This window comes from Mya arenaria, chromosome 16 (genome assembly GCF_026914265.1).
Source record: "Mya arenaria isolate MELC-2E11 chromosome 16, ASM2691426v1".
NCBI lineage: Eukaryota > Metazoa > Mollusca > Bivalvia > Myida > Myidae > Mya > Mya arenaria.
In genome coordinates this window covers 8,623,888-8,768,066 of record NC_069137.1, presented here as the reverse complement: position 1 = coordinate 8,768,066, position 144,179 = coordinate 8,623,888, and the positions used below count along the sequence as shown (strand labels likewise).

Here is a 144,179-nt window from a genome sequence, read left to right as displayed (position 1 = left end):
TTTAAATATGCAATTCTTTGAAACTATACATTATGAAAAAAGTGCAATTTACAATATGACAGGCAAGGGAACAACACTTAGTGTAACAGTTGAGCATTTCGATTTCTCAATTCAAAAGCCTTGTACACAAAGATGGATACGTTACGTAGTATGTGTTTATTTTCTGACTGTAAAAGTTCGATAGCTTTTAACATAGAGCGTCGTTGACGATAACATTTAGGTATGTAATTATTTCTTATCTCAACATACATCTGGCATTCAAAAATAAAATGAAACTCGTCTTCAAGTGTATTGCATATAGGGCACAGCCTTTCATTCAAAGGAGATCTATTCCATCTACCCACTTCTACATTTAATCTATGTGCGCTCATTCTTAATTTACTAAGTGCAATTCTATATTTTGGAATATTAACGCAGTTCAAATAGGGTTGGAAATTAAAACTAAAGAAAGTACTGTAAAATCTTGCTCTTGAGGAGTCATGGATCCTACTTTCAAGGTTTTGAATAAAAATATCTCTGACACGTTGTTTTAAAAGAGACATAAATAGTATGTAGGTATAATTATGGATTCCTTTTACAAAGCCATTTCTTTATAAAGTCATGCATAAAGTAACAAAAAGTAAGATGGATTAGAGCACTGTATACAGCGATAACATCAACTTTTTTCCAGGCTGTAATCCATACGCGCAAGGTTTCTCATGTTGACATATTACTGTAAAATGGTTAGTTTGTTCAAGAGTACCAGGTATGGAATATCGAATACATTTAATTCAGATTGTGAGTGAAAATAAATCAGAAAAAAATGAGGTTCTTGATTTATCATGTAAATTATATTCTGATTTTTTTTAGCTGATATTCAATCAAACAAGACGATTTTACTTTACTCGGGATTTGGTTGGGATAAGAGTAAGATTGTGCACACAAACTGGTTTTAACCCCCAGTAAATTTACAATTTACTGACCATTCCAAGGGGGTACCTAACAATCCTTGATAAACATACATAGTTTTTATATAGTTTACTGCGTTTTTTTTGTAGTGTTTTGTGTTGCTGATCCATGTTTCTTGTTTGTTAATGTTTGTTTTTGTGCTTTATGTCTTTGGCGTTTATACTGTGCCATTAAATGGGGTTCATGTTTAAACTTTCCGTTACAGAGCTTGTTTCTGTTGTTTTTCATATAAATATTAATTTAAACAAATGTAGTGCGCCCTGTAAGAACCTCTTTAATGTCAGTTTCACCCGTATGTACGAGCTATAAAGTCATAGACCATCTGGGCTATTCTTTTCGTTTCCTTAACAAAAGAAAGCCTCCAGTAAAATGTTTGTATTTTTTGTTTTTGTGTTTTATGTCTTTGGCGTTAATACCGTGCCATTAAACGGGGTTCATGTTTAAACTTTCCGCTACTGAGCTTGTTTCTGTATGTTTTCATATGAATATTAATCAAAACAAATGACGTGGGCCTCTTTAATGTCAGTTATTCCCGTATGTAGGAGTTATACAGTATCAGCCCATGCTGAGTTAACTCTATGCTAAAAGTCAGGGGGTTTTCGTTTACAAAAAGAAAAACAAGCGTCAGAGATGGTACTAATCGCTAGCTTTTTTGTGGAACTGTACGAGGTTTGTTATTTGATAACTCAAATGTAAATTTGTAGAGTAGAACGTGCGTCAGAACATCGTAACAATTTAGTATGACCAATGGAAGAGATTACATAAAGCCACGTTCATCATCCTGGTCTGTAGTTTATTTCAAAATATGTAAATACACTTATCTAATAACAACATCTACATAATTGTTATATTAATTTGATTTTTACCTCTCATTTCAGGAAGCGAATATTGCATTAATTTGCGTAAAATATTAAGGCGGTGACGCAATATAATTTTAACCATAATAACTCAGTACATAGAAGTTCGCAAACAGAATAGAACATAACAGTTATTTTCTGGAATTTAATTATTAAAATAGCAATGGCATGGGTCCAGTAATGTTTAATTAACATGATCATGGTCCATTTCTTAGTTGTATTGACCGTTATATGTACATGGTTTGTTTTGATGATTTACCATGATTGTGATTTCTAGAACAATTGTTGAACGGAAAGAATGCAAAAAAAATATTTTCCACTTTGCATGTATTTGTTTTTCTTCCGTGTTGGTTGGTTTGATATATGAATCTGATAATAAGCACTAAATTAGTATGACCTTACTTTTTACTTGAAATGCAATATAAGATTAAGAAAGAAGTGTAAACGTATATGGTTTATTTTAATGATTCACCGTGTGATATCAATATATAAATATTGCATGGCTTCCTGTGTGACAGTACATATTATCATGTAAATAATATTTACCCGAATGTTGGCTATATGTACTGTCACACTGGAAGCCATGCAATATTTATTTTATTATACCGAACACAGTTACATTTATATACATAATAAAGATGTTTCAACATTACACACATTTCAAGTTTAATCAATTTATTCTGTTATTATTGTTTGTTTTCATTAGTTGTCATTTTGCTGCAAATGTCGTTAGGAAATAATGCAAACAACGGAAGGTACCAGATTTACAAGTTGTCAACACATTTTAATAAGCGCTTATTACCTCAGACTTGGGAAACCAAAACAAATCCTATTTTTAGACGCGCGTGCTATTTGACAGTATCATGTCAACCGGTCAAAACGGTACTGTCAGTGTGTGACAGTACGAAATTGCCCATGATGGGTATATAAGAAATCAACATGGGCAGGTCACGTGATGTATAATAATATAATGTTATAAATTAGGTGATTTCATATTGGCCTAGTTATTTGTCTGAAGTTAGCTGTATTTGCCTGAGCCCGAAAGGGCAAAGGCAAATACAGCTGACCGAGGACATATAACTGGGCCAATATGAAATCACCTAATTAATACGTATTTTATTAATTAACTTTTACCATTTTGGTTAAAAACATTCTTATAACTAACCTTTAGTTCACAGTGAAGCCGTATTTTTCCCTTATTCATTCATGGTGTCTGCTTTTCTAGACTTGAGTTTGCTGATTTTGACATGCATCCTTAGAATGACATTGCACATACTTATGAAAAAAGCACTGTACATTGAAAAGAAGCATGTCTTTTCGTCTTAAATTCGAAAATCATTTGCCAAAACGTCAAATGTTTCACATTCGTCGTCCATTTTGACGGTGTAAAAAATCGTAATAGTCGTAAAATCCACAAACGGGTTAAATACAACTGTAATATCAAACCGTACAAGGTGGTTCCATCATTCAATAGGTTCAAGTATTCCAAATAGGTTTATACGAAGCACAATTTTTTTAAAACAGTCGGAAAACGAAAAACAAAATGGCTACCTTTAAAACTAATTTCAGGCATATTTCTCATATTAGGAGAGTTTCGACAGCCAATATTTCTCAAATCCTATATAAGGCGAGTTTTTTAGCCAATCAAGACGGAGGAAACTTATATTAGACGAGTTTTGTTGATATTGGCCGAGTTTGGTCGATATTGAGCGAGTTCTGGCATATATTGTCTTCAATTGTCTGGTATTGGTACCGCAATTGTCTCTGTATCTCGCCAAATAGGTAATAGTTGATTAATAATGACATTTATTAAACGAAATTTATGTAAAACAAATATAATGCACTTTGTTTGTTGTTGGTTTTTGTTCCTGCCGGGTTGGGTGATTTCGATGTGGTACAAGAAGTACATGTATTGATAATGATAGTAATAATAGTAGGAGTATGAGTAGAAGTATTTGTATTAGCAGGAGCAGTAGCAGTAGCAGCAGTAGCCGCTGCGGAAGTAGAAGCAGCAGAAGTAGAAGTAGCAGTAGCAGTAACAGTAGCAATGGTAGCATTAGCAGAAGTAGTAGTAGTAGTAGTAGTAGTAGTAGTAGTAGTAGTAGTAGTAGTAGTAGCAGTAGTAGTAGTAGTAGTAGTAGTAGTAGCAGTAGCAGTAGCAGTAGTAGTAGTAGTAGTAGTAGTAGTAGTAGTAGTAGTAGTAGTAGTAGTAGTAGTAGTAGCAGTAGTAGTAGTAGTAGTAGTAGTAGTAGTAGCAGCAGCAGCAGCAGCAGCAGCAGCAGCAGCAGCAGCAGCAGTAGCAGTAACAGTAGTAGATCAACACCAAACGCAGAAAATGCTATTTTCTAGGACACCAATGCCTTGGAAGAGTTAAAACAGATCACGGAGAGAAAGATAAGTGAGCTGAAAGACCTGAGGTTGAAGCTTCTGGAGCATGCCAAAAACAGTAATGATAATATGAGACAAGTGCAAGGACGTGCAGGTAAACATCTTAATATTAAAGGGACTAGACACCAGATGATACAATTGCAAGAAAATAAGAAAACTCGTACATGAAATTGATATCGTTGTGTACAACACATTGAATATTACTGACTGATGCACCGTCTCGCTTACGACACAATGCATCTCACTCTGGTTTTTTGTGTTTTTTCCAGTTCGAAATTTACTGGGGTTGTCTACAGCGCAAAAAAATCCATTAAGTCCAAAAATAGCTTCGATATATTTATTTTTACTCATAAGCAGATGAGAAGCCATCATAAGTGTTGCGTTTATTCTTTTAGTCATGTTACATAATGGTGTCTAGTCCCTTTAAACTCATGTAAACAAAGATGGTAAGGGCGCTATATCTGTATGTATTTTTTATACCAGAAATGACGTCGCTATCCTTAAGTTACTACACTATATCTTTCATGATTCCGGTGAATTAAATAGTTGTATCATTGAAATAAGAACAGCGAATATTTAAACTTTATATTTTTATCTGATCAATAAATCAAAATACTCCACCACGACTGTTAAGCCTGTCAGATGTCAACTTCGAAGAATTGTCTTCATCTGGGAATTGACCCGTCTTCAAGCGAATAAAAATGATCTGAGTGGTATTCAATATCGTACGATCATACATAATTACTTCATTCATTCTATTGGTACGTTATTAATACCAAATAATCCGGTTAGCTACATCTTTCATAGACCAATTTAAACCTTATATTAAATTCCAACCCTGATTGATCACCAATGTAAAATACCCATATATCATGAATATGAAAAACGAACCCTAAACTATAACTTCAAAGTACTGTTGGATTGTATCGTTTTACTGCATTTACTCTTTTTGCATGATTATATTACCTTGTCTATTTCAGGCACGCGGGACAGCGGTTACGCCTCAACAAGTAGATTGAATTTCAATATTAAGGGATGCCTTATAAGATTTTGATAATGTAGTTCTCTATTTTCTTTATTTTTTTTGGAATCAGTTCATATGAAAAAGCGTGTCGTGTAAAAAAGAATAGCAAGGTTGACGTTGATAATCACACATAGGTTTATATTTAGTATATATGCACTGTGTTGTGTGTTGAGTGTTGTGCTTTTTCTATGTTTCTTGTTCGTTATTTTGTGTCTGTGATCTATGTCTTTGGCTACTGGGCTTGTTTCTGTAGTTTTTAAATAAATATTGCTCGTCAATTTGAACACATTTATTTACAGACTGATACAGGATATGTCGTATGAACAATTTTGATCGCAAAAATACAGTCATTTGTAAAACTACAGCATAACACTGAATTTTCATGTTTTTCTATTTCAGATTCTCAGCTTGTGAATAGGGTAAGTTTATCAATATTCTTGCAAAAAAAAACAACATTCGTTTCCCTATTATATTATTGCTTTTCTTCTCGATCTTGGCTAACCTTACAATTTCCCATGGCAGAAAAAATGTTTCAAAGAAGGATGCGATTTAATGTACACATATTTAAAGTGCACTGTCAAACTTAAAATTTGTGGTTAGAAAACGGGAAGGTTATTCAGGAGTTTTTTTTTTAACTCTGACATTAAATTACTGGAAGTCATGATGTTAAGAATATTCATTTATTCAGGTGAAATTCACCCCAGCAATCCGTTTTGTTTTTGTTAAGTCATTTGTCCATGCAGTTGTCATTCGAGTAGTTCATGTTGTCTTCATGTATGTAAAATGTCTTTTAAAACTATGCACTACTTTCTTGGAGAAATGAGTAAATAAGGATATACATCGCTTAAGATATGAACAAAATACAGTTTTATTCAGTCGAGATCGAACACTTACAGTCGAAGCATCGTTACCGGCTTTCGCATGTCCTCTAGGGTCGTATTCCTCATACACGTAAAATATGATCAAAATGTTCGATTTCTGGTACCTCATTATGGCTACAATATTTAACTTTTTGTTATTGTCATCTACCTCTTTATCAGACCATCAAACGATGGCATATACATCTTTTATATATCATAACAGGCCCTGGTATTAGAAAACAGATGACAATACCAATTTTTAGACCTTATCCGACAGTGTACAAGGAAACAGTGACCACTTACACTCGTGTAAACCATATAAGGCTCTTTCAGTTAAATGTGGTCATAACCTCTCAGTATGACCACATCAAGCACTGGTATTAGTTAAAATGGCCATTACCTCTCTTTCAGAGCACACAAGGCCATGCTCCTAGTTAACAGTGGCCAATACATTTTTACACATCAAAGCAGGCCCTGTTTAAAGTAAACTGCGATATATACCTCTCCTCAGACCATTAGGCCATGTTCTTAGATAACAGTGAACAGAACCCCACTATAAGTCTATATCAGGCCCTGTTCCTAATAAACAGTGAACGTTACCTCTCCTTTAGATCGATTTAGGCTCGGTTACTGATAAGCAATGACCAATACCTCTCTTTTATATCATTTTAGGCTCGGATACTACTAAATAGTGACCAATACCTCTCTTAAATCATTTTAGTCTCAATTACTACTAAATAGTGACCAATACCTCTCTTTTACATCATTTAAGTCTCGGTTACTACTAAACAGTGTCCAATACCTCTTTTTTAGATCATTTTAGTCTCGGTTACACCTAGATAGTGAACAATACCTCTCTTTAAGATCATTTTAATCTCGGTTACTACTAAACAGTGACTAATACCTATCTTTCACACCACATCAGATTCTGGAAAAAAAAACAGTGACCAATATCTCTTTTTCAGATCATATCAAGCATTGTTACTAGTATACTGTGACCAATACCTCATTTTTAGACTACATCTGGCTCTAACACTAGTAAACATACATCAATACCTCTCTTTAAGACCACACCAGGCTCTGTTACTAGAACAAAGTGACCCATACCTCTCTTTCAGACCACAGCAGGCTCTAGAACTATTACATTGTGACCAATACCTCTCTTTCAGAAAACATCGGACACAGTTACTAGGATACAGTGACCAATACCTCTCTTTCAGACAACATCAGGCCCTGTAACTAGTGTAAGGTGACCAATATCTCTCTTTCAGACCACATCCGGCTCTAGAAATATTAAACAGTGACCAATACCTCTCTTTCAGACGACATCAGGCCTTGTTTCTAGTATACTGTGACCAATACCTCTCTTTCTGACAACATCATACCCTGTTATTAGAACACAGTAACCAATATCTCTCTTTCAGACAACATCAGGCCCTGTTACTAAGTACACAATGACCAATACATCTGTTGCAGACCACATCATACCCGGTTACTAGGACACAATGACAAATTCCTCTCTTTCTGACCACATCAGTCTCTGTTACTAGTACAGAGTGACCAATGCTTCTCTTTTTGACCACATCAGACCAAGTTACTAGGAAATATTGACCAACACCACTCTTTCAGACCTCATCAGGCCCGTAGAACTAGTAAAAAGTGACCGATACCTTTCTTTTAGACCATATCAGGTACTGTAACTAGTACACAGTGACCAATATTACTCTTTCAGACAGCATAAAGCCCTATTTTTAAGTACACAGTGACCAATACATCTGTTTCAGACGAAAAATCAGTCTCTGTTACTAGTACACAGTGACAAATACCTTTATTTCACATAACACCATGCCCTGTTACTAGTACACAGTGACCAATACCTCTCTTAAAGACCACATAAGGCCATGTTACTAGTACACATTGACAAATAACACTCTTTCAGACCAAATCATTACCAGTTACTTTGAAACAGTGACCAAAATCTATTTTTCAGACCACATCAGGCGCTGTTAGGAAAAAGTGACCAATACGTCTCTTTAGACCTATTCAATCCCTGTTACTTGTAAACGGCGACCAATAGCTCTCTTTTACCCAACATAAATCTCTGATATTAGTATACAGTGACCAGTACCTCTCGTTCAAACAACATCAGTCTCTGTTACGAGTACACAGTGACCAACACCTCTCTTTCACACAACATCAGTCTCTGTTACTAGCACACAGTGATCAGTACCTCTCGTTCAAACAACATCAGTCTCTGTTACTAGTGCACAGTGACGACCAGTACCTCTCGTTCAAACAACATCAGTATCTGATACTAGTACACAGTGACCAATACCACTCTTTCAGACCACATTAGGCGCTGTTACTAGGAAACAGTGAGCAATACGTCTCTTTTAGACCTATTCAATCCCTGTTACTTGTAAACGGTGACAAACAACACTCTTTTACCCAACAGAAGTCTCTGATATTAGTACACAATGACCAGTACCTCTCGTTCAAACAACATCAGTCTCTGTTACTAGCACACAGTGACCAGTACCTCTCGTTCAAATAGCATCAGTCTCTGTTACTAGTACACAGTGACCAGTACCTCTCGTTCAAATAACATCAGTCTCTGTTACTAGTACACAGTGACAAGTACCTCTCGTTCAAACAATATCAGTATATGTTACTAGTACACAGTGATCAGTACCTCTCGTTCAAATAACATCGGTCTCTGTTACTAGTACACAGTGACCAATACCACTCTTTCATTCCGCATCAGTCTCTGTAACTAGTGCACAGTGACCAGTACCTTTCGTTCAAACAACATCAGTCTCTGTTCCTAGTACACAGTGACCAATACCACTCTTTCATTCCGCATCAGGCCTTGTTTCTAGTAGGCAGTAAACAAAAAATCTCTTTAGACCACATCAGGCCCTGTTACTTGTAAACAGTGGCCAATACCTCTCTTTCAGAACACATCAGTCTATGTTATTAGTATACAGTGACCAATACCTATTATTCAGACAACATTAGTCTCTGTTACTAGTACACAGTGACCTTTAACTTTATTTCAGACCACATCAGGCTCTGTTATTATTGCACAGTGAAAAAGACCTTTCTTTTACTCCAAAACAGACTTATTTCATGTAACCAGTGACACCTCTTTATATCATATCAAGCCCTGTTACCAGTAAACAGTGACCAATACCTCTCTTTCAGACCACATAAGGCTCTGTTACCAGTAAACAGTTACCAATACCTCTCTTTCAGAACATATCTGGCTCTGTTACTAGTAAACAGTGAACAATACCTCTCTTTCAGTCCAAATCAGAGTTTGTTACTAGTACACAGTGACCGATATTACCGTGTCAGACCACATCAGGCTCTGTTACTAGTAAACAGTGACCAAAACCACTCTACAAGACAACATCAGGCCCTGTTACTAGTACACAGTGACCAATACTACACTTTCAGACCACATCATGCCCTGTTACTGGTAAAAAGTGACCAATACTACCCTTTTAGACCTCATCATGCCCTGTTACTAGTACACAGTGACCAATACTACCCGTTCAGAACACATCATGCCCTAGTACACGGTGACAAATACTACCCTTTTAGACATCCCCATGCCCTGTTACTAGTACACAGTGATAAATACTACCCTTTCAGACCTCATCAAGCCCTGTTACTAGTACACAGTGACCAATACTTCCATTTTAGACCTCATCATGCCCTGTTACTAGTACACAGTGACCAATGCTACCATTTTAGACCACATCATGTCCTGTTACTAGTAAAAAGTGACCAATACTACCCTTTCAGACCACATCATGCCCTGTTACTAGTACACAGTGACCAATACTTGCCTTTAGACCTCATCATGCCCTGTTACTAGTACACAATGACCAATACTACCCTCAGACCACATCATGCCCTGTTACGAGTACACAGTGACGATTACTTCCCTTTAGACCTCATCATGCCCTGTTACTAGTACACAGTGACCAATAACACCCTTTCAGACCACATCATGACCTATTACTAGTACACAGTGAACAATTCTACCCTTTTACACCTTATCATGCTCTGTTACCAGTACACAGTGACCATACAACCCTTTGGGACCACATCATGCCATGTTACTAGTACACAGTGACAAATGTGACCCTTTCAGACCACATCATGCCCTGTTACTAGTACACAATGACCAATACTACAATTTTAGACCTAATCATGCCCTGTTACTAGTACACAGTGACCAATACTTCCATTTTAGACCTCATTATGCCCTATTACTAGTACACAGTGACCAATACTACTTTTTTAGACCTCATCATGCCCTATTACTAGTAAACAGTGACCAATACTACCCTTTCAGACCACATCATGCCCTGTTACTAGTACAAAGTAACCAATTCTACACTTTCAGACCACATCATGCCCTGTTACTAGTACACAGTGTCCAATACTACACTTTTAGACCTCTTCCTGTCCTGTTACTAGTACATAGTCACCAATACTACCCTATAAGACCACATCATGCCCTGTTACTAGTACACAGTGACCAATACTACCCTTTCAGACCACATCATGCCCTGTTACTGGTACACAGTGACCAATACTACCCTTTAGACCTCATCATGCCCTGTTACTAGAACACAGTGACCAAACTACCCTTTCGGACCACATCATGCCATGTTACTAGTACACAGTGACAAATAATACCCTTTCAGTCCACATCATGCCCTGTTACTAGTACACAGTGACCAATACTACCATTTTAGACCTCATCATGCCCTGTTACTAGTACACAGTGACCAAAACTACCCTTTTAGACCACATCATGCCCTGTTACTAGTACACAGTGACCAATACTACCCTTTAGACCTCATCATGCCTTGTTACCAGTACACAGTGACCATACTACCTTTTCGGACCACATCATGCCCTGTTAATAGTACACAGTGACAAATACTACCCTTTCAGACCACATCATGCCCTGTTAATAGTACACAGTGACAAATACTACCCTTTTAGACCTCATCATGCCCTGTTACTAGTACACAGTGACAAATACTACCCTTTAGACCTCATCATGCCCTGTTACTAGTACACAGTGACCAATACTACTTTTTTAGACCTCATCATGCCCTATTACTAGTACAGAGAGACCAATAGTACCCTATCAGACCACATCATGACCTTTTACTAGTACACAGTGACCAATTCTACACTTTCAGACCACATCATGCCCTGTTACTAGTACAAAATGTCCAATACTACACTTTTAGAACACATCATGCCCTGTTACTAGTACACAGTGAGCAATACTACCCCTTTAGACCACATCATGTCCTGTTACAAGTAAACAGTGACCAATACTACCCTTTCAGACCACATTCTGTCCTGTTACTGGTACACATTGACCAATACTACCCTTTTAAACCTCATGATGCCCTGTTACTAGTACACAGTGACCAATACTACCCTTTCAGACCACATCAGGCCCTGTTACTAGTACACAGTAACAAATACTACCATTTTAGACCTAATCATGCCCTGTTACTAGTACACAGTGACCACTGCGTCCCTTTAGACCTCATCATGCCCTGTTACTAGTAAACAGTGACCAATACTACCATTTTAGACCTCATCATGCCCTGTTACTAGTACACAGTGACCAATACTTCCCTTTAGACCTCATCATGTCCTGTTACTAGTACACAGTGACCAATGCTACCATTTTAGACCTCATCATGCCCTGTTACTAGTACACAGTGACCAATACTTCCATTTTAGACCTCATCATGTCCTGTTTCTAGTACACAGTGACCAATACTACTTTTTTAGACCTCATCATGCCCTATTACTAGTACACAGTGACCAATACTACCCTTTCGGACCACATCATGTACTGTTACTAGTACACAGTGACAAATACTACCCTTTCAGACCACATCATGCCCTTTTACTAGTACACGGTGACAAATACTACCCTTTCAGACCACATCATGCCCTGTTTCTAGTACACAGTGACCAATACTTCCCTTTAGACCTCATCATGCCCTATTACTAGTACACGGTGACCCTACTACCCTTTCGGACCACACCATGTCCTGTTATTAGTACACAGTGACCAATACTACCCTATCAGACCACATCATGCCCTGTTACTAGTACACAGTGACCAATACTTCCCTTTAGACCTCATCATGCCCTGTTACTAGTAAGCAGTGACAAAAACTACACTTTTAGACCACATCATGCCCTGTTACTAGTACACAGTGACCAATACTTCGCTTTAGACCTCATCATTCCCTGTTACTAGTACACAGTGGCCAATACTACACTTTCAGACCACATCATGCCCTATTACTAGTACACAGTGACTATACTACCCTTTTAGACCTCTTCATGCCCTGTTACAAGTACACAGTGACCAATACTACCCTTTTAGACCTCATCATGCCCTGTTACTAGTACACAGTGACCAATACTACCCTTTCAGACCACATCATGTCCTGTTACTAGTACACAGTGACCAATACTACACTTTAGACCTCATAGTGTCCTGTTACTTGTACACAGTGACCAATACTTCCCTTTAGACCACATCATGTCCTGTTACTAGTACACAGTGACCTTACTACCGTTTAGACCTCATCATGCCCGGTTACTAGTACACAGTGACCAATACTACCCTTTAAGACAACATCATGACCTGTTACTAGTACACAGTGACCAATACTTCCCTTTTAGACCACACCATGTCCCGTTCCTAGTATACAGTGACCAATATTTCCCCTTTAGACCACATCATGGCCTGTTACCAGTACATATATTGCTGACCATAACAGGCCTTGTTTCTAGTATACAGTGACCAAAACTTCCCTTTCAGACCACATCATGCCCTGTTGATAGTATAATGTGACAAATACTACCATTTCAGACCACATCATGCCCTGTTACTAGTACACAGTGACCAATACTACCCTTTCAGACCACAGCATGCCCTGTTACTAGTACACAGTGACATATACTTCACATTTAGACATCCTCATGCCCTGTTATTAGTACACAGTGACCAATGCTACCATTTTAGAACTCATCATGCCCTGTTACTAGTACACAGTGACCAATACTACCCTTTATACCTCATCATGCCCTGCTACTAGTACACAGTGACCAATATTACGTTTTTAGACCTCATCATGCCCTATTACTAGTACACAGTGACCCTACTACCCCTTCGGACCACACCATGCCCTGTTACTAGTATACAGTGACCAATACTACCCTTTAAGACCACATCATGTCCTGTTACTAGTACACAGTGACAAATACTACCCTATCAGACCACATCATGCCCTGTTACTAGTACAAAGTGACCAATACTACCCTTTAGACCTCATCATGCCCTGTTACTAGTACCCAGTGACCAATACTACACTTTTAGACCACATCATGCCCTGTTACTAGTACACAGTGACCAATACTTCGCTTTAGACCTCAGCATGCCCTGTTACTAGTACACAGTGGCCAATACTACACTTTCAGACCACATCATGCCCTGTTACTAGTACACAGTGACCAATACTACCCTTTTAGACCTCATCATGCCCTGTTACTAGCACACAGTGACCAATACTACCCTTTCAGACCACATCATGTCCTGTTACTAGTACACAGTGACCAATACAACCCTTTAGACCTCATCATGTCCTGTTACTTGTACACAGTGACCAATACTTCCCTTTAGACCACATCATGTCCTGTTACTAGTACACAGTGACCAATACTTCCCTTTTAGACCACACAATGTCCCGTTCCTAGTATACAGTGACCAATATTTCCCCTTTAGACCACATCATGCCCTGTTAATAGTATACTGTGACAAATACTACCTTTTCAGACCACATCATGCCCTGTTACTAGTACACAGTGACCAATACTACCCTTTCAGACCACAGCATGCCCTGTTACTAGTACACAGTGACAGATACTTCCCTTTTAGACATCCTCATGCCCTGTTACTATTACACAGTGACCAATGCTACCATTTTAGACCTCATCATGCCCTGTTACTAGTACACAGTGACCAATACTACCCTTTAGACCTCATCATGCCCTGTTAATAGTACACAGTGACCAATATTACGTTTTTAGACCTCATAATGCCCTATTACTAGTACAGTGTGACCAATACTACCATTTCAGACCACATCATGCCCTGTTACTAGTACACAGTGACCAATTCTACACTTTCAGACCACATCATGCCCTGTTACTAGTACACAGTGTCCAATACTACACTTTTAGACCTCATCCTTCCCTGTTACTAGTACATAGTCACCAATACTACCCTTTAAGACCACATCATGCCCTGTTACTAGTACACAGTGAGCAATACTACCCCTTTAGACCACATCATGTCCTGTTACAAGTAAACAGTGACCAATACTACGCTTTCAGACCACATCCTGTCCTGTTACTAGTACACAGTGAGCAATACTACCCCTTTAGACCACATCCTGTCCTGTTACCAGTAAACAGTGACGAATACTACCCTTTCAGACCACATCATGTCCTGTTACTAGTACACAGTGACAAACACTACCCTTTCAGAGCACATCAGGCCCTGTTACTAGTACAGAGTGACCAATACTTACCTTTTAGACCTCATCATGCCCTGTTATTAGTACACAGTGACAAATACTTCTCTTTAGACCTCATCATGCCCTGTTACTAGTACACAGTGACCAATACTACCCTTTCAGACCACATCATGCCCTGTTACTAGTACACAGTGACCAATACTTCCCTTTAGACCTCATCATGCCCTGTTACTAGTACACAGTGACCAATACTACCCTTTTAGACCTCATCATGCCCTGTTACTAGTACACAGTGACCAATACTTCCCTTTAGACCACATCATGTCCTGTTACTAGTACACAGTGACCAATGCTACCATTTTCGACCTCATCATGCCCTGTTACTAGTACACAGTGACCAATACTTCCCTTTTAGACCTCATCATGTCCTGTTACTAGTACACAGTGACCAATACTACTTTTTTAGACCTCATCATGCCCTATTACTAGTACACAGTGACGAATACTACCCTTTCAGACCACATCATGTACTGTTACTAGTACACAGTGACAAATACTACCCTTTCAGACCACATCATGCCCTGTTACTAGTACACGGTGACAAATACTACCCTTTCAGACCACATCATGCCCTGTTTCTAGTACACAGTGACCAATACTTTCCTTTAGACCTCATCATGCCCTATTAATAGTACAGAGTGACCCTACTACCCTTTCGGACCATACCATGCCCTGTTACTAGCACACAGTGACCAATACTACCCTTTAAGACCACATCATGTCCTGGTATTAGTACACAGTGACAAATACTACCATATCAGACCACATCATGCCCTGTTACTAGTACACAGTGACCAATACTTCCCTTTAGACCTCATCATGCCCTGTTACTAGTACACAGTGACCAGTACTTCCCTTTAGACCTCATCACGCCCTGTAACTAGTACACAGTGACCAATACTACCCTTTCAGACCAGATCATGCCCTGTTACTATTACACAGTGACCAATACTACCCTTTTAGACCTCATCATGCCTTGTTACTAGTACACAGTGGCTATACTACCATTTTAGACCTCTTCAAGCCCTGTTACTAGTACACAGTGACCAATACTACCCTTTTAGACCTCATCATGCCCTGTTACTAGTACACAGTGACCAATACTACCATTTCAGACCACATCATGTCCTGTTACTAGTACACAGTGACCAATACTACCCTTTAGTCCTGATAGGGTCCTTTTACTAGTACACAGTGACCAATACTTCCCTTTAGACCACATCATGTCCTGTTACTAGTACACAGTGACCTTACTACCGTTTAGACCTCATCATACCCTGTTACTAGTACACAGTGACCAATACTACCCTTTAAGCCCACATCATGCCCTGTTACTAGTACACAGTGACCAATTCTACACTTTCAGACCACATCATGCCCTGTTACTAGTACACAGTGTCCCATACTACACTTTTAGACCTCATCCTTCCCTGTTACTAGTACATAGTCACCAATACTTCCCTTTTAGACCACACCATGTCCCGTTCCTAGTATACAGTGACCAATACTTCCCCTTTAGACCACATCATGCCCTGTTACTAGAACATATATTTCAGACCATACCAGGCCTAGTATACAGTGACCAAAACTTCCCTTTCAGACCACATCATGCTCTTTAACTACTATTATAAGAAGCTTAATATGGGTTGCCATTGTTTATTAGAAACAGGGACTGGTAGAATGGGAACGAGAGGTAGATGGATTAATATTTGGGCTAACTATAATTAAACCACACAAAAAAAAAAAAAACATTTTCGTCTGAATGCTTTAATGAAATGAGTTTGTGTTTTTTGCATTGCGTTTTTTTGTAATGGGACCATATTTCAGTATACATTTTAGGAATGTGGGTATATTTAAAATCTTATTAGGTTATAACATGACGTCTTGAGACCTTTCACGACGAATGAATTATTTTTTGTAAATTATGACCGAAATGGTAGATCACAAAACATTAGATTCAAATATGATATTGCATATCCCTAAATATACGAGTACTTTCAACAACGTTTATGACTTATAACACCTGTCAAGGTATCCAATTCTAACTTATTTGAAGTATATAAGTCTCATATTTATATAGACAATATGTCTTGCGTTATTCATGTAAGGCCAAAAAATGGTTTGATTAGAGTTACATCCTTTTTAAAACAAGAAGGTTATGGGAGGCTATTTATTTATTATCTATTTTTCATTATGCTTTATACAAGAACGCTATTTTCATCTTTTTAGAATGGTGTTAAAGTAAAATTCTTAATAAAGCTTTAAACGTTTTAAACTACATATTAAAACACATACTTATTTACAATCTGACTATAAAAACGGTAGATCAACTAACTGAAATTACTTTAAAACGTAAAATAAAACACTGTTGGAAACAATTCATTTAACATATCATAAATTAACACATTCTTAAATGTTGATTTCTATTTTACGGGACCTGCTGACAAAATACAAACATTAAAATATCAACCATTTTCATGTACATTGTCATGCGATAAATTGCGATCCGAACATATCCAACGTTATTACGTTCATCGTATGATAAACGCAATTGCCGAAAGGCATTTCAATTAAGGTATGAAAGTTAAGGTGTAAAATACACCGATGCACCGCCATTCTAAAATATTAAATAAACAAAACGTGTATGGGATTATCGCTGTCACACACATATTACCGCATAAACGTTTGACCAATCTCAAAAGTGGATGGAAGAAAAACTAATTATAAAAGTTATGAACATTTTATATTATCAATTCTGATTACTTCTACAAATATTAATGACAGAGAAAAAATGAAATCAATCTTGAAACAACGTATATCTCTACTTTCCAGTCCGCGGGCGAGACGTCAAGTTTGGTAACCCACCCGTCCGACGCTCACCCGGAGTTGACTAGCGTCTCCAGTATGTCAGGGCCCCATGCGCTTGCAACGAACATGTCAAGGGTATCTTTACGTGAAAGTGTAAGTTACACCATCCGAGTTCTAAACTAATTATATTGCTAATACAATATGTCAGGGCCCCATGCGCTTGCAAAGAACATGTCAAGGATATCTTTACGAGAAATTATAAGTTACACCATCCGAGTTCTAAACTAATTATATTGCCAATACAATGGAACCTAATGAAAATCATTACTAAGATTTGGAAGGTCAACATGCACTAGTGATGAACGCTTCCCTGAGTTTGTAATGATACATCAGGCATAATTCAAATTGTATTCCCATCACTAATTATGTTATTGACATCCAGCTCAAGCAAATGCGAAATTCGTGCCAACCGAGTTCGAATACTTTGCCGCATTATTTTGTATTGTATTATTGATTTCATTTCCTTTATCATAATTCACATACATTTCAATTTGTTACAGGAGCATGAAGAAAGGTCAGAGGCAGAATGTTGAAATAAAAGTTTGTATATAGGGCAGTGACGATTAAAAAATAATGTGATTCATCATTGAACTGCAGAGAAATAACACTCGTGCCATATGACAAACCGATTTTACAGGCATGAACTATTAAGATGTTGTATAGTCAGTGAACTTCGGTGAAATAACAATTGTGTCATTTGACATATTGATTATACAAACATGAACATTTCAGCTGTGTAGTATGAACATATTCCTGAAGGACATTTGACATACTGATTATACAAACATGAAATATTCAGCTGTGTAATATGAATATATTCTTAAAAGACTTTTGACATAATGATTATACAAACATGAAATATTCAGCTGTGTAATATGAACATATTCATAAAGGACATTTGACATATTGATTATACAAACATGAAATATTCAGCTGTGTAATATGAATATATTCATAAAGGACATTTGACATACTGATTATACAAACATGAACATTTCAGCTGTGTAATATGAACATATTCCTAAAGGATATTTGACATATTGATTATACAAACATGAAATATTCAGCTGTGTAATATGAACATATTCATAAAGGACATTTGACATACTGATTATACAAACATGAAATATTCAGCTGTGTAATATGAACATATTCATAAAGGACATTTGACATACTGATTATACAAACATGAAATATTCAGCTGTGTAATATGAATATATTCCTAAAGGACATTTGACATATTGATTATACAAACATGAAATATTCAGCTGTGTAATATGAATATATTCCTGAAGGACATTTGACATACTGATTATACAAACATGAACTAATCAGCTGTGTAAAATGAACATATTCCTAAAGGACATTTGACATATTGATTATACAAACATGAAATATTTAGCTGTGTAATATGAATATATTCTTAAAAGACATTTGACATATTAATTATACAAACATGAAATATTCAGCTGTGTAATATGAACATATCCATAAAGGACACTTGACATATTGATTATACAAACATGAAATATTCAGCTGTGTAATATGAACATATTCATAAAGGACATTTGACATACTGATTATACAAAAATGATATATTCAGCTGTGTAATATGAACATATTCCTAAAGGACATTTGACATATTGATTATACAAACATGAAATATTCAGCTGTGTAATATGAACATATTCCTAAAGGACATTTGACATATTGATTATACAAACATGAAATATTCAGCTGTGTACTATGAACATATTCATAAAGGACATTTGACATATTGATTAAACAAACATGAAATATTCAGCTGTGTAATATGAACATATTCCTAAAGGACATTTGACATATTGATTATACAAACATGAAATATTCAGCTGTGTAATATGAACATATTCCTAAAGGACATTTGACATATTGATTATACAAACATGAAATATTCAGCTGTGTAGTATGAACATATTCATAAAGGACATTTGACATATTGATTATACAAACATGAAATATTCAGCTGTGTACTATGAACATATTCATAAAGGACATTTGACATATTGATTATACAAACATGAAATATTCAGCTGTGTAATATGAACATATTCCTAAAGGACATTTGACATACTGCTTATACAAACATGAAATATTCAGCTGTGTAATATGAACATATTCATAAAGGACATTTAACATACTGATTATACAAACATGAAATATTCAGCTGTGTAATATGAACATATTCCTAAAGGACATTTGACATATTGATTATACAAACATGAAATATTCAGCTGTGTAATATGAACATATTCCTAAAGGACATTTGACATATTGATTATACAAACATGAAATATTCAGCTGTGTAATATGAACATATTCATAAAGGACATTTGACATACTGATTATACAAACATGAAATATTCAGCTGTGTAATATGAACATATTCCTAAAGGACATTTGACATATTGATTATACAAACATGAAATATTCAGCTGTGTACTATGAACATATTCATAAAGGACATTTGACATACTGATTATACAAACATGAAATATTCAGCTGTGTAATATGAACATATTCATAAAGGACATTTGACATATTGATTATACAAACATGAAATATTCAGCTGTGTAATATGAATATATTCTTAAAAGAATTTTGACATATTGATTATACAAACATGAAATATTCAGCTGTGTAATATGAACATATTCCTAAAGGACATTTGACATATTGATTATACAAACATGAAATATTCAGCTGTGTAATATGAACATATTCCTAAAGGACATTTGACATTTTGATTATACAAACATGAAATATTCAGCTGTGTAATATGAACATATTCCTAAAGGACATTTGACATATTGATTATACAAACATGAAATATTCAGCTGTGTAGTATGAACATATTCATAAAGGACATTTGACATATTGATTATACAAACATGAAATATTCAGCTGTGTACTATGAACATATTCATAAAGGACATTTGACATATTGATTATACAAACATGAAATATTCAGCTGTGTAATATGAACATATTCATAAAGGACATTTGACATACTGATTATACAAACATGAAATATTCAGCTGTGTAATATGAACATATTCCTAAAGGACATTTGACATATTGATTATACAAACATGAAATATTCAGCTGTGTAATATGAACATATTCCTAAAGGACATTTGACATATTGATTATACAAACATGAAATATTCAGCTGTGTAATATGAACATATTCATAAAGGACATTTGACATACTGATTATACAAACATGAAATATTCAGCTGTGTAATATGAACATATTCCTAAAGGACATTTGACATATTGATTATACAAACATGAAATATTCAGCTGTGTAATATGAACATATTCATAAAGGACATTTGACATACTGATTATACAAACATGAAATATTCAGCTGTGTAATATGAATATATTCTTAAAAGACTTTTGACATATTGATTATACAAACATGAAATATTCAGCTGTGTAATATGAACATATTCATAAAGGACATTTGACATATTGATTATACAAACATGAAATATTCAGCTGTGTAATATGAACATATTCATAAAGGACATTTGACATACTGATTATACAAACATGAAATATTCAGCTGTGTAATATGAATATATTCATAAAGGACATTTGACATATTGATTATACAAACATGAAATATTCAGCTGTGTAATATGAATATATTCATAAAGGACATTTGACATATTGATTATACAAACATGAAATATTCAGCTGTGTAATATGAACATATTCATAAAGGACATTTGACATATTGATTATACAAACATGAAATATTCAGCTGTGTAATATGAACATATTCATAAAGAACATTTGACATATTGATTGTACAAACATGAAATATTCAGCTGTGTACTATGAACATATTCCTAAAGGACATTTTACATATTGATTATACAAACATGAAATATTCAGCTGTGTAATATGAACATATTCCTAAAGGACATTTGACATATTGATTATACAAACATGAAATATTCAGCTGTGTAATATGAACATATTCCTAAAGGACATTTGACATATTGATTATACAAACATGAAATATTCAGCTGTGTAATATGAACATATTCCTAAAGGACATTTGACATATTGATTATACAAACATGAAATATTCAGCTGTAAAATATGAACATATTCATAAAGGACATTTGACATACTGATTATACAAACATGAAATATTCAGCTGTGTAATATGAACATATTCATAAAGGACATTTGACATATTGATTATACAAACATGAAAAATTCAGCTGTGTAATATGAACATATTCATAAAGGACATTTGACATATTGATTATACAAACATGAAATATTCAGCTGTGTAATATGAATATATTCTTAAAAGAATTTTGACATATTGATTATACAAACATGAAATATTCAGCTGTGTAATATGAACATATTCCTAAAGGACATTTGACATATTGATTATACAAACATGAAATATTCAGCTGTGTAATATGAACATATTCCTAAAGGACATTTGACATTTTGATTATACAAACATGAAATATTCAGCTGTGTAATATGAACATATTCCTAAAGGACATTTGACATATTGATTATACAAACATGAAATATTCAGCTGTGTAGTATGAACATATTCATAAAGGACATTTGACATATTGATTATACAAACATGAAATATTCAGCTGTGTACTATGAACATATTCATAAAGGACATTTGACATATTGATTATACAAACATGAAATATTCAGCTGTGTGATATGAACATATTCATAAAGGACATTTGACATACTGATTATACAAACATGAAATATTCAGCTGTGTAATATGAACATATTCCTAAAGGACATTTGACATATTGATTATACAAACATGAAATATTCAGCTGTGTAATATGAACATATTCCTAAAGGACATTTGACATATTGATTATACAAACATGAAATATTCAGCTGTGTAATATGAACATATTCATAAAGGACATTTGACATACTGATTATACAAACATGAAATATTCAGCTGTGTAATATGAATATATTCCTAAAGGACATTTGACATATTGATTATACAAACATGAAATATTCAGCTGTGTAATATGAACATATTCATAAAGGACATTTGACATACTGATTATACAAACATGAAATATTCAGCTGTGTAATATGAACATATTCATAAAGGACATTTGACATATTGATTATACAAACATGAAATATTCAGCTGTGTAATATGAACATATTCATAAAGGACATTTGACATATTGATTATACAAACATGAAATATTCAGCTGTGTAATATGAATATATTCTTAAAAGACTTTTGACATATTGATTATACAAACATGAAATATTCAGCTGTGTAATATGAACATATTCCTAAAGGACATTTGACATATTGATTATACAAACATGAAATATTCAGCTGTGTAATATGAACATATTCATAAAGGACATTTGACATACTGATTATACAAACATGAAATATTCAGCTGTGTAATATGAATATATTCATAAAGGACATTTGACATATTGATTATACAAACATGAAATATTCAGCTGTGTAATATGAATATATTCATAAAGGACATTTGACATATTGATTATACAAACATGAAATATTCAGCTGTGTAGTATGAAAATATTCATAAAGGACATTTGACATATTGATTATACAAACATGAAATATTCAGCTGTGTAATATGAACATATTCATAAAGAACATTTGACATATCGATTGTACAAACATGAAATATTCAGCTGTGTAATATGAACATATTCCTAAAGGACATTTTACATATTGATTATACAAACATGAAATATTCAGCTGTGTAATATGAACATATTCATAAAGGACATTTGACATACTGATTATACAAACATGAAATATTCAGCTGTGTAATATGAACATATTCCTAAAGGACATTTGACATATTGATTATACAAACATGAAATATTCAGCTGTGTAATATGAACATATTCCTAAAGGACATTTGACATATTGATTATACAAACATGAAATATTCAGCTGTGAAATATGAACATATTCTTAAAGGACATTTGACATATCTATTATACAAACAAGAACTGTTCAGCTCAGTAGTATTTATATATTCTTACAGGCGTGACATATTAGTCATACAAACTTGAACTTTTCAGCTGTATAATATGAACATATCCTTAAAGGCCATTTGACATATCGATTATACAAACATGAAATATTCAGCTGTGTAATATGAACATACTCTTAAAGGACATTTGACATATCGAGTATACAAACAAGAACTATTCAGCTGTGTAGTATTTATGTATTCTTACAGGCCACTTAACATTTTGGTTATACAAACATGAAATATTCAGCTGTATAATATGAATATATTCTTACAGGCCATTTGACAAACAGATTATATATGCATGAACTATTTAGCTGTGAAGTATGAATTGATTCTTATAGGTCTAGTTTCACAATTTTGTAAGTAAACACTCTTCCCATCATTATCGGGGTATGTTGTTCATAAGTCCTTATCTGTTTTGCCCTCTGTGAGATTTTCATCAAGAATTATATTTAAGATAAGTCAATATATTACCCGTAGTTTCGAACTCAGCCATAAAACGCATTAACCAATAAACACAGGACATTTAAACCCTGCTTTGGTTTTAGGGCCATAACAAATGCTGGTCAGCAGGCAATTAACATGCCAGATATTTCTTAAACTAGGCCTTTAAGTGGTATTACAGAGATATATCGGAATGCATAAACATCTAAAGTCAGTTTCACACTTATTTAATTTCAGATATCTCGCTGGTCATACGATCTAAAACACTTATACTGTTCATTTAATATGACTCTGAAAATATTAGGGATTCGATTTAAATTATGAAATGACTAAAGAAGGTTTATAAATACCTCCCTTGTACTTAGATTGTCAGCATATATCCGTTATATGCAGCTTTAATACGTTGGAAAGAAGTCAGTGCTGTACTGTCTATACATTTAACATGCATATTTCCTACATAGGATTGCCTAAGTCTCTTCCACCCAGAGCGTTTATTACTATTGTGTACATCTTACATCTTAAGTCCAACACTAGAATATCATAATACTTTTAAAAAAATACTTATTCAAATAATGTTGATTATGAGAAACCACATAATTTGTAATATAAATAAATATGCAGAACGTCTTTAATGATAATAATTGTGAGCAACTGGTTTCTCTAATAGTTATAATTAACTTTTTTTCAAATCATATTATGCTGTTTCAAGTTTATATCTATACAAATTTAGCAATTTTTTAACACTTTGTTCTATTTTTATTAAAAACATACATCTGTACATATAACAAAGTAAAAACAAGATGTGTTGTGAGTTTATCATTTCTTCCAATTATAAGTGCTTTCGTGTATACTATTCTACAACGAATTTAATGCCTAGATGTATTAACATAATCATACACATTTCTTGTTCTCTATAATTTCGGCTTGACAAACAAATAATAAAATGCATAGTTCAGTGTATTAATGTATTTTGATGACTTTTTAAAAGCATCCACGTGTGCTTGACTGCCTATACACATAAACATGCGCATTTAGAGTATTCTTGTTCTGTGGTGCGTATCAATGATTGCGACTAAATACGCACTTTATATAAATGTCAAATTATATCATTGTAATGTGTGTTATACGTTTCATTTACAAATGTAGTCTGGAAAACTTTGTCCAACCTTCTGTAAATACTAAATCTCCCTTTACGTCTAACAGGGCTTTCATTATCATTTGAACGTTTAATTTACAAATGAAGTCTGGTAAATTTTGTCAACCATGGCGTAAATGTTATATCCCCACTTACGCCTTACATAACTATTGTTAGCATATGTACGTTTCATTTACAAATGAGGTATGCTTAACTTTGTCCAACGTTGTGTACTTACTATATACCCATTTACGTCTAACAGAACTATTATTAGCATATGCACCTTTTATTTACAAATGAAGTATGCTGAACTTTGTTCACCATGGCGCGAATACTATATCCGCATTATTTATTTAATTATACAAACATGAAATATTCAGCTGTGTAATATGAACATATCCATAAAGGACACTTGACATATTGATTATACAAACATGAAATATTCAGCTGTGTAATATGAACATATTCATAAAGGACATTTGACATATTGATTATACAAACATGAAATATTCAGCTGTGTAATATGAATATATTCTTAAAAGACTTTTGACATATTGATTATACAAACATGAAATATTCAGCTGTGTAATATGAACATATTCCTAAAGGACATTTGACATATTGATTATACAAACATGAAATATTCAGCTGTGTAATATGAACATATTCATAAAGGACATTTGACATATTGATTAAACAAACATGAAATATTCAGCTGTGTAATATGAACATATTCCTAAAGGACATTTGACATATTGATTATACAAACATGAAATATTCAGCTGTGTAATATGAATATATTCATAAAGGACATTTAACATATTGATTATACAAACATGAAATATTCAGCTGTGTAGTATGAAAATATTCATAAAGGACATTTGACATATTGATTATACAAACATGAAATATTCAGCTGTGTAATATGAACATATTCATAAAGAACATTTGACATATCGATTGTACAAACATGAAATATTCAGCTGTGTAATATGAACATATTCCTAAAGGACATTTTACATATTGATTATACAAACATGAAATATTCAGCTGTGTAATATGAACATATTCATAAAGGACATTTGACATACTGATTATACAAACATGAAATATTCAGCTGTGTAATATGAACATATTCCTAAAGGACATTTGACATATTGATTATACAAACATGAAATATTCAGCTGTGTAATATGAACATATTCCTAAAGGACATTTGACATATTGATTATACAAACATGAAATATTCAGCTGTGAAATATGAACATATTCTTAAAGGACATTTGACATATCTATTATACAAACAAGAACTGTTCAGCTCAGTAGTATTTATATATTCTTACAGGCGTGACATATTAGTCATACAAACTTGAACTTTTCAGCTGTATAATATGAACATATCCTTAAAGGCCATTTGACATATCGATTATACAAACATGAAATATTCAGCTGTGTAATATGAACATACTCTTAAAGGACATTTGACATATCGAGTATACAAACAAGAACTATTCAGCTGTGTAGTATTTATGTATTCTTACAGGCCACTTAACATTTTGGTTATACAAACATGAAATATTCAGCTGTATAATATGAATATATTCTTACAGGCCATTTGACAAACAGATTATATATGCATGAACTATTTAGCTGTGAAGTATGAATTGATTCTTATAGGTCTAGTTTCACAATTCTGTAAGTAAACACTCTTCCCATCATTATCGGGGTATGTTGTTCATAAGTCCTTATCTGTTTTGCCCTCTGTGAGATTTTCATCAAGAATTATATTTAAGATAAGTCAATATATTACCCGTAGTTTCGAACTCAGCCATAAAACGCATTAACCAATAAACACAGGACATTTAAACCCTGCTTTGGTTTTAGGGCCATAACAAATGCTGGTCAGCAGGCAATTAACATGCCAGATATTTCTTAAACTAGGCCTTTAAGTGGTATTACAGAGATATATCGGAATGCATAAACATCTAAAGTCAGTTTCACACTTATTTAATTTCAGATATCTCGCTGGTCATACGATCTAAAACACTTATACTGTTCATTTAATATGACTCTGAAAATATTAGGGATTCGATTTAAATTATGAAATGACTAAAGAAGGTTTATAAATACCTCCCTTGTACTTAGATTGTCAGCATATATCCGTTATATGCAGCTTTAATACGTTGGAAAGAAGTCAGTGCTGTACTGTCTATACATTTAACATGCATATTTCCTACATAGGATTGCCTAAGTCTCTTCCACCCAGAGCGTTTATTACTATTGTGTACATCTTACATCTTAAGTCCAACACTAGAATATCATAATACTTTTAAAAAAATACTTATTCAAATAATGTTGATTATGAGAAACCACATAATTTGTAATATAAATAAATATGCAGAACGTCTTTAATGATAATAATTGTGAGCAACTGGTTTCTCTAATAGTTATAATTAACTTTTTTTCAAATCATATTATGCTGTTTCAAGTTTATATCTATACAAATTTAGCAATTTTTTAACACTTTGTTCTATTTTTATTAAAAACATACATCTGTACATATAACAAAGTAAAAACAAGATGTGTTGTGAGTTTATCATTTCTTCCAATTATAAGTGCTTTCGTGTATACTATTCTACAACGAATTTAATGCCTAGATGTATTAACATAATCATACACATTTCTTGTTCTCTATAATTTCGGCTTGACAAACAAATAATAAAATGCATAGTTCAGTGTATTAATGTATTTTGATGACTTTTTAAAAGCATCCACGTGTGCTTGACTGCCTATACACATAAACATGCGCATTTAGAGTATTCTTGTTCTGTGGTGCGTATCAATGATTGCGACTAAATACGCACTTTATATAAATGTCAAATTATATCATTGTAATGTGTGTTATACGTTTCATTTACAAATGTAGTCTGGAAAACTTTGTCCAACCTTCTGTAAATACTAAATCTCCCTTTACGTCTAACAGGGCTTTCATTATCATTTGAACGTTTAATTTACAAATGAAGTCTGGTAAATTTTGTCAACCATGGCGTAAATGTTATATCCCCACTTACGCCTTACATAACTATTGTTAGCATATGTACGTTTCATTTACAAATGAGGTATGCTTAACTTTGTCCAACGTTGTGTACTTACTATATACCCATTTACGTCTAACAGAACTATTATTAGCATATGCACCTTTTATTTACAAATGAAGTATGCTGAACTTTGTTCACCATGGCGCGAATACTATATCCGCATTATTTATTTAATTATACAAACATGAAATATTCAGCTGTGTAATATGAACATATCCATAAAGGACACTTGACATATTGATTATACAAACATGAAATATTCAGCTGTGTAATATGAACATATTCCTAAAGGACATTTGACATACTGATTATACAAAAATGATATATTCAGCTGTGTAATATGAACATATTCCTAAAGGACATTTGACATATTGATTATACAAACATGAAATATTCAGCTGTGTAATATGAACATATTCCTAAAGGACATTTGACATATTGATTATACAAACATGAAATATTCAGCTGTGTACTATGAACATATTCATAAAGGACATTTGACATATTGATTAAACAAACATGAAATATTCAGCTGTGTAATATGAACATATTCCTAAAGGACATTTGACATATTGATTATACAAACATGAAATATTCAGCTGTGTAATATGAACATATTCCTAAAGGACATTTGACATATTGATTATACAAACATGAAATATTCAGCTGTGTAGTATGAACATATTCATAAAGGACATTTGACATATTGATTATACAAACATGAAATATTCAGCTGTGTACTATGAACATATTCATAAAGGACATTTGACATATTGATTATACAAACATGAAATATTCAGCTGTGTAATATGAACATATTCCTAAAGGACATTTGACATACTGCTTATACAAACATGAAATATTCAGCTGTGTAATATGAACATATTCATAAAGGACATTTAACATACTGATTATACAAACATGAAATATTCAGCTGTGTAATATGAACATATTCCTAAAGGACATTTGACATATTGATTATACAAACATGAAATATTCAGCTGTGTAATATGAACATATTCCTAAAGGACATTTGACATATTGATTATACAAACATGAAATATTCAGCTGTGTAATATGAACATATTCATAAAGGACATTTGACATACTGATTATACAAACATGAAATATTCAGCTGTGTAATATGAACATATTCCTAAAGGACATTTGACATATTGATTATACAAACATGAAATATTCAGCTGTGTACTATGAACATATTCATAAAGGACATTTGACATACTGATTATACAAACATGAAATATTCAGCTGTGTAATATGAACATATTCATAAAGGACATTTGACATATTGATTATACAAACATGAAATATTCAGCTGTGTAATATGAACATATTCATAAAGGACATTTGACATATTGATTATACAAACATGAAATATTCAGCTGTGTAATATGAATATATTCTTAAAAGAATTTTGACATATTGATTATACAAACATGAAATATTCAGCTGTGTAATATGAACATATTCCTAAAGGACATTTGACATATTGATTATACAAACATGAAATATTCAGCTGTGTAATATGAACATATTCCTAAAGGACATTTGACATTTTGATTATACAAACATGAAATATTCAGCTGTGTAATATGAACATATTCCTAAAGGACATTTGACATATTGATTATACAAACATGAAATATTCAGCTGTGTAGTATTAACATATTCATAAAGGACATTTGACATATTGATTATACAAACATGAAATATTCAGCTGTGTACTATGAACATATTCATAAAGGACATTTGACATATTGATTATACAAACATGAAATATTCAGCTGTGTAATATGAACATATTCATAAAGGACATTTGACATACTGATTATACAAACATGAAATATTCAGCTGTGTAATATGAACATATTCCTAAAGGACATTTGACATATTGATTATACAAACATGAAATATTCAGCTGTGTAATATGAACATATTCCTAAAGGACATTTGACATATTGATTATACAAACATGAAATATTCAGCTGTGTAATATGAACATATTCATAAAGGACATTTGACATACTGATTATACAAACATGAAATATTCAGCTGTGTAATATGAACATATTCCTAAAGGACATTTGACATATTGATTATACAAACATGAAATATTCAGCTGTGTAATATGAACATATTCATAAAGGACATTTGACATACTGATTATACAAACATGAAATATTCAGCTGTGTAATATGAATATATTCTTAAAAGACTTTTGACATATTGATTATACAAACATGAAATATTCAGCTGTGTAATATGAACATATTCATAAAGGACATTTGACATATTGATTATACAAACATGAAATATTCAGCTGTGTAATATGAACATATTCATAAAGGACATTTGACATACTGATTATACAAACATGAAATATTCAGCTGTGTAATATGAATATATTCATAAAGGACATTTGACATATTGATTATACAAACATGAAATATTCAGCTGTGTAATATGAATATATTCATAAAGGACATTTGACATATTGATTATACAAACATGAAATATTCAGCTGTGTAATATGAACATATTCATAAAGGACATTTGACTTATTGATTATACAAACATGAAATATTCAGCTGTGTAATATGAACATATTCATAAAGAACATTTGACATATTGATTGTACAAACATGAAATATTCAGCTGTGTAATATGAACATATTCCTAAAGGACATTTTACATATTGATTATACAAACATGAAATATTCAGCTGTGTAATATGAACATATTCCTAAAGGACATTTGACATATTGATTATACAAACATGAAATATTCAGCTGTGTAATATGAACATATTCCTAAAGGACATTTGACATATTGATTATACAAACATGAAATATTCAGCTGTGTAATATGAACATATTCCTAAAGGACATTTGACATATTGATTATACAAACATGAAATATTCAGCTGTGAAATATGAACATATTCATAAAGGACATTTGACATACTGATTATACAAACATGAAATATTCAGCTGTGTAATATGAACATATTCATAAAGGACATTTGACATATTGATTATACAAACATGAAATATTCAGCTGTGTAATATGAACATATTCATAAAGGACATTTGACATATTGATTATACAAACATGAAATATTCAGCTGTGTAATATGAATATATTCTTAAAAGAATTTTGACATATTGATTATACAAACATGAAATATTCAGCTGTGTCATATGAACATATTCCTAAAGGACATTTGACATTTTGATTATACAAACATGAAATATTCAGCTGTGTAATATGAACATATTCCTAAAGGACATTTGACATTTTGATTATACAAACATGAAATATTCAGCTGTGTAATATGAACATATTCCTAAAGGACATTTGACATATTGATTATACAAACATGAAATATTCAGCTGTGTAGTATGAACATATTCATAAAGGACATTTGACATATTGATTATACAAACATGAAATATTCAGCTGTGTACTATGAACATATTCATAAAGGACATTTGACATATTGATTATACAAACATGAAATATTCAGCTGTGTGATATGAACATATTCATAAAGGACATTTGACATACTGATTATACAAACATGAAATATTCAGCTGTGTAATATGAACATATTCCTAAAGGACATTTGACATATTGATTATACAAACATGAAATATTCAGCTGTGTAATATGAACATATTCCTAAAGGACATTTGACATATTGATTATACAAACATGAAATATTCAGCTGTGTAATATGAACATATTCATAAAGGACATTTGACATACTGATTATACAAACATGAAATATTCAGCTGTGTAATATGAACATATTCCTAAAGGACATTTGACATATTGATTATACAAACATGAAATATTCAGCTGTGTAATATGAACATATTCATAAAGGACATTTGACATACTGATTATACAAACATGAAATATTCAGCTGTGTAATATGAACATATTCATAAAGGACATTTGACATATTGATTATACAAACATGAAATATTCAGCTGTGTAATATGAACATATTCATAAAGGACATTTGACATATTGATTATACAAACATGAAATATTCAGCTGTGTAATATGAATATATTCTTAAAAGACTTTTGACATATTGATTATACAAACATGAAATATTCAGCTGTGTAATATGAACATATTCATAAAGGACATTTGACATATTGATTATACAAACATGAAATATTCAGCTGTGTAATATGAACATATTCATAAAGGACATTTGACATACTGATTATACAAACATGAAATATTCAGCTGTGTAATATGAATATATTCATAAAGGACATTTGACATATTGATTATACAAACATGAAATATTCAGCTGTGTAATATGAATATATTCATAAAGGACATTTGACATATTGATTATACAAACATGAAATATTCAGCTGTGTAGTATGAAAATATTCATAAAGGACATTTGACATATTGATTATACAAACATGAAATATTCAGCTGTGTAATATGAACATATTCATAAAGAACATTTGACATATCGATTGTACAAACATGAAATATTCAGCTGTGTAATATGAACATATTCCTAAAGGACATTTTACATATTGATTATACAAACATGAAATATTCAGCTGTGTAATATGAACATATTCATAAAGGACATTTGACATACTGATTATACAAACATGAAATATTCAGCTGTGTAATATGAACATATTCCTAAAGGACATTTGACATATTGATTATACAAACATGAAATATTCAGCTGTGTAATATGAACATATTCCTAAAGGACATTTGACATATTGATTATACAAACATGAAATATTCAGCTGTGAAATATGAACATATTCTTAAAGGACATTTGACATATCTATTATACAAAAAAGAACTGTTCAGCTCTGTAGTATTTATATATTCTTACAGGCGTGACATATTAGTCATACAAACTTGAACTTTTCAGCTGTATAATATGAACATATCCTTAAAGGCCATTTGACATATCGATTATACAAACATGAAATATTCAGCTGTGTAATATGAACATACTCTTAAAGGACATTTGACATATCGAGTATACAAACAAGAACTATTCAGCTGTGTAGTATTTATGTATTCTTACAGGCCACTTAACATTTTGGTTATACAAACATGAAATATTCAGCTGTATAATATGAATATATTCTTACAGGCCATTTGACAAACAGATTATATATGCATGAACTATTTAGCTGTGAAGTATGAATTGATTCTTATAGGTCTAGTTTCACAATTCTGTAAGTAAACACTCTTCCCATCATTATCGGGGTATGTTGTTCATAAGTCCTTATCTGTTTTGCCCTCTGTGAGATTTTCATCAAGAATTATATTTAAGATAAGTCAATATATTACCCGTAGTTTCGAACTCAGCCATAAAACGCATTAACCAATAAACACAGGACATTTAAACCCTGCTTTGGTTTTAGGGCCATAACAAATGCTGGTCAGCAGGCAATTAACATGCCAGATATTTCTTAAACTAGGCCTTTAAGTGGTATTACAGAGATATATCGGAATGCATAAACATCTAAAGTCAGTTTCACACTTATTTAATTTCAGATATCTCGCTGGTCATACGATCTAAAACACTTATACTGTTCATTTAATATGACTCTGAAAATATTAGGGATTCGATTTAAATTATGAAATGACTAAAGAAGGTTTATAAATACCTCCCTTGTACTTAGATTGTCAGCATATATCCGTTATATGCAGCTTTAATACGTTGGAAAGAAGTCAGTGCTGTACTGTCTATACATTTAACATGCATATTTCCTACATAGGATTGCCTAAGTCTCTTCCACCCAGAGCGTTTATTACTATTGTGTACATCTTACATCTTAAGTCCAACACTAGAATATCATAATACTTTTAAAAAAATACTTATTCAAATAATGTTGATTATGAGAAACCACATAATTTGTAATATAAATAAATATGCAGAACGTCTTTAATGATAATAATTGTGAGCAACTGGTTTCTCTAATAGTTATAATTAACTTTTTTTCAAATCATATTATGCTGTTTCAAGTTTATATCTATACAAATTTAGCAATTTTTTAACACTTTGTTCTATTTTTATTAAAAACATACATCTGTACATATAACAAAGTAAAAACAAGATGTGTTGTGAGTTTATCATTTCTTCCAATTATAAGTGCTTTCGTGTATACTATTCTACAACGAATTTAATGCCTAGATGTATTAACATAATCATACACATTTCTTGTTCTCTATAATTTCGGCTTGACAAACAAATAATAAAATGCATAGTTCAGTGTATTAATGTATTTTGATGACTTTTTAAAAGCATCCACGTGTGCTTGACTGCCTATACACATAAACATGCGCATTTAGAGTATTCTTGTTCTGTGGTGCGTATCAATGATTGCGACTAAATACGCACTTTATATAAATGTCAAATTATATCATTGTAATGTGTGTTATACGTTTCATTTACAAATGTAGTCTGGAAAACTTTGTCCAACCTTCTGTAAATACTAAATCTCCCTTTACGTCTAACAGGGCTTTCATTATCATTTGAACGTTTAATTTACAAATGAAGTCTGGTAAATTTTGTCAACCATGGCGTAAATGTTATATCCCCACTTACGCCTTACATAACTATTGTTAGCATATGTACGTTTCATTTACAAATGAGGTATGCTTAACTTTGTCCAACGTTGTGTACTTACTATATACCCATTTACGTCTAACAGAACTATTATTAGCATATGCACCTTTTATTTACAAATGAAGTATGCTGAACTTTGTTCACCATGGCGCGAATACTATATCCGCATTTACGTCTAACAAAACTATTATTTACATATGAACATTTCATTTACAAATGAAGTCTGGTAATCTTTGCCTACCATGGCGTGAATACTATATCCCAATTTACGTCTTACAGAACTATTGTTTACATATGTAAATAGCTTCCTTCGATGGCTAAATGAAACACTTTTAGTTCATGATGATGGTAGCCTACATGACTCTGTTTGTCTGTAAACTTTCACATCTGTGGGAACAATTATGACTATAACAAGATAACAAGGGTGGATAATTTCCATTTTGATGTATCATTGATGTTCAATTGAAATGCATTTTTATGTTATGTTCAGTTATGTGTTTTATGTTATGCTATGTTTATTATTTGTTCATGTCGTTTTTGTGTATTAAGAGAACCATTATCATGGCTATCATCAGTTTTATGATGTGAGTAAATGTAATATTATTTTAGCCTTAACACTTAAGACTTTGATCTGAATGTTAATGAATGGATGCTGTTATGTAAATATTTCAGACTCATCATTAATAATGTATTATATGTGTTCTATATTTCTAAATGCTCGTTATTGTATTGCTGTCTTACTTTTGCCTCATTTGTTCATAACGTTGATTGTGTTGTTATGATCATGATGTTCGTTCTGTTTTAAATATGTCCCTTGTGTCGAGAAAAAATGACACACAATGTGTCTAAATAGGAAATTACTGTATGTATTGTAAACATGACATTAACGCCATCTTCGATCTAATACATCTATCTATGCATTGTCAATACAGTTTTTCTTCCTCGTTTGGATGATTGGGATGAACACCACATAATCGGTGCTAGGGCATGATGAGTTCCCCTAAACGGAATCCAGCTAACGATGAATTAGTGTGAATTGAAGCCGCATACTCAGTGCTAGGGGTGATGAATTTCCCGTAAATGGAATAAAGCGTAACCGATAGTAACTAACGGTAATATGGCGTAAACTGAAACCGCATAATCGGTGTAAGGGGTAGATGGGTTCACGTTATCCGAATACCGCAAAATCTGTGCCAGATGATGATGATTTTCCCATAAACCGAAATCGGCTTATATGAGTTTCCACCGTTTTGACTGGCTACAAAATTCTCCCAATATAGGATTCGAGAAACTGGCCATTGCAATTGGCTGTCGAAACTCGCCTCATATAAGTAATATGCTGGAAAGTTTTTAAAAGGTAGCCATTTTGTTTTTCATTTTTCCGACAATTTTGTGCTTCTTATAAACCTATTTGGAATTCTTGAATCTATTGAATGATTGAACCACTGTGTACGTTTTCAAAAAACGGCTCTATTTAACCCGTTGTTGGATTTTATGATTTTGTACACCGACAAAATGGAGATGAGACATTTTGGCAAACGATTTACGATATTAAAACGAAAATACATGCTTCCTTACACTGAATTAACATTTAAATATGAATCTGTTCGAAGGATGACGAGTGACGTAACAAGTCAGACGGTAATTCTCACCCTGTCGGTTGACCTCACAAAGAAGAAATGTGACCGATCAATAGCATACTGGTTGAGTTCTTTACATGAGAATACATGTACACAGAAACATTTGCCATGTCTCTTTATTGATCGTGGTCAAGTTAAATGCTTATCTTGTTGATGTTGTTGCTTATGATTTTGATGTTGTTGTTTGTGTTGTTACTGTTGTTGTTGCAGCAATATTGAATGCAGTAACAACATTGTCAGCAGTAATTTGTCGTGTTTCTGTTTTTGTTGTTGTAGCTGTTGAAGTACATGTACTAAATCTGGAGTTTAGGGCTTAAAGTATAGTTTAAGTAAAGTAAATGTTATTAATATTCAGTAGCTATAAGTGTATTAAGTTAAATATTTAGAGTGAGAGAGGGCGAGAGAGTTATATATGTGTGAGTATACAATCATAGCCCGCGCGTTAAAACTATATTGGGGTAAGTAAAGTACTGATGGCGTCATATTATGTAGGTTGTGTCATTTTCTACATTAAAATTGACTTCAGATCAGTGTCATATGACGGGGGCGTCATTATATTCACTCCTATCGTCGTAAACTCAGGTATATAGCAATTGTTTTACCGTTAGCCGTATACATGTTCGTTGCAAGAAAACCTCTGCGGAGTCAAAATTCAGAGGTGTAGGTAGACCAACATAAATGTTTAAGCCCGGTTCGCTAGTGGGATTCGGGACATGCCAACTCTCCACCTTCGAAGAAACGTTTTGGCTTACGTTCGTTTTCCACTATATAAGGAAATAAAAATAACACATCAACAAAATACAATTTAAAGAACGCGAAAAAGAAAGACTACCTAATACAATAAGATCAGGATGTAAGTGGAGTAAAGGTGAAGCCCAATATTAGACAAGACAAATAGATCAGGATGTAAGTGGAGTAAAAGTGAAGCCCATTATTAGACAAGACAAATAGATCAGGATGTAAGTGGAGTAAAGGTGAAGCCCAATATTAGGCAAGACAAATAGATCAGGATGTAAGTGGAGTAAAAGGTGAAGCCCAATATTAGACAAGACAAATAAATCAGGATGTCAGTGGAGTAAAAGGTGAAGCCCAATATTAGACAAGACAAATAGATCAGGATGTAAGTGGAGTAAAAGGTGAAGCCCAATATTAGACAAGACAAATATATCAGGATGTAAGTGGAGTAAACGGTGAAGCCCAATATTAGACAAGACATATAGATCAGGATGTAAGTGGAGTAAACGGTGAAGCCCAATATTAGACAAGACAAATAGATCAGGATGTAAGTGGAGTAAAGGTGAAGCCCAATATTAGACAAGACAAATAGATCAGGATGTAAGTGGAGTAAAGGTGAAGCCCAATATTAGGCAAGACAAATAGATCAGGATGTAAGTGGAGTAAAAGGTGAAGCCCAATATTAGACAAGACAAATAGATCAGCTGACGTGATAGGCATTTTAGAAAACCAGAATATAGATTTCGAAACACAGCAGGAACAAGAAGTTTGTTTAGACTAAACTGATGCAAGGACCAAATAAGGGTCATACAAATGCAAAAACGCCGTAGACGCACGGAGGGGAGAAATACAATTTAGAAAAGATTATCACGCTGAGAAAAGGACATTTTTATGATAGAGAAAACTAGAGACAGAAACAAGAAAGGAGTAAGTGAAATCTAGAGTATTAGGGATTATAGAAAGTGTGAAGGCTAAGAAACCTGTAGATTTTTATTTTTATTATTTTATCATCTAATTTTTATCCTTATTTCTTATGTTACCATACAGATATATTGTGATTTACCAGGTTTCATATTAACATTTGGTTATTACCACTAGCAAATCAAAGGGCATGTGGGGGTGGGTGGAAGGGGGGCGAACCCGGTGGCTCTCCTTATTTTGTCCGAAGATATATTTATTTTTTACCTCGGAGAAAAGAAAGTAGTATACTCGCCCTAAATATAATATTTCGGATTAGAAATTGTTACATTTTTCCAAACCCAACTGCTTTTAAACAAAATCAATTTCGGTTCTGAAGAAGACCCCCAAGTTAAAAGGCTATCTCCCCCTTGAGTTAACCCTTGAATTGGTGAAAACAATAATTTACCATGTTTCGACCAATTCATATTTTAATAGATGCGGTAACATTCTCATGAGCTTGAAATACGCAATGCCAATTGAAACGTAAATTGGATATTGTGTCATTAATGATAAAAAAATATTCATTAAGACATGTTAAAACCAGATACTATGATTGTGCTAGACATTTTGCCGTAAATGAAAGATAGAGTAGCGAGATGCGAACACGTTTCAAACGATAATCTTATTCTTTAAAACGAGGGCGTATACATTAAGTCAACTATTGCAAGATACGTATTCGTTTCAAATCTTTGAAGTGTGTTTTTACGTATTTCGCTATTTATTGTCTTAGCAAATAAAAGTTTCGTTTAAATCATAATATTGATAATGATATAAGCAATGTCCTGAATCCATATGAAACAGGTGTGCGTTTTAACGAAAATTGCCTCATTATTGATTTATGGCACTGCAACTAAATACAAAAGAAATTGGTTCGCCTGATGCCACGGTAAATAAATCAAATCTGTAATTATACCTAATGTTTTGCACGTGTCCGAGACCTAATAGCCTTCTGGAAGTCACTAGTCCAAAAACTTCTCACCAACTGGTTAACACGCTTCCGAGAACAACTCGCCAACTGGACGACAAGTTTTCGAGAGCGTTTTGCCTACTGGAATCAACCTGTCCGAGAAATATTCATCAATAGGAAGGCACGTGTCCCTAAACTACTCTCCTACTGGTAGTCACGTGTTCGAGAACTACTTACCAACTGGTAGGCCGTTTTCCAGAACAACTCGCCTACTGGTAGTCATCGGTCCAACAACTAGTCGCTTCTGGTAGTCACGTGTTTGAGATTCACTCGCCTACTTGTAGGGTTGTGTCCGAGAACTACTCGCCTATTAGTTAGCGCCTTTCCGAAAGCTACTCACGTCCTTGAAGTCATATGACCGAGAGCTACTCGCTTACTTGTAGACAGGTGTTCGAGAACTATTCCCCTACTATTAAGTATGGGTTTACGAAGTACTCGGCTATTTGTATGCACGTTTCCTCAAACTACTTGCCTTCTGGTAGGAGAAATACTCGTTTATTGGTAGGCACGTGTCGGAGAACTGCTTGCCAGATGGTAGTCACGTGTTCGATAACTACTTGAAACCATTTTATACTTAGAAATAACCAACCTTTTCTTTGAGGAGGACGATAGGTTTTTGGGAAAGGACAAACGCTTAAATAGTTCGCATTGCATATTTTGAGTCCCATAGAACGCCATATGCATTATATGACCGTATTTAAATTACGTTTCAAATATGCACATGTTAATAGAGAGTTTCCTTCTGAATTTATGTTTTAAGTAATATTAAAACATACAATTTGAAGTCAATAAACGTCTTTATCTAATATATTGTTTCTCACCATGCACAGTTTGTCTTGTCCCTGTTAGAATTCTTCTTAGTTATACCGATGTTAAGTACGAATAACATCCTAATATTTCAAGGTAAGTGCCATTGCACTGTTCTCAAGAATGCTTATAAATTCTTAATAACATTTATAACACAAATATCGGTCGATTATCGCTTAGAAAGAAAAGAAATCAAAACCGTCAGGTCAAAGTTAAAGCTGGATGGAATTTGTCAATAATTTAAATAAATTGAATTGTGTATTGTAGAAATGTTAACATTTGTCTAGTATTCTGTATAGCCTATATATATCAAGGAATCTTGACACCTCATTTGAAGAGTTTCTTGGTGCAAATAACTTGATGATGGGGCAGCGGGAGCTTGATCCATTTTAAGAGTGATATGTACACTTGGTATACTAACTTTATGCATGGCAATACACCAAGCCGTCTTTGTCATAAGATTAATCAGCGCATATTAAGTTCATTTTAAAAAGTATTGTGTCATTGATGGATGCAGTTTTATGTTTTTCATACAAGCCATTTCCTCTATGATGTTGGAACAGCCTTGTTAGATACAGCTTTATGCTTATATTACAACTACAACACCAACAAAAGGGAGCTACGCACGTTTGGTTGATTTTAACAGAGAGTTGTGGCCTTTTTAGAAACAGCTTAATGCTTATATAACAAGAATCAACATCATAAAGATTGAGTTGTGCACGCTTGGTTCATTTTAACAGAGAGTTATGGCCTCTTTAGATACAGCTTTATGCTTATATTACAATTATCAACACCATTAAGATTGAGCTGCGAACGCTTGGTTCATTTAAATAGAGTTATGGCCTTGTTAGATACAGTTTTATGCTTTTATTACAACTATTAACAGCATAAAGATGGACCTGCGCACGCTTGGTTTATTTCAACAAAGAGCTGTGGCCTTGTTAGATACAGCTTTATGCTTATATTACAACTATCAACACAATAAAGATGGAGTTGTGCACGCTTGGTTCATTTTAACAGAGAGTTGTGGTCTTTTTAGAAACAGCTTTATGCTTATATAACAAGAATCACATCATAAAGATTGAGTTGTGCACGCTTGGTTCATTTTAACAGAGAGTTATGGCCTCCTTAGATACAGCTTTATGCTTATATTACAATTATCAACACCATTAAGATTGAGCTGCGAACGCTTGGTTCATTTAAATAGAGTTATGGCCTTGTTAGATACAGTTTTATGCTTTTATTACAACTATTAACAGCATAAAGATGGAGCTGCGCACGCTTGGTTTATTTCAACAAAGAGCTGTGGCCTTGTTAGATACAGCTTTATGCTTATATTACAACTATCAACACAATTAAGATGGAGTTGTGCACGCTTGGTTCATTTTAACAGAGAGTTGTGGCCATGTTAGATACAGCTTTATGCTTATATTACAGCTACCAACAACATGGAATTGGAGCTGCGCACGCTTGGTTCATTTTAATAGAGAGTTGTTGCCTTGTTAGATGCAGCTTTATGCTTAAATTACAACTATCAACTCCATGAAGATGGAGCTGTGCACGCTTGGTTCATTTTAATAGAGAGCTGTGGCCTTGTTAGATACAGCTATAGGCTTATATTACAACTATCAACTCCATGAAGATTGAGCTGTGCACGCTAGGTTTATTTTAACAGAGAGTTGTGGCCATTTTAGATACAGCTTTATGCTTATATTACAACTATCAACACCATGAAGATTGAGCTGCGCACGCTTGGTTCATTTTAGTAGATAGTTATGGCCTTGTAAGATACAGCTTCATGCTTATATTATAACTATCAACACCATGAAGCTGGAGCTGCGCACGCTTGGTTCATTTAAACAGCGAGTTGTGGCCTTGTTAGATACAGTTTCATGCTTATATTATAACTATCAACACCATGAAGCTGGAGCTGCGCACGCTTGGTTCATTTTAACAGAGAGTTATGGACTTGTTAGATACAATTTTACGCTTTTATTACAACTATCAACAGCATAAAGATGGAGCTGCGCACGCTTGGTTTATTTCAACAAAGAGCTGTGGCCTTGTTAGATACAGCTTTATGCTTATATTACAACTATCAACACAATAAAGATGGAGCTTCGCACGCTTGGTACAGTTTTAACAGAGAGTTATGGCCTTGTTAGATACAGCTTAAGGCTTATATTACAACTATCAACACCATAAAGATGGAGCTTCGCACGTTTGGTTCATTTAAACAGAGAGTTATGGCCTTGTTTGATACAGCTTTATGCTTATGTTACAACTACCAACACCATAAAGATTCAGCTGTGCACGCTTGGTTCATTTTAACAGAGAGTTGTGGCCTTGTTAGAAACAGCTTTATGCTTATATTACAAGTATCAACACAATACAGATGAAGCTGCGCACGCTTGGTTCATTTTAACAGAGCGTTATGGCCTTGTTAGATACAGTTTAATGCTTGTATTACAATTATCAACACTATATAGATGGAGCTGCGCACGCTTGGTTCATTAAGAGTTGTGGATTTGTAAGAAACAGCTTTATGCTCTTTATTCACCGTACAACACCCTACAGATGGGAGAGCGTTAATTTAGTTCATTTTAACAGAGAGCTGTGAAATTGCTATAGAGCGCTTAATGTTTATTCTATATTACATTGACTCCATGCATGGTAACATACCAAACCGCTTTTGCCACTATTACCTGTCCAAATAAAACGTAGTTTTTTGTCATAAGATGAGCCAGTTGACCGGCAACCTGACTTCCATACTTTCAAACCAAATACATTAGCACAACCATGAAGATTTCGCAATAATTTTCTTAATATTATATTGGAGAAAACCAAATAAATGCAACTAGAAAGTACTGCATAAGGTCAAATGCCCATTTAGTCGCGCTTTATAAGAAATGTAAATTTACAAAACAGATCATTCACAGACATTTATTCAATCTATCATAGCAATGTATATCAAATACACACATTGACTCAATCTCTAGTAGCAAAACACACTATATAAACACATTTGTTCAATCTCTTAAAACAATATATATATATATCATACACACATTTATTCAATTATTGGCTGAAATTTTAATCAAAATATAGTTATTAATGAACAGCACTAGATGTGTTCATTTTACAGTAACAATACGACTCCACTGTATTGCCATATTAGTACACAAACTCCATGAATAGTTACTTCACATCGTCCGTACATATACTTATTACGCACACGCCCTACATAGTTACTACACATCGTCCTTACATATACTTATTACACACACTCCATACATAGTTACATCACATCGTCCGTACATATACTTATTACACACACTCCCTACTTAGTTACTTCACATCGTCCGTACATATACTTATTACACACACTCCATACATAGTTACTTCACATCGTCCTTACATATACTTATTACACACACTCCATGAATAGTTACTACACATCGTCCGTACATATACTTATTACGCACACGCCCTACATAGTTACTACACATCGTCCTTACATATACTTATTACAACCACTCCATACATAGCTACTACAGATCGTCCGTACATATACTTATTACACACACGCCCTACATAGTTACTACACATCGTCCGTACATATACTTATTACACACACTCCCTACATAGTTACTACAGATCGTCCGTACATATACTTATTACACACACTCCATACATAGTTACTACAGATCGTCCTTAAATATACTTATTACACACACACCATACATAGTTACTTCGCATCGTCCGTACATATACTTAATACACACACTCCATACATAGTTACTACACATCGTCCTTACATATACTTATTACACACACTCCATACATAGTTACTACACATCGTCCGTACATATACTTATTACACACACTCCATACATAGTTACTACAGATCGTCCTTACATATACTTATTACACACACTCCCTACATAGTTACTACACATCGTCCGTACATATACTTATTACACACACTCCCTACATAGTTACTACAGATCGTCCGTACATATACTTATTACACACACTCCCTACATAGTTACTACAGATCGTCCATACATATACTTATTACACACACGCCCTACATAGTTACTACACATCGTCCGTACATATACTTATTACACACACTCCATACATAGTTACTACCCATCGTCCATACATATGATTATTACACACACTCCCTACATAGTTACTACACATCGTCCATACATATACTTATTACACACACTCCATACATAGTTACTACACACCGTCCATACATATACTTATTACACACACTTCCTACATAGTTACTTCACATCGTCCTTACATATACTTATTACACACACTCCCTAAAAAGTTACTACACATCGTCCATATATATACTTATTACACACACTCCCTACATAGTTACTACACATCGTCCTTACATATACTTATTACATACACTCCCTAAAAAGTTACTACACATCGTCCATACATATACTTATTACACACACTCCCTACATAGTTACTACACATCGTCCATACATATACTTATTACACACACTCCATGAATAGTTACTACACATCGTTCATACATATACTTATTACACACACTCCATACATAGTTACTACACATCGTCCATTCATATGATTATTACAAACAATCCATACATAAAGTTCGAATGCATCATCCAAACACATAGTTCGTACACACCATACAAACATTGAGTTAATGTTAACTATCCATACATACATTTACTACACATCGTCCATACATATACTTATTACAAACAATCCATACTTTTAGTTCGAATGCATCATCCATATAAGTTGTTCTTACACACAATATAAACATAGAGGTAATGTTAACTATCCATACAAATAGTTATTACACATATTCCAAACATATAGTAAGAATGCATAATACATACATATAGTTATATTACACACCATACACACATAGAGCTATTACCCAGCATCCACGCATAAAATAATTACACATCATCCATTTAAAAGCGTTATTACACACCATAAAATATGATTATTACAATGATTCCATGCAAGTTAATACACACGGTCCATACATAGAGTGATAAAACATAATCCCTTATATAGAGTTAGAACTCACTATTCACACATATAGTTTTACACACCATGCATATACAGAGTTACCAATCACGATCTTAATAGAGATATTATAAACCATCCATACATACAGTTATTACATACCATCCAAAAAATATATTTTTACAAGTCATTCATGCATAGAGTTATTATAAAATATCAATACAAAGAGTTATTACACACCATTCAAACATAGAGTTATTACACACCATCCATACATAGAGTTATTACACACCATCCATACATAGAGTTATTACACACCATCCATACATAGAGTTATTACACACCATCCATACATAGAGTTATTACACACCATCCATACATAGAGTTATTACACACCATCCATACATAGAGTTATTACACACCATCCATACATAGAGTTATTACACACCATCCATACATAGAGTTATTACACACCATCCAAACATAGAGTTATTACACACCATCCATACATAGAGTTATTACACACCATCCATACATAGAGTTATTACACACCATCCATACATAGAGTTATTACACACCATCCATACATAGAGTTATTACACACCATCCATACATAGAGTTATTACACACCATCCACACATAGAGTTATTACACACCATTCACACATAGAGTTATTACACACCATTCGTACATAGAACAAATTCACACCATACACAGATAAAGATATTACACGCCACCCAAACACTGAGTTAATACACACCATCACACTAATAGTAAATACACACTATCAATACACAGATTTAAAACTCACTATTCCACTTAATACAAAACGGAATAATTACACATCGTCCATACATAGACTTCAAATTCTTCATCCATGAATTGTGTCTATATCAGAGGTCACTAACACAGCATGCTTGCAGCACTTATATTTTACAACATTTCTATAAACAATAAGGGTGATTGAAAGCTTCCAAAGCATGGATATTTAATTCACTATTGGGAATATTTGACTTTATCCAATAAAGTTATATCTTTCTTTTATAAACTGTATAAGACTGAATAAAAAAGCACTTATATCATTCTGAAACTTGTAAACGATTGCGACCTAGACAGTTAAAATTTGGCCATATTTCGAAATACAAAACCTTTGCCTTTTTTTAAAACACCCTCAAGTCGAAACGCAATAATTATGAAAAGTAAATAAATTGCAGACACCATAAGCCTACGTTAATATTACGTCTTCTTATTTCAATAAGTTAACAATATCGTAATTAACTTATTCAAAGTTAATAAATTGCAGACAACATAAGCCTACGTTAATATTACGTCTACTTTGTTCAATAAGTGAACAATATCGTAAGTAATATGGAAAAACAAATTGCAGACACCATTAACTTACGTTAATGTTCCATCTACTACGTTCAGTAATTGAACAATATCGTAATTAACTTATAAAAGTTAACAAATTGCAGACACCATAAGCCTACGTTAATATTACGTCTTCTTATTTCAATAAGTGAACAATATCGTAATTAATATGCGAATATTTAATAAACTGCAGACACCATTAACTTACGTTAATGTTCCATCTGCTAAGTTTATAAACTTAACAATATAGGAATTAACCATTGAAAAGTAAATGAATTACAGACACCATAAATGGACTGCAATGTTATATCTACTAAGTTCAACAAGTTGAACAAAATAGAAATGAACATTGGAAAGGTAAATGAATTGCATACACCATTACCTAACGTTCATGTTCCGTCTATTTAGCTCAGTAATTGAAAAATACAATAATTACAATTTGGGAAAGCAAATACATATCAGCCACCTATTGTGTCAATCAATTTACATTGATGTAACGTCGACTGCGTTCAGTAATTGAACAGTATAGTAATTAACTTACGAAATGTAAATGAATTACAGACACCATTATCCTTCTTTCATGTGACGTTTTATATTTTCAATACATCAACACTATACTCATTACAATGGAAAAGCAAAAAGATTTAACGCACGTTCTTGTACCGTCAACTTCATTTGTTCAGGCGTCTTTCCCTTTAACAAAACAATATCTCATCCAATAACTATGTTCAAAACTTGTACAAAGCAAAAAACAAAACATCATACAATGATCAGTACCTTCATGTACCGTCTAATCAGTTGAACATATGAACAATGTACTTATTTACATGGGAATACTACAACTGATATGAATAACCAAGGTTTAAATTAATATGCAGAAATTTCCATAAAAGGAAATTTCAGGAAACGTTCACATACTGATTCATTTATGTTTTTCATGAAGTTTCTTGTTATAAATTCAATTCTTTATCAATAAAACAATGCGTCTGTCAGTTTAAGAAATTAATAACTCATCCAATAACTATATAAACAAAATAAACAGAGCAAAATACAAATGGTGTCATGTTTTTCATGATTTTTTTTTGTTATAAATTCAATTCTTTACCAATAAAACAATGCGTCTTTCACTTTAAGAAATTAATAACTCATCCAATAACTATATACACAAGTTATACAAAGCAAAATACAAAACATCATATAATGTTCGGTACGTACATGTACCGTCTTATCAATTGAATAAATGAACAATGTACTTATTTACATGGGAATACTACAACTGATATGAATAAAAAAGGTTTGTGTATATACAGAGATATTCCTTATAAGTGAATTTCAATGAAACGTGTACATACTGATTTCTTTCAGTTTTTCATAAAGTTTTTCGTCATGAATTCAATTATGGAAAAATGTATATAGCAGACAGCATGTTATACAAGCTTTCGCTTGTTTCCTTTCCTCCAATGATACATACTGTAGATGTAATCTTAAAACACACTATTGTTATTCTATGATATCTGAATGTAGTTATGAAACTAGGAAAGAGAGGTAGTTCAATCGTTCAATTTATCATATCTCTATCTGAAAGTTTTGTATTGTTATAAATGTCCCATGTCAGCCTTGGGATGTTATTGAAACCAATGGTGAATACCAACGTGGGTATCACATGCATTGTATTGATTATGTAGAATCCAAATAATAAACAGGTAAAACTCAAATAAATAAGTAATGATAACTATTTTTCATAATACGTTCAAAACGATAAAACTTCTTTACAAGCATTATGGTTATTACTTAATCAAGAATACACATAGATCATACAGTCAATAACGTAAATAAAACATATCAATATCAAAAACAAGTATTGCAAATGGCGTCTTTGTTACATCAGAGTGATTCATTTATAAGATAATCAAAGTCAAATGTATGGCTGTTCCACTGAACGTTTCACTCTTGACAAATGGACAGTTGCATTCTTGAAACTCTTGATAAAAGGGGGCAATCATAAATGATAACTCTTGATAAAGGGGCCAAATGGAAAAGACAACTATTGATTAAAGTGGGGGGGGGGGCAATTATAAATGATAACTCTTGATACAGAGGGACCAAATGAAAAAAAAAAACTCTTGATAAGGGCTGGCAAATATAAATGATAAATCTTGATAAAGGGGACCAAATGAAAAAGACGACTTTTGATAAAGGGGGGAGGTAAAATAAAATATGTATGATAACTCTTGATAAAGGGGACCACATAGAAAAAATAGCATTTATTGATAAAGGGGGGGGGGCAAAATGGAAAAGGTAAGTCTTGAAAAAGGGGGCCAAATGGACAAGATCATTTCTGATAAATAAAAATTGATGAAAAGATAATTCTTGATAAAAGCAGTCGAATATAAAAGATATCTCTTGAAAAAGGGGGCCAAATTAAAAAGATTACTCTTGATAAAGGGTGGGGGCATATATAAAAGACAGCTTTTGATTAGGGGCCAAATGGTAATGATAACAGTTAATAAAGTGGCCAAAAGGTAAAATATAACAGTTAATAAAGGGGACCAAAGGGAAAAGATAACAGTTGATTAAAGGGATTAATTGGAAAGGATAACTGTTGATCAAGGGGAACAAAATACACCATATAACTCTTGATAAATGGGGCAGAAGGTGACTTCTAATAGAGGGGGCCAAATGGGAAATATTATAAATATCTTCAATCCGAGCGTAGGGTGTTTTTCGGAAACGATGTTTAAAACACACCCTGTGCGAGGGTCGGGATGAACCTATCTTACACGAGCGGCTATGGTAGATGCTTTTTCTCCCACCCCAGTTAAACAAAACTTGGTTGTCATGGATATGCTCGCAGTGATTCAGATTACATGTTACAAGTCCAATAGTTCGGAGGAGAGTGGAGCATTATTTCTTGAAATATGCGTGAAAACCTTTTTGTGGTGACATTTGAAGCGAGAAATAGTTAATTAGCATTCTAAATATTGCTACAAGACAAGGTTTCTATGATGTAACAGACGACTGTCTTCAACAAGGGAGGTAATTACAAGGTGGTGACCGTTAAAAAGGAGTTCCATACCGGCATGTTATCCTCGCCCGTGGGCAAGATAAGAATTTCTAGCATGGTTGAATTATTGGATATACTTATCCGAGGAGGGCGAAGTCTATGGTTGTTTTTATCGTATGTGCCTATGTTGTTATAATTTATAACACATGTTTGCATCATTCTTTCAACAAGAAACTAAGCAAGTATCTTTCAAACGTTCTTTTAAAAAACGTTACATATGATTCAAGAAAAGGGACATTTCTATACCTTGTGAAAAAAACACTATCAAATGACGAGAGTATTTACAGAAATGTATGCTAAAATGAATATGCAATTAAAGCATCTACAAAAGAAATTTCAAATACGTTCAGTTTCACAAATTGTGTACATTGTTTTTCTTACACTTTGCATGAGTGTACTCTAGTATCCCCATTGCAGGCACCAATTGTGCTGATTCTTTTGTTACACTTTGCCATATTAAACTCTAAATCTCCAAAATGGCAATTGTGCTTGTGACACTTTGCCTTATTGAACTCTAAGTCGCCATGCAGGCACAAATTGTGTAAAACGTTCTAATAACACTTAGCATGAATGAACTCTCCGTGGTAATCTCCCGTTGTCAAACATTCCGACGTCCTACATGCGTGTACATTCCGTAACTTCGGGCTTCTCTGCAGTGGACTCTGCGAGTGCAGACCTGAATCGAGAGAAACATTTCAGCTAGGTTAGAATTTGATATCCGTTTTATTTTTAAAGAATACTTATTTTTTTTTCAAACAAACAAGTTATATCATTATTAGCTTATTAAGTCGTTTCAGATCAGTGTGTATCTAAACTATGAAACATCTGATCTGGTATTCATTATTTTTCTAATTGGATTTAAGAACGATGTAGCTAATCGGATGACTTGTTATTTATAACTGCCCAATACAGTGAATGAAGTAAATGATGTATGACCCTAAGATTTACTTAAGTTGCAAATTGAATACCACCCCAGAAGTTAAACTGAGTTTCATCCTTAAATTAAAACATAGTTTTAAACGACATTATAGTGTTTGGCTGTTTGGAATAATTTTATTTATTTTTAAATCCGCCCGACGCATTAGCATATTCATAACCAGTAGGGCATCAGGCTTACAGACAACGATTGCGTCACTTTCACTGTCATTACTAATACTATCCATCATGTGTTTCCGGCCCGGATTGAAATATCCGATCAGAGTGCATGCGCTTAAGTCGCGAACGAGGCTTGTCGGAAAAATCATGATTATTTTTGGTTGCATACCTACAGTTATTATTATATAGAAATATTGATGTAGAAACTGCATTTTGCATAATTCACCAAAACGCGCGTGCGGCGTTTCTTAATGAAATCAATACCCGTAGTCAATTAAGATCACTGTTTATATCAAGAAGATCCTTCCATACTTATTCATCTATATGCTCTTTATTGAAATGACACAATTTCCTTTTTATTAACAAAACATTGAAATCAATAAGAACTTGGGTTGCGCGTAATTCATATGGCATGGGGTGCCAGATGGGATATTCCAGCATGGCTAAATTAACCAGAAATGCCTATCCGGTGTGCAATAAAAACTATATTATAAATGAAATACATTGGTTCGTCAATATTTCACGCGTTTAGGATTCGTACTTAAAATAGATGATACATCGTCATGGTCGTATGTATAATATTTGGCTTTTTTTTTTAAAAACTGTATCTATTATGTTGTTTTAATTTGTAATGGTGAGACTCTAATGAAGCATTGAAACTCACAAAGATACTCAATACGCTAATGTATTTCACACCTTTTAATAGGTTTTGCATTAATATTTAAAAATATATACCTGCACAAGTTTTATTTGAAAACTGCAAACTCCGAACAGACTTAACTCGTTGGCTCGATATTGCATGGCTCGATATTGCATGACTCGATATACACGTTGGCTCGATATTGCATGGCTCGATATTGCATGGCTCGATATATACGTTGGCTCGATATTGCATGGCTCGATATACACGTTGGCTCGATATAACATAGCTCGATATACTCGTTGGCTCGATATTGCATGGCTCGATATACACGTTGGCTCGATATTGCATGGCTCGATATACGCGTTGGCTCGATATTACATGGCTTGATATACTCGTTGGCTCGATATTGCATGGCTCGATATACACGTTGGCTCGATATTGCATGGCTCGATATACTCGTTGGCTCGATATTGCATGGCTCGATATACACGTTGGCTCGATATTGCATGGCTCGATATACTCGTTGGCTCGATATTGCATGGCTCGATATACATGTTGGCTCGATATACTCATTGGCTCGATATACTCATTGGCTCGATATTGCATGGCTCGATATACACGTTGGCTCGATATTGCATGGCTCGATATACGCGTTGGCTCGATATTGTATGACTCGATATACTCATTGGCTCGATATTGCATGGCTCGATATAAGCGTTGGCTCGATATTATATGACTCGATATACGCGTTGGCTCGATATTGCATGGCTCGATATAAGCGTTGGCTCGATATTATATGACTCGATATACTCATTGGCTCGATATACTCATGGTTCGATAAACTCGTTGGCTCGATATTGCATGGTTCGATATACGCGTTGGCTCGATATTGCATGGCTCGATATACATGTTGGCTCGTTATACTCATTGGCTCGATATACTCATTGGCTCGATATTGCATGGCTCGATATACACGTTTGCTCGATATTGCATGGCTCGATATACGCGTTGGCTCGATATTGTATGACTCGATATACTCATTGGCTCGATATTGCATGGCTCGATATAAGCGTTGGCTCGATATTATATGACTCGATATACGCGTTGGCTCGATATTGCATGGCTCGATATAAGCGTTGGCTCGATATTATATGACTCGATATACTCATTGGCTCGATATACTCATGGTTCGATATACTCGTTGGCTCGATATTGCATGGTTCGTTATACTCGATGGCTCGATATTGCATGGCTCGATATTGCATAGCTCGATATACTGTTGGCTCGATATTGCATGGCTCGATATACTCGTTTGCTCAATATTGAATGGTTCGTTATACTCGTTGACTCGATATTGCATGGTTCGATATACTGTTGGTTCGATATTGCAAGGCTCGATATACTCGTTGGCTCGAACTGGATTAAAAGGATCGTTTCTCTACTTGTTACCGATAGTATGGCTCGATATCGTGAGTGGCGATATAATTCCTCACTCGATGTCATTTTCGCGGTCCCTACGGACTCTGTGTTTTGTTTGCGAGGCTCGATGTCATTTTCGCGGGCTCATGTAAGAATATCACACAATTAGCACAATGCCATAATCGATTAGAACTGCTTGATCGGAATCATAATTAGTATCAAACTTAAGTAGATTAACAGTTTGAGCAAACATGCTATTACTCTAATTTCTGATTTTAATTGGCTCGTGTACAAACGTCAAAATTGTATCATTACATCTGCAAATCTTTTTAAAAAGCGTCATTTACATAAAATAATGCTCGGAAAGTTTCTCCAAATATATATATTTGTATTTATACAAATGTCAAATGCTGATCAATCTAGAAAAGGACCCGGTACAACCTAACCTATAAATATTGCGTGTTTATTGTTTACGCATATATGTGTTTAAAGATTAATAAAAAAAAAAAAAATGAAATTGATATTTTTATAGTATCAAACGCGTCATGTCGCAAACATTACGATAACTATTTCCAATAAATACTCTTCTTTTGCGGATATAACGTAGCAAATAGCAAATGAGTTTTAAACAAGACGTTCTTTAATGTACCAAAGAAAAATACACATTCAGTAAGAAATCCCGCTTGGCTCGATACACTCGAGGCTCGAAGTATTTTAGCCAGTCCCTGGAATATCGAGCCACTGAGATTCGAGTTTATTTGAATAAAGGCTTTGAGTGGCTATTGCAAGTGTAACCGTTTTACGTACTTATAGCTGCACTCTCAAATATTTACCGTTTTTTCAACTTTTTTTGTCTAATGATATAAGATTGCTGACAAAAAATCCCATTGCATAATTGCATATTTCCGTTCGAATATAAATGTTTTATTGCCTAAACCGTTACTAACGGTTTAAGAAAAATGCATAAATAATAACATTTTGAACTTAAATATAAACGTCTGCGATTAAAGTTTTTGCCAGCAGTCGTATATCACTGGTTTCTATAGATTTTCGCAAAAAATGACTCGTTCCAAGACAAACAATAAAAATGTTGTTAAAACGATCAATCTGTGAGAGTGCAGCTTTAAATAAAGGCTAGAATGGCAATTTTAATACATATTTACAATCTATATAACGGAAACTCACTTACTTCTTTGCGGTTGTTTTAAAACGAATGTTCCATATTTGGCCATGATTGAAAATGTCTGGAAACCAACCAACTCGAAGCTCGTCGTTGCATTCCTCGATCTGAATGGCAGCGTCTTCCTCCATCTTTTTCTTCAATGACCTGACATCATGGGGAGGCCCTACTTCACACATGTCTAACACACACTCAACCAAATGTCCAGATACTGCCGCTTGACGAGCGAGACGCTCAACGACGTGTTGTGGTATTGATGCGACATAAAAGGTGAGTTTTGCTGTATGAGCAGGTGAGTGGATGGCAGCCATCTGAGGAAAGTAAAGGTTGTCTGCATGCGGCACTTCACTGGGCAGTATATTACAATCTGATATCTCACACGTGTATCCATAATAAATTGCACTGGAAGCAACATACAAACACAATGTTTCCGATATCTTCATGCTTTCGATCGAAATATGTTTGGTATAGTTTAGTGACGTGTTTGGAGGAGGCACCATCTGATGCCTCAGCGGATTGTACTCGTCTGATTTTACGGTACACCTCTCCAATGTTAATTTTACTGAATGGTCGAGTTGATTAATCCTACCGACGATTTGACAAATTTGTTCTGTTGACATCTTAATCCGATATAGTCTCAACTTCGTGGTATAATCAGCTGAGATAGGCTGTGCAACCAACATCGGTAAGGATGGTTGTTCAACAGCAGAGTTTGATTCCAGGGTTTTTGAGTCCAAGTCACAGTCCACGGAATGACCGCATCTGGTCACGTAGTCAATAAGCCGAATAAACCCCTCTACTGTGATGGTAACAATCCAAAGCTCAATGTATGTTGTACACTCAGATGATACTACCTGCTGCTCGCATTCATTCTGAAGCTGCGGTACATCATATTCCGGTTCTATGGAACAGCGCTTCAACCACAATAACGTACCTCCCGCTTTTATGAAAGACTGCGATAGTCGTCTGAACTGTTCCTCTGACATGCGGATACGTTCCAAGTATACGTACTTCAGGTGAGAGAAAAGACCTTCCCGCTCATTCTGTGGAATAATGTTTTGGTATAATTATGACATGTATCTTGAAGAAGTATTAACATTAGTATCAGTAGTAGTCATAGTAGGTTGTAATAATAATAATAATAATAATAATAATTTTAAAAATAATAATAATAATAATAATAATAATAATAATAATAATAATAATAATAAAAATAATAATAATAAATTTAATAAATGAAATAAATAATAATAATAATAATAATAATAATAATAATAATAATAATAATAATAATAATAATAATAATAATGATAATAATAATAACAATAATAACAATAATAATAATAATATTTCTAATTAGAAAAATAATAATATAATAATCAAAATAATAATAATGAAAATAATAATAATAATAATAATAATAATACAGTCGAAACTCGTTGGCTCTATATCTCATGGGTCGATATCCTCGTTGGCTCGAACCAGATTAAAAGGACCGATTTTTTATACTCTCTGTTCATATAAAATTCGATCGGATGGCTCGATATCTTGAGGGACGATATTTCTCCACGCTCGAAGTCATTTTCGCGGTCCCAAGTTAGAATTTCACACTTTGTTTTGTATGCTTCGGTCGATGTCATTTTCGCGGGTTCAGTTAAGAATCTCACACCCTAATATGTTTGCTTGGCTTCATTTAGCACAAGGCGCTAATCGATTAAAATTGCTTGACTGGTATTATAATTATTATCAAATTTAAATGGTTAAACATGTTGATTTAACATGCCAACACTTAAAGTTCTGTCTCTAATTGTTATCCATCTATAAATTTCTATGCATTCTGATATACCTTATGAGCTATAGTTGTGTTACCCACTGTTTAAAATTGCTTGTTTGTTGTTTCCGCATAAATGTATTTTTATCATAATTAAAAAAAATCAAAATATATTTTATAAGTATCGAATAAATCATGCTGTCACGTAACAGAATAGAATGTGACGTAATACGTTATATTTAAGATATAATTAAGATTTAATTAAATGGATATGTGTCTACATACTGTATGTTTAGTAATGTAGGGCATATTTGATTGACATTTGAATATGAAAATGGTTGACAGCCGACCTGGTACAAATGTACAAAATGGTCATGTTAATTACAAAAACGTGTATTCCTTGGGTTGTAAAGCTGTCATATTCAGACCACAAATTAGTATAAGAGAAATGATTTTGGATGTAAAAGGACAGTTGGCTTAGGCCAGGCAAGCAACGCGGCCTTGGGTCCTTTAATGGACGGCAGTTAGGATGTGGGATTACCTTAAATGTCATGCTGTATTATATACTGATTATTATACTTAGAAAGAACGTTGAACAATAAAGACTTAGAACACTTGAACAGTTGTTGGTTGGTTACTGAACGAACTATCACGAGAGTTGAGTGAACAGTAGCGTTACGGGACACGTAAAAGTTTGGCGCCTGCTGACCGAAGATATTCAAGAACAGGGTTGACGTGGAACACAACGGGGAAGTACTTACAACTATTGGATCACATTTCAAATGAAGAAGAAAAAGGTACATGATGACAACTGCGGTTCGAGTGACTATGGACAGCGCGACCAGGCCACGGGACAAAAGTTAGTGACGTTTTATTACTTTGTATTTCTTGCCTAGATATGACATGTGTTGCTATAATTTTGGGATATTTAACGGGGCAAAATTTTAAAGTTTTGGATAATAAATGCAATCAGATCCAAGCTGTTCTTTTGAAAGAACCCCTAAGTAATCTAATTTCTGACTTAACAACGTTAAATGCAAACGAAGAGCTTGTCATGTATTGAACTAAATCATTTAAGTACATTATTGACTAACTAGATGAAAACGAAAACTAAGTCATTTAAGGACATTAATTGAATAATTAACATGGAAAGAAATGTAATTAAAAGAAGTTTGAGTAAACTTATTTAGCAGGTCTAACATTAATGAAAGTTGCATAAATACAAAAAATAATGACTTATACTCAGGGTTTAGTGCAAACACTGAAGATAATACAAAATGAGATATTTTTTATGTCGAAGAAGGAGACAAATGGCAGGTTTCCTTACTTCAGTTGTCATGTAACTGTAAATAATTGTCAAACACATCAGATAGGTAAATGAATGCAATGTTACCTGTAATTAACTTGACATTAATGATATGAAATCATTAAAATTAAGTAAGTTTATAGTCTTGTAAATAATTGTAGTATTTTGTCAATATATCATTTTATATAATTTTGAGTAAATTGGTGATGGTTTTAAAGTTGTAAAAAATCATATAAATAAATCATTGTTTGGATCATAGAAAGGTCTGAGAGAGAAAGCATGCAAAATAAAAAGTATTTTTTTTAGATGTCATTAAATAAAGTGTATCGCCTGAATACGGCAAGTAATTTTCAATTTCGAAATCACTAATAAAATTGTTTGTTAGGTAGTAAGTAATCTAAATGTACAAAGTTGTACAAAGATAAACAAAGATAGTGGTCAAGAAAGACCAGGTTTCTTAAAAGTGATTGGAGATGATACGTTCAAGATATTGAATTTCAACAAAATTGTTGGACTCCTGTGAAGTCACATTAGGGTGTGAGTTATTTAATAAATTAATTGAATCACTTATGTATTAGTTTTCTTAAAATAATGGAATAATTATGAGATTAAAAGTTGTCAAATGATAAACATACCGAATCTTCAATCTTGTTCGAAATATCTGTTAGATATCTGCTGATAAGCAGGACAGAACGGAAGTAATGCACATGTTGAATAAATGGGTGTTTTAGTGTGGTAAAGCTAACATATAAGCTTTGTAAAATATTGCATAAAAAAGGTTCTTAATAAAATAAAATGATGTTCATAAAAATAAAACGTTCACAGAAAACTTAGGACAAACATTCATTAAATCAAACATACGAATACTTACGCACAGATACAGTAATTAATTATAAATGGGGCCACTTTCAAAATATAAGCCTGCTTGAAAATATTAAGTTCATGGTAATAGCAACACCTATGTTAATGAAAGGTTTTAAGAAGTACAGGTAATATGTCACGTGATACGAACAGTCAATATCAACATTATTCTTCAGCGGATATTGAGATAATATACCTAGTGGCGATATTGTGTTAAGTGGTCATCGGTGTTTCATAAAGGATCGAACTATATTCTGGTATTGCGTATGTGATGTGCTAACCAATTGGTTACACTTCGGAATATCCAGAGGAGCTAAGCACACATTCTCGTATGACCTGTGTTCAGCTTGACGTCACATGATTAAGTCTTTAGGACCGTGATGATTCCTGTGTGATGGACAACACCAACTTGAGATCGTTAGCATCTTCAATAACATGGACACTTGCACACATATATCTAAGTACACTTCAAGAATTAGCAGTCGTATAATGGCAGAACATTTCGAGTCGGTGGGGACATTCTACAATCAAACAACCCCTTGGCTATAAACTCTACATCTACAACAACAAGGCAGCAGTAACAACAACAACGATGATTCCCTGTCTTTAGAATGATAACATGAAAAGCAGTGCTACATAAAACATTGACTAAATACCAAATTTGACAACAGTTCTGTCAGTGTTAATTACTTGTACTCAATCTGCAGTGTTATTTTCTAATTGTTAACTATGTTTATTAATTACCTGAGGGCTAATTACCAATTAGTCTATATTATGTCAGACATTTTGACAAATAACGTGTCAGTTTACTTTCTATTGCTTACGAAAAGAAAATCTTGCATTAAAAAGGGACGGTATCTATACGTATCTATACAATTTGATATCATTGTTTGGGATTTAGGCACAGATTTTCTTTTGCGTATTTTTTGTCGAAAATACAACTTGATCATCATTGTTTGGGATTTAGGCACAGATTTTCTTTTGCGTATCTTTTTTTTGTCGGAATTACTTTTTTATTTTTTTTATTATTTACCTGTTTGGGGTTGAGAAACATATTTACTTACGATTTTATTTATCTATTCAATTATAACCATTGTTTGGGGTTGACGCAAAGATTTTCTTAAAAATCTTGATAAAAAAAGGACGAATGTCACGTAACAGAATAGAATGTGACGTAATACGTTATATTTAAGATATAATTAAGATTTAATTAAATGGATATGTGTCTACATACTGTATGTTTAGTAATGTAGGGCATATTTGATTGACATTTGAATATGAAAATGGTTGACAGCCGACCTGGTACAAATGTACAAAATGGTCATGTTAATTACAAAAACGTGTATTCCTTGGGTTGTAAAGCTGTCATATTCAGACCACAAATTAGTATAAGAGAAATGATTTTGGATGTAAAAGGACAGTTGGCTTAGGCCAGGCAAGCAACGCGGCCTTGGGTCCTTTAATGGACGGCAGTTAGGATGTGGGATTACCTTAAATGTCATGCTGTATTATATACTGATTATTATACTTAGAAAGAACGTTGAACAATAAAGACTTAGAACACTTGAACAGTTGTTGGTTGGTTACTGAACGAACTATCAAGGAAGTTAAGTGAGCGTTGGCGTTACGTGACAATGCTACGAACTTCACGATTGTAATTATGTCCAATAAATACTCGTCGCTTTTCTTGCGGTGATGGCGTAGCCAATAACAAACGATGTAAACAATACTTTTTGTAACGAATAAAAAAATAAGATTCTGTAAGCAATCCCGCTTGGCTCGATATTCTCGAGGCTCGAAGTATTTTGGCCGGTCCCTAGAATATCGAGCCATCGAGTTTCGACTGTAATAATTGTTTTAAAACAATAGGGTATTCTTTACGTATTAACAAATATAAACAAGGCATATTTTTTTTTTTTAAATTCCAAGACACTTAGTCGTACTTTTATAATTCAAATTTTTATTTTAACAATGCTGTTTATCCAGTGTTGATTGCTTTTCAAAGCCCTTCCACTATTGGTATATCAATTATAAAAATATTAGACCGTGGTCTTCGGATGGCTGTTTGATCATACACTCATTTAAATCGTGCCATCGGAATGTCTGCAAAAATCAATTTTAAAACAATACTGAGCCTGTATATGTATCACACATTGCCGCCGTGATACAGCAAGATATTGAGCGTGTTTATTCGACTATTTGCTGGCTTTCAGACCGTTGTTTTTAATGTTTCGGCATCCGTTAAAATGGCATAAATGTACCACACATAATTCTGCAAGTTAATGCAAAAGCTTAAATTGGGTTACCACATTGGAACAGTCAACAGAAAACGTTTTTCCGCTATAATAAACAACGCAAATCGTAATAATATTGCACACACATGCACGCACGCACGCACGCACACACACACACACACACACACACGCGCGCACGCACGCGCGAACGCACACAAGCGCGCGCACACACACACACACACACACACACACACACACACACGCACACACACACACACACACTTGAACAAATAACCAATTATCCGCTTCGAAACAGACATAATTATGTAACTATACCTAGACGTTTAAGTATTTACTCGAAATCAACAATCCCATCTTCCATTGCTTTGTGGAACCGGCTTGATGTTCACCTTCGTAACAGTAACACGCTTAATGAATTTAAGGCATCTTTAAAATATACATGCAAATGCTCAATGGTTCCGAAATAATATCTTGTCAGAGAGAGACTTTCAAATCTCCACCATACAAGAATCAGAAATGCGTGCAGCAACCTTTATGCACATCTCCACATAAACTATCTTCGTGATAATCCTATTTGTGACTGTGGACAAGGCACAGAAGATGCAGAACATTATTTCTTTAAAGTGACAATCTTATTCAAAATTAAAACATACACATGTATAACAAGCATAAACTTTGAATGATAAACCTTTGACTTATTACTTAATAATGCATTTATGGAAAATATTAATTACTGATAACACGAGTGATATATAAATATAAATACTATATAAAAATATATAAATATTAAATGATTGGTAAATGCTAAAAGTTTTAAGTAAGTTCTGCAATCTTCCATCGTGTCATAAGGTAGAAATACCGTATTTTCTGTACCTTTCTTTCAAATTAAACTCGGCATCCTTCATAAGAATAATTGTTTTTGACATATAATCCATTTTTGGGGGAAAATTAAACAATTGTTTTAATTGCGGTAAATCGTATTTGGGAGTAAGGGTGCATCTTAAAATGTAGTAGATACGGTGAAAAACGCGTGTTATTTTTTTTTAAAATACTCGAATGTTCATCCTTTAAGTAAATCATTATTTTAGAAAGAAAATAGCACAGTCGATGAAAACAGTGTACTTTTTATTGAAGTTTTTAAATACATACAATTAACGAAACGTTTCTTTTGATATCATCCTCAATAACGATATAAATGGTCTGGGATGTTATTATATTTTTTTTTCTCTTTTGCGGTAACCAATTCTTTTCTTTTCTAAAGTAAATAACATTTTTTCATTGTTCTAGTAACTTTTAATCATGGATTTTACACGACATTGAAGCTATATTGACGCCTGGGAAGGGCTGAAACTAATGTTGTTATAACTTGTAGCCCAACCATTTTGTTCTTTTTGTTCGATTTGATTATAAGTGTTCGTGTAAATAACGTGTAAATTGCATGTAATTTATACTGTTTACAAAAGAGCAATAAAATATTATAAAACTAACACACACTCACACGCACACACGAACGCACGCACGTAAGCACGCACGCACGCACACACTCTAGCGCACGCAGGCACGCACGTAATCACACACGCACACATGCACTCACAAACCTACATAAGCACTTATGCACACAGGCACGCACTCAAGCAAGCACGCACTCACTCACACACGCACTCACACAAGCATGTATTCACACACGCACTCACGCACGCTCTTACGCACGCAGACAGCACGCAGACAGCACGCAAACACACACACCGTTCGTATATCAATAAAGGGCTTTATACTTTAACGAATTATATAATTTTCCTGTATTATATTACTACACATTTAACTGGGTTGATAATGCATTAATCTTCTTGTACTTCGTTTTGGATAGTCTACTTTAGTTCAAAAGGTGCTAAAATTTGAGTCTTCGAGAGTTCATTAAAGACAATTTCTAACATTGGTTTCTTGTCTGTTTTATCGTTTTTCGATCCCTGTCGTTCCTTACGAAATTAACAACTTACAATAAATATATCACTGCTGTTCACACCTGTTAATTTGATGCTGTATTATAATTTCAAAATACGGACCTGTGGCTCCATAAGTAAACACACTAATCAAAAATTTCACGGATGTAAACAAAATATAAAGATACTTCATTAAACTTGTTCTTTATCTGTTTTCATTTTGGAATTCTCCTGGAAAAAGGCAAATGACAAAACTTATAAATATAGATATACATATCATAATTTATATGTAAAAAACATTTTTATTATTATTTGACATGATATGAATTGACAAAACACTTGAAAAAAAAATATTTTATGTCCATACCGACTGAAGATTTGACAAAAACCCAAAACAAACAAACAAAATGTATGACTACAAAGTTATCAATGAAATACACATTTGTTACATTATTGTAAAGGAATATATCATCTGATCTACATCTATATTGCTATTGTAATTCAATTGCATATAAACATCGGTATGTTGTACAGTTTTTGTTTTCAAATTTTGATGCTGATGTTATGGCATTGCAGTGCTAATGCCACTTGACACGACTTAACCACACGACTTAACACGACTTAACCACACGACTTAACCACACGATTTAACCACATGACCTGACCACACGACTTAACCACACAACTTAACCACACGAGCTAACCACACGACTTAACCACACGATTTAACCACATGACCTAACCACACGAGCTAACCACACAATTTAACCACACGAGCTAACCACACGACTTAACCACACGACTAAACCACACGACTTAACCACACGACCTAACCACACGATTTAAACACATGACCTAACCACAAGAGCTTACCACACAACTTAACCACACGAGCTAACCACACGACTTAAACACACGACCTAACCACACGATTTAACCACATGACCTAACCACACGAGCTAACCACACAACTTAACCACACGACTAAACCACACGACTTAACCACACGACTTAACCACACGACCTAACCACACGACTTAACCACACGACTTAACCACACGAGCTAACCACACGACTAAACCACACGACTTAACCACATGACTTAACCACACGAGCTAACCACACGACTTAACCACACGAATAAACCACACGACTAAACCACACGACTTAACCACACGACCTAACCACACGACTTAACCACACGAGCTAACCACACGACTTAAGCACACGACTTAACCACACGACTTAACCACACGACCTAACCACACGACTTACCCACACGACCTAACCACACGACTTAACCACACGACCTAACCACACGACTTAACCACACGACTTAACCACACGACTTACCCACACGACCTTACCACACGACTTAACCACACGACTTAACCACACGACGTAACCACACGACTTAACCACACGACCTAACCACACGACTTAACCACACGACTTAACCACACGACTTAACCACACGAGCTAACCACACGACTTAACACCATGAGCTAACCACACGACTTAACCACACGACTAAACCACACGACCTAACCACACGACTCAACCACACGACCTAACCACACGACTTAACCACACGACTTAACCACACGACACACCCACACGACCTTACCACACGACTTAACCACACGACTTAACCACACGACTAAACCACACGAGCTAACCACACGACTTAACCACACGACCTAACCACACGACTTAACCACACGAGCTAACCACACGACTTAACCACACGATTAAACCACACGAGCTAACCACACGACTAAACCACACGACTTAACCACACGAGCTAACCACACGACTTAACCACACGACTTAACCACACGACTTAACCACACGATTTAACCACACGACCTAACCACACGATTTAACCACACGACCTAACCACACGATTTAACCACACGACTAAACCACACGACTAAACCACACGACTTAACCACACGACTTAATGATTTATTCATTCCATTATTCAATCGGTCATTCACTCCCAGGCCGCAACATTGTATGTTTTATCATTCATGTTTACTTTAATGATATGAATTCAACGTTAATTAAAAATTACAATGTGCTTGTAATGTTTTTATGTTTATTCCAATACAAACTTCCCAGGGGAAGGTAGAAATCTACAACAAACAAAAATTATATTCAAACAAGCAAAATTACCTACAGAAAAAAATATAGTTACTGTAACATGCCGGCTGTATGTTCAATCGGTGTCGTAGAGCCTATATGGATCGCTCTTATATAAATTTTCCTCAGGCTACGTTGCCTTATGATTTAAACAAATTCGAAAAATGATTGGTGGGCTAAAACAAAATCAACCTTACGACAGCTTGTTTATTTGCGATGCAAAACATCTTAACCTTTGTCAGCGCGCAGATCGCAATGCTCTGTGGCCAACGCAGGTGTCAGGTATGAGGCTTACTAGAGTTTCTAGCCACCAGCTCCGTTCACCAGACTAGATCGCAATGCTCTATGTAACTGGCTACTTGAACTGGAACGCTAGATAACCCTATAGATGTCAAGTTCCTGGTGCCTTTTTATACCACAGGTCACAATGCTCTGTGTTCAATAATAAACAGCCAGAAGGTCAAGACTCTAATTATTTGCCTTCAAAAGACCATTTCTGGTTTACTGTTTGATGTTACTTCGACGGCGGTCAAACACAGAATGAATCTTTCAGCCGAGCAACGCGCTTATATACTCACCGGGCGGACGAGTTCATTATTAAGATGGGAAAAACGGGTATATTCCACTTTCCGAAAACATTAAGGGAGACAGCTTTATTTTTACTTATACTTTTTATGAAAACAACTCCCGGTTAATTAATAATGTTTAACATGATTTTTAATAATTATTGTCGCTAATAAAATATTTGTATGGAATAAATAAGTATAAAATGTAAAACTAACCTTTGAAATACACCGCCAGACATTTAACTTTGTAAGTGCAAATGGCTAATTTATAACAAAGGGCGGTAATCGTGCAACTATGCGGTTAAGCTACACAAATGGCTAATTTATAACAAAGGGCGGTAATCGTGCAACTATGCGGTTACGCTACTTTACTAAGACAAGCTTACTTAGTTTAAATGCCTATTTTCCCTTTAAAAGTCTAAATCTGGACTGCTAGATTAATGCAGTTAATGCCTAGAAACTTCAAATATACTTAAATGATATAGCAAACACTTATTAATAGTTTAAATGAAAAACGAGAATTTACAAGTATGACCCCTGCATACAAACAAACAAGAAAAATACATAATAACAGAAAATGTAGAAAATATCAGCGCAAGGAAATGATTTATCGAATAATAATGGAATGAATTCAATAGGAACTTACTCTGTGGGTAACCCAAAACTATCCTTAATTATAAAGAAAATACAAATTTTGCAGTAACACATTTTCATTGCAGAAATGGCCTAATTCTAACTAAGGGAGATAAACGCGCAAAACGAAAAAGTACCCTCACTGGCTTAATTGCCCATTACATGACAACTAAGTGCTATATTTGCAAAAACAAGTAAAAAATCTCAGTTTGAATTGAAAAAAACAACAACATTTATTACGAGGAGATTATGTGAAAATTAATATGAGTTCTTAGATTATATAACCTTAACTTGTATACACAACAATGTACTATATTTGCATAACCCATGTTAGCTAAAGTTCTATATGTCAGAGTCTTTTAGTTTATAATATAATATAAGATCGCTGACAAAATATCATATCATAGATTTTCATATTTCCGTTCGAAAATTAATGTTTTATGACTTAAACCGTTACTAACGGTTTAAGAAAAATACATACAACAATTTTTGAACTTAAATATAAACATCTGCGGTCTAATTGTTTTGTCAGCAGTCTTATAATACTGGTTTCCATGGATTTTTCGCACAAATTGGCTCGTTCCAAGACAAAAAATAAAAAAGTTGTCAAAACGTTCAATCTGTGAAAGTGCAGCTTTAAATTGCAAATGAGTCAAACAAATACATGTTTTCCTTCATGTTTTAGTCATATTTCTAAATATAACTGTCAAACACATGAATATCACCTTCTGTTCTTGTAGCCAGTCCAAGAGCTTGCTGGGGAGTATTAAAATGTATGTTGCATTCTCATAAATTTATTGAGGACAATATACGTTTTGTTTTAATTTAAGTACTTTAAACACTTGAAATTATCTCAATCAAGGACTTCGCTGCCGCTACGTTTCGCTTTGTATTTGTCATTTTCCGTTAGAGTAGGTTTAGGCTCTTCGTACAACTTTTCAGATATCTAATCAGTGTTGAGCCAAATACACACTGTGGTTGCAGAATTATCAAGTAGTTTAAAATGCTCCTCTCTCAAATCTGAAAATAAATAATTAATGATAAAGAACTTATCAATTCTAAATATTTTAATATCATAAACATATCAACAGAGGTATAATTGCAGTATACGAACTCCTTTTCATAATTAGTATTGTAGAAGGTTGAAATTAGTTATTGATATGATTTTATTAGCGTACAGTGTGTAGTATGCATTCAATTTGTTTTTAATTATTTGCATCAATAACGCAATCAGTTTACTCAAATTATACTAACAACAAATCGCGCCACATGAAGATACAGTATTACTTTTGGTTTAAATTAAGAATCAAATATACACGTATAACCTGTTTTGTAAACTTCTGGCGCAAATTCTTATTAGATTGGTACGTTAACATCATTTGTATTGAGACGCTTGAAAAATCGTGGAGATTCTGATTACAAAGAAAGTGTTACCAAGCGTGAGACCAACATGGGGAGAATGTTTCTACGAGATTGAACGTTTGGCAGATTGCAACAATAAATTCAAAGCCTAGCACTATATTATACAAGATATATGCCGTTTTGTAAACATTAACATGTACCGGTACATATTAGTACAGTCTGCAAGTGATTTGCTTTGGTAAGCACGCCACTGTTCTCATCAATATTTTATTTTTTATCTTAGAAGTTATTTTTGGTTCTTATGAATTGAATATCTAACCTAGCGTTGTTAGGTTGCTGAAAGACAACCAAGACACAAACGAAGTCCTCAATATTACAAAAAAAGAAAGAATATTAACCAACAGTTTACAAGTTCAACCATGATCCGATGATGACTCCACAGTGGCTGGAAAATGTCTGTAGTTATACATGAAGGTCATTATAGTCGATATGTTCACAGCTGATCTTTTCGTTATATCTCGTCATAACCCGAAAACAGCTTAAAACTCGTCACTGTACCAAGTGTCAGTCGGGGCGTTCTTCTGAAACGGTCTCTGCTTATGTTGGTGTTTGATTTGATCACGAAATACGTCATAAAATGACAAAAATCCTCGCCATGTCGGATTATCTTCCGTGCTCTTGTGGTCACTGACATAATCTTTTAAGCGAAATTAAATTTGGGTGAAATTTAACTGCCTCAGATTTTACAGCATGCAAAAAGCTTTCTTCGTGATGAACACGGCCTTTAGCTGCCGTAGCCATTGTTGTGTCTCGGGACTGTCGAATACGCCAATATTCACTCCCCTTATCTTCAGTCCAATCTCGGTCTAAAATAAATCATAAAAATCTAAGTGCATATAGCGGATACCAACATCTAAGCGTTGACATTTTTTTAGGTTTACGTATGATCAAGTGTTTTTATAAATGACAAATTAAGTACAGTTACAAGCCAACTAGCAAAACCATGCACTTGTCTCATCTCAATTTGAAATAGTATAATCAACAATATATAAAGTTGAACAATTTGCATACGTAATTTTGTTTATAAGTCACATGAAGAATGTTGATTATTATTGAATACAATCAGATTTCATCATTCCTAATATTAACTAAAGATTCACATATCGGACTCAAACTGGCAGTGTATCAATGTTCAAGAGTTGTTCTTTTCCACTAACAGCGTCGCACTTTAGTTTGGTCAGAGAAATACTAATTGTAAATGCATATTATGAAAATTTTCATTTTATATTGGTCGGAGAAATAATCGGTACGAATGTTAATAAACAACTCATTTAATAGAAAATGATAATATTCTAGCAAGTCTCTCATTTTGTTTTGATGATTTTTTAGAGAATATATTTTTCGATCTAAATGTATGTGGCAAACATGATACTTTGTATTTAATGAAAATAAGCCTTATTTTTTATGCTTTTTGTCTTAGACAGGAAATGACGTCACGAAAATATTACAAACTGTGACGTAACCTGGTGTCACACAAGAATTTCAAACAAAGTAAAGTCATTTAAAAGTAAAGTGTTTAGTTTTTATCTTATGACTGTTACTGGATATATCCTCAGTATATTTACTTATTGCCTGAATTAAAAAGAGTCGATACATGTTTTGTTTTAAATTCTTCCTTGTATTACATGCAACAATGCATGCATCGCGGTCAATGGCTTTGCTTCATGGAATTCCGTTCTTTGTCCTCGCAGGTGAAACAGGTAGGTATTATTTGTTGTTTTTTACAGAGAAAAGCACATGCTCTGACACTCGTCATCGTTTTATACAACATTTTCGAAATTCAAAGGCTTGCTTATTTACACATTTCCGAAGCTGAAGATAGTTCCTCTAGATTAAACTTTGTGTATGTAGTACTTGTATGTAGCTACGCCCTGCAGCAAGTGAGTAGAATCACGCCCTTAAACAACACAGACGTTGCACAATCAAGTAGTTTATAAACTCTTTGTAATATCACACGGTATTTAACCAGTGTTTACCAAAATATCCAAACCATTTCAGGTATTACATCAATCTAAATTCAACCTTTAACAGAAGATGACACAGTAATGTATTGTGGTTCGGTGTAATTTAAAAAAGCAATATTTGAATGTGGTTCGTTGTAATTAGACAAAAATGTGTCATTTTTAAAGTCACGTGTAATTTAACAAATCAATACTTTATTGCTGCCCGGTGTGATTAAACAAAACAATCATGTATCGTGGCCCGGAGTAATTAAACAAAACAGTCGTGTGTTGTGGCCAGGTTTTATTAACAAAACAGTCATATAATGTGACTCGGTGTAAAGTATTTAAGCGTTTCACTGTTTCTTTTCATTTTTTACCACAAATGCATTGTTTTTTGAAAGCAAATAATACTGACAAAGCATTAGCAATTTAAGTGTCACAGAACAACGACAATATGTTATAACAGTTGTATTATTTGAAATGCTATGAACTAATGCAAACAAAGGTATCAACACATAATTGTATACATTAAGTAGAGGAATTATGCAATATGGTGTAGACTACAACAACAAATAAACAATAAATAAAGTTTTCCACTTTTATCGACAAAACATACAACAAATCAAATTCCTTGGTTGTAAAATAATAACACAATGAAAATAATAGGGTGTGTCTAAATCAGTTGACATTTATATAATGTTTACTTTAAATAAATGGACACGGAAATTAGCACCAGCAATCTAAAACGAGTGTACCCATCAATGCCCCATTTTTACAATTTGCAATATAATGTATCCAAAATCTTTACAATGGAAAAAAACAACAGGTATAATTCCTAAAATGTGGTCATAAGGAATAATTAAATCTATTTTCAAAAACAAAAGGAGCAAAGATGATTGTAAAAACTCCAGACCAATTACTGTTTTGAGCCACCTTGGCAAATTATTCACTTCGGTTCTTAGTAGTAGATTGACTATCAACGAGAACCATTTATTAAGTGAAAACCAAGCCGGCTTTCGATGAAAATATGCAACAAGTGACCATATTTTTGTTTTACACAAATAAATTAACTTATTAAGGTCAAACAAAAAGACTCATATGCTTCTACGTTGACTTTGCTGCTGCTTTTGAAGACATTTCTAGAACGAATCTTTTGAGAAAATTTCTACATAACGGCATAGCAGGAATTTGTTTCTGACGGATAAAAAATAACTTTTCATATAGATGTTTATACCAAAATATCAAATCCTATCTCCGGTGACAATAATAAATTATCCATGTCATTTAAGTATAGCAAGGGCGTCTGGCTAGGTGAAAACCTTTCCCAAAGTAACATACAATATGCAAACATGTACGTCTTCAAGCAAATAATAATATTACTTTTCGCTGATTACACAGCACTGTTAGCAGAATATGAAAATGAGCTACAATCAACGCTAAAAAAATTCAATGCATATTGCAATGAGATGCATCTAAATGTAAATATTGACAAATTAAAAGTTGTTATACTTGGCGAAAATAAACAAAGAACACATTTTATTTAGGAGATGAAATTTGGTATGATGAGTATATACTTCAAATAATTATAAATTCCTAGGGTTTTTGAGTAGCTCAGGAAGTTTTATCCATGCTAAGAAGCATTAAATAGAACAAGCATATAAGGCGCTACATCTAACATACAGATTAATACAAAATATTGAATACCAGTTGACCTGAAATTACAGTTATTTAATAACACTCTATTACCAATACTTTGCTATGCCTCTGAAATCCTGGGGCATGAAAACCTTAGTGTGATAAATAAATGCACCTCTCTTTTCTTCGCAGAATGACCAAAACCAGGCAAAGTACACCATATATGCTTAGTGGCGAAACAAGCGAGTATCCTTTACAAATTCAAATCAAGTCAAAAATGATTAATTTCTTGAAAACAATAACAATAATCACAGGTAATGATGTAAAATTAAACTTTGTATGCTATAAGTCAAATGACTTTATCAAAACCAATTCAAATGTTATAAACATGTCAAATCAATTTTGGATGAAACTGGTTGTTCATATAAATGGAATGACGCAATTCAAATGTTATAAACATGTCAAATCAATTTTGGATGAAACTGGTTGTTCATATATATGGAATGACGCAAGTGCACATTCTCCAAGAAGTAATCGACAAACTTCTAAAAGAGACATTAATTGATCAATTTATACACACATGAATGAACAGTTCTTCTAAAGGATTTAACGACGAACTATTACAATTTTATTTTAATTTCAACCTTACCTTATAAAACTTTACCCCCTTTTTAAGGATCCAAATGACAAAAATCAGAACACTAACTCATAAGTTTCAAGTTAAAACAGGAATACATTTCAATATTGACTTTAACCGAAGGAAATGTAATTAATGTAAAAGAGATATCGCAGAGGAATTTCAGACGAAAACTTATGATAACAAAAAAGAAACAAAAAAAGAAATAGCTAATACATGTAGAATATCTAACAATCTTTTTTGCACTTTGTCCCATTGGAAACCTTAATACTGCGTTTACAAATGTAACTCAGGAACAACCTATCAACCAGATACACTCTGTTTCCAAATATTTAAACGTATTTTTGTTCCCACTACTTGTACTTCACACGAAAACCTAAGTAAATATGGATGTTTAGATTAAGAATAATTCCATTTGCTTTTGTTTTTTCCCTTCACCTGTATTGCTAAGAATTTCTTGGTTATACTTTATTAATACTGCTATATCATGTAAATTCAATTGTAGTATACTATACGTATACTCTTTTGTGTAGATGCAATGTTGACGCATAAAGTGGCCTAAAATATTCAATAATAAAGTGAACTTGACTTGACTTGATTTGACTACAAGGCGGGTGATGATCAGCCTGAGTGATATCTTTAAAGGGATATGCCGCCTCATTTCCTTTATTCGGAGATTACTGGAGGTCGATGGACGTGTGTTAATGCGGAAGAGGAACTGGAAATACACTCTGGACAAAATATTGATATCAAAGACAGTATTCTAGAATGATATCTTTGAAATATATTGTGTTTTATTTAAGGAACTGTTTCTTTAGATTTCAAGAAAGATTGTTATAGTTGGCCTCATCCTATCACCAGTCGTATCGAATAATTGATTTTTCGAGATTTATTAGTTCAAACATACTGCATTTCACTTTCTAAATGTCAAGTTAATACATGCATATTTTTTTTACTTATCTTACAATATATATTTAATCGCACATTTGATTATAATATTTGATTGACCGCATAATGTTTTTATTTTTCAATTTACTTAAATTGTTTAAGGGTCAATGCAAGAAACAACAATAATAAGTGAACACTATCATGTATGTGGGAATCGTGTCAACAGTGTCAACTTAACAAAAGCAAGAACAAAATGCCCCCTGTCCCTTCAATATCCTAAACAAGAAATCGACAGCCACATTATTGCAAACCGAACTACAGTAAAATGTCAAATGTTGCGGCCATCATGATTTATTATTTATTAGCACAATAAACTTGAAAACAGTGTCAATGAAGGTGTGAAGTGGATTGTTTAATGATCATCTGGATTATAGTATTGATGTGTTTGTTTTTTCGCTTTGTGCTGTACAAATCTTATTGCTATGACATTGATAAGTTTCGCACATTGTTAAACCGGAAAGTAGTCATACAAGTTAAATATTAAAGCAAGTTGCACTTTTATTTGGAATTCCAGTATATCAGTATGATTCGCTTTTATATGCAATAAACCAGTTGAATGTCAAAAACCATTTTCAGAGAAGCAATGATTGCCAATTCAGTTAAATTGTAAGTTTATAGTATTAAAATACCTCCGGCACATACAAAAATACACGAGCATACGTTTATAATACAACCGTGGTAAATAATGAAAATTACATGTAAAGATTTCAAAACTTAACTTCAATTTAAATGTATTCCCACTGCGTAATTTATAAACATTGACACGTTACGTATAATCAAACTATTTGTACAAGTCATTAAATACAAACAGTATCTTAAGTCGGGGATTCTAAATGCCATAATGGCTACTCGTTAGAAATATTATGTACGTCACATTGAGATAACGCAAAACATTTGCATAATTTTGCCACATCTAAAACATAACCATAGATATGCTTTTGTTTAACTTGATATCTTGGACTAAGCTTATAGATAATCACCCTAGTCTAAAAAACAGGACAAATTACAAATGTCACCTAATTTCCACTTAAACCTTTTCACATATAAAGACATTGCAAAATCAATTGATAGGTTAAATCCATAAAAACACCTGGAATATAAACGTTCCCATTCGAAACATGGCCAATGAAATCATAAGCCAAGTAAAATTTCCAAATAGTCCTAAGCTACCACAAGCTACCCCTATTTTCAAAAAAAGATGACCCCTTTATAGAAAAATACTATAGAACTGTCAGTATTTAACCATCAATGTCCGAATTATATGCACTGGTTATTAGTGGGCAACTGATAAGTAATTTTTATCCTTTCCTGGAAGTTTTCAGAACACCATGCTAAAGGTGGTGGAAGACCGGAAAAAAGACCTTGATGATATCAAAATGTAGACGCAGTTCTAATGGAACTATAAAAACATTCGACTGGCTGTCCAATCATCTCATCCTAGACACGCTAAATCGAAATGCATATGAGCCAAAGAATATAAACTTGTGCACAACTATAAACTTGTTATCAACAGAAAACAACGGTTTGGTCAAATTACCAATGAGGGGGACTCAATCCTGGTGATGTATTTCAGACCACTCTTGGTGATGAAAGTGACAACTGGTTTATTTCCAAGATGATAAGGCTAGCCCTGACAAATATCAAGCATATTAAGTTTACTCAAATATGGTTAAAGAAGTAAAATATTTGCATATACTAACAAACACTATTGTTTATTATGCGAAAATTAAATTTCTAGGCTTTGACGTAGATCGTTTATTAAAGTGTGATGCCCAGATTTCTAAAATGTGCAAAAAAGCAGATTAGTTACTGGCAATACACAGCCTATTGTGTACCTTATAGTACACAGCTTATAGTTTTCGCACAAATATTGCTTTACCTTTCTAGCACTTTGTACAGTGTGTTTTCAATTTCAACTGTTTTGTGGAGTCAAAGACATTTATTTTCTTCCAAAATATTCTCATATCAACACTTTGTAGTACACATGCTGTTACATGAGCTCTTGCACCTACAATATCAAATTATACATTCTTGAAGCTCAAACTGTTCAGTGAATTAGTAGTGTAGAAATTGAAATAATTAGTACATGCTTGAATATCATTTTTGTTCAGAGAATAACAGGGTAGAAATTGTAGTTAAATAAACTATACACATGTTACTATATATAGTAACATTTGACTAAATAAGTTTGTACTTGCCATATCATATCATTCCAAAACACAGAAAGTTACCGGGCTTCAGCTTTGAAAATAAAACCAACATTACACTTACAGTTATGATTACGTTTTATTTTCCTATTGCTCAGTACATATTTAGAACACCTTTTGTTTGTGTCTTACAACTTTAACTGAAGCACACACACTGTTCTGTAAACTTAATATCTAATTCTACAGAACGGCCACACTTGCTCAATATCGATATCCGAAAACAAATGAAGCATGCATAATTATTATCAGAAATCGCTTAGCTATGCTCCTGTGTCCCATTAGTTTCGTATAACGAAACGTCATCTGTTTTGTTTGTTTGTACTGTCGTTAGGCTACAGTATTGTTTATCGTGGTCTAAACAGAATATCCATTATTCAAATATACACTGTTGATTCTAGTGTTACAAGACGCATAATACAATAATACAATTTATTAAAGTCGGGTGCCTGTTTATAAAAAGCATAAGCTTAATGAGCTGTTTTCCGACATGAATTACAGAGCTAGTGACCTGGTAGTTAAAGCATTCATGTACAATATTCATACAAGTATTTACAAAAGCTGTCTCTAAATATTTGTTTATGCATCAAATTTAGATTTTAGATAGATTTTAGCTATGTCTACACAGTGCTGTTAATTTGGTAAAGTGTTATAATTCATAAAGATTGCTTGGAAAGTACTACTCAGATCGTGAACGCCACTGAAAGATCCATCCGCTCATGCAGAAACTCTAGAGCAAGAGTCTTTCTGTCTTTCAACGACAAGTTTTTTTGTGGACGGACAACTGCACCGGGGGCGCTCGGGTGATGCCGTCGCGGCCACCATCTACACCGCCATCGACCGAGGGACCCGGAAGGACCGACAGTAGGAACGTCAGCAAGGGAATCTACGTGTGATTGCATGGAACATTAATGAACTCAAACGAAAACTTCTAGATACGGATTCTATTTATTTAGTTCAAAAATATGATATAGTTTTATTAAATGAAACATGGATACCGAATGAAGACCAAAGTGACTTAACATAAATAAACATAAAGTGATCACATTTATGGAAACAAATTTAAAAGGACATCAAACGGACGATATAGCGGAGGTATTTTAATTATTGTTTAGTTAAATTTAGAAAGATTCATTATAATTGTTGATAAAAGACAAGAAGGGAATCTTATGGATTGAATTATCGTCAGATGTATTGATGTCGAATTTGTATATGCATTACATATAATCCACCTTATATGTTGAAGTGTTAGAAATTGATTAGTTCGAAATAATGGAAACTGATTATTACATTTATTGTACTTAAGAAAATGTGTATTTACAGGTGACTTTAACAGTAGGACGTCGTATGAAATTGATGATTTATAAGTTGATAGATAAATCAGTAATAATTTCATTTTTTCGGAAGATATAAGATTCCCCCCAAAAAAGAATAATATCGATAAATTAATTGACAGATGTGGAAGAAAAGATTTAGATTTGTTGATTTACACAGGCTTATTGATAGTAAATGGGAGGTCTAAAAACGATCTATAGGGAGAAAATAGTTATAGCTCATTAAATGGGTGAAGTACTGTAGATTACTTATTAACTAATTTTGAGAACTTAGGATACAAACCGAATTTTAATATATTAAAGTTGAATGAATTCTCTGATAACGCTCCTGTTTTATTTTTGTTTAAACACTCATACTTATGAGGAACCCCCACACACAGAATGAAATAACAATTCTGGTTTTACCTACATAAACATTGATGTGTAGAAACTCCTCACTTTAAGGCTTTACTATCAGATAACAGTCCGGTACGGCAGTAATGTAGCTTCCTCGAATCCAAGGCAATTTTGATATATAATTAAAATACAATAAAACAAATACAAATAATTGAAGTAATTCAAAATTAGATGACTTCTTTAGACACTTTGAAAATATGTTTTGAAATTGAGCCAGACTCTCATCAAACAATGAATGATTGACCCGAATGTGACTTGTATGCAGGAGTTCGTTTGTGAATTTACGCACGAAGAATTGCGTTCTTCAGTACTTCTTCAGTATTTAAACAAATTAACAACAAGGTTTAGATACTATACCTGCAGAAATATTTAAAGGATCATGTGATATTTTATTTCTTCTCCTCTTGCATATGTATAACACAATTTATGCGACAGGAATCTAGGTTGTTTGGGAAAATGCATTATAACACTAGTCTTTAAGAGGGGTGACCTTGATCTTGCAGAAATTTATAGGTGAATAACATTCTTGCCAAACAAATCACAATTGTTGTTTAATCGGTTGACAAAATGGTTAAACAAATACCAAAAAGTATGTCAAAATCAATTTGGATACCAAAAAGATAAGGCAATTGTTGTTTTTTTGCAGTCAATAATTAATAAAGTTCTTAATTCAGGTGATAAATTGTATGCTGCGTTCGTAGACTATGGACGTTGTTCTGATTATATTAAAATAAATCTGTTCTGTAATAAATTTGTGGCTGAAATATCCACACTCGAATGGTGACTTACAAGCAAAGCATAACTCAGTGAAATCGTGCGTCCGACTTACGAAAGAGTTGTCACCCTTCTTTGACTCAAAAGTAGAGGTTAAACAGGGAGACTCCTGTTCTCTGATATTTTGTATGATGTTTGTGAATGATTTGATAGAAAATATTAATTGTAATATCGATGATGTTTTCGATTATAACGAACTACGTCTTTTCCTTTTTCTTTACGCCAACGACAAAGTTGTATTTGTTAAGTCGCTACAATCAATGTTCACAGACAAACACTGGACCTGGTAAAAACGTTTAGATATATTGGTATATATATATATTCTAGAATGGACAGTGGTATCGATGTCAAAAGGCAATTGCTCAGCATGCATCATATGCACTAAATTGGTTATTTTCTATATTTTATAAAGATGATTGTCCTTTAAAAGAAAAACTGATTTTTCAATATTTATGCGAAAATCTACAGAAACAAGCACAGTACCAAAAAGTTTAAACATAAACCCGGTTTAATGGCACTAGTTTCATCGATTTTTCATTTCGGGAGTGAACTTATTGGCTCGCACCCGTGCCCGGATTTGAAACTAATTCATACCCAGTTTTCAAGAAAGTTATTAAATGTTAAAAAAAACAGATCCGCATTATAGGGTAAACTTGGTGAAGTTCCTTTGACAATTATCCGTTAACTTGGAATGCTAAAACGTTGGGCTAAAATACTTAAATCAAACGAAAATATACTTATTCGCCGAACGTATACAATGTTAAAATGTGACTCGGATAATAATATAACTTAAAGTTACACCAACTTGGCACACCCAGTTAAAATTATCTCACAAGAACATGGCTTAGAGTATATTTGGACTAACTAAAACGACAAAGATATACCAATATCGAAAATAAAACAACGATTGTTTCATATGTTTTTCAATCAATGTATAACTATATAAATAAGTCTTGTAAATTAGAGTCATATTGGATTTTTTTCAACAAACCTTCGTGTTCGAAAATTATACAGACAATATTTATGTCTTAAAATATAGAGTCATTTAACTAAATTTAGAGTATCTGCACATACACTAGAAAAAGAGACTAGAAGGTATGATAATACACAAAAATCGACTTTGTAAAATTTGTGCAATGACAGCTGTAGAAACAAAATTTCACTTTTTGCTTGTTTACTCTGTAAACAAGGACCTAGGGAAATTATTTTTGAAACCTTACTTTTGTATATGGCCTACATTAAATAGGATTGAAATACTTTTCTGGTGTGTGTTTTTATTGCCCAAATGTTCATTCATACAAACATTTATAAATGACATATATATGTATACCATTTAATACAAACCGTTATACTAAATAATATCAATGTGAATAAATAAATACTGATCTTATTCTTTGTTTGAAAACTCCTATTAGCGTTTGGGACTTGTTTTCTAAAAAAAAAAGGGTAGACAAAAAAAATAGGAGAGGTGGTGTGTATTTGATGTTTCGGAATAGTGTTCCTAACATAAATGTTAAATTTAAAACTGAAAAAAAAACCTACTAACTTCAAAAAACCTACTTACTTTAAAAAAAATGGATCTTATAAAGTAAAGTTCTTTGGTGGATATTTTATTCATATGCGCTTTACAATACTACTATATACTAGAGCTGTTTTACTAAGATAATAAGTGTTCTAATTGTTGCCATCGTCTATTATAGACTGTGTTGATTTTATTCTTCATTGTTGCTATTGTTTTCTCTATTTTTATTCGTTTATTGAGATATTGGACAAACATGGCACATGCTGGTATCTTTCTTTCACATTTTCATTTAAAAATGAAATATTTTAAGTATCATCAAATTTATTTGATAACCAAATTTTTCTTTGTTTGGCATTAAATCACAAAAGCTTATGCTTTTATATGATAGTTCTCTAAAGCTCACTTCATTGAAAAAAATGTTATTAATGTTCTTAATTCACCCCAAAACGTCTGCGAAATATGACATTCCCCAAACATATGGATGTTTGTGTCGATGTTCATTACACAAAAATCACATAACCTTGATGCAACAATACTGTACGTTTAAAGCTTATCATTGTTTGGAAGGATATTCATTATGTATTTTTATTGGAATTCCCGAAGTTTCGTATCTATCGTTAGTTTGAGCGCCTGTGTGTACATATTTTACCATTGTATAGTGTTAAGATGAAATTGAGATTCCCAGTTTTCTTCTCGAGTTCTATTTTCAGGTTTAAGTTGAATAATAAGATTCTCGAAGACTATTTTACTAATTTTTGTATTTTCCTCCTTTTTATCAACAAAGTAAGTTGGTGTGGTATATGATATGCCTTCATTTTTCAACCGGGTTTTCCAGTCATCAGGAATACTGCTGATTAAAGCATGGTTTTTTAAAAAATCATGTGTACCAAGATCGTATAGTCTCGATAAGTCGTCAAAGTCATTAAAAGTTTTTTCTGTAGTCATACAAATGTTCGACATATTTTAGACCCCTATTATGCCATTAACCTTGATGCAACAATATTGTACGTGTAAAGCTTATCATTGTTTGGAAGGATATTCATTATGTATTGATATTGTAATTCCCGAAATTTCGTATCTATCGTTAGTTTGAGCGCCTGTGTGTACACATTATGCCATTGTATAGAGTTAAGATGAAGTTGAGATTCCCAGTTTTCTTCTCGAGTTCTATTTTCAGGATTAAGTTGTATAATAAGATTCGTGAAGACTATTTTACTAATTTTTGTATTTTCCTCCTTTTTATCAACAAAATAAGTTGGTGTGTTATATGATATGCCTTCATTTTTCAACCGGGTTTTCCAGTCATCAGGAATACTGCTTAAAGCATGGTTTTTCAAAAAATCATGTGTACCAAGATCGTATAGTCTCGATAAGTCGTCAAAGTCATTAAAAGTTTTTTCTGTAGTCATACAAATGTTCGACATATTTTAGACCCCTATTATGCCATTCTTTGTAAAACAATGTTATATTATTAGGGAGTTTTATTTTGCTTTTGTTCCATATTATTTCTTTTGCTATGATTGCAGTATCCGTCTTATATGTAAACGATACCCATGATTGTATGACTTTTAGAAGAAAAACAGATTTTAAGTTAAGATTTTGAGTGCTTTTCGGATCCAAACAACTTTTAAAAAGTACATCTTCTCCAAACTGTTTGGTCATTTGCAGATATAATTTAACCCATATATATTGTTTGTTTAAAACAATTCTTTTTATCCAGCTTGCTTTAATTGCTTTGACAAAAATAGATATATTGAGCATTTTTAAACCACCATCTTCATATTCTTGAATTATTTTTATTTCTTGATATTTTATCGGGTTTTCCATTCCATAAGAATTTGTACATTTTGTTTTGTATCATTTTTAAACATGTTTCAGATGGTGTTTCCAAAACAGTAAGTGGGTACATAAGTTTTGGGAAAGCAAACGATTTGATTACAGTGATTTTGCCAAGTAACGAAAGATTCCATTTTTTTTCCATTTTTCAAGACATGCCTCAAATTCTAAAATCTTATCAGTGAAGATTACTTTTTCCATTTCAACCGTGCCGTTGGTAAATGTTATGCCTAGCGCAGATGTTTGGGTGATTTGCCAATTACATTTCTTACAAAACGGTATGTCAGCGTATTTAAGTGGACCTAATCGTAAAACTGCACATTTATCTTTATTTAATGTTAACCCTGAAACTTTTCCAAAATCGTTCAGACTAATCATAAGTTCTTCGAAAGATTTTTGTGTTCCATCCATAAGGAAACTGGCATCATCAGCAAATAAGGTTTGTTTCAGTTCTGTATTATGTACATTTATACCTTTAATATTTTGTTTGTATTGATTTCAACAGCAAGCGGTTCTATACAAATAAGGAATAAGTACGGAGATAATGGGCATCTTTGGCGTACACCTTTTTTAATGTTGAAAAAGATAACCGTTGTTGGTAACACAAGCCATTGCATTTTTATAAAATAATCGAACCCATTTAATTATATTTTCACTGAAATTAAATTTTCTAAGACATTCAATCATAAATTTGTGATCTAAGCTGTCGAATGCTTCGTTAAGTCTGAAAAAAAAATATGAGGCCATATATATCATTTTCAATTACAAAATTAATAGCTTCTTGTAAAATGCGAACATTTTCCCCAATATATCTTCCTTTTATAAATCCTGTTTGTTCAGTACCGATTATATTATTTAGCAGGGGTTTTATCCTATTAGCAATTGCTTTTGAAGCTATTTTATAGTCAATGTTTAATAAGGAAATAGGTCTCCAGTTATTGATGTTACTTGTGTCCTTGTCTTTTTTTGGAAGAAGTGTTATGACGCTTTGTATTGTAGCTGGGTAAGATTGTCGTTTTCTAATGAAAAATTGAGTGTGTCTTTTAGATAAGTTTGTATTTCATTCCAAAACATTTTGTAAAATTCTGCAGTCAAACCGTCAGAGCCTGGGCTTTTATCAAGTTTCATATCTTTAAGAGCATTATAGCATTCAGTTTCTGATAAATGTTCGGGATGCATGTTTTCTTCAGTAATAGTGTTTGGAATGTTTGTCAGAAATCGTGAATTAATAGATTTTTCTATATTTTCGTCCTGTCTGTATAAAGATTCATAGTACGATTTTACATACTCTAATATTTTATGTTTATTAGTTTCAATATTTTCATCAATATTTAATTTTGTAATTGTTTTATGCTGTGCACGTTTCTTTTTTAAATTAGCGAAATATTTTGTGTTCTTTTCAAAACCTTCTATCCATTCTGCTTTAGACCGTAGTAATATACCTTTTATTTTTTCTTCATTAATTTTATCGAGTTTTTCTTTTTCATGATTAAGTTTATCCAGTATTTCGGCGTTTTTCGATTCCAGAAGTTATTGTTCAATTTTAGTAATGTTTTTCAAGATTTATTTTTAATGTTCAATTGTTGTTTTCTTTTTATTGTTTGAATACTTTATAGATTCACCACGGATGCGGCCTTAAATTATTTCCCATAGGGTATTTGGGTTTGATTCTCTCTTTAATTCTACGATCTCTGTTATACATTGCTTGATTTGATTTTGAAAATTGTTATCTGCAAGGATTGAGTTATTTAATTTAAAATATCCTGGACCTCGGTTATTTTAATTTAAATTAATTTGTATGCTTACTAGTGAGTGGTCAGATTTAAAACCGGGTTTTATTTTGCATGCGATAACTTTATTGAAGAGTTCATTTGATGCCAAAAAGTAATCAAGTCTACTGAAAAGTGTTGGTTTGCTATTAGAGTGCCATGTGTACCTCCGTTTGTCTTTATTTTTGACGCGTCATATATCACATATATCATAACTTTCTAGTATCATGTTAAGCTGTCTCCTGTAAGTTTTATGCGTTGTTATGTTACCGTTAAATTTATCTACTTTGGGGTCTAAAACAGTATTAAAATCACCACCTATTAAAAGAGTTTTATCCTTGTTGAGGTCAATATGTTCTTCTTAAGTTTGTATAAATTCTAAATCATATGAATTCGGACCATAAACATTAATAACTATTATACTTATATCATTTATTTTGATATTTAGAAGCTGTAATCGGCCTGGTATTATTTCTTTATATTCTTTATAACTGTGTAATTGATGTTTGTATTTAGGAAAATTCCCACGCCCTTACTATTTGTACTGTCTCCACTAAGAAAGCACTGCCCTGCCCAAGGTTTCTTCCAGTCATTAACATTATTTACTGTATGTGACAAATGTATTTCTTGTAGCAAGCATATTGAAAAGTTATTTGTTTTTAACCAGCTTAGAACTTCTTCGCGCTAAGATCGAGAACCTATGCCATTAACATTAAAATTACATACATCTACAGGCATGGTTGTTATAACTGGTATTCATGTTCACAATTTGCTCTTTAATACGAAGTATACCTACGAATGAAACCCACTTAACAATACAAAATAAACTGTGCTGATTATAATATTTAAATAGTAAAGACCAAAAAGTATTAATGCTACCTATATAGAAAGTCAAGTACAAAACACACTCCTTTATACGTAGTTTGCAAACGAAACCACTTAGAACTACAAAAAATACTGTGATGACTAAAAATCATATTAAGTGATAAACAAAAGAAAAAGCACAGAAAATGTACTTATGTAGATAGGAAGTGTGGTAAAATGAATTGCCATTATCATTCTTCTTGAATATGCACAACTTATATATGAATGTTTTACATTTAATGCATGTATTATTTTTAAACGCTACAAGCCTTAACGTATTCATAGCAAAAATTGCAATAAACAACATGCATACAAACATAAAGAGAATAACACGTATTTAATTACTAGTTTAACATCTTAAGAGGGCAGTGTAGTACTAAAACATATATTGTACAAAGGAAAAAGAAAGAAAAAAAAATGTTTCACTTGTAACCACAAATAAAAAAGTCAGCTGAATATTGCGAAATACATATTTTTTGCAACGAAATTAAGAAATAAAAAATTTCCGACATCCTAAAATATTTCAGTTAAATAATGATCCTCAAATGATACCTTTTTCTGACATTTTGTAAAATTACATTTGAATAATATTCATGTAGATAATAACATTTCATGCATATATTTTTTAATACATTATATCCCTTTTTAAGTTCTGTTTACCTCTTTTTATGTGCTAGTTTTCACTGCTATAAACTTGTAATTACAAAAGCCGTTTCAGTTTCTATTTTTACTATTCAGGTTTAGGACACTAAAATCTATAAGTATCGAACGGGAGTAATTACTATAGATTTTATATGTTAATATTTCTTAACACTTTTCATATTTTGTTGACTATATACTATGACAACTTACCTTGTACCACTTTGAAAATTTAAATCTAAAATAATAGATATGTTTGCAATAAACCGGATTTGCAAACATAAGCCGGATGCTGTTCGTAAATGTATTCATAAATTACTTGCAAAAGAATAATATTATTAAGTTGCAAATAATTATATCAATTACGGCCTGATTAAATAACATTTAAGTTATTCATTCATTTTAATTTACTGGAAAGGTCTTTATCCCACCAGAACCGTTTTAGTTCTAATAGATATACAAACACTAAATGGCTTTTCCATATCAGGACTCGAACGGTTTTCAGCATTTAAAGGCAACTGATAACATGTTTATTATTGATCCGTAAATATCACACCCACCATGATACATTCATCGTTTAACGTTTGTTATTAGATTATGTGTTCAAATTTCAACAAGAAGCGCGTCAGAAATTACGTTGCGCGTTGCTATAATAACATACACAATTATACAAAATAATGACAGAGTAAAACATTCATTATATATAATCTTGTCAGACCCTTTGGTGTATGCTCTGTAAATGTCGCTCTTTATTATAAGTCGTACATATTTGTGACAATAACGTTTTTCTGAAAACCGAACATAAACTCCGATTTTTATAATGATACGATTTTAAATGCGTGCTATTCAAATGCGCTTTCAAACAAATGATTGACGCAAATATTTCTGTATATTGTAGTATATCTAAAAAAGGTTATAATTATATATACAAATCAACAGAAGACACCACCTTACGTAGTTTTTATTACAAGTTCCTTTTGAGAATAATACCAACAAATTCATAACTTTTTAAGTACAAACTTGTCGATTGTATGTTATGCTCATTTTGCCATTCTGGTGTCGAATCCATAGAACATCTATATTTGGAGTGCTATGAAACACAACATTTGTGGAACAAATTAAATAATTTCATTGCCTCAACAACAATTAATATCGTAATCAATAAACGTGAGGCTTTACTGTGAATAGTATGTAAAAACAAATACAGTAATATTTGCAACTTATTGTTTTAATGAAATTTTATATAAACTCAACCAAGTGTAATAATAGACATCTATCCTTTAATTCATATATGATGTATCTTAAATTAAGAATTAAAATAGAAGAGCAAATTGCTTTAAAAAGCGATAAGTTTGAAACCCACAATAACAAGTGGGAAATACTGAAACGAACATAATCAGTAAAAGATACAAATAACCATAATAATTCATTTTTTATTTTTTTTTATTTTTTGATGTATGTATTTGCTTAATTATTTAACAAATATTGAATCTCTCTTGTAGTTTTGCTTGTATGAATATCTAAATGTAGGGGACATCACTGTCGTGTGAGTGTGTGTGTGTGTGTGTGTGTGTGCGTGTGCGTGTGTATGTGTGCGTGTGCGTGTGCGTGTGTGTGTGTGTGTGTGAGAGCTTAACCATACTGATATAAAATGCATAGAAGGTTATATTATATAAAGTTGAATATACATGAATATGTAGTGTGTTATTGTACTCTATGTGAAAATAAATGAGAAAAAAAAGAAGTTACGACACCATAAATGAAAAAAAAACAACGTAGTTCGCGATCATCTTTAATGATAGTGAAGCTGAGCCGTATCTACTCGGCAGACTCCAGCAATTTTCGGAAGACAGATGGAAGTGTTCCGATTGGCTAACAACCAATTTGCCTTCTGTCGCAAAACAAACGTTTTGATAAAAGGCTGCGCAACGGGATACAAATCATCGTTCGAACCTAAATTATCGCGCACTATCAAACTGAAATATATCGTTTGAGTTATTGGTACAAAAACGTTATATCATATATCTAATATATGCTTTGTTTTATTCGGTGTTTATATAAACTTTGTATGAATTTAATCATATGTTCAAGACATCCCTGTTTGAGGTCTCTACTCATGGTGTTAACAAACTGAACCGTTGGCCTCTAAGCATACAGTGTACACCAATCGAAACGTTATAGTTAAAGTGTAATTAAACACGGCGTTTATACAACACGTAATTGATAATTAATATTGGTCAACAATTAATATTATACAACTACGTTGAATAAAACAGTTACCTTGCATATTCCCTGTGGTAATAACGTTGATATCAGCTGTGGTGCTCGCTGTAGCTTAATGAATCTTACTCTAAGTGTGCGTAGTCTCGACACTGGTAGATTCACCACATCTGAGTACGACAGTCCATTCAATCCAAGTTCGGTAAGGTGTTCAAGGTTTTCAATACGTCGTAAATTAAGAGTTTCTTGTCGATGTAGCCATTTCAAAACCTTTCCCTTCACTACTTTAAGGATTCCTTTTGGTTCCAGATCTTTATGTAGCCAGTTCAAGTTTGTACAGTTCGACACTTGAAGTGATTTCATTGTTTTCATATCAGAGTTGTAGAATGAAGATGCGAGGTTCGGAGCTTGCTGGGGAGAACTGAATTGTATTTTGCAATTTACTAAATTACTCACATTCAAACCAGCGACATCTTTGAAATCGTGTAAGTCTAATTTGACGTACTTCAGACCCCTCCAATTCTCTAAATCAAGAACTTGGTTGTCATTACTCTTCGCTAAAGACAATGCAAGGTCGGGGTTATGCATTATATACAATGATACTATGCATGATTGGTTTGTCTTTATATATTCTTCAATGACGGGATTTTCGTCTCTGTTTGGTTTGGGTACATCTGTAAGATACATGTGATGTAGACTTAATTTCACCCCGGAGCTTTCTCTCCTGTTTAGCTCTATTTGACCTTGAATGATCTTTTTCTGAAACTCTTCTAGTTCATAACCATTATCATTATCTCTTTCGCAAAATTCAGTAAACAGCTCATTCATTATTCTCGAAAGTTCTTCGGCAGCTTTGGAATTCAAACCGCAAAGGAAAATTAAAACTTCGGACAAGCTAGTTCCGCTTTCACTTCTGTGAATTTGGTATGTTCTTTTGATATGCAAGATCGACGTTGAAATGTCTTTTGATAAATACAGCGCCGCTAGGTACTCTTGAAACGATTTGTGCAAAAAGTGGTATTTCGGACAAAATTCACCAGGAATATTGGTGCAGGAAATGATGCCAGAATCTAACGATGCACCTTTTTGATTTTTGAAGATCGTATTCTCCTCCTGATCTATTTCAAACACAATTGTACTATCTTCATCTTTAGCAAATAACTGTTCAAATGCTATTTGGCTCAGAGCATTTATCATGTCGCTGTATTTGGATTCAGTACATGATTTGTTCTTCTCACATGATTCAAACCATCGTTCCTTCAGCAAGGTTCTGTAAAGATCAGAACGTTTCATATCTTCCGAAAGCTTTCCCTTGTACCAAAGCCAAACGATGTGAGCTAACACGATTGGACATTTACTGAAATGCCACATACGTTTTTCTTTGATGTCCTTGGTGCATTGATCCTTTAATTTTGTTGTGCCGTGAATGGTATTTAATCTAGAAACTAGTTTTTCAACTAGTTTGTCAGGGTAGGTAACTCCCTTCAACATCACGTGATTTCCAATCTTAGAGCAGTCTATTTTTAGCTCAGCCAATTTGTACGGCCTAGTTGTGGTGAATATGGTACATTTCTTCCAACTTGTATCAACATGGGGAGTTTTCTCACTCAGAGTGCACTTTTCAGGATGCTGCCATTCGTCTAGGCCATCAAGCAATAGCAGACAGGTGTTGGTTTCCAAAATGTCTTTAAGCAATATTCTTTCGCTTTCTTGTTCTAATCTGTTCCTGGCAATAATATATTTCAATATCATATTCGAGATGTTGCATTCATCCTTTGCCTCTCGGAGAATTACGTAAAATACGAATTCAAACTGACTTAACATTTCACACCATTTATCCGTTGACTGCCCCTCCGGTTCCTGTTTTGTTTCACACCAATCATGAACGATCTTCTTACATAGCGAGGACTTTCCAGAGCCAGGCTCTCCTTCAACAAATATCGTTTTAGCCATCGTGCCCTCTTTGCTTCGAAAAATGTTATTTAAATCTATAGGCCTTTCTTCTTTTCCATTTTCCTTTAAAGTAAGTTTAGGCTCTTCATATACTTTTTCAAGTGCATCATCAATGTCAATACGAACTCTTAATGTGCTTGCATTTTCTTTGTACAGTTCAAATAGCTTATTTCTCAATTCTGAAAATTAAATTATTTGCATTAAGGCAGATATGTTTCCTAAATACTAAATATAGAAATATACTGATATCCAGATGTACAGATATCCTTTCTAAATACTAAGAATATATATAAATATATTTATCAACATAAAATAACTGCCATAGGGGATAGCTTTTAAGAAACTTTAATTGTCGACATTGATTACCTTTGTAGTTAATAGTGTAATTAATTGAGCACTTTGGTTATTTTGTGTAACATTCATGGTTTTATTTAAATTTTCTGTTTTTTAGTTTATACCACCGGCGCAACCAGATTTTAACTGATTGTATATTAAAAACATATAGTCGAGTCGAATTATTATTTATTATTTCTTTTACGCTCTTTATAAATTTGGATCTGTAGCAAGACATTATGAGGTCACAAATCGTTCTGGTCCCACACATACTAAATAAGCAATGATCTTAATTACGCATCACAAACTGGGGACCGCAGTTCATTTGTCAAAAGCAAGACACTATGAAGTCACACATATTTCTTACCCAATAATTATTATAAGACTCAGTTCAGCTTGTCGCGGTTTATATACTCGATTCAAAGAAATGCGCAAAGTAAAGAAATAAACTCTTCGTCTCTCTCATAGCCATGTCGCAATAGCAATATAGTATAAATACTCAAAATTAAGTTTACTTTGGAATGGGCTGCTTTCTAATGATTCATCCAACGCTTTCTGCCATCCAGGGTCAACTGTTCTAAACGTTAGAATGTGGTCAATGTCCCCTTGTGTGTATGAATGTTGTGATGTTTCTGTCGGCAAACAGTTGAGGTGATTGTTGAAATGCCTGTGTATGTCATAATCTCTTATTAAAGGTCTATTTTTGCAACAGTTACATTCCCAGGGCTTTGTCAATACATCGACAATGTCATTTACGAACTGGCTACCTGCTTGTCCACATATAGCTTTTTGTTGGCTTGTTACGGCATTGATCTGCAATACCGCTTTGTCACCCAGATTAAACTTCTTTGGGTAGCAGCAATCAAGAAATACAATTACTTTCGTCACATGTTTAAGACCATTGATTTTCATTTCAAGTTCACTATCTTTCAACGGGTAAGTATCTAGTTGAAATTTTCCATCCCCATGATGACCCGAATAAACTAGTACAATGGTGGTGATCTCTGGAGTATCAACATTGTTGAACGCCTTCTCTAATTGTTCACCATACGTTGTATTAGATTTCTTTACTGTGACAACATTGTTCCTGGAAAAGAATCATATGTGCGTCAAAGGATTTCAATTGTCATAGGATTATATTTTTTAGATTATACACCAGATTAAGTTTGAATAAAATACTGAATTATGCATATAGTTACTCGTTCTGATCAATACGTTAAACCCTGTTGTGATCAATATTACGATGTCTTTGCATGTAACTCATCTGACCTTTACCTTACATTAAGCAAGTTTTAAAAACGACATGACCTTTACCGTTACAGGAAAGTAACAGTACGAAGACCTGTCCATGTTAAATAGTGACGTGGATGACTACACTCTTTAGACAAGCAAGCTACACAGTGTAAACGCCATACATGTACTAGTATCTTTATTACTGTTCGATTAACTATACACTTTATATTGAAAACAATAAAACGTACCTTACACCCATCAAAGTCGCCTTTGTAATTACTCTATCTTTCAGCTTTTCTATATCGTCTTCAAAACGTTTTGTAATTTCCTGCTTCTCATCTGTGCCCGCTATGATAATGGCACCCCAGCAATCACCTTAATTACCCATATTAAACCTTAGTTCTGTGCAATGATTAAAGCAATGACAATGACACCAATACATAACGGGAGGCTTACAATCAGCGATCAAGGCATATGTTATCACTATCAAAGGGGGGTTTACTCTATAGTTATCAAGGCAATGCCAAGTTTTGAACACGTAAGGGTTAGCTCAAATAAAAGTCGGACTTATTTTACGTCGCAATGATCATTGGTGATACAAATATGTTATATGAGCTCTGTAGAGCTTATGTGCAACGAACGTATGCACAGTTTTAAGATCTGCTTCGTACAGTCTGATAAAGACCATTTACGATTCCTGGGTTATAACCATCACTCTCATTAACAAAGCTCCGAGTGGGGATCGAACCCACAATCTTTAGATTCGAGGCCGATACGCTTACCACTAAGCCATCACCACCGATAATGTACAGTGATCAAGACAAAGCCAATGTTGTCAACACGTTAGAGTACGCTGCTATAAAATAATAAAGGCAATGCCAATGACATCAACACATGAGGAGAGTCTACAATACAGTGCTCAAGGTGTGTTAAACACACTCTATGGTCTGAATTCAAATGGACTTTTTGATCAGATTACTATTTTTACAAATTACATGCTTAACCAGTTTTAACGATTACTGAATGTACTTTTGGTTGATTTCAGCTGTGACGCTTGACGTGATAATATCATCAGATCAATAGTCAGCAATTGGTCTGGTTTTCAAAGTAATGTTCAGACATTACAGTTTGATAGGTATGAACTGCATGTTTATTCTCTCTGAAGAGTATTGCTCACCGACTGGGGACCGAATTTTGTCTTGATCACACGTGTGGCATTTGACGGGATTATATTGCCAGTTCCACAAACATCCAACGCACATCTGTATTTTGGAACCACATAATCGATCATGTGTAAGCTTTTTGAAAGTCTTCTCTGAAATCAATATTCAAAATGCATGTATAAGATTTCTTTTCCTGTGCATGTGATATACAATTGCAGCATTCAATGTTTTCATAAGATGTGTACGCTACTGTTTGTCCTCTGTATTCCGATTCTTAACCATCAACATACACTATTTTATAAGTTCTCCTTTGTCTGCTTGTTTTAACTAAGCCATGTTAACTACGAAACTTTTGTTTTTTTTGTATGGTATCAACCGACGATGTATATAATGCATAATTAAAGACAACCAAAATTCCCTGCATAGTTTTTTAAAATGTTCAATTTATCAAACTATTGCGGTCGGTTTCACCATTTTCACCATTTATTTAATAATGTTTTAAAAAAACTCTTAAAGGTAGGACACAAGTCGCAAATGAATGGAAAATGTGCCGTAATTTAAAATAACACAATTTATCATGAATGAAAAGATAAGTATACCATACCGGGCTTATTTACGCAGCAAATCTCACACTTGCTTTTCTGTTTTCCATCGTCTTGCGATGGGGTCCACCAGTTGGTACCCTCTACTCTGAGACCCGACTGGAAATGTATTATTATTATTTAAATGTACCTTAGATTCATCTGTAGATGACATTTAATATTTGCTGAGTGATAACATTGCTGCAGAAAAGGAATGCTGGAAAAGCTTTACAATCACGGACTTTGGATAATTATATAAAAATTAACGAAAAGACGTGGCAATTGGAAATTTACTATTTCTTGCAAATCAGATACAAAAAGCGTGTTTAAAGCGATCAAATGACTAAACCTTCATGTGTTTTTTTTTCGTTATATGCAGTTACAACTGAGTGAATCAATTTTAAATAACTTCTACCTTTTACAGAGTTGAGCTATGGACATGTAGCATGCATTAGTTAAACCTCTTAACAAGTAGGTCAGCACCAATTCCAGTCGTGCTAATGGATCAAACTTTATCTATAACCAAGCCACCTGTTCGAACCTAATATGAATAAGCTGGATATCGAAGCATCATTCGGATTTGTACATGAATAAAGACCAATATTCTTACCTTCAATTCTTTTTTTATATCTGTCATCGTAACAGCCTGAAAAAGTCAGAATAAAATCCAAATTTGTAGAATTTAAAAAAAAAATCTTCGGGAAGATGTCATTCACAATTAACAAACCTCTGTTAATATTTACATGGATTAAATTTCATAAATTCTTTAACGAGAGACAAACTAGAAAAAGAATACCAAAAAAAAACATATTCCTCAACATATGCTTATAATAGACGCTTCGATTACCGCGCTGGGATGATCAGGTAGTTATATGTGGTTTTGAAACGAGTTTCTGAATACTCAAGATGACACTTGTTTGAACCCTTATCAGTAACAACATCAAATATAAGCCTTATCTAAGTCCACCCTACTTTTCAACATTTGATCTTGAATTTCTTGTTTCATGTCCGTTGAGTATATTGAATTGAAGAAATGCTTACGGACAGAGAGTAAAATTTTGTATCATCAATTAATTAAAAAAAAATAGAGGTAAGTGAGAGGACTTCATATTTACCCTTTGTATACGTGCAAGAACATCTGTTTTCTTCCTGCTTTGCTTAAGGACGTCGTGAGTTACTACAAATTAAGCAAAACGTATTCAAGAAAGACAAACACATTATTAACATACGATGTCGTAGTAATAATACCGGTTGCAGTAGAGTTGATGGGGTAATGTTGATGCTTTTTAAAAGTATGTGTATTACCTTGAGAAAAAAATGACTATCAGTAATAGTAGAAGCAGCACTAGCAGCAGTAGTAGAATGAGCAGTAGTAGTAGCAGTAGCAGTAGCAGTAGAAGTAGTAGTAGTAGCAGTAAAAGTAGCAGCAGCAGAAGCAGCAGCAATAGTAGTAGTAATATAAATAGTATTGTTGTAGTAGTAGTAGTAGTAGTAGTAGTAGTAGTAGTAGTAGTAGTAGTAGTAGTAGTAGTAGTAGTAGTAGTAGTAGTAGTAGTAGTAGTAGTAGTTGTAGAAGTAGCAGTATTAGTAGTAGTAGTAGCAGTAGTAGTAGTAGTAGTAGTAGTAGTAGTAGTAGTTGTAGTAGTAGTAGTAGTAGTAGTAGTAGTAGTAGTAGTAGTAGTAGTAGTAGTAGTAGTAGTAGTAGTAGTAGTAGTAGTAGTAGTAGTAGTAGTAGTAGTAGTAGTAGTAGTAGTGGTAGTAGTAGAAGAAGAAGTAGTAGTAGTAGTAGTAGTAGTAGTAGTAGAAGTAGTAGTAGTAGTAGTAGTAGTAGTAGTAGTAGTAGTAGTAGTAGTAGTAGTAGTAGTAGTAGTAGTAGTAGTAGTAGTAGTAGTAGTAGTAGTAGTAGTAGTAGAGTAGTTGTAGTAGTTGAAGTAGTAGTAGTAGCAGTAGTAGTTGTAATAGTAGTAGTAGTAGTAGTAGTAGTAGTAGTAGTAGTAGTAGTAGTTGTCGTAGAAGTTGGTGTAGTAGCAGTAGTAGTTGGTGTAGTAGTAGTAGTAGTAGTAGTAGTAGTAGTAGTAGTAGTAGTAGTAGTAGTTCACTTTTGTTATTTCACTGACAGAACCTCTTTATTTTATGAAAGGCTAGATATTTATATATATAGTAGACCATACTTTCTTTGAAGGCGTGCACATCTTTGTTTTTGTCCTCTTGAAACTGCTCCTCCCCAACTCCTCCTTCGACCGATTTTGGTGTAAGAAATAACAATCGGGCGTTCTTCTGCTTATCCAATAGAACGTTTTGCATGCAAATGTTGCCATGGGATACAGGTTTTCTGGATAATTAAATATCTTTATAGATGTATTTTGGAGACATTTACTTTATTTTAAATGACCTAGTGACCATGCCAAGTCATTGCGAGCTTACATTCGGCAGTCCGTAAATAAGTGTCACAATCTGGTATGAGGATTGTCTACTTCTAAACAATTACATGTCACATACAATTATTTAAAAATCAAAACATGTGGCATTGTTGAATAACATTAACGCTTGTATTTTGTTATATTGGCATAAATACACATCTAATACAAATACAAAGCAAATGAGACGTACCATTGCATGCACGATAAGACTACATTAAGAGTATACAAAATAAAGTATTTTATTACAGTTTTACTTATGTAAAGTATAAACACGCTATTAAAGTTTTGAATGATGTTGCATGCATAAGTGTGTCACTGACCTTTCACATTTTGGTGGCTGATGAAGATATTCAATGGCCCGGCATATTTGGTAAAGTATTCGTAACTTATCCTTCCATTCTAATGTTTGCGGTCTTTCAAGTGCTATTTCCGGTTTCCTGTCAGATGGTATTTCCGTTTCGATCTCTGTCGTTTTATCTCTTTCTTTCTGTATTACTTCATCTAAGGTCCCCCCTCCGAAGTATGGTGCAACGAAGCTAACAGTCCTAATAATAAAAGTGTAAGCTATAAATATATAATAATCATCCTGATCGTTACACTTTTATCACGAAATGTATTGGATTTACTTCTGAAACGTTTATGTTATTCTTTACAATGTCTCACACGTTATTTTGACAAAATACTTCAGTTTTCAAGTTTGAAAAGTATATAACACTTATATACTCGTTTCATTTTCCCGTACGATAGAAGGAATATATATTCGTGAGTTTTGAAATAAGTTTAATTAATATAATAAACAAAGTCATTTAACACCACTTGGGTATTCCGCATTGCTCTGCATACACAAAGTTTGGAATACAACTAAAGGATGCAGTGAGCGTATTATCAAGTTAAAAATAAATAATATATGCTTTTCGTTGTTCCTCTAATGACTACGGGTTTGACTGTTTTTGAGACAGTTTCCGTCCAAAGATTTTCAAGATAGCATAAAGTATTAACCGTTTATGTAGTAGGCCACTTGGGGAACCATTAACAAGATAGAGTATAGCACATGGAACTGTTCATTCTTGTAGTAGGCCACTTGGGGAACAATTAAAAATATAAAGTATAGCACATGGTAATCTTCATTTCCGTAGTAGGCCACTTGGGGAACTATTAACAAGATAAAGTATAGCACATGGTACTGTTCATTCTTGGAGTAGGCCACTTGGGGAACTTTTTACAAGATAAAGTATAGCACATGGTACTGTTCAGTTCTGTAGTAAGCCACTTGGGGAACGATTTACAAGATTCAATATAGCAAATATTACTGTTCAGTTATGTAAAAGGCCACTTGGGGAACGATTTACAAGAAACAATATATAGCAAATATTACTGTTCATTTCTGTAGTTATCCACTTGGGGAACTATTTACAAGATACAAACTAACAAATTGTACTGTTCATTTATGTAGAAGGCCACTTTGGGGACGACGTACAAGATACAATATAGCAATTATTACTGTTCATTTATGTAGAAGGCCACTTTTGGGACGATTTACAAGATAAAGTATAACAAATATTACTGTTTATTTCTGTAGTAGGCCACTTGGGGAACAATTGCGTAATGTAGAATTATCTCTTCCAGGTTCTTCTGAAACACATATACATCGCTATTGTTAAGTTATGTAACATGTATCAAATACTAGTTCAGATATTCCTTTACTACAAATACTAAATAAGCATTTATATCACAAGACCAAACAAATCGTGAGACCAATGCAGGGAACGATTTGCAGCCATCTCAGTGAGATTTAAGTTCATTCCATATAGTGCATGTGCTGTAATTTTTGTGAATATTTTTATTCACAATTGCAAAAAAACCAACTCCAAACTGAGTAAATATTAGAATTAAATTTCAATTTCGTCTTTCATACATATATCGTTTTATGTTGAATGGCGGCAATTCTGAAATAGTGAATCTCCCTAAAACTGTGCGGTATAAAATGTTTTACTCATACCAAGCACGGGAAACCACTTTCAGCTAGAGTAGAGCTTGCTTAAGTCGCGCAAATGTCAAATTATACGACTACGCTGTACCAAAACCATTAAATTAACATATTTTCATATTCATAGTAAACAATACTTTATCGTAAATGTTTAGTTACAATGATGATACCTCTATTTCTTCCTCAGATAGATCCCCCGTCCAAAGTTTTTCAACCGTGCGTAAAACAAGACGTGTGTTGTAGAACGGGACATCATCTTGTGCTGTACAGAAATACGTCACAATAAATAACAAAACAATTATTGTTAGCATACTATACACGAGTTCATGTAAAACAATATGCTGTTATTATTTTGATATAACGTAAGAAGCTAAAAGAAATTGGGTGATATTTCCATTTCACTCGTGGATAACCTAATGTATTAAATGATTACGTAAATTTGTCTCTTTAATACCTGTGTAACGTTGTTTTCTTAATTCGTGCGTAACTTTTCTATTAAATGCGTGGATAACTTTGTCTACTTAATGCATGAGTAACTTCGTGTATATAATACATAGGTAGCTTTGTCTTCTAAATACATGGGTAACAATGTCAACTATATTCAATGCATGGGCAGCTATGTGTACATCATGCGTGTGTAACGTTGTCTATTTAACGCGTGGCAACATTGTCTATTTAATGCGTGGGTAACTTCATGTATTGTGGGTGACTTGTTTTGGTAAAGAACAATGTCATTTCATTATGTTAATAATATTCCAAACAATAAACATGAACAGCTCTCTGATGCTTTACTTGTAAAAGCAAGAACATGTTCACTTAACTCTTCTGTGTCTACTTACAAACAAGCGTTGTTTCATTGCCTTGTTGTGCGTTGTCTTGTCTGGCTTTAACAGGCCGGCATAGTAATTTCAGCTTTGAAAATACACGTCCGTCGAGCTTCCCAGCTTTTCCGTTGAATGCTAGGCGCTCATCCATGGTGATTCACTTCAAAAGGAAGAGTTAGTTAATTTAATATTCTGTTCTAATTTCAATAATTTTATGACATCATCAATATAAGTTCGGTTTAAAATATAAAATATCAATAAATGTTTCGTTCAACGTTTTTGCATTGTCAACTGAACATGGATTCACTTAATGTAGAAACATGAATCCAAAACCTCACACTTGTCCCAACATTTATTACGGGTTGTATCTCATTACGATGTGCAAATGAGATATCCTGGTTTAAAACCCTACACGGTTCAGGGTAAGATGTATCCCATTACGATGTGCAAATGAGATATCCTGGTTTAAAACCCTACAAGGTTCAGGGTTAGATGTATCCCAACAATAAAAGAGATGGCTCAGCAAGTGAGAACTATAATAAATTGTTTTAGAGTCATAGCAAAATAACTAATGGAAGTCTTGATACGAACTTTGACTGTACATCATCATCATCATCATCTTCATCGACGTCGACGTCGTCGTCGTCGTCATCGTCGTCGTCATCATCATCATCATCATCATCATCATCATCATCATCATCATCACCATCATTAGCAGCACCACCAGCATCATCATCATCATCATCATCATCATCATCATCATCATCATCATCATCATCATCATCATCATCATCATCATTAGCAACAGCAGCAGCATCATCATCATCATCATCATCATCATCATCATCATCATCATCATCATCATCATCATCATCATCATCATCATCTTCGTGAATGAGTATGCCACGTTGTGGTTGTGTGTTTGTTTAGACGACCGGGAGTGAATGAATGAGTTTGCACTGTTCTGTTGTGTTGTGTGTATGTATAGACGACCGTATGCGAGTTAATGATTATGGCATATTTTTGGTGTGTGTGTATGTATAGACGACCCGGAGTAAGTAATTGACTATGTCATGGTCTTGTTGTGTGTATGCAGAGACGAGTGGGAGGGGGTGAATGAGTACGCCATGGTGTTGTTGTGTGTATGCATAGTCGAGTGGGAGGGGGTGAATGAGTATGCCATGGTGTTGTTGTGTGTATGCATATTCGAGTGGGAGGGGGTGAATGAGTATGCCATGGTCTTGTTGTTTGTATGCAGAGACGAGTGGGAGGGGGTGAATAAGTACGCCATGTTGTGGTTGTGTGTATGCAGAGACGAGTGGGAGGGGGTGAATGAGTATGCCATGGTGTTGTTGTGCGTATGCATAGTCGGGTGGGAGGGGGTGAATGAGTATGCCATGGTGTTGTTGTGCGTATGCATAGTCGAGTGGGAGGGGGTGAATGAGTATGCCATATTTTGGTTGTGTGTATGCATAGTCGAGTGGGAGGGGGTGAATGAGTATGCCATGTTGTGGTTGTGTGTATGCATAGTCGAGTGGGAGGGGGTGAATGAGTATGCCATGTTGTGGTTGTGTGTATGCATAGTCGAGTGGGACAGAATAAATGAGTATGCCATGTTGTGGTTGTGTGTATGCAAAGTCGAGTGGGAGGGGGTGAATGAGTATGCCATGTTGTGGTTGTGTGTATGTATAGTCGAGTGGGATGAGGGTGAATGAGTATGCCATGGTGTTGTTGTGCGTATGCATAGTCGGGTGGGAGGGGGTGAATGAGTATGCCATGGTGTTGTTGTGCGTATGCATAGTCGAGTGGGAGGGGGTGAATGAGTATGCCATGTTGTGGTTGTGTGTATGCATAGTGGAGTGGGAGGGGGTGAATGAGTATGCCATGTTGTGGTTGTGTGTATGCATAGTCGAGTGGGACAGAATAAATGAGTATGCCATGTTGTGGTTGTGTGTATGCAGAGACGAGTGGGAGGGGGTGAATGAGTATGCCATGTTGTGGTTGTGTGTATGCATAGTTGAGTGGGAGGGGGTGAATGAGTATGCCATGTTGTGGTTGTGTGTATGCATAGTTGAGTGGGAGGGGGTGAATGAGTATGTCATGTTGTGGTTGTGTGTATGCATAGTCGAGTGGGAGGGGGTGAATGAGTATGCCATATTTTGGTTGTGTGTATGCATAGTCGAGTGGGAGGGGGTGAATGAGTATGCCATGTTGTGGTTGTGTGTATGCATAGTCGAGTGGGAGGGGGTGAATGAGTATGCCATGTTGTGGTTGTGTGTATGCATAGTCGAGTGGGAGGGGGTGAATGAGTATGCCATGTTGTGGTTGTGTGTATGCATAGTCGAGTGGGAGGGGGTTTATGAGTATGCCATGTTGTGGTTTTATGTATGCAGAGACGAGTGGGAGGGGGTGAATGAGTATGCCATGTTGTGGTTGTGTGTATACTCTGACGAACGGGAGTAAATGAACGAGTAAACCTTGTTGAGTTTGTGTGTATTTAGTCATGGATGAGATTGAATGTGTGAATGAGTATGTGACGGTATGGGTGTGCGAATGTATGCACGATCAGAAGAGGTGTAGGGATGAGCAGACTTTATTTAATGAAAGTGCTAATACCTCTTAGTAATATATATAGATATATATAACTGATACCAAATTCATACATTCGTATTCTTACAAATTGTCTATATGAAAACATCCACAACAAACCTTTTAAATACTTTAGTATTTCTTGAGTTTCACATCAAATAAAAGTATTTTAATGTACAAAAAGTAACATAATGGTTCAATGGAAAAGCCTATCAATACTAATTTTCTCTGTGAAATCCCAATTTTAGATATATATTTTTAATTATGCTAAATTGTAGTTCAGAATTCCAAAACATTTTTGTTCAGATTTTATTGGAAAATATATATCAAAATGAGAAGAAATTTTAAATAACCTTGATTCTACATGAACTACATACTACAAAGTATTTTGCTAATAATGGGCTTGGAAAATTTAGTATTTTAGTCTTAATTATATCAGACAAACCCAAGTAGCCATTGCGTTTATGTTTCAGTCATATAATTCGGATGGCCCTAACGAGTACCATTTTTAAAGCTAGCAATACATACAACAATAACCAGTACTGTAGTTACAAATTAATTATAAACGTATTAAATTTATTAAAATAACCCATTTCAATGTCAGTTGTTTAGCGTCTCAATCGGACACATACATGTTCTTGTCATAATTCAGCTTAATGTAAACTTGTACTTGGTTTCAAAATACAACTTGTTCATGCTTTAGTCACCAAACAAAGTCGAATGAATACGTTTATCAACACGAATGTATGTTTTAACGTATGATCACTGTGTTTGGACTGTGGACTTGTTCCTGTTGCAATCAGCTTAAAGCAAAAAATATGTCAATATATGTTTTTGTCTGAAATATAATAATAACAACTTAAGGTAACATTAAGACAACGAGATTTTGGTTTAACAAATATGTACACAAACCATCAACCAATGTCAAATTTGTCTTTCCTTTCATTAATTAGTTAGAATCAAATTTCGGCACCAAAACCACATTGATGGTATTTGAAAAGTATACAGTCAGTATTACAATTAAAGTATATTTCAATTTTCATTCGTGTTTTTCCACCAGTAAGTGAATTAATTATTGTAATATACATTGTTACGATGCCATCAATTCAAACATTATGTTTCATGAAAGTTTTGTTTTAATTGTACAAGTTCTAATGAAAGGTCAATAACACGCATTTCAATTATCTGCTATGCATATTATCGAGTACTTTATGCATCGTAGATGAATTTGCATTTACAATGAAATATCCGTTTAAGCAGATATTCTTTGTTTCAATAGAATTAAGCAGATATTCTTTGTTTCAATAGAAGTCTTAATGATAGCATTTGTTTCGCGATCTCATACGTTAAATATGCAGAACGACTGGCCTACATTTTTCAATAGAAGTGCCGCAGAGCCATGATCCACACGATCCACAAGATCCACAAGATCCACAAGAACGATAGGTACTTAATTAAGCGTGTTTTGAAAAAGTACAAATATCTTGTCACTTATATCACCGAAACAGGTACTACTTGTTATACATGAGCTTTTGTTTGCAGTGTTCATTATGACGCAAAATTATTTCACAATCTACCGAGCCTGCCTGAACTTACCTGTTATAAAATAGTAGGTATAACATATTCTTAAAAAGTTTAAAAGACCCAAGATCAAAATGCTTATGACTAACAGATGCAAACTAATGGTTTAAACCCAAAACAATAAATGTTCGTATTAAAAGTAAAATAGTGATAACCCGAAGCTCCAATAATTGAGCGAAGAACCCTTAGAAACCTTTCTAAAACCTTTTGAAGTATTCAGTACATTCTATAATGAGATTAAGATTGTTTTTCGAAATGCTTTTACATTTTGTGTTAAATAAAAATAGGCTTGATGTTATGTTGGAGAAAATACCAACACATATATTAAAACGAATAATTGACTCAAAATATGTTTACGAGAGGCGCAGTATTGGCAAATGTTACAAGTACAACGTTTGCCTCGTGACAAAATGAATCAAATGTAAAGACAATTATTTGTCTGAAAATATACAACATATGTGCGAAAGCGACTACCGTTGCAATCAAGCATAGCGACCTTGTAGCATGTTCTATATAGATCGCAATATATAATGTTAATGATTTTATGCCTTAAATGTCATTGCATATAAAGAAAAATGTGCTCCTATTTTGTGTGAGCTTAAAAATAGCATGTATGTGAACAGTGTTGATCCTCGGTCACTGAGTACGGCAGATGATGTTAGCCTTTTAACAAATTTTCAAAATGGTTTTAGAGGCATCAGAAGTAGGCTGTATTTTTGTATAAATGACAATGTTAAACGGAAGTTATACTGTACCTTTATATTTTTATAAGGCACTCGATATTTGTATAGAAATGATGTACGATGCCACAATAGAACAATACGGTGCTCCTAAAATAACTTGTATCATATGTACGTGTTCAGTTACAATAAAGTATTTTTTCTGACAGTACTATGGGTTTAAACTATTTTTCAAATGTTATGTTGTGTGAGAATAAATAAACACATGTTGATTAAGAATTTAAAATTATTAAGGGAGACAATTCTTGGTAGCTTTACAATATACAATTATCCGCCCTTCATATGTTGGCAGTTTTTTCATTCGCTCCTTAATTTTATTCCGGATGTTTATTTTCACCCTCTATACACCCTGAGTTTTGAAACAATCTTTTTTTACGTTTTGTCTATACGTTAAAGTGTTTGATTTCTTTCTTGCTTCGTTTTGATACTTTCATGATTAGGTTATACTAAATGTCGTTTCATATTCTACTTTGGTGGATTTATTGCTGTGTTTTTTTCATAAAAAGCTTTTCATATGTTTGTTTTACTTTTAATTGACTCTCGTAGCCAATTTACTCAGCCAAATTTAATATTATATATTTGTTATTTTCTTGTATTGTTTCTGACGGAAATTATGATCCTTTCTTAAATGATTCAATTATTTACAAGCTTTTTAACTAAATGCAATTATATACTTAATTTGGTTATGCCTAAGACGTTTTATAAAATTAAAAGCAAGGCGATTTAAAACATATATTAGCCTACGACATATGGCCGGACGGATTAATATACAGGGATATTACTATAGAAGATCCGCTTTCTCAAGTCCTAATGAAGCAGTGTGTCTTTGGAATATGTGTAAATCACGGATGGACGGAAGAAACAAACAGATAGGAAAATTACTATTCGGTATCCGCTTTCTCAAGTCCTCATGACGTCACATATCACGGATTGATGGACGGAACAAATCTACAGGGTAAGTACTATAGGAGAGCCTGTTTCATAAGTCCTAATGACGCCGCGTATTCTTGTATATGTGCAAACGACGGATGGACGGACGGAACAAATAGACAAATGCGTTTTATCGAAAACTTGCATCAGTGTGATACTATGTACGAGTATTATTACCAAAGACTTAGAGCATTAAATCACAAACTCGCATCAGTGAAATACCATGTACGAGTATTATTACCAAAGACTTAGAGCATTATATCACAAACTTACATCAGTGCGATACTATGTACGAGTATTATTACCAAAGACTTAGAACATTATATCACAAACTTGCATCAGTGCGATACTATGTACGAGTATTATTACCAAAGACTTAGAGCATTATAACACAAACTTGCATCAATGTGATTTAATGTACGAGTATTATTACCAAAGACTTAGAGCATTATATCACAAACTTGCATCAATGTGAAACTATGTACGAGTATTATTACCAAAGACTTAGAGCATAATAACACAAACTTGCATCAATGTGAAACTATGTACGAGTATTATTACCAAAGACTTAGAGCATTATATCACAAACTTGCATCAATGCGATACTATGTACGAGTGCTATTACCAAAGACTTAGAGCATTATATCACAAACTTGCATCTATGTGACACTGGGGACGAGTAGTAATACAAAACATCACACCCTTGCATCAGTTTGATACTATGGCCGAGTATTGTAACAAAAAACGTATAGCGATACAGTAAAAACTTGCATCAGTGTGAAACTAGGGACAACTATTACTTCACTGGTTTTTATGCGACCATCTGGAACCCTGCAGATACTAGGCAACCCTTGCTAATGTTTCCATCCTGACCGGATACACATGACAAGTAGTATTAGATGCTTTTAAAGACAGTTACTTGTAATAATAAATTTTTATTTTGTTATGTTTAAGAAAGGTATTTGGTTGATTAGAAAAATGGGACAAAAACATTAATTTGACAAATATAAATATATCATGATAATATTTAGATCGCCTTTAAGTTTAAAAGGTATACAAAATATGAAATAAATAAAGCAGGGCATGATTATTATCTTAAGGATATACTTTGTTGGTAAACAGACAAACAATTAAAACTCTATAGTTTACTTAATAAAAGAAGTATATCCTTATTTTAAAAACAGGACCGTCTGACAGTTTTCTGTATTGAATAGCTTACAAATAATAAGCAATTGGTGGATATTGTAGCGCATTTAAACATTTCATTGTGCCATATAATGATTAAGCAACGTAACCTCGCTATCTCAAAAGGACATTCCTTGAAAGCCAATACAAAGAAGTTAAGTGCATATTGTTTAGTGCATATGTTTTGCTTCCGTGAAGTCTTACATGAAGTTCAATTGCCGGGTACAGTCCGGCGTGGGCTTAACGTTAAGAAGACTAACAATATATGCGAACATTCTTAGTGTTCAGTGCAAAATGACTATTGAATGCCTCTATACTAGACATAAACAAGCCTCTCAATAACTCAACTGATAAACAAGTATCGACTAGAGGGACATGGGGTCCAACTAGAAGAGTCCGAAATATTCAGATCTTTAGAATGAGGCGCAAGCCCAACGTACAGCTCTTCTAGTTTATTTAGTTTAAACTCTTGTTTGATTTTACAACGATTGTGAAACTTGCTATTGCAACTTATATTAAATACTCTCGTTTGCACGATGTTGTGCGAGAGTGTGGTCTTGCGATATGGGGGAAACCGGAGTACCCGGCGAAAACCCACATGTCCGGCTTGGTGACCACTAACCAAACACACATGCGCCCTGGCCGGGAATCAAACCCGGGTCGCCTTAGTGAGAAGCGAGTGCGCTTCGCTAACCGGACAACGCGGTACGCGATACGCTGAACCTCAGAATGGCATTGTTTTTTACCTAGACTTGCCTTACATAGTATTTGAATGTATTTCAAATTAAAAATAATTTGTTTCTAAAGGAGTGTGGTAAAACCCACATGTATACATTTTGTATAGAAAGAGATCGCTCTTTCCACTTAAAAGAACATAAGAGCAGGGAGTACCCCACGTTGTTGTTCAGTGTACGTTTGTTCGAAGAATGGAACGCTGTGTGGAGAATGTGTCTATTGGCAAGCGAGGGTTTTCATAAAATGGGTTTGTATAAGCGAGCGGGGAGTATGTCACGTTGTGGTTGTGTGTATGTTGTTTGTATAGGCGAGCGAGTTTGAACAAACTTTTATATTTCTTGGTCATATTTTTACATCAAATTATTGCATTTTAAATGATGTAAGGAATTTGCTGGTCAAAATTAGATTTCATTACAAAAGGGAATTCTAAAATCGAATTTTAGTTTACTTTTTTTTTAAATTACTTTGTATATCAGTTGCAAGATTCAAATTGAAATGTATCAAAGAAACTAGGAAATCATTTAACCTTGATTCTACGTAAAATACACAATATTAAGTATTTTGCGAATTACTTATTTTGTTAATTCACTAATTTGATCTTAATTTAAACAGCCTTATCTAAGTGACCATTTAGTTTGTGTATCAGTTTTTGTATGTAGATGGCATTAACGAGCAGCTTTTCTAAAGCTAGCAAAATAAATAAATACGAACTAAATTATATATCAAACCATTACATGCAGATTGTTAACTATTCATAAAGATGTTGAGCATATTTCAATCATCAAACATGTCAATGGCGGTTGTAAAGAGTTTAAATCAGATAAATCCAAGTGCTTGTCATGTTCAGCTGCATGTTAATTTGTATTGGGTTTCGCAATGATACTTGTTCATTCGCAAATAAACGTCAAAGGGGTAAGATTATCATCATAAATAGTTGTTTCCATTGCACTAAGCTTGATGCAAAAAAAAAATGAAAATGGTTTTGTTAAAATGTTACCGGGTGTTGTATTGTCTAATTATTCATCTTCAACTTTAATAAGTTTGTAACTTAAATGCGAGAGCAGCACTTTAGCAGCTTGTTAAGAACGACGTGTTTTTTGAAGAAACAATCTTGAAATTAAAATGCAATCATTGAAATGTTTTGAAAAATAAGTCTATACATTTATGTTCTATTCAATAAAATAATCACATTGCCATTAATTGAAGAATTAAGTGATTGAAGGTGTTTTTTTTCAAGTTCTAAGGGAAATTATACAACATTTATTTTCAGATAGTACAAAGATCTTTTCATTATATGTCACGGAAATTTATAATTGTTACAAGAAGTGTTTATTTTGATTGTTAAACTTGATGCACATGTTTTGCTTCGATAATTTTATATATAGTCGAATACTCATGGCATAGCAATACCATTGATCCGTTGGTCTACGATCAACCGGTCTAGGTATTATTGATTAGCATTATAATTGTAAACATTGTACATGATTGAGAAGAGTACTAGGTACGCAAATAGATAAAATGCACCTGTCGGCTTTTTACCACATGTTTGAATATATTAAGGCATAGTATCGATTAAAACTGAATTGAACTTAAATGATTTCCCGATTGTTATCTAAGGACATAATATATTTATTTTTAAAATCTCACATGTTCAAAAGACCAGTTTCTCAATTTAAATGCAGAGTTATTCACTCATTAGCTACTCAGAGTCTCATCACGAGGTAGCCTAAGGTAGTTTTGTTATGATATCGCCTTATATCTCTGTGTGAGTCGTTCATTCATAAGCTATCAAGGCTCACATCACGAACAAGCCTAAGGTAATTTTGTAATGATATTGCCTTACATTTCACTGTCAATCATTCACTCATCAGCTATCCAGGGTCTCACCACGATCTAGCCTAAGGTAGTTGCGTTATGATATGCCATATATCTCACTATCAATCATTCATTCATTAGCCATCCAGAGTCTCATTACGAACTAGCCTAAGGTAGTTTTGTTATGATATTGCCTTATATCTCAGAGTCAATCATTCACTCATAAGCTATCAAGGGTGCCATGACGAACTAGCCTAAGGTAGCTTTGTTATAATATAGCTTTATATATCAGTGTTAGTCATACACTCATTAGCTATCCAGCGTCACATCACAACGTAGGCTAAGGTAGCTATAAGGTGGCCTTGTATCTCACTTTCAGTCATGAGTGTAAACTTAATTATTGTGCAACGATTGTGAAACAAATTATTACAACGTAATACTAATCGCTCTCGTTGGCACGATTTTCACGCGAGAGTGTTGTTTTGTGTTATCGAGAAAACCGGAATACCAGGAGGAAACCCACTTGTCCGGCTTGATGACCACATACATGACCCACATGCGCCCAGGTCGGGAATTGAACCCGTGTTGCCTAGGACAAACAGACAGACAGACAGAAAATTTATTCAAGTCTCACTTTTATACATTCATGGGATAAATACAGATAAAACATGCAATAATAATGTATAAAACCACTCCTCATGGAGTTATGAGAGACTATTTGCTCAATAAAAAACAATAAAATATATCAACTTTAAAACATACAATATAACTTAAAATATTCAGTAATAAAAATAAGGTGAGAATAATCATTATTGTACAAAACATGCAATAAAACATACACACACTAAATTACTTGTTATACAGATACTGACGTCGGAGTTTCAGGATATCATGACAGGTTTTGGCACTGTGTTTAACGATAGTTTCATTTGAAAGAAGGAATGAAAGTTTTTCGTTATCCGATAATGAATTGAAATTATCATTAATATCAATAACTTTTAACAACAGTAAATGCCGTAGATTATTATATAAAGGACAATGTAATAAAACATGACATTCATCTTCTACTATGTTATGACAGTTAAAACAGGTTCTTTGTTTAACATTGAGTGATTCATAGCGGCCCGTTTCGAGTTTTAATGGCGCCACTCCACATCTAAATTTAGCTAACGCACTTCTGTTAAGGCGGGTAATAGATGGGCTCTGAACATAGTATTCTGTTTTATATGTTTGCTTAAAAGTTCTGTATAGCCGCAGTTTGTTGCCTCCATTTATCTGTCGTATGCTTGTATTTACATTTATAACATTACGCCATTGATTGTGAATTTGGTCAAGCATAGTTGTATGACACGTATCTATTAATCTAAAGTGTTCAGATCTACGAATTTTAACGTTTATATCCAAGTTATAGTCAGCTATATCTTTCACTTTATTCATTACAGTACGAGTCCAACACTTCTTATAACCAGATATTGCTTTAAATACAAAGTTATTCAGTCGATTAATGTCCATATTAGCTAATCGGACCCAATGGGAAATGACAACTTTCCATTGTTTAACAAGAGGTGGGGTCCATCCAATGTCACCATTCACAGCGGCGTTTGGTGTATATTTTCCTAATCCAAGGAAGAAGCGACTGGCTCTATGCTGGACGGCATTAATGCAGGCGTATTCCCGTGTTCCCCATATCGCAGCACCGTAGCTGATGGTTGGCCAGACTACTGTGTCGTAAAGTTTCGTAAAAACGTTAAATGGCATGCCTCCCATGGCTTTAAATTTTAATATAATAAGTCCAAGGGCTCGTGTATTTGACTGGGCAACGTATTTTGCAGTGATGTTATAATCGAGACTGTCGTTTAGTAGTAGTCCTAGGTAACGATATTTTTCTACGCATTCCAATTCATTATTATTACATTTGAACTTAAACTGTGTTTTCTGTCTAGACGGATTTCTAAAGTGCATGACCTTGCTCTTATATTAACGGTCATGTCGTTTGTGCAACACCATTGCGATAGTATGTCTAGCAAATATTGAAGATCGTTTTCATTTTCGGCAATTAACACTAAATCATCCGCATACAATAGGTGACTTATTATCTTGCCGTTAAATAAAACACCTTTATTTGAATGCTCAAATAGTTCGCTGCAGTCATTTAAAAAAAGTTGAACATTGTCGTGGAAACCAGACAGCCCTGTTTCAGGCCAGTGGATACGTCAAACCAATCGGTTGTATAGTTGTTCACGCGCACGGCACATTTGACCGATTTGTAAAGCGACTTCAGAGCAGTCAACATTTTGCTGTGTATTCCGAAGTTCCCTTCCAATTTAGCCCATAGCTTACTTCTATTAATCCGGTCATAGGCTTTGGAAAAGTCAACGTATGCAACAAAGGTATCCTTCTTTGTCTTTTTTCTAGCGTCGATTATACTAGTTAAAGTTGATAACTGGTCGATCGTACTTCTGTTTTTCCGAAAACCATTTTGAGTGTCAGATACTGCATTGTTTAGTTCGCTCCATTTAGTAAGTCTATCATTTAATACAGAGCAATATACTTTGTAAATTGCCGGTGTCACTGTAATTCCACGGTAGTTAACTGGGTCACGTTTATCTGAGTCTTTCTTTTTCAAGATTGGGGTAATAAGTCCGTATGTCCATGCTTTAGGAACAGTCCCTGTGTCAAAACAGACGTTAAATAAGGCATGTAAGTAGTACACAGTCAATTTATTGTTTAACATCTCGTCTGGTATACCGTCATGCCCGGGGGCTTTTTTCTTGTTTAACGAATTCACAGCTTTGTCAATCTCCAAAATATGAATTCCATCGTTCAGTGAGTGAGTGTTCAAAGTGTTTTCATGTAAGTTATTTTGTATAACTACAGGTTCGTTATTAATATTTGGTACATTGTATAGCTTTTCAAAAGAGTTCTTTTATTTGTTTAAGACGTCTTGAGGTAATGTTGATACCGAACCGTCCGCTAGCAAGACTTCAATCGGAATAGATTTATTTCGCTCGGACCCGATACCAATCTTCCCTATGTCTTTCCAAAAATCGCTCTTATTTGTGTTTTCACAAGCTTTTAATACTTTACTTTGTTCATCATGCCAGTGTGCCCTTTTTCTCCGTTTAACATTTTTGTCAAATAGTTTTCTTTTGTTCATAAATATTGCTTTTAATAAGTTTTTCTGAGATCTGATCTTACAGTTGAGCCATAATTTTTCGCTTACCCAAACACCCTTCCACTCAACGCTCAAATCCTCGTTCCACCAAGGTTTGTTAACTCGCTTATTTTTCGTGTTGTCTACATTGAGATTTATCTCCCTTGGGTTTAAGTGCGTCTTCATCTGCGAGTTAAGTTTATCCAGAAATTCAGTATAATAATTGTCAATATGTTCTTGTCTATCTCTGTCAGCCTCTAGCAGGTTTATCTTTTCCTTAAGAAGTTCATACATATCATGATTGTTCATAAAAACTTCTGGAATATTCTGTCGGTCGTGTATTATCTTGCTTTTGTTTAACTTGCCATTAACAACACTTGTGTTAATACTATCAACATTCCGAAAATTTGTCATAGACAAAGTCCACTGTAACACTGAATGGTCGGGAATTGTAATTCGGTCTAGTGTGTTTATACCGGTGCTTTTTGTAAAAGATATATTGCTCTTATTACGTTAAAATGTTCATAACGGTTTAACTGTTCGTATGGGACTAGGCAATAGTCGACAACTGCGCAACCCTTTGTTGAGATGCTTGTATAATCATTTTTAATACAATTTCTGCCGTTTAAAATTCATAAATTAGCACTAAGAAGAAAGTCCAGGAGAGCATCGCAATATGGCGATATGTGATAGTCAATTATATCTCTTTCCGGTATACAGTCAACTCCAGCGATGTAATCGTCATTGTTTCCGACACGACTGTTAAAGTCTCCGACGATCGAAACTAATGAGTCCCTTTGATACTCGTATACTTGTAAAAGAAGTGTTTTTAAGAATTTGTTAATTTGAATGTTGCGTGTTGAGTTTGCCGGTGGTAAGTAACACACACCGATTCGAAGTCGTTCTTTAGTTATTTTATTTGTTACTGATATCCATAAAATTCCTTCATGTTCATCATTTAACTTGTTCACAGTAAATGTATTTAAAGATGTATTCCGAATAAGAACACCGATGCCTCCACTTCCTTTTGATGCCCTTCTGTGTAAGTTAGTTCGATTATGTCCAATTCATGTATATCCTTCGACGTTTAAAATTTCATCGTTCTTTAAATGTGTTTCTGGTATACATACAATATCAAGATTTAATTGATCAATACAATTTTTGCGTATTTGATAATTTTCCGACATTTCATTCCGACTGAAACCGTTTGTGTTCCAAAACCCGCATGAAACCTAGTATTGACGGTAATTATTTCTGTGACGACCTTGGTAACCTTGGTTACCGTGGGTGTAATTTCTTCGGTCCTCACCGTCATGATATCCCTGGTGGCGGCGGCTTGAATCACGCGCATGGTCGCGATGGCGCGTCTCGTGTCGGTCAGGTGACGACTGATGCTCATGGCGATACGAAGTACGGTCGGTATCATGACGTCTTGTGAAGGTTTCATCTCGGCGTCTGTGATCTGACCTGCCAGATCTCGTGCGTACCTGGTGAGGGGACGTCTTTCGGTGGTGCCGCACTTCTTGCCACTCGTGAGCGTCACGCGATTCCTCATTGTGTGTTCTCTGCACTAGTCGGTTGCCTTTAACATAGAGTTTATCGTTACCAATAACTTTGGCAATAGTCTTCAGGTTTGCAATAGAGTTTCTTTCTTCCGGAGTTAAGTCATGTTCTATATAAATGTTTTTGTATGTAGCGTTTTGTTTGAGAGTTGCCTTACACTTCATAGTTTCATGTTTGTCCTCTTTTGTGTTGCACGAGACCACAACGATTTCGCATTCGGAGGATTGATTTGCACGCTTTCTCTCGGCATCTTTTATTTTAATTTCTAATTTCAGGCCGTCTTTGATTAACGTATTTACGCTGTTGACGGTATTTTCATCCCTACGTTCCGGTAAGTTCTTTAAAACCAATCCAGTAGTTTTCTTTTGATCACTTTCTTTGGGGACAGCGTTATTTACTGGTAGAGATTTCATGTCACTTTTTACTTGGTTCAGTTCCTCATTGAATTCCTTTCTAAGTTTGTTTACAACAGGAGACATGGCATTCTGGACGTGTGTCTTAATCGTTAACTCGAGATTAGTTTCAAGCTTCACTATTCTAGATGATAAACTGTCAAGACTTACTCTCATCTGCTCGGCAAGATTGTTTATTGCTGCCACCACTGATACGTTTTCATCAGCGTTGTGAATATTAATGCCAGGGGGTTCCGGGGACGGTGGTTCTGGTTCGGACCGCCGCCGCTTCTTTGAAGATTTTGGTTTGGTTGGTTGCGCTTGATGTGCGCTACTGGCGTTCACTGTTGATTTTTGTTTGCTCTTTGGTGCACGTGGTGTTCTACCTTTTTTCTGGGTATTAGATACGACTGGCCCAGAGATAATGGATTGGGATTGGGGTTCTTTCTCTGTCGATTGTGTGTTGTGGGTTTCCATGGATACCAAACCGGAAGCGCCCGTTCCGGATATAGATGCCTTGATACCCGGTAAACTGGTTCCAGAATTGTTTGCTCCCGGTATACATGACTCAGTTGGGCCCGTTTGGGTCCCAATATTCGGCGCCTGTGTCAAGTCGAGATCCCCTGCGGCTGGTGGTATGGTCATATCATCGTCAAACAAAAGTTGCGTTGCTGGGATTAACGGTTCGCTATACTCGCTATTGTCCGCCATAATTGAACACCACACTGATTGAAAACTGCTGATTGTAATCCGCACTCTTTCCGCGGTGAACACTTGTCAGATTAATATCCAACAAAGAAAAAAAATGAGTTTTCTGCTATTTACAGATAAGTTCCAACGAAATTTTATATAAAAATATCACAATGCTATTCCGTGAATCAAGATCAATAAATCCATATAAATTTTATTATGTAAATCCAGATATTCACTTGGAAAATGCCAAAAAGTATCCGTGATCAGAAACCTAGGTGAGGAGCGAGTGCGCTAACCGCTGCGTTAACCGGACAACCTTTTAGCCATCACAACAAAACTACCCTACTGCAATCATTCACACATTAGCAATTCAGTGCGTCACCACAACCGGCCTACGGTAATTTTGTAATGACATGGCCTTTCATCTCTCTCCTTAGCTATCAATTGCCACAGCAAACAAATAGCCACTATGTTTGTTTCGAAAAGTACCAACCAATACGTCTTTATGTTAAATATTTATTAGCACTGTATCTCTATATTTACATTCACAGAATTCCTAAACTTATCGATTTTTAAATTGTTTTCTTTCTGAATCCTCACACCCCATGTCAATAGTCTTTTATTGTTTTCCTTATACGATTACTAAACTTTAAAATCAAAAACAAAGGAGAGATATCATATTTCATCCTTTACAAATGCTACGGTATGCGCCTCTTTAAATCTTCTGTAGGACAGAAATCAATGGAAAAAATTGTATATTGTTTTTCCCTATTTCAGATCAATATTTGTGAGGTCTTTATTTGTATTTTAAGAATATTCGATCATATAACTTGAATGATTCTGGAATAAATTTATTTTTGCAGCTTATTAATTCTTTCTTAAAATCCTGACGTTTATTAAAATGACTTTGAGGCAGTCGATCAATCAGACAACGACAAATCCAATACGTTTAATACTATAATCAAATGCAATAAGACATCCACCATAACTTATATTTCGTTAAACACATTTGTACCCTTAAATATCCCGTTGCTACAAACATCCCTCAGATAGTCATCAAGTAAGTTTAACACTTATCACAAACTTGCGTTCGTTGTGATTATAGGGACTTTCGCATAATGGCAGGACACGGGTTAAAGTCAATAACACCATTTGAAGTCTTACAGTGTCTTTATCACATATCTGGTACATAAGCTTGTAAGTGCCTGCAATAACAGGGTTATTACTACAGGAGTGCCGAGTTCACAATTCCGAATGACGCCCCGTGTCCTAAATATAATTACAAACGATGGATGACGGACAAAACAAATAGACAGGCTTATCACTATAGGTGAGTCTCTTTTACAAGTCCTTATTAAGCCCCGTGTCTGTACAAAATGTGCAAACGACGAATGGACGGACGGGACAAAGAGATATGCTAATTACTATAGAAGAGTCTCTTTCACAAGTCCTAATGGTTCCGCATGTAGATGTGCATGTGCAAACGAAACATAGACGAACGAAACAAATAAAAAGTGTAATTAATATAGAAGAGTCGTTGTCTACATTCCTTTGGACGCCGCATGTATATGTGCCAACGTCGGATGAAAGGACATAACCAATAGACAGGCTAAATACTATAGGAGAGCTTCTTTTACAAGTCAAAGTAACACCGCATGTATTTGTACATGTGCAAACAACGTATAAACGGACGGAACAAATAAAGAGGGTTATTACTATGAGAGAATCTATTTCACGGGTCCTGATGACGCAGTATATTTTAAGCATATGTGCCAACGATGGAATGACGGACGGAACAAATACACCGGGTAATTACTATTTACAACAGACAGGGTGATTACAATAGAAGATATGCTTTCTGTTGAGCCCTAATAACACCGCATTTCTGTCGAACTCGTCATACATATAGGTTGTTTATCTGAATATCTATGAATTTTACATAATTAATATACATATCTACACGTGATGTGTGTGATCTGTAAACCAAATGTAAAAGGTGAACACAGCAGAGCAGTAATTCCACTGAACAAGAAATCAGACATTGAGTCTGTCAATGTACCTTAGTATTCTTAGAAAAATGACACAAAAACACTTATCGATGATCAAAACAGTCCCTGAAAGGTTAGATTAATATTTCATCAAGTTTATAAAAAAGGTTGTGGCATGTGTACAAACATAAAATGGAAACTTCCACTGTTCAACTAAACGCAAGGAATATATAATTCAATATTACGAAACACATAAACACAAAGTTTTTTATGACACAAAATCAATGATCCATTAATTATATCATTAAAGACAACATTGAGAAAATTTAGTGCGAAATTATTGATAATTTGCGCCGACAGGAATAAGAAAGAATTTGAAGTTCATATAAAGTTACAAAATCTTTTTTTGATAAATAGTAGTATTTTTGCGAAAAGCTACAAGAACAAGCCCAGAAGCAAAAAGTTAAGATATAAACCCTGTTAAATGGTACTGGGTAAACGCCAAAGACATATATCATAAAATCAAAAACAAGAAACATGGAAGAACAGCACAAAACTCCACAAGCAGCACAGTGCATACATACTATGCAGTTGTCAGTAATCGCAACCTACAGAATATAAATTCAGACTTGAGCCCCTAAATTAAGAAACATCAAACGATGGTATTAACACAGTCTGTATAAATTGGTGTTTGACAATAAAGTAGAATTATAATCATAAAACATTTTGTTTGAGGAAATGCCATAGTGAAATGATTATGTTAAGGCTGATCTAGAACGAAATTTAGCATTAATTAGTCTTACATGTTATTTCCGTATCTTTTGAATTGATATTAGTATATTATTTAGTTTATTAATATATTAGTTTTTGTTTTTCTTATCATCCGTGAGTAACACGGACAAAACCCACTTATCCCGTATATCACGTTTATGGTCCGTACATTTATTCGTAAATGTTGCGTGTACGTGAAGGTTCGTACATCAATGATGTAAACTTTGCGTGTACGGGGTATGTTTCTCCATCCCGTGCACGTTGCGTGTACGTGAATCTTCGTACATCAATGATGTAAACGTTGCGTGTACGTGAATGTCCGTACATCAGTGACGTAAACGTTGCGTGTACGTGAATGTTCGTACATCAATGAAGTAAACGTTGCGTGTACGTGAATGTTCGTACATCAATGACGTAAACGTTGCGTGTACGTGAATGTTCGTACATCAATGACGTACACATTCGTGTACGTGAATGTTCGTACATCAATGATGTAAACGTTGCGTGTACGTGAATGTTCGTACATCATTGACGTAAACGTTGCGTGAGCGGGGTCTGTTTTTCCATCCCGTACACGTTGCGTGTACGTGAATGTTGTACATCAATGACGTAAATGTTGCGTGTACGTTAATGTTCGTACATCATTGACGTAAACGATGCGTGTGCGGGGTCTGTTTCTCCATCCCGTACACGTTGCGTGTACGTGAATGTTGTACATCAATGATGTAAATGTTGCGTGTACGTTAATGTTCGTTAATCATTGACGTAAACGATGCGTGTGCGGGGTTTGTTTCTCCATCCCGTACATGTTGCGTGTACGTGAAGGTCCGTACATCAATGACGTAAACGGGTCTGTTTCTCATTCCCGTACACGTTGCGTGTACGTGAATGTTCGTACTTCAATGATGTAAACGTTGCGTGTACGGGGTATGTTTCTCCATCACGTACACGTTGCCTGTACGTGAAAGTTAATGATGTAAACGTTGCGTGTACGTGGTCCGTTTCTCCATCCCGTACACGTTGCGTGTTCGTGAAGGTTCGTACATCAATTATGTAAACGTTGCATGTATGGGGTCTGTTTCTCAATCCCGTACATGTTGCGTGTACGTGAAGGTTCGTACATCAATGACGTAAACGTTGCGTGTACGGGGTCTGTTTCTCATTCCCGTACACGTTGCGTGTACGTGAAGGTACGTACATCAATGACGTAAACGTTGCGTGTACGGGGTCTGTTTCTCCATCACGTACACATTGCGTGTACATGAAGGTTTGTACATCATTGACGTAAACGATGCGTGTGCGGGGTCTGTTTCTCCATCCCGTACACGTTGCGTGTACGTGAATGTTGTACATCAATGACGTAAACGTTGCGTGTACGTGAATGTTCGTACATCAATGATGTAAACGTTGCGTGTACGTGAATGTTCGTATATCAATGATGTAAACTTTACTTGCACGTGAATGTTCGTACAATAATGACGTACACGTTGCGTGTACGTGAATGTTCGTACATCAATGATGTAAACGTTGCGTGTACGCGAATGTCCGTACATCAATGACGTAAACGTTGCGTGTACGTGGATGTTCGTGCATCAATGTTGTAAACGTTGCGTGTGCGGGGTCTGTTTCTCCATCCCGTACACGTTGAGTGTACATGAATGTTCGTACATCAATGATGTAAACGTTGCGTATGCGGGGTCTGTTTCTCCATCCCGTACATGTTGCGTGTACGTGAAGGTCCGTACATCAATGACGTAAACGGGTCTGTTTCTCATTCCCGTACACTTTGCGTGTACGTGAATGTTCGTACATCAATGATGTAAACGTTGCGTGTACGGGGTATGTTTCTCCATCACATACACGTTGCCTGTACGTGAAAGTTCGTATATCAATGATGTAAACGTTGCGTGTACGGGGTCTGTTTCTCCATCACGTACACGTTGCGTGTACGTGAAGGTTCGTACATCAATTATGTAAACGTTGCATGTATGGGGTCTGTTTCTCCATCCCGTACATGTTGCGTGTACGTGAAGGTTCGTACATCAATGACGTAAACGTTGCGTGTACGGGGTCTGTTTCTCATTCCCGTACACGTTGCGTGTACGTGAAGGTACGTACATCAATGACGTAAACGTTGCGTGTACAGGGTCTGTTTCTCCATCACGTACACATTGAGTGTACATGAAGGTTCGTACATCAATGATGTAAACGTTGCGTGTACGGGGTATATTTCTCCATCACGTACACGTTGCGTGTACGGGGTCCTAGTAAGGTAGTCAGATATATTTTTAGAAATACAGAAAATCGACTGATTGCTCTTAAACCTGGCTATGCAACTTCTACTTTACAGCAAAGTATAATGACTGTGTTGACCTATTATGTTGAAGTATGTTCAAGCTGTTATATAACAGTTGTTGCATAGCATTTCACACGTCTCAGTGGCACCAAAATAAAGACCTTTCATATCCTTCTAAAAATGCATAATTAACATACCATGTATTTCCATACCAGTGTCCAAACTGCTCTTTAACCTTTAGTTAATTTATCGATAGCAACCACTCATATGTATCCATCCACCAGAAATAACATAAAATGTGAAGTATAAAAATAAATACAAAATAAAGTCATAAACATGGCTTGATATTACTTAATTTGTCAAGTCGGAAGTTGTGTCTTTGTATCATAAAGATTAGTATTGTCACATAATTGTCAACACTTAAGAAGCCTCATGATCTCTCGTAGCTCATCAAAAGGGTTTGTAAAATGTCGCCTGGATTTCTTGTGCACATTAGTTTGATCATATCAATTGTTTCGAGTTACCGTTTCCGTTATATAACGACGTAAGTACAGTATAAGTACACTGAATCATGTCCAAAATTATGATTTATTATATCTCGATGTAAGTATTTCCTTTGTATTTACTAAAAAAGCAATTAATGGGTTTTCATATCATTTGATCACTAGCTTTACAAGTGTTTTGTAAATTGTTCCCAATACATACAGAAACCGAAACAGTTTTTTATACACCACATATTTACGTATTTTATATTTGTTTCAGTAAATAACCTCGTGTCCACCAATTGTCGAATAAGCTGTTGGTGCTGTCTCCATGTAAAATACATTAAGATCTGATATTGACATAAACAAACATCCTCTATATATAACAATTGTGAAATAAGCTGTTGGTGTTGTCTCCATGTAAAATACATTACGATCTCATATTGACATAAACAAATATCCTCTATATAAAACAATTGTGAAATAAGCTGTTGGTGCTGTCTCCATGTAAAATACAGTACGATCTGATATTGACATAAACAAACATCCTCTATATAAAACCAGTCAGGAAACCAAACTTATGTATACAATTAACATATGTCTATCCCTAGCGAAATTAAAATTTTAAAATGGTTTGCGGTCGGGACAGCTCTTCCCCGGTATTTGTCCAGGGTACTCTCTCGCAACAAACTTGAAACTTTAAAAGTTTTTGTAGTTATGGTCTTAATTTATTTTTTGAGTTTTCAGTTAACTCGCATAAGTTCGCCACGCTATGTGCATCTAACTACACGAGTTATCTAAAATGGCAGGTGCAGATTAAGTCAAAGATGATGCATTCTGGTTCAAATCGTGTGACACAATAGTCCAGTGTCACCTTTTGTTTAAAAAAGGTCCTCAAAGTATACATTTTATTTAACAATTCTATGTAATAACTACGACTCTCTAGCTCGAGAGTTAAAAAACAGATTTTCTAGCTTGGAAGCAATAACGAGACTCCCGTAGCTACGGGCAATATTCAAACTACGTCATATCCACGTGATCTCACCTAGTAACCTTTGAGTACCAAGCAATAAAGAGACTCCATGGAGCTACGGGCGATATTCAAACTACGTCATATCCACGTGATCTCACCTAGCTACCTTTGAGTACCAAGCAATAACGAGACTCCCGGAGCTACGGGCGATATTCAAACTACGTCATATCCACGTGATCTCACCTAGATACCTTTAAGTACTAAGCAATAACGAGACTCCCGGGGCTACGGGCAATATTCAAACTACGTCATTTCCACGTGATCTCACCTAGGTACCTTTGAGTACCAAGCAATAACGGGACTCCCGGAGCTACGGGCGATATTCAAACTACGTCATTTCCACGTGATCACACCTAGCTACCTTTGAGTACTAAGCAATAACGAGACTCTCGGAGCTACGGGCGATATTCAAACCACGTCATATCCACGTGATCTCTCCTAGCTACCTTTGAGTACCAAGCAATAACGAGACTCCCGGAGCTATGGACGATATTCAAATTACGTCATATCCACGTGATCTCACCTAGCTACCTTTGAGTACCAAGCAATAACGAGATTCCCGGAGCTACGGGCAATATTCAAACTACGTCATATCCACGTGATCTCTCCTGGCTACCTTTGAGTACCAAGCAATTACGAGATTCCCAGAGCTACGGGCAATATTCAAACTACGTCATATCCACGTGATCTCACCTAGCTACCTTTGAGTACCAAGCAATAACGGGACTCCCGGAGCTACGGGCGATATTCAAACTACGTCATATCCACGTTATCTCACCTAGCTACCTTTGAGTACCAAGCAATAACGGGACTCCCGGAGCTACGGGCGATATTCAAACTACGTCATATCCACGTGATCTCTCCTAGCTACCTTTGAGTACCAAGCAATAACGAGACTCCCGGAGCTATGGGCGATATTCAAACTACGTCATATCCACGTGATCTCACCTAGATACCTTTGAGTACCAAGCAATAACGAGATTCCCGGAGCTATGGGCGATATTCAAACTGCGTCATATCCACGTGATCTCTCCTAGCCACCTTTGAGTACCAAGCAATAACGAGATTCCCGGAGCTATGGGCGATATTCAAACTACGTCATATCCACGTGATCTCACCTAGATACCTTTGAGTACCAAGCAATAACGAGACTCCCGGAGCTACGGGCGATTTTCAAACTACGTCATATCCACGTGATCTCACCTAGCTACCTTTGAGTACCAAGTTATAGCGGGACTCCCGGAGCTACGGGCGATATTCAAACTACGTCATATCCACTTGATCTCACCTAGCTACCTTTGAGTACCAAGTTATAATGGGACTCCCGGAGCTACGGGCGATATTCAAACTACGTCATATCCACGTGATCTCACCTACATTTGTCGCGAATATCACCATGTATTCATTGTATATATATGATAAACACATTTCTTATACATTGGAGCGTATGGTTGCATCGTTCTTTTTGCATCGTTCTTTTTGCATCGTTTTCATTTTCCCGCTTTTTTTAACCGTGCTGTTCATAGAGAATAAACTATCACGTTTTCACTCATGCATATTTGCACCGGTTTTAACGGTGCTCTGTTTGCTATATAAATAAATGTTGTTTTGAACCAGTGACCTGTTTAAACTGGATATTATTAAGACCACTTTTGACACAAAGTACCAGCATTATTTAAGATGGAACCCTGCACAATTATCTTTGTCATTGTAAGGACACGAAGGTACTTTTTATGTTTACATCTTTCTATGACTTCATATTTTACAGGCGTGCGTGCGATTGCTTTTGTGTCTGAACATAATTAATTAGGTATTGCTTAGCTTTTTTTTTCTTCAAAACCACCAGATATGAACACCATACGTTTCCCTAACTAACATAAGTATTGATTTTGATCAAGGCAGCATCATATTTCTAAATAGCACTGTACACACTCTATCTAGTTGTGTATTAAATGCACATTAAGCTTTTCCTTGAATAATGTTTACATCTTGTAAATTCTGACTTAAACTCGGACTTACTTTTATTTCTATTATATATGGTTATGTTTATTTAAGAAAAAAAACTCTACATGAATGGAAATGTGTGCGTGTGTTATTGGTTTCATTGCTACGAGTATTGCTGACAGACCGGATACATGTGAGAAGACAAATCAAAGAGTATTTAATGAATTTTCATTTTCTAAACAAACACGTCTCTTTTGTAAGAGGATAAGGTAACAAGAGTTTACTTTACCAGTTGAATGCTTCCGGAGGTTCTCATCCATCGTTACTGCTAACCGTTGTTATAAACGGTATCAACCTGCAAACACATTTTCCTTATAATGTCTTAATGTGGCAATTTATCCAAGAGGTGTTTATATCACTATAACTCTAATTCCTTGTTCATCGGTGCAATGTGATCAGTTACAATCCGTTCATCTCACTTTCGCTTTCACAAAATGCTTAATGTAAAACTATCATATATGTACAGGCTCAAGGATCAATGTCTTAAATATCTACAACGAGACGAAGTACTTCACATAACAATATACACACGTCACATACATATTAACTTCCGGCTGGTCGAACAATGATCAGTAAGCGGAAATAAGACAATAAGACGCAGTGAAAAGTACTTCAGCTGAATGGGATGGGGAAGGCCAATCATTAAAATGCGTCAAAATCACATTTCATATTTAGTAACAAGGAAAATTATTTTAAGTTAGACATACCTCCTTTGTAACATGTTTGATTATTGTAGTTGAAAACTAATCAAATTTAAAGATGGACAGATTTGTTCAATGACTTGTTGAAATCCCGATTTCATTTATAAAGGGAAACATGCGAATGATACTGTCCTTATTTTAGAATATCCCGAATACAAATAAAGAAAATGCAAAGCTTAAAAAAAAATATTGGTGTTTTCTCATCATTGACGTTCTTCCGAGTGCTCCGTGAATGGGGAAATATAGTCACTTAAGGAAAAATCAGTTTAGCTACTAATGAACATATTTTAGGTGAATGACAGAAATGACGTTAAAGTATGAAAATTATGTATATATAGTATAATACATTGAAGGGATGGCAACAGACAGTGGACACATATTAATGTAAAATACATATCACAACCACATAGAGACACACATAACGAGGATCAGAACACAATCACCCTACCACAAGTCTTTTGACGATACCAACTCGTGTTATGAGTACTCTCTTAAAAGTATGAGTTGAGTTCATTTGATCCGAGTAATTGGCAAACCAGGATAGAAATTAAAAAATGTATTTTATTCAAATTAAAACGAACAATAGAAATGGCCGAAACAAAGTTGGAGGTAAATTAAACGCCATAAGAAACCCCATAAAAGCTTGTGAAAATACTGCGTAATCAGGGTTAGCATAAATTATCTGTGGAATTATTATGTTATGAGATCAGCGAGATGAGACGGTTAAATAATACTTTCAAAATCGGAAACTCTGTACTTATGGTTTACTGCGTAATGAGTTATATCCCTTGAAAGTATCTTAAATAAATTTATTTCTTAGGTAATAAATTTAATTTTAACGTCGAACTGTTCCAGACCCGAGTATTCTCAATCATAAATGTTGAATGGCATATTGCCGATTTATTTTTAAATCAGAAAGCTATGAAATACAACACTGAAAATAGATACTTTAAATCATTAAGATCAAAACAAACACAGTATTAATTCGATAGTATAAAAAATGTGGCACCGAAAACGATATTTTATCTTTGTTTTTTTTTGTAATAAAGCAAATGCCTGAATGACCAAATACTGACATTATATTCGTTTTTAAAAATTGGAAAACCTTTCAAAATACCAACATATGTAAGTGTTTAATTCCTCCAGGTATGTGTGTCATTTTAGGCCAAATCATTTCTTAGTATAATTGTGTCTGGGTAAGGGGATTATCCGAAGCTTATTTTAAAGTATGAAGACAGCTCAAAAGATGATGTTATAAGATACCTGCTAAAACGTCATTATATTTTACCGTATCGAAGAGTGTGTGTTTTGAAACTTTTGCACTATGTCAATCCCTTAAAATGTTTAAAGGTGAACTGAACTGTAATTTATAGTTCTTAATTTTATTCATTCTTTCTACTAAACGCGCTCAAATTTGATATACAAATCGTAAATTTGGCTTCTACGGTCTACCGTTACCACGGAATCCGTCCTCAGTTCTGCCCATTCTATGGTTGCTAGATGAATTAATGCCCTTGAAATGAGTTGAGACTCTGTTGTCTCCCTTTGTTTTAAGTGCGCATGCCCAGCGAGTACCACAATGCATTGCACCATTTACCACAATGCATTGCTTTAATTTCCCGGAAAATGTTAGATATTTCTGGGTTTCTGATATCGCCAACATATTGATATAAAAATTATATCTACAAAATCTACGATGTCGGTTTGAATAGCGATACGAAGTGTTTTATATGAAGTCATTCTGTATCCCTACGATGAATATAAACGTGTTACTTCCCTTGGATTAAAATAAGCCATTTAAAATGGATGCCATGGCAACACTATTTTCAGAAACCGTCAATGACAGACACGTCAGTGGCACAAAATAAGGTAGCGATAATGAAATGCAGACGATCTTAAAATTGTACGACCGTGCTCGTATGTTGGAGCAGCTGGTTGGAACGGATTGATTTACCAAACAATAATTGCAGTGTCATTTAATCGTACTTGCGAGGACTTGGACAGGTAATAAAAATTGAAGATTTTTTTACACAAGGAAATTGGAACAACCAGCATTCCATAATATTGCTTTACATTTGGCTGTTTTAAGTCAGCATTTTTAATGGAATGCTGTGTTGCACTCTACTTAGGAAGATAAATTTGTAAGTGGTAAAGGTGAGTGATTTGATAATTACTTGTATTTTATCAAAGAATGACCTCCACTATAACAGTTAACAGAAAATCTGTCAGGAAAAGTGGGCCCAATGATGGGCTCGAACCTATGATCACTAAAACACTAACTGATGCCCCATGTTCGTATGGGATTACCCATAAACTTCACCCGTCTCCCTTTTATCTAAAGACTTATCAAGACACCCTTGCATTTAACATCAAAGTAAACCTTGAATGAACAATGCATCCGGTGTTGGACTCTAGCCAAAAAACACTCAAAAGTTAGCATGGAATTCTTATTAACTTTGCTAACCAAGCTGCTGCTTCCCCCAAATACAATGCACAGTACAAGTATTAAATGAAAATCAATTACAAGCAATGTCTTTATATATCAGTATCTCTTTCAACATTCAATATAAGTATAAAAACAAGTATCAGTTATATTGTTGATTGTGTATAATTTTGATTGGATATCATGAAGATGAATTAACTTCAATAAGTCAACATCATAAAATGCTCATGAATACATGGAATACTCATATGGAAAATCAAATTAATAAGTATTGTGAATAATGTTTTTTTAAGACATTATCTAGATCTGCGCTAAAAGTAGTAATAGAAGAAAATTATCATATCATAAAATTTAAACTGCACTCTCACAGATCCAACGTTTTTACAACTTTTTATTTTTTTCTTGAAACAAGCCAATTTTTGGGAAAATGCACTGAAACTAGTTATATAAAACGGCTGACAAATAAAATGATCTCAAATTTTTATATTTAAGTTCAAAAATTGATGTTTTATGAATTTTTCTTAAACCGTTAGTAACCATTTAAGCCATAAAACATGAATTTTCAAATGGAAATATGAAGTTCTATGATCTGATCTTTTGTCAGCAATCTTTTATCATATATTTGCAGATACTTACGCAAAAATTTGCTCTTTCCAAGACAAAGAATTAAAAAGTTGTAAAAACGCTGTGTGAGAGTGCAGCTTTAACATCAGTCTTGACCACTTTGTTGTTTATACTCTAGAGTTGCAAGTTTGTCCTTAATCTTCCCATATGACTTCATTCTTTGAAATTGTATCACACTTACCTTAATTTATCTAGTATTTGTATAACTCTGTCGGATTCCGTGAATGGCAGATTGTGACTAAGCATCCCATAGACTACAAATGCACTGTTTTTTGCCAGTGCATAGTACATTCATGGCATATAAGTCATGTTCAGATGTTTGTAGCAATTTCACCAATTTCCTATGTAGAGAATACATGTCTTTGGTCAAAACCAGCGTGAACCATGATGAAGTTATCTCACCTTTAGAATGAACAACATATGCATGCGCTTCTTTGCATATTTCACAATAGATAGTTTTGCAAAATTAATGTCATAAATAGATGCATACATTTGAAGTTTCTGCTAAATTATTTAACATTTTGTGCAGGTTTTATCTAGCTAACCTTCATGTAAAGTTTGGTTGACATTTGAGAACTTCTGCTTAGCAAATCATCTATTCCATTACTAATTTACATTAAAGGGATGTTACTCTTTAGTCAAGCCTATGGTTGGAGACGGCCTTTCTTTAAATACAAACTTTGTCTTTGATAGTACTCCATTGATAAATACCTAGGTTTTTGAAGCTACTTTTGTTGTAACATAGCACGTCATTCCTTTTGTCAGTCAAATGACTGCCACTAAATCAGCTTGGCATTGCCATTGTTTTGTGTGTCACTACTGTTATGCCAAGTTTTTCATGAGAATTTAAGTGACTAAATTTTTGATGGCTGGCAATTTTTTTCTTGGTCTTTCAACATCACATCTGGTCAAAGGAGTGGATTGGACAGGGGCAAAGCTGTTGCCTATTTGGGGTACTTAGGGGTAACACACCTAGCCCCAGTGAAATTCTGGAACTGCCCCTGCATATTAGACTGATACTGGTACACTAAATTATATACAGATTCAGACTTCAGCCGGTTCAGGAACACAAAATTTGTCATCAGTTTAAAACTGTTTCAAACTTTCAGTGTTTGACTTGGTTGAACATACTGATTCGTTCCATTTCCTTCTGTTAACTTTCAAATTAAAAGCGTCTACTTTGGAAGATTAAGCATAATCCATATGTTTTACTCGTTATTTTGGTAATTAAACCATGTTAGTGGACTTGAAACCCCGGAAATTCCATGTTTTTTTACTTAATTTTCGCGGACGCGGAAGTTGACATGTCGATTGACTGGCTCCCGTTTCATCTTCAGTATCTATCAAAACCGAGAGGCAGTATAAAGGGAAGCAACTACGCACGTATAGCAACGCCAAGGGAGGCAAATCAGTCGAGTTTTTCGGAAAATGCGGAACAGGGGTAGTTTGTAACAGAACTGCCAGCTTATGAAAATGATTTGAACTGAATAACATATCGTATCAAACTTGAAAATTATCAATTTTTTATATCGTTATGTAATAATTAAATGTCAAATATCAGTTAAGTTCTACTTTAAGCGTGGACTTTTCTGATGCTGGGTCATGTGTTATATACAATGTGGAAAGTGCTTTTAAGTGTTATATTGATTGTTTTCGAAATACATAGCGCTTTATAATCGTATGTGGTGTTGTACTTAGTACTTTGTTAGGAGTATTGTTTTAGTGTTCTTGGTGTATCAAAGAAAGAGTAGCATGTTTACTCCCGAATCTTATTATTTAGCGTCGATATGTATCAAATGGGTGTGTAAATGTAGACTCATATTAATTGAAATCAAACCTACGGCCTCTTCTACATATTTAATTCCACTTCGATTTTTGTTGCCAATCTTAGCAATAAAATGTGTACGAAGTATGCCCCTGAAGTAACCTTGCTTGCAAACCATGAACAAATCTCTTAACCTGGATAATGAACTTGCGCCTACCGTGCTCTTTATAAAATTGAGATGCTCGGCCCAGTACATATTTGTTTCCAGATGTTAAACTAATATTTGAACTCTGTAACGGAGAGTTGCACAATGAATGCACATGAATTATTCACAAATAAGAATGTAATTATGTGTATTGTAGGCTTCGAGCTGATGTCATGCGGTTGCAGCTTGTAGAGCACAAGATTTTGTCAATAAAGTGTCATCGACATGCACATTTTCAACAAAATAGTAAAATGCTACTGAGCTTGTTTCTGTAGTTTTTCACATAAGTATTGCATAGCTAATCTTAAAAGGTTGCATCTAAGGTAATGCAGATTGTGTCACAACGTCAGGCCGGAAGTGCGCATAAAAAACAAGACTTGTCTTGCTACGCGCAAGTCGTTTTATAAGCATGAAAGCATTGGTCCTTTCAGTCATATGATTCAAAAGAAGAACATGGCATTCCATATATTTACTTATCATAGAGTAATGTTAAGTAGCGATAATAACAGCCAACGTATTGGAATGAAGGGTAATATAACGTCACTTTTTTACAATAAGTATGTAAGCGTTCGTCCTTTCAGTCATATGATACAAAAGATGAACATGGCATTCCATATATTTACTAATCATAGAGTAATGTAAAGTAGCGATAATAACAGACAACGTATTGGAATGAAGGGTAATAAAAAGTCACTTTTTTAGTTGTAGATGACGTAATTGTAAGATTAAGTTGCGAATTGTATTACATGCTTCGTACCATTTTATGATTGAATTCAGAAAAAACAAACATTTGCAAGAATTCATTTGCGCATAGAAAGAACCATACCATAACAAATCGCAACAAAAATACTCTCAATGCAACATAGTGTACTAAGTGCAAGTGCCATACAGAATAAGAGAGCGCACGATAGCGAGGCTTGCCTTTAATGCGTTTGTTGATTACTTTATATGCAATTACAATCAGTTAGTTATTTTATAGATTATTACAACAACATTTATTATATATGTGCCATTTGATAGCATAGCATAACGTAACGTCAAGTAGTTTAGGAGGATACAATATTATGTACGTCAAATTGACGCATTAAAACATAGCATATAATAATATAAATCTTAAACATCCTTTACTATTTCTCAATGACCCTTCAATTATTATAATTAATAACACACAATTATTAATACAGTATATTTATTGCCAAATCGAAGGCGGGACTGTTCTAACTTATGGTATATGCCCGTCTCTTACCTTAAGGATGTGGCTTAGATTCTTAAGGGGGACTTTTCCACTATGCTAAGTAAAAAAAATCTCGAGCGCGCTTTTATAACCGATTAGCTTTAATTACAAAATTAGTAGTTACAGAACTATTTCCATAGTTGTTTGATGTAGAGTTTCAAATAATCATTGTAAGGGACAAAAAAAGTAAAATCACACGATCAAAAAGTTAACGATCCAGGTGAAATTGACACAACGAACGCATGCTTTTTTATATTTGAACGGTAGCATAATATATAAAATATCCAAAAATTGTTTTTCTAAAATATCTAACACAAATAGTGTATAGATAGTTGCTGACTTTTGGCATTCGTGAGGATTACAATGTAAATAGTGTATTGATAGTTGCTGACTTTTGGCATTCGTGAGGTTTACAATGCACATAGTGTATAGATAGTTGCTGACTTTTGGCATTCGTGAGGTTTACAATGCAAATAGTGTATAGATAGTTGCTGGCTTTTGGCATTCGTGAGGTTTAAAATGCAATTAGTGTATAGATAGTTGCTGACTTTTGGCATTCGTGAGGTTTACAATGCAAATAGTGTATAGATAGTTGCTGACTTTTGGCATTCGTGAGGTTTACAATGCAAATAGTGTATAGATAGTTGCTGACTTTTGGCATTCGTGAGGTTTACAATGCAAATAGTGTATAGATAGTTGCTGGCTTTTGGCATTCGTGAGGATTAAAATGCAATTAGTGTATAGATAGTTGCTGACTTTTGGCATTCGTGAGGTTTACAATGCAAAAAGTGTATAGATAGTTGCTGACTTTTGGCATTCGTGAGGTTTAAAATGCAAAAAGTGTATAAATAGTTACTGAGTTTTGGCATTCGTGAGGTTTACAATGCAAATAGTGTATAGATAGTTACTGAGTTTTGGCATTCGTGAGGTTTAAAATGCAAATAGTGTATAGATAGTTACTGACTTTTGGCATTCGTGAGATTTAAAATGCAAATAGTGTATAGATAGTTGCTGACTTTTGGCATTCGTGAGGTTTAAGATGCAAATAATGTGTAGATAGTTACTGAGTTTGGCATTCGTGAGGTTAAAAATGCAAATAGTGTATATATAGTTGCTGACTTTTGGCATTCGTGAGGTTTACAATGCAAATAGTGTATAGATAGTTACTGAGTTTTGGCATTCGTGAGGTTTACAATGCAAATAGTGTATAGATAGTTGCTGACTTTTGGCATTCGTGAGGCTTACAATGCAAATAGTGTATAGATAGTTGCTGACTTTTGGCATTCGTGAGGTTTACAATGCAAATAGTGTATATATATTTGCTGACTTTTGGCATTCGTGAGCTTTACAATGCAAATAGTGTATAGATAGTTGCTGACTTTTGGCATTCATGAGGTTTACAATGCAAATAGTGTATAGATAGTTGCTGACTTTAGCATTCGTGAAGTTTACAATGCAAATAGTGTATAGATAGTTGCTGACTTTTGGCATTCGTGAGGTTTACAATGCAAATAGTGTATAGATAGTTGCTGAGTTTTGGCATTCGTGAGGTTTATAATGCAAATAGTGTATAGATAGTTGCTGACTTTTGGCATTTGTGAGGTTTACTATACAAATAATGTATAGATAGTGGCTGACTTCGGCATTCGTGAGGTTTACTATACAAATAGTGTATAGATAGTGGCTGACTTCGGCATTCGTGAGGTTTACTATACAAATAGTGTATAGATAGTTGCTGACTTTGGCATTCGTGAGGTTTACTATACAAATAGTGTATAGATAGTTGCTGTTTTTTTTTGGCATTCGTGAGGTTTACTATACAAAAAGTGTATAGATAGTTGCTGTTTTTTGGCATTCGTGAGGTTAACAATGCAAATAGTGTATAGATAGTTGCTGACTTTGGCATTCGTGATGTTTACAATGCAAATAGTGTATAGATAGTTGCTGTTTTCTTGGCATTCGTGAGGTTTACAATGCAAATAGTGTATAGATAGTTTCTGTCTTTTGGCATTCGTGAGGTTTACAATGCAAATAGTGTATAGATAGTTACTGACTTTTGGCATTCGTGAGGTTTACAAAACAAATATCCTATATATTTTTTTCAAAATCAACCGATTGTAACCATTTTTGTATAATACAATCATTCTGGATGAAACAACTCACAGACTCACAAATTTTAAAGTCATTGAACGAAAAGTGCAGTTAATTCAATGAACATTTCCAAATAATTTGTGGCAACAAATGATTTCCCTTTAAGCCATATAACATTCCATTTTATATTGACATAATTCAAGAGCTCCATTTTTATCGGCGTGCAAACTTCACGTACAGTGAGTGCTTGATACAAGAGCACTCATACGTAATAATGAGATCGTGATATTTAATATAAGTGTATGCATTCTTTGCTAATTATGAAAAGTATTATTGAAACTTAAACAGTATCAGCATTTAGAAAATAATTATGTATTTCATTGAGTTCATTAAAAACTGTGTCAATTGACAGTATAAAACACCCTTTTTTGTAATAATTCATGTCCATTTCAATTAATTTACACGAAGCATTCCACCGATAACTTGTGCTTGTGATCATTTACACGTACGTTAAGTCCCTCACCGATGTTACAATTGCAATCTTAGTTGGCGATCATGCACCACCGATTAAGAGTGTATCAACAGAGAAAGTTATGCTAACGAAAAATACACATGCTCAGGTTATCATGTGCCGCATGGAAACCTACATCATGCTTCGAGGAATGTAAAATAATGTTGAGGTCTTTGATTGCATTAACCATGTCGCCTGTGAATAATCAGATACATATATTAATCCTGCCTGTCGGTGTCACCGTCGCCCGTATAGTTTGTCAGTCTCTGAAAAAGTAACGCCTAGATCTTAATATTTAGATAAAAAAATACAAAAGCAAGAACATTAGTCGAAAATTAAATATAGAATCGAATTTAATAAGATCAGGGCCCTGTGTCTTAGTGGGAAAACCCTGCTAACAAGACAATACTGTTGAGTGCATTTCCATCACTCTTGCATTTTTGAATAAATATATGTTTATTCGGCTTCGGAAAGAGTTCGTATTATTTATAAAACAGTGTTAAATACCAGCAATCAAAAGCTGATATAGCTAAAATAGCAAAATGGAAAGTATTCCTGAAGAGAAAAACGTGCAAATAATTGAAAACATCAATTAAAATTAAAACGAAATATCTTAAACAGCCTTTGACATTACGGAATGAGTTTCTTGTTTTCTGTGTCGAGTAATAGATCCATTTCGAAACGCAATAAATTCGCTCAACACCTATAATTACCTATTAATATAACATTTCAAGTTGAACAAATGTAACAATATGAACTGATGTCCATTTTGGGAGGTCATTGAACAATTTTCCTTATCATGAATCGAAACCACAATACATTCGTCGAAAGGCAGACATATAAATCACTTGACCGCCAGACCTATCTTACCCTGGTGGGTGAGAAGATGTCAACGATACAACTATATCATATATCTTCAAATAGCATTTCAGTCGAAGCACCTTGTAAATTAAGTAACGACTGCACGAGACACATATTGCGCATTCGCTGTGTGATGAAATAAATAATAATCCTGTGTTTTCGAGTGTAATCTATAATCTATATACAAAAACGTTTCAAGGCATACCGGTTTCTATGGTATATGTAATGAACACAAAAGACGACTAGTTGTTTATTTCAAGAGAGGCAAATCTTGCAATAAACATTTTATGAAAAGAGTGCAGATGTTACCTCCCTTGCTAAAGTAGTATAGTTATGAAATGTGCGTCTGCTAGTATGAACGTTGTGATATAACATGAAGATGTATGGCCTCTTAGCAAAATTAATAAAATGAAGAAGGAAAGCTTGAGATATATTACCTACCAGTATGACTGATTAAATATGGACCTGAATTCAGGACAAGATTTCCATATCATACTGAAGTTGATTTCATTAAACAAACATTAATTGGAGCCTTAGAAAATATATGTTATTTCAAAACATTTAATTTCACTGATGTTTATGTCATTAAACAAAAGTAGAGCAAGCGTATACTATAAAAAACAACAATATATGTTTCAGTTTCTTTTTAACAAACAGGCGAATATCTCGTAAAATAAAACTCCAAACAATGTCTGAGAAACACTTCCCCATGTTTTTGTATGCTGTAATGTGCTAACATGTATTTCTTTGTACGAATAATAACCGTGTTTATGAACCATATAAGGAATTACAATTCTCATTGTACTAAACATGACCGTTCTCATGAACTCATACACTTCTCTTTCCATGGTAAGTTCGATTGAAATCGGAAGGGAGTTTGTATAACTACTCTTTATTGAGCTTTAGCATATACTGTTCAAAATTACGAGACTCCCTTGGAATGTTATAATGACGTCTTCGTGACGTTGATAGACGATAAGTGACGTTTACAATATTTGGTAAAGAAGAGGCAAAACAATACGGTTTCCTGTAAAAGCATTGTAACACAATCAACATACATTTTTCAAATATGCTAACTTTTATTCTGCATTGTTTCTGATCTGTGACCAACTATTTCAAAGTAAACATATATTTACGTTTTCCATGCAAAGTACTTATATGGAAATGGTCATGGCCCATTATCTTTGAATGTCCTTTTAAATATGAACTTAAACGATGTAACCTTGCATAGTCTCTGTTTAGCTGATATGTTCTTCATTATGTATTATATACATGTGTTTTTATGCAACAAAATTGTATTTTTCTATGTCAAATACTTGGTTTCGGGATTACATTTGTTTTTACCAGTTAAGTCGAATCATTTTGAAGTTTGAAAATTGAGATTTCATGTCGACATCTGATAAGAGTTATATAGTTTCAATGAGTTAAATAAATGTTTTTCAACAGTTTGAAAGAAGTGTGTTTTTTTCTATCCCACATATCGGATTACGCTGTTACATTGGTTACAACTGGTTACATCGAAAAGTGCTTTTTAATATGTCAAATACCAGAATATGTGGTTACATTGATTACAATCGGGTACATCGGTTGCATTGAAACATTTCAAAGTTTAGTTCAAAAATCGTAATTTCAGGTCGGCATAAGGGGCTATGATTACGAACAGTCTGAAGACAGAGTTTAGGCTCAAGTGGCAAAACTGAAAATCTTCATTTCAATGTAAATTTCCTTTCAGTTGAAAAATAATGATGAGTTTTGTTACTATTTGAAATTGTAAAGTTAATAACATTTATGTTTTCTTTCATTTTATTCAGCCAAACATAAATTAATTATGTGTTAACCTTTTTAAAAGTAAAACAACGTCTGTATAGGAGTAGTCTATACCGGGCGAGTTTATTTATTAACACACACTACAAATAATAAACATCACTCTCTCAATGATTTATGACCTCTGTCTGCGGCAAAATGTGTTCATGCAATAAAATATAGCAACAGGAAAATAGGAAATTCACTTTGCACAAAGCAACTTCTGTAAAAGCTCATGAAACCGCCTCATTCACTTTGTACAACACTGTCATCCTCTCCCAACTTTCAGAACGACACAAAATCGTTTATCTGAAAATTATAAAACGTTATGAATATGTCCAAAATTCAACAATATCTAGACATTAGATGATTCATATACATAAATACAAAATCTTAAAGGGTTGGTGGGTGTTGAAAACTACCAGTTTTCTCTTGTCTTCTGACCGGTATAACCTCGAATGACGAATGCATGTGTATACACGGCTTTTATTCTAGCCGTTTACTAATGAAAGCTCACTGACCATAACAGTATATGGCAATAGTCGAAATGACCCTGACCTTGACCACCACATATAATAATAGCCGTAAGTACGTTTTATTCTAAGCCAAAATAGATATATTTATGTCTTTTATTATATTCAGCCAAACAGAAATTATATATGTGTTAACCTTATAAAACGTAAAACAACGACTTTATAGGAATAGTCTATACCGGGCAAGTATATTTATCAAATGAAATGAACGTGAAATACCCTGTGGATTTATTTTTATTACTCAAATTAAAAGATACTGACTTCTTGCATTTATCACTTTCACGGATATAATTTTTTTCTGAAACATCAGATTTCCACCGACAATGTTTTTTAATAAATCTATCTGGTACAACCATTTCTGATGCTGTGGTCGCAACTCCCGACCTGAACGAATGCAGACCATATTTAGAACTATCTTATCCTAAACTTTAACGAAAAATTATCTTGCTCTGGTGTATGACATGTGCTTTCATTTTCTTTATCTATGTGCTTCCTCTTTCTTAGAATAATATTCATTTCTGAACAAAAAAATCGTCTGAATTTTCAGACGGTTCAGCCAAATCCATAAACATTATGTAACACTTTACTGGCTAAACATCATTATTTGTTTTTGCAATCACAACAACATCTCCGTTTTTATATTGATCGGTTTCAAATTTTCTTAACAAAATTTGTATACAGTCCTCTTTAAACACTATATCAGAACATCTTAAAGAAACTTCCTCGCTAAATCTAAGAAACCCTGAACAAATCAAAACGGACATGGTTACAAAACGTTTGTTTAACAAACATACGTGGCTTCAAAAAACTTTAACAATATCAACAATGTCGTTTTTTCTAATTGTTTCTTTTTATATATTTTGTTACCAACTGATCTCAAAATCCCTTCTTTTACATTCTTTATTAATGTAGAAAAACATGGGTGTACAAAACAACTCATTTTCTGAGCGTAAGGAATGCTACACACTATAGCATTTAATTTCTATTCCGAACAAATACTGTTTTCCATATATGACAAATACAAAGCAACAGTGTAATCTGTGCTTGGAGCAGCTTTAAGGTCATATCTTTACACCATTTACAAAACGGCTTAAAATAAGATTCATAACTTTTGATAATATTTGCAGGGTTTGATATTTGTCCCAACTTCTTAACATTTTCCTGTGAAGATTTTAAATCTAGATGAACTTTGAACGCCTAAATGTTCTTCCAAATGCCAATTTTGAAAATATCTGAAAAATGAATGCACTAAGGAAACATGAAAAATACTTTTTAGAATAAATCTTTTCAGGAAATACATCATGTGTTTTAAATCCACCAACACAGACTATTTCTAAGGAATTTTCGTGATATATATCCAAAATATTCCTACAGCTACAATGCATTTAAGTATTAAACTACATACATAAGTATCATAATAACATTTAAGTTTCCAGTCTTACAACAAAAAACCGTCTCGATTTTTGACGCCGTTCAAATCGATCAATAACGTCTCAATCCGACACACCGACACACATTCCAAAAAAAACGTCTCAAGCAGAAACGCAACTCGTTCCGAGCAAAACAGTCTCAATCCGAGACACGGCTCGTTCTGAGCAAAACAGTCGCGAACCCAGACACCGCTCATTCAAAGCAAAACCGTCTCAATCCGAGACACCGCTCATTCAAAGCAAAACCGTCTCAATCCGAGACACCGCTCATTCAAAGCATAACAGTCTCAATCCGAGACACAGCTCATTCAAAGCAAAACAGTCTCAATCCGCGACACCGCTCATTCTGAGCAAAACCGTCTCAATCCGAGACACCGCTAATTCAGAGCAAAACCGTCTCAATCAATGACCCCGCTCATTCAGAGCAAAACAGTCTCAATCAATGACACCGCTCATTCAAAGCAAAACAGTCTCAATCAATGACACCGCTAATTCAAAGCAAAACCGTTTCAATCCATGACACCGCTCATTCAAAGCAAAACAGTCTCAATCCGAGACACCGCTCATTTAAAGCAAAACCGTCTCAATCCGAGACACCGCTCATTCAGAGCAAAACCGTATCAATCAATGACACCGCTCATTCAGAGCAAAACCGTCTCAATCAATGACACCGCTCATTCTGAGCAAAACCGTCTCAATCCCAGACACCGCTCATTCAAAGCAAAACGGTCTTAATCCGAGACACCGCTCATTTAAAGCAAAACAGTCTCAATCCGAGACACCGCTCATTTAGAGCAAAACCGTCTCAATCCGAGACACCGCTCATTTAGAGCAAAACCGTCTCAATCCGAGACACCGCTCATTCAGAGCAAAACCGTCTCAATCCGAGACACCGCTCATTCGAAGCAAAACCGTCTCAAGCCGATACACCGCTCATTCAAAGCAAAACCGTCTCAATCCGATACACCGCTCATTTAAAGCAAAACAGTCTTAAGCCAATTGTTACTATTTTCCCAATTCTGGGTAAAACAGTCAACTGCTTCCGACTCATAGTCCATGACTAATGAATTGTATCGCTAAGTTTTTCTATTCTTATATGTTGTAATATACATCATGTTGTCCCCAAATACTATCTACATAATAAAATAAAATCATCTGTCACTTCCCACTGATCAGTATTTGAAAACTTGCTTATGTCGTCTGCAACCTTATTTAATTCCCTAGGAATCCACTGAATACGCAAATCAGTCTTAAACCTCAGGCAAAGGTAAAATATAATCAACGATTCTTCCAGCAATTCTGCTTTGGTACTACCACTCAATATGTATACATGACAGAGAATCAGAAAACCATTTTACAGTCTTACCATTTAACAAATCTCCATAAACTTGTAAAGCAAATTTCACCGCCCTCAATTCTTTTTAAGTATAACTTTTAACTGCTTCCTCTTCGGACCACATAGAATGATAAACGCTGTTTTTGTAATTAACTACAGGCCCCCGCTCCCGTATTGGATGCGTCGGAATAGACTAAAACTACGACTCCGAATTAGGCGATAACACTCTAACCTTTTTGTAAATTCAAGAGCCAAAATTCTAATTCTTTAATAGACGAATGTCGTTTGGGAATCTTAAAGCAAACTTTCCAAGAACTGCGACTCTCTATAAAAATGTTCAAAAATCTAGTTTCCCAAAACAGGTTTCATAGAAATGATTTTACCCACACATTTTGCTAAACACCTCGCTCTTACTGTTCCATAATTGTTTATGACATCCTCAATGTTTGCTAAGCAAACTAACACTCTTTTATCCGGAATTCTCATACAAAATAATGTACTGTTTCAAAGAATGCATATCTATTTAATGTGTTGCACTTGAATCCAAACTGACTTTTCCTTATTAATGACAAACCCAGCCTTAATTGAACTTGAATATAAAGATAATCTGTCAACGTACTTCCTAAGGATTTGTTTGTGCCCCGACCATCCTCTAGAAACATAACAATCCATTCCATTTCTTCTCAAGTTATTAACCTTTTCTCTGAGAACTTTACTAAATATGTAAGGGGCTGTACTGCAGCCAAAAGCTTACACCGTAAACAATAATAATTTCCCTTTTTAAACAATCTTAAAAATTTCGATGTGAAGCAAAAAAAAACAAAGTTTAAATCTTTCGCAAAGTATCCCAACCCCGTTTTCCAATCTTTAAAGGTAAAACGTTCTTTCCACAAACACTTGTTTATCTTTCTTAGATCCAAAATCAATCGTTGTTTGCCTTGCTTATTATTGGCAAAACTCAATGGATGTATGTATGGGGGACAAAAGGGGTCTCAACAATACAATGTTTTTGTAACAACACTTTAACAGCCGAATCAACAAAGTCTATAGTTTCCAAAGCGAACTGATTATTTTAAAAAAAATGAAAGTTCTGGAACATCAACAAATGGTTATTTGTAGCCGTTATTAATAACATCGACAGTATCATCATTTGCGCCTATTTACGTCCAAACGTCTATGTGATATCTTAATCTACCATTTACATTTTTAGTGTCTCTAGAACAATCTGGTGTAAAACTGTGATTCTTGCACACAATGAAGTCTTTATCTAATAAACAGTCAAATGAGCACTTATCATTTATATTCTGGTTTGACTCCTGTCGTGGCTGCTGAGGTTCCTGACTTGTCGACATAGTAGTAATTGGCCCTCCGGTTGACGCCCTCGTTGGCACGGCAATCCCTCCGGAAGTTCCCTCGCTGGTCGCATGAGAATTAAATGTCGTTGCCGCTGCTGGTACGCTGAGTACGAAAGGTATGCTTATTGAGCATATACCACACAATTTATCATTGTTGTCAGCGATCAATATATATTTAAATGTATCCCTTATTTTAATTGTAACCTCAAAACAAGAACAAGACAGTTTGTAAAAGGAAAACTAAATTTCAGTGTATGACTGTTGGACTAAATAAGTTGTTTCAGGTTTCACTGATCATAATTAAGTACATTTATCCCTTACATCTATGAACACGAAATTGGCAGTTATTTAATGGGATGAATTACGTTTTTTTTCCAAGTTTGTTCCACTGGTTTCTGTTATTCGTTGTGTTATTTGTTTCGTATGTGTCCGAACATATGCATTTTAATAAAGGCCAAATGATGAACTTGAACATTTTTAATCAGACTTAAACAGTTTATAATATAAAGATATAACTGTATTCGATAAAGTCAAGTATTTCCAATCATGAAATGAGTGTCGGAGAACTACCCGCCTACTAGAAAACCCCTGTCCAAGTATAAGTCACCTACTGCTAGGCACGTGTTCTAGAACTAGCCGCCAACGGGAAGGCAAAGGTCCGAAAACTACTCACCTACTGTTATTAGACACGTGTTCGAAACTTCTTTTACTTCTAGTAGGTGATTGGTTGTCCGGTTAGTGCAGTGGTAAGCACACTCGCTTCTACAACACACCTACTGGAAGGCACATGTCTGATAACTACCCGCCTACTTGAAGACACGTGTCTGATAACTACTAGCCTATTGGAAGTCACAAATCTGATAACTAGCCGCCTACTGGAAGGCACGTGTCTGATAGCTACTCGCTTACTGGAAGGAACCTATCCTAGAACTACTCGCCTACCGGAAGGCACGTGTCTGATAACTAATCGCCTACAGGAATGCACGTGTCTGAAAACTAGTCGCCTTCTGAAAGTCACGTGTCTGATACCTACTCGCCTACTGGAAAGCACGTGTCTGATAACTACTCGCCTACTGGATGTCACGTGTTTGAGAACTACCCGCTTATTTGAAGGCACGTGTCTGATAACTACTCGCCAACTGGAAGGCACATGTCTGATAACTGCTCGCCTACTGGAAGTCACGTATCTGATAACTACCCGTCTACTGGAAAACACGTGTCCGAGTATTACTCACCTACTGCTTGGTACGTGTACTAGAACTAGCCGCCAACGGGAAGGCAAAGGTCCGAGAACTACTCACCTGCTGAATGTCACGTGTTTCAGAACTTTTCAGCTACTGGAAGACGCATGTCTGAGAACTACTTGCCTAATGGATGTCACGTGTCTGAGAACTACTCGCCTACTAAAAAGCACGTAATTGATAACTACCCGCCTAATGGAAGACGCACGTCTAAGAACTTCTCGCCTACTGTATGTCACGTGTCCGAGAACTACCCGCCTACTAAAAAGCACGTGTCTGATAAATACCGGCCTATTGGAAGTCACATGTCCGATAAGTACTCGCCTACTGGAAGGCACGTGTCTGTTTACTACTCGCCTACTGGAAGTCATATGTCTGATAACTACTCGCCTACTTGAAGGCATGTGTCTGATAACTACTCGCCTACTGTAAGTCACATGTCTGATAACTACCCGCCTACTGGAAGGCATGTGTCTGATAACTACTAGCCTACTGGGAGTCCAATGTCTGATAACTACCAGCCTACTGGAAGGCATGTGTCTGATATCTACTTGCCTTCTGTAAGTCACATGTCTGATAACTACCCGCCTACTGTAAGGCACGTGTCTGAGAACTACTCGCTTACTGGAACGATCGCGTCTGATAACTACTCGCTTACTGGAATGAACGTGTCATAGAACTACTAATCTACTGGAAGACACTTGTCTGAGAACTACCCAGCTACTCGAAGTCACGTGTCCGAGAACTACTCACCTACTGGTAGGCACATGTCTGAGAACTACTCGGTTAATGAATGTCATGTGTCGGAGAACTTCTCGCCAACTGGTACGCACGTGTCTTAGAACTCCTCACTTACTGAAAGGTAAGTGTTCGAAAACTACTGGTAGGCAGGTGTCCGAGAAATACTCGCCTACTATTAGTCATATTTCGAATAACTGTTCGATCTCTGATAGGCATTTGCACTAGAACAACTCGCCTGCCGGAAAGCACATGTCCTCGCTAAATACTCGCTAATTGGTAGATAACAAAAACAAATCGCTTACTGGTAGTCATACTGATAGTCACGTGTCGGAGAGAACTACTCGTACGATGGCCTACTGGTAGTCTCGTATCGGAGAACTACTTAATTTTGGAAGGCACATGTCCGAGAACTACTCGCCTACTAGTAGTCATGTGTCCGAGAACGACTTACCTATTGGAAGGCACGTGCCCGAAATCTAATCGCTAAGGTGTAGTCACGTGTCAGAAACATACTCAACTACTGGCAGGCACCTGTCCGAAATCTACAGTTCTAATGGAAGTCATATTTAGCCTGCTGGAAAGCATTTGTCCGAGAATAACACTACCAAACTGATTTGTTTAGCATAATTCATGTAAACTAACAATTTATCGTTCGTAGATAAAACATCTTTTCGGCAAATATATTTACACGGATCAAACATGGACATCGTCAGAGAGCGCTTAATAGTTATCGTATTTATGTCTAAATACTTAAATTACTTAGAGGTTAATACACGGCGAAGCCGGGCCGTTAAGTGATAATTGGCCCGAGTAACTCATAATGGCCCGAGACGTAGTCGAGAGACATCATGGGCACGAGGGCCAGTTTTCACTAAACGGCCCTGCTACGCCGTGTATTAACCTCTTTAATACATATGTTTGTTTTTCCTATTTTGCAAGTTTAAAGTTTGCTTTTTAAAGATTACCTGCAATCCAGTTGTGAATTCTCATTTCGCTCTGGCTTGACTACGACGAGTTCACTAACTCTCAAATTAAATTTACTTTTTATTATTTAGTGAGCCAAACAGACACACTACATTTTGTTGTCATGTTCCCGTTCCAATTTCAATTGATCACCTTGAACATTTCACAACGTCTATCCGAATTTGTTCTGTACGAATCACTGACATCTGTCTGTTCATGTCCTAATTAGATTCAATTCAATAAACATGAACACAACTAGAACGACTGTTTGTACTTAAATAAACAAATACCTCGTATAAATGATGTCAACATGTATGAACAGTTGCTGTTTTTCAAGTAAATTCGATTTTGCCGCGTCCTGTTTTTTTGTTTTTGAATGTCGACGCAGAATAAAAAACGCCGCCCTAACGGACCACACTGGCTATCAAACACTTGCATATATTCCTAAACCGCGTTCGCGTTTACCTCCCTTTAAGATTTTAATAATAAATATGTTCAAGCAGATCAATAAAATTGATTTATTTGGTCATGACATTACTTTACAGTCGCCAAAATTGATTTTAAAGCAAACATTGAATTCACGTGCAAACGTTCTACGGGCCGCAAAAAAATAATCGAAAATCGGCCAGGGCCGCAAAACTCATAATCGCTGAGTCATGCAAATAATCGCGAATTCCCTGTACAAATATGTTACTATATATAGTAAAATATGTATTAATTACTAAAAGTCAAGTGTCCAAGAATTACTCACCTACTGAAAGTCACGTCATTAAGTTCGTTCCCGAGGTCTACAAGCCTACTTAAAGCTACGTGATGGAGAACATGTTTAAAGAATATTGAAACAAACCAATTGAAATCAGTGAATATCTCTTTTTTATATTGTTATTCGTCATGCACAGTTAGTCTTTTTCCTGTTGGAATTCTTAGTTTTACCACGTTAAATAGTTTTATTTCAAGTTAAATGCCATTGCACTGTTTTCAAGAATGCTAATAAATTATTTGTGAGGTTTATTGCTCAAATATCGGCCAGTTATCGCTTGAAACGGAAATAATTCAAAACCGCCAGGCCCAAATTCAAGTTGCGTGGAAATTGTCATTGATTGAAACAAGATGATTATTTTAGTAGCAATGTTCACGTAAGTCTGGTATTTTATATAGAACATGGCATATATTCTATACGAATCATGACACTTCATTGAAAGAGTTTTTGGGCGCAAATAAACGATTGACGATGGGGCAGCGAAAGCTTGGAAGGCACGTGTCTGAGAACAACTCGCCTACTGGTAGACACGTGTCCGAGAACTACTCACTTTCTGGTAAACACGTATCCGAGAGCTACTCGCATACTGGTAGGAACGAGTCCGAGAACTACTCACCTACTGATAGGCACGTACACTAGAATAACTCTCCTAATGGAAGTTACGTGTCCGAGAACTGCTCATCTACTGGTAGGCACGTTCACTAGAATTACTCTCCTACTGGAAGAAACGTGTCGGAGAACTACTCACGTATTGGTAGGCATGTGTCCAAAAACTGCTCGCATACGTGTAGGCACTTGTCCGATAACTGCTAGCCTCCTGAATTCCATGTTTCCGAGAGCTACTCGCCTATTGTAAATCACGTGTCCAAAAACAACTCGCCTAGTGGAAGTCACGTGTCCCAGATCATCACACCCACTGGTTGTCACGTGACAGAAAATAACTCACCTGCTTGAATGCACAAGTCGAGAAATAATCCCCTATAGTGAGGCACAAGGTAAAGGCCCGGTCACACCGCAAGAACTTTGCTGGAGCGTTCCTGGAGCGGTGAAAAAAAATCATCACCGCTCGTTACCGTTCACCAGAAGTTGGCCCCCGTTAAGGCAACGCCGTATACGCTCGGCCACCGCTTATGGTCCTTCCTACCGCTCCGAAAGTTTTGAGCTGCACAAAATATTGCGAGCGGTGAGGAGCGGGCAATTTTCCGCTCCGGCAAAGTTCACCACCGTTCAAACAACGCCCAGTCAAAGTTTGGCACCGCTAGACACAAGTTCGTGGACGCTTGGGTCCGCTAGGCCAACGCAGAAATCTTGAACGCTGGACCACCGCTGCTTCGCCAGCTTTGCCCGGGCGGTGATTAAACGTTGCACAAACTTTGGTGGAGCGGTTGTAAGCGTTTTACGAGCGGACACGAGATTGCTGGAACGGTGTCGGGCGTTGAAGCAGCGATCCATTGCGGTGATGAACTTTGGTTTGGCGTTGGTATGGAGGTGTCGGAGCGGGACCAGAATAAACCAACGCTCGCTTCCGCTCGCAACCGTTAAGCCAACGCTATAGCAACGCCGGCTTCAGCGGTTCACCGCTAAGGCAACGCCCTTGTTTTCGATTTTTTCCCCATTTTGTGCGCGGTGACGAGCGTTGTCGAAATTCGGTCCCCTCTCCCTACCGTTCAAGGAACGCTCCAACAAAGTTCGGGCGGTGTGACCGGGCCTAAAGGAACTACTCGCCTACTGCAAGTCACGCGTCCGAGAACGACTCACCTACCAAAAGGTGCGTGTCCTAAAATTAAAATGCGTACTAGTTGGCACGCGTTCGAGATTTTCGGAAATATTTGTAAACTACTTGAGAACTACGAACCTACACAGTGTTCACTAATTACTTGCTTACTTGTAGGTACGTGTCCGAGAATTACTCGCCCACTGATTAAGAACTACACGACTACTTGAAGGCAAGTGTCCATTAAATACTTGATTACTTGTAGGCACGTGTCCGAGAACTACTTGCCAAATGGTAGTCACTCTCCGGGAACTGCTTGCCTACTTGTATCCACGTGTCCGATAAAAGCTTACATACTGGTAGTCACGTGTCTTAGAACTACATGCCTAATGATAGTCTCGTGTCCGAGAACTGCTTGCCAACTGGTAGTCACGTGTCCGAGAACTATTTGCATACTGGTAATCACGAGTCGGAACATTGCTTGCCTACTGGTAGCCACGTGTTCGAGAACTTCTTGCATACTGGTAGTCACGAGTCCGAGAACTACTTGCCTACTGGCAATCACGTGTCCGAGAACCGCTTGCCAGCTAATAGCCACGTGTCCGAACACTGCTTGACAACTGGTAGTCACGAGTCCGAACACTGCTTGCCTACTGGTAGTCACGAGTCCGAACAATGCTTGACAACTGGTAGTGACGAGTCCGAACACTGCTTGCCTACTGATAGTCACGAGTCCGAACACTGCTTGCCTACTGGTAGTCACGAGTCCGAACAATGCTTGACAACTGGTAGTGACGAGTCCGAACACTGCTTGACAACTGGTAATCACGAGTCCGAACACTGCTTTCCTACTGGTAGTCACGAGTCCGAACACTGCTTGCTTACTTAAAGTACGGCTCGGAAAACACATTTCCTACTGGTACTCAAGAGTATACTTTACGCCAAATATATATGCATGATAACGTATTGTAGAGCCGTGAGTAATATTGCGGGTACACTTAAGTTACCACAATGCTTGTCCGTCGGTCCGGCTGTCCACATGTATCAGGTTTCGTTCTGAATGTGTCTCAAGCCTTTAAACATATCAAATTCTTACTTTTAATTTGCTCACAGAAACATAACTATCATTTAGAAGATACACTGTACTTTACATTAGCATATTAAGGGTGTCGGGTGTATCATGAACACCCTTTTACCTAAATGGTTTAAGATAACACTTGATATATAATTATTGTAGGAAACTTTCTTATTAACGACACCAGAGTGCAAACTTTTATACTTAAAACTAACCGACGTTTTCTTAAGGGACGACCCCCCATACAATTTAGGTTTTTGGGAAAGATCATACGCTATAAACGTTAGCCTCCAAAGTCGAGTCCCATAGAACGCCATGTATTATTTTTCCTTATCTTAAATACGTCTCCAATGTTCACATGTAAATAGAGAGTTTCTATCTAAATTCATGACTAAAGTAATTTTAAAACATACAAATTAAAATCAGTAAACGTCTTGGTTTTATATTGCTTCTCATAATGTATAGTTTTAATTGTTCTTGTTAGAATACATATTTATAGCAACTTAAAATGCGTGTATCATCCCTAAGGGCCAATAAAATGTTTTCAAGAATGCTGATAAATACTTTGCGAGGTTTATTGCTCAAAAATCTGTCAGTTATCTCTTAAAACAGATATAAATCAAAACCGTCAGGCCAAAGTTTAGGTTGCATGGAGTTTGTCATTGATTGAAACAAATTGATTGTTTTGAAGTAATATTCACATTTGTCTTTTCTATTATAGAGAATATGGCATTTATTCTCTATGAATCAT

General features: G+C 34.6%; 2 protein-coding genes and 1 long non-coding RNA gene across 3 annotated transcripts; 1 reads left to right on the top strand and 2 right to left on the bottom strand.

The window, feature by feature from the left end:
• The first annotated feature begins 5,609 nt into the window (after nucleotides 1-5,609).
• On the top strand, nucleotides 5,610-18,370 carry LOC128222540 (uncharacterized). The gene is made up of 3 exons (XR_008259166.1): nucleotides 5,610-5,636; nucleotides 17,573-17,701; nucleotides 18,109-18,370. It is a non-coding gene; the product is annotated as an uncharacterized LOC128222540 (long non-coding RNA).
• Nucleotides 18,371-43,094: 24,724 nt separating this feature from the next.
• On the bottom strand, nucleotides 43,095-120,521 carry LOC128222421 (uncharacterized). Its single transcript, XM_052931407.1, has 15 exons — nucleotides 120,272-120,521; nucleotides 96,107-96,251; nucleotides 95,438-95,529; nucleotides 94,845-94,912; nucleotides 93,601-93,825; nucleotides 93,032-93,192; nucleotides 91,976-92,037; nucleotides 91,471-91,506; nucleotides 90,884-90,980; nucleotides 90,294-90,431; nucleotides 89,365-89,491; nucleotides 88,399-88,970; nucleotides 85,658-87,729; nucleotides 53,987-55,020; nucleotides 43,095-50,316 (listed from the first exon to the last, which is right to left on the bottom strand). The coding sequence occupies exons 2-15, from the start codon at nucleotides 96,240-96,242 to the stop codon at nucleotides 50,256-50,258; spliced, it is 4,881 nt and encodes a 1,626-aa protein (XP_052787367.1). The 5' UTR covers nucleotides 96,243-96,251; nucleotides 120,272-120,521; the 3' UTR covers nucleotides 43,095-50,255.
• Nucleotides 110,053-111,486, bottom strand: LOC128222420 (uncharacterized). The gene has a single exon (XM_052931406.1). It carries the CDS (start codon nucleotides 111,484-111,486, stop codon nucleotides 110,053-110,055), a length of 1,434 nt encoding a protein of 477 aa, XP_052787366.1.
• Nucleotides 120,522-144,179: the final 23,658 nt, after the last annotated feature.

What these genes read in the sequence shown, in the direction of transcription:
- LOC128222421 (XM_052931407.1), bottom strand. Translation starts at nt 96,242, where the DNA reads ATGGATGAGCGCCTAGCATTCAACGGAAAAGCTGGGAAGCTCGACGGA. An exon ending in GCCTACTACAGAAATAAACA is followed by an intron (nt 93,826 to 94,844) that starts GTAATATTTGTT and finishes TTTTATTATTAG; the next exon opens with GACTGTTAGCTTCGTTGCAC. An exon ending in CAGCCACCAAAATGTGAAAG is followed by an intron (nt 93,193 to 93,600) that starts GTCAGTGACACA and finishes TTAATTATCCAG; the next exon opens with AAAACCTGTATCCCATGGCA.
- LOC128222420 (XM_052931406.1), bottom strand. Translation starts at nt 111,486, where the DNA reads ATGGCGGACAATAGCGAGTATAGCGAACCGTTAATCCCAGCAACGCAA.